This window comes from Capricornis sumatraensis, chromosome 10 (assembly GCF_032405125.1).
Source record: "Capricornis sumatraensis isolate serow.1 chromosome 10, serow.2, whole genome shotgun sequence".
Lineage (NCBI taxonomy): Eukaryota > Metazoa > Chordata > Mammalia > Artiodactyla > Bovidae > Capricornis > Capricornis sumatraensis.
In genome coordinates, this window is record NC_091078.1 from 82115667 (window position 1) to 82259845 (window position 144179).

The following is a 144179-nucleotide window of genomic DNA, read 5'->3' on the forward strand; positions in this document are numbered from 1 at the left end:
CATTTAAAATTTTTTTTCCTTCCTCATATGGAGAAATTTTCGCTTGGCATTAATATCCCCACAAAGGAAAGGTGATTCACCAGCTGAATGAATTAAGCATTTTACCAGACTTGGCTTCAAATGTTGGAAAAACAGCAAAAATCACACATTATTTCAAGTCTGGAAAAGCTAATATTTTTTTTTCCTCCATTGTCTTTCATTTTCTACTTCTGGCCAAAAATAGAAAGCCACTTTTATATCTTTTTAAATATGTTTCTTAGGGGGAAAAGACAATTTCCAAGTGGAAGCAGGAACAGAGTATAAATGCTAAGTTCCATTTCTTTTGGCATATAGACTTCAGTTGAATTGTGCTCCTGTGCCTTGAGTTTCTGTTACTGCCAAAAGAGGGGAGGGGGCACCTGGAAGCTCAGAAAAAAATAAAGTAAGAAGGCTGCATAATTCTTCGCCATGTTCTTTATTTAGTCCTTATTATAACTTAACTCCATGTATAGGATAATCCTTATGACTGAATATTTATATTCCACTGTTTTCAAAGAAGATCAAGGGTGCCATAGAAAGTGACTGTTAAGTGTGGCAAGCTTGTCAGTGAACAGAGGTAAATTATGCCTTCAGTCTTTCTATTTGGTAAAGTCATAGAGCTTCCATTTTAAGGTATTGTATACATTCCTCTATTTATTTCTTTTGAGCCCGTTTGTGTTTTTCTTCCAGGAAAGAAAATACACTGAAAACAAAGACAAAGTGTACTTTCCGGCAAAGTATTAACAGTTTCAGCAGTGGATTACCTCTGAGTTCTGGGGGGTCATTTTGCAAAGACTCTGGATCTAGTCTGGTTGGTGAAAACCTCTGATACTTGTTAGTAGTTTGAGCTTTATCAGGTTTATCACTAGCCCTCAATACAAGGAAAAGCCATTGTGGGGAAAGTCATATCATCAGATAGGGAAGTATTTAAGCATTGTGTGGAAATCCCTTTTCTTTCACTTACTGGGTAAAGGCTGTGCAAAAGAGCACACTGTGTCTCTTGAGTGGATAAAACAGCAAGAGAAGGATTTCTTTACGGAAGAAATGTCCAAAGCATATTCCTTAGATGCTATTCTGTGGTCACAAATGTTGTGCACAATAACTCAATCTTACTTCTATTTGCATAGTAGAAATGTGCAGCAGAATCACAGTGCATTTTCATCAAAGACCCTAGGTATTCCTGAAACAATGTATACTCTTCTAAACTTAAGTTTCTGCAGATTCATTTGACCCCTGTTTTACAGCACACCTGTTAACAGTAACTCAACTTCCATTGAAAAATAGTACCACAACTTGTATGTAATCCCATCTGTACTTCCCCTCCCCCAACCCCACAAGCTCTTTTTTTTCCAGATTTTATTTAATGCAAGCATGACCTATAGTAGCTCCAATACTTTGCTATCTTTTTACGTCGTGACATCCATCAGTTCAGTTCAGTTCAGTCGCTCCGTCGTGTCCGACTCTTTGCGACCCCATGAATCGCAGCACGCCAGGCCTCCCTGTCCATCACCAACTCCCGGAGTTCACCCAAACCCATGTCCATCGAGTCGGTGATGCCATCCAGCCATCTCATCCTCCGTCATCCCCTTTTCCTCCAACCCCCAATCCCTCCCATAGACACGTATAATAAAAATTATAATAGTTGCGTGCCTCATATATCCAGAATGATCGTGAAAATCTTTTGTCTACTTCATGATGTTTGACTGTCTTTACCCACCATAAGTATTCTGTGAATTCTTCTGTGAATTTATGAAGTGCTGGCTCAGACAGGAGGGTGACCATAGCCCCAAGGGCTAAAGGGATCAGTTGAGTGGGGAAATTATACCACAGCCTGCTGTTTGGGACATTTTATTCTGATGAACTAACAGGGATGCACAAGGTGAACCCACCCCTTCTACCAGGAATATTTGTGTGTTAGGTGTGGAGCCTTCTATATACGCCCATTGCTTTGTGTCCTCAGGTACCTAGGTACCCAGTGCGAATCAGATGTGAATGCTGTAATGGGTGCCCTTTGTTTCACTGCTCAGTTCACCTCACACATTCTAAGGGGAGCTGGTACTGTATCACCCAAATGCCTCCCCTCATTTGCTGTGTTAGATACACTTCATATTTCCTCTCTTGGTTTCTGCAAGGGGTGGCAGACCAGATGGATGAGAACCAAAGGACCATCTATCAACCCTCCCTGCAACATTTGGAGGTTTTCACTTTCTTTTAATTAGGAGCAGACTCTTCTAGAGGGTCACTCCCCTCACTCCCTCCCCCTGCTGCCTACTTGTTTCCAAAGCACACAACTAGATGTCGATTCTGCTATCAGAGCTAGGGCTCTGGAGAACATAGTGACCAAGTAGGAAAAAAAGTGATTGTCATGGAAAAGTTATATTCAAATGGATGAGTAGGAGTGGATAGGATACAGCTGCTATTCTATTATAAACACACCTCACGCCCAGTACCATGTTTCTTATTCCCCCCACACCCCCTGCATGTAGTTAAGTGTTTATTGTTACTGTCAATCCATCAAAAACCAAATGAATTTACTCCCCTAGAACGAGTTCATTTTCTTCTTTGTTTTATCATAATGGTTCCACTATAGTCTTTTGTTGTTGTTACTGTTGTTTTCCAATAGGGTGTATTGTCTCCTTTTGATTTCCCTGAAAAAGTCGTCCATCGTCATTGCTCAAAACTGAAACTATACCAATGAGCAAAATAACGAAAACAGAAATCACTCATGAAACATCACCCAAATAGAATCATAGTTAACATTATAATGTAATTTCCCCTGTCTTTTTCCTTGCATAAATATTTGTAGTTTGTTTTAAAACACTGGACTATTTGTGCATGATGTATTGTAAATATCTTATCCCACCTACTGAATCCCTCAGTTGTCTTTAGATGCCATGCCATAAAATATTGTTCTATGCTCTCCTCCTGGAAGCTGCACGAATTCCCTTCTGTGGCTCTATATGTAATAAGATACTTGCTTCATAACTTCCTGTGATCCAAAACAGTGGTTCAGTGTTGCAGATTTTTCTCTCCTATCACAAACAGTGTTAAGGTTAATACCTCTGTAACCAAACCTTTGAACATGTGCCTCCTTGATTTTGTACAGTTTTGGTGTCATTTCTTGCGAGATAATCAACATACAGAAAACATTTTTACAGTTAGTTAAGTCAATGCAGAAAGGAACAGCAGTAGTTGTATGCCAGTATGAATATACCTAGGTCATGAATATCCCTAAGGTATGAATATACCTGTATACTTAACAATGGTTAAAATGGTAAATTTTAGGTTATATATACTTTGCCACAAAAAAACAAGACAAGAAAAAAAGAAAAGAGAGAACACTAGTATAATTACCACACTGGACGAGGAAAAGATGATGCCAGCAGCCCATGAGCTCCTACCTATCACAACTTCCCTGGAGGTAACCACCCTTGTGATGTTCATCTTTTATACTTAGTTTCACTAAATATGAATGAATACCCTAAAATATCTGTTTTTGAACTTGAAAAAAAAATGGAAGCTTACTTTTGTATCTGACTTCTTTGGCTCCTTGTATGTTTGTAAAATTTATCCATGTAGCTTATTCATTTACAGTGCAGCAGGACATACCACTATATATGCATTGTGTCATGTCCTTGGAGAAGGTAATGGCACCCCACTCCAGTACTCTTGCCTGGAAAACCCCATGGGCAGAGGAGCCTGGTAGGCTGCAGTGCATGGGGTCGCTAAGAGTCGGACACGAATGAGCGACTTCACTTTCACTTTTCACTTTTCTGCATTGGAGAAGGCAATGGCACCCCACTCCAGTACTCTTGCCTGGAAAACCCCATGGGCAGAGGAGCCTGGTAGGCTGCAGTCCATGGGGTCGCTATGAGTCAGACACAGCTGAGCAACTTCACTTTCACTTTTCACTTTCCTGCATTGGGGAAGGAAATGGCAACCCACTCCAGTGTTCTTGCCTGGAGAATCCCAGGGACGGGGGAGCCTGGTGGGCTGCCGTCTATGGGGTCGCACAGAGTCGGACACGACTGAAGCGACTTAGCAGCAGTGTCATGTCCGACTCTCTGCAACCGCATGGACTGTAGCCTGCCAAGGCTCCTCTGTCTATGGAATTTTCCAGGCAAGAATACTGGAATGGGTTGCCATTTCCTCCTCCAGGAGATCTTCCCAACCCAGGGATCGAACTTGCGTCTCTTGCCTCTTGCTTCATTGACAGGCAGATTCTTCACCACTGTGCAAGATTTTTCTACTATACTCAGCATGGACATCCCAGATTTACACTGCCACAATAATCCTGGGGCACATGTGCACCTGTTTCTCTAAGATTGAAATCACTGATTAATGGAATAGATATATCTTGAATTAGAGTACATAGTGCCAAAATAACAGATTACATTTTTCACACCAATTGCATATGAGGATTCTCAGTATTCTACACTCCCCCTATATTTGGCATTTTCAGAGCATTACATTTTTGTCAATATAGTAGATGTACTGCTGCTGCTAAGTCGCTTCAGTCGTGTCCGACTCTGTGCGACCCCGTAGACGGCAGCCCACCAGGCTCCCCCGTCCCTGGGATTCTCCAGGCAAGAACACTGGAGTGGGTTGCCATTTCCTTCTGCAATGCGTGAAAGTGAAAAGTGAAAGGGAAGTTGCTCAGTCGTGTTCGACCCTCAGCGACCCCATGGACTGCAGCCTACCAGGCTCCTCTGTCCATGGGATTTTCCAGGCAAGAGTACTGGAGTGGGGTGCCATTGCCTTCTCCTAGTAGATGTACAGAGCTATTTAATTTTGTTTTTTATTTGTGTGTGTCAGATAATTCAGTTCAGTCGCTCAGTCACGTTTGACTCTTTGTGACCCCACGAATCACAGCACGCCAGACCTCCTGGTCCATCACCAACTCTTGGACTTCACCCAAACTCATGTGCATCCAGTCAGTGACACCATCCAGCCATCTCATCCTCTGTTGTCCCCTTCTCCTCCTGCCCACAATCCCTCCCAGCATCAGGGTCTTTTCCAATGATTCAACACTTCACATGAGGTGGCCAAAGTATTGGAGTTTCAGCCTCAGCATCAGTCCTTCCGATGAACCCCCAGGACTGGTCTCCTTTAGGATGGACTGGTTGGATCTCCTTGCAGTCCAAGGGACTCTCAAGAGTCCTCTCCAACACCACAGCTAAAAAGCATTAATTCTTCAGCACTCAGCTTTCTTCACAGTCCAACTCTCACATCCATACATGACCACTGGAAAAACCATAGCCGTGACTAGATGGACTTTGTTGGCAAAGTAATATCTCTGCTTTTTAATATGCTATCTAGGTTACCAGTTGTAGCTTTCCTTCCAAGAAGTAAGCGTCTTTTAATTTCATGACTGCAGTCAACATCTGCAGTGATTTTGGAGCCCCAAAAACATAAAGTCTGACACTGTTTCCACTGTTTCCCCATCTATTTCCCATGAAGTGATGGGACCAGATGCCATGATCTTAGTTTTCTGAATGTTGAGCTTTAAGCCAACTTTTCCACTCTCCTCTTTCACTTTAATCAAGAAGATTTTTAGTTCCTCTTCACTTTCTGCCATAATGGTGGTGTCATCTGTATATCTGAGGTTATTGATATTTCTCCCGGCAATCTTGATTCCAGCTCGTGTTTCCTCCAGCCCAGCATTTCTCAGGTTGTACTCTGCATAGAAGTTAAATAAGCAGGGTGACAATATACAGCCTTGACGTACTCCTTTTCCTATTTGGAACCAGTCTGTTGTTCCATGTCCAGTTCTAACTGTTGCTTCCTTATCTGCAAATAGGTTTCTCAAGAGGCAGGTCAGGTGGTCTGGTATTCCCATCTCTTTCAGAATTGTCCACAGTTTATTGTGATCCACACAGTCAAAGGCTTTGGCATAGTCAATAAAGCAGCAATAGATGTTTTTCTGGAACTCTCTTGCTTTTTCTTTTTTTAATGTAAATTTATTTATTTTAATTGGAGGCTAATTACTTTACAATGTTGTATTGGTTTTGCCATGCATTCACATGAATCCACCACAGGTGTACACATGTTCCCCATCCTGAACCTCCCTCCCACCTCCCTCCCCATACCATCCCTCTGGGTCATCCCAGTGGACCAGCCCCAAGCATCCTATATCATGCATCGAACCTGGACTGGTGATTCATTTCACATATGATAATATACATGTTTCAATGCCATTCTCCCAAATCATCCCACCCTCTCCCTCTCCCACAGAGTTCAAAAGACTGTTCTATACATCTGTGTCTCTTTTGCTGTCTTGCTTACAGGGTTATCATTACCATCTTTCTGTATTCCATATATATGTGTTAGTATACTATATTGGTGTTTTTCTTTCTGGCTTACGTCACTGTGTAATAGGCTCCAGTTTCATCCACCTCATTAGAACTGATTCAAATATATTCTTTTTAATGGCTGAGTAATACTCCATTGTGTATATGTACCACAGCTTTCTTATCCATTTGTCTGCTGATGGGCATCTAGGTTGCTTCCATGTCCTGGCTATTATAAACAGTGCTGCAATGAACATTGGGGTACACGTGTCTCTTTCAATTCTGGTTTCCTTGGTGTGTATGCCCAGCAGTGGGATTGCTGGGTCATAAGGCAGTTCTATTTCCAGTTTTTCAAGGAATCTCCACACTGTTCTCCATAATGGCTGTACTAGTTTGCATTCCCACCAACAGTGTAAGAGGGTTTCCTTTTCTCCACACCCTCTCCAGCATTTGTTGCTTGTAGACTTTTGGATCGCAGCCATTCTGACTGGCATGAAATGGTACCTCATTGTGGTTTTGATTTGCATTTCTCTGATAATGAGTGGTGTTGAGCATCTTTTCATGGGTTTGTTAGCTCTCTTGCTTTTTCAGTGACCCAGCGGAAGTTAGCAATTTGATCTCTGGTTCCTCTGCCTTTCCTAAAACCAGCTTGAAGAGATCAAATACCTTCTCATATATTTATTGGTCTATGTTATCTTTTATAAAACAAAAGACTTGAATCTTTTGCAGATGCTTTTTTATTGTGTCATTTTGTCTCACTGTCTTGGAATTGTTCTCTTAATTTTCTGAAAACAAGCTCTTCATTGGTTGTTTGTTTCCCCAACCTATAGTTTTTCTTTTCAGTCTCTTAATAGTGTCTTTTGATAAAGTTTTTTTTTTATGTATTGCAATAGGCAACCTTTTCCTATGATTCTTTGCATTTCATTTAAGGCATTCTTATTTACATTGCACTTGTGAAAATATTCTTCTGTATTATAAGTTTTATAGTTTATACTGTCCTATTTGGATCATAAACTAATTGGTATTATTTTTTATATAATGTAAGGCAGAGGTATAATTTTTTTCTTTTTTAAAAAAACACATGGATACACAATTGTCCTAGCAAAACTTATTGATATCTGTCCTTTCCCTGCCAAGCAGCCATGATACCTCTGTCATGCAGCAAATGCCCATAGTACATGCCCGGTTCTATTTCTGGGCTCACTCTTCTGTTTCATTGGCCTGTTTGCTTCGCTGATCCACAGTTAATTATCATATCATGGTAATTCTTGGTCCTTGATGGGGCACACTTCCCACATTGCTATTCTTCTTGGTGCTTATTCGTTGCTTACTCATCTTATTCATCCTTTTCTATTCCAACACATTTGATACTCAGTTTATGCCTGGACAAAGAAGCAGGGCTACATGTATGCTGGGTTACAGTCCATGGGTTTGCAAAGAGTCAGACATGACTTAGCAACTAAACAACATCAACAAATTATCATGTTAATAAATTGGGACATCTAGTTGGGCTTATATTGGAGGAGAATTTATATATTTATAGTACTGAGGCTTTAAATCTGTGAATATTTATTTAGGTCTCTTTTTTTTTTTACTGTCCATTAATAAAACTTTATAATTTATTTGATGGAAGTCTTAACTCAGTTATTAGATTTATTGTTGCATATTGTTGATGCTATTCTGAGTGCTATTTAAAATTTTTATTTGTGTTTTCAACTCTTTAGTATTGTTGACTTTTTCATACTAATATCTAGAGAATATATTTGTCTCATTATATATCAGTAGTTTCTTTTGGTGACTTTTTTTTTCTGTTGGTTTTTTTTATATTCTTAAATATAATCTTTAAATGACAGATTTGTTCCTTGCTTTCTAATTCCTCTGCTTATTAATTTTATTTTTCTAATTTTTATTTTCCTTGCCTCACTGCACTGACTGAAACCTTCCATGTAATTCTCATTAAAAGTGGTAACAGTGGGAAAGTTTGTCTGTTTTTTAACTCAAAGTGAGAATACACCTTCAAATATGATGACTGTCAGGGTTTTCTTTTCTTTTTTTTTTTCCCATAGATTTCCATTATCAGATTAAGGAAGTTAGGTCCATTCTGTTATTTTTTATCATTAATGAATGTAGAATTGATCCCAAATGTTTTTTCTGCATTTCTGCATTCTTTGGGATGATCTTTTTTCTTGTATCTATTGTTTTATGAATTTTCTCTTTCATCTATTGTTTTATAACAGTCTATACCCAAATTTCTGCCATCTATTGTCCCTTACCTTCTGTGGATTAAGAGGGTCAGCAAGGTGTTTCTCTCCCATTCTCGTTTGGGTGGTCTCATGCAGTGGCAGTAGCTCTGGCTCTGGGTTCATCTAGATTCTCGGCTTGGATGTTGAAAGGTCCCAGATGGCTCATTAAATGCCTTGCACTTCCTTGGAGGTTTCTGGAAGTCCCAGTGCAGCTGGCATGCTGGGAATGCTGTTCCTGTCTTTCCCAACATAGTCTCAGGGCACTTTTTCTCTGTACGGTCTCTATATTTGGCTTTTACAAGGTCTCTCCAGCTTGGTAGCTGATGTATTCCATGGTGGCCCAAAGTGTGAAGCAGGAGTTTCCAGGCTTTAAGGCATTTTCCTGAAATCAGCAAAGCCATGTTCAGTGGTTTAAAGTATATCACAGGCTAGCCTAGATTCAGGTCCAGAGGGACAACATAAGGACAAAATGGCAAGAGTTCATCTTTAGAGACCAACTATAGGAATATATTCATGGGTGAATTACATCAGCTAGATTTTCCAATGTGTAGTAGCTTTGCATACTTGGGATAAACCCAACTTGATCATAATGAATTATCTTCAGATCTAATATATCTAGTATATTAGATCTGAAGACAATTATATTACATATTATGTATCTAATATATTCTTAGGTTGGCTCATTTTCACCTTTTCCTCATAATGTATTTCAGGAAAAGTTGATTCTATCCTTGCCCTTTAAAGGATCCAACCATATCTTTATTTGAGAAGTTCAGGTACCATGTTTTTTCCTCTCATCATGTATGTCTTGAGATGAAAGTTCTTTGATCCTTCCTTGGGGGGAGTGGGAGACTGGGTCAGTTTTACTGCTGCCAGCTTTGGCAGACATTTCAACCTAAGCAGCCATGGTTTCACTTAATGACTCATGGTCACACTGGCATATCCTGTTCTCTGTTGATGGGCCACCTTTTACACAGAAGAACACAGAAGTTCCTGCATTTGCAATGAGATGAGTCTCCCTGCCTGTCCCTTCTTCTTTGGGACTACACAATGCCTACATTGGAAAGATTACGATAGGAACTTCCTGCATCCCTACAGTGTCCAATAGATGGAGGGTGACTCATGCCTCTGACAGGGAAGTTAACGATTCTTTCCAAGACTGTTATTGGTTGCTTTCCCCTGCCTTCTCCCAACATTTGCTGGTCCAGTAAGTTTATAAAAAGACTGAAGGATATCACTGTAAGGTAATAAGGATAGCGTTTAGTTACTATTAGAGTAGATTCAATTTGAAAGATTATGACTTAACATTATCAGACACTGTATATGTATATAAATATATGTATATATATAGTGAGCATATGTATGTGTGTGTGTATTTTATATGTGTGATGGACAAAACATGATGACAAATGTATCAACAATCCTCCCACTGAGAGGTGAATCTTTGATTCCTACCCCATGAGCTCAGACACTGATTTGAGCAAGCAGATATAAATAATGGAGGAAGTGATGCTGTGACTCTTTTCAGGTTCAGACCTTAACAGATTGGCAACTTCTACTTCCTGCCTCTTGGAACCTTCATTTAGGGAGAAGGCAGTAACCGCATAAATCTAACAATCCTGAGACCACCATGATGTGAAGAAGCCCAAGTTAGAGGAGAATGAACGGAACTGACTAAGCTCCCACTCAGCTCCTCTGGCCAACCCAGCCCAAGCAGCTAATCTGTGAGTGAGGAAACCATGAGATGATCCAGCCTCAATGACTGTTGATATCAACTCACAGAGAGATTATAGGAGGAGATACCCATCTATTTATGAAGAAAGATGAGTTCAGTGTTGGTCATGGTGTGTCTGAGGTGCTGTGGGACATCCTGATAGACTTTGTCAGAGGGTACAGGCGTTTGAAGTTCACGGTGAATGAATTAGACAGGTGTACACCTGAAAATGCTGCGTGTGCCTAATGTTGTGTTTTGAACCATGGAATATAGCCCACCTTGCTAGTAATAGTTGCTCAGAAGGGTAGGAAGCTCATCCTTGAGGGAGTGGAAGAGAGTTGCTCTTACAGTGAAGAGGGACAAAGTGCGCCATCTATCTTGAGGGAACCCCAGTCAGTTCAGATCAGTCACTCAGTCATATCCAACTCTTTGCAGTCTCATGGACTGCAGCATGCCATGTTCATCACCAACTCCCAGAGCTTATTCAAACTCATGTCCATCGAGTCAGTGATGCCATTCAACCATCTCATCCTTTGTCATCCCCTTCTCCTCCTGCCTTCAGTCTTTCCCAGCATCAGGGTCTTTTCCAATGAGTCAGCTCTTCTCATCAGGTGGTCAAAGTATTGCAGTTTCAGCTTCAGCATCAGTCCTTCCAATGAATATTCAGGAATGAATATTGAGGGAACCCCTCTCCCACACAATTCTAGTAGCTGTCTCCAGGCTCTCCCTCCGTGCCATAAACTAAGCTAAAATAAAATGCAATCTCATGTTAGAGTATAGGCCATTTCTCATGTGATACATATAGTCTTTTGTATAGATATTTCCCACTGTTAAATTTGTCTATCAAACTCTCTCTTCCACTCTTTTTTTATGCCCTGTAAAGGCAAACACCATCTCATTTTCGGCCCACATTGATCTCATTTCCTTTAACTTCACTTCCCATTCACTTTGCCCCAGCCTCCCTGACTTGTCTGTCCTTTCCATTTACCGAGTTCTTCCCCTCCTATGGAGGGAGGGGGGCTCTTGCACCGATTATTCCTTGTGCATAAGAGCTTCTACCTCAGTTTGTCTTATAGTTCTGTTCTTATCCAAATTCTTATGTCAGCTCAGAAGCCGGATGTCATTTTCTCAGAGAGGCTATTCCCACACAGTTGCACCCTATTTTGTCTTCTTTGTAGCACCTGTTCATACTTGAAAAAATTTTAATTGGAGTATAGTTGCTTTATAATGTTGTATTACTTTCTGCTATCCGATGAAGTGAACCAGCTCTGTGTATTCATATATCACTTCCCTCTTGAGGCTCCCTTCCACCACATTCCCCAGCCCCATTCCACCCATCTAGGTCATCACAGAGAACCAAGCTAAGCCTCCTGTGCTTTATAGCGTGTGCCACTAACTATCTATTTTTCACAAGGTGATGTGTAGTTGTCAATCCTAATCACCCATTTCATCTTACCAGTCCCTTCCCCCACTGTGTCCACGGTCTTTCCTCGGTCTGTGTCTCTCTTCCTGCCCTGCAAATAGGTTCATCTGTAGCATTTTTCAAGATTCCACATATATGCATTAATATACGATATTTGTTTTTCTCTTTCTGACTTAACTTCACTCTAATTCACTTTTGTTTGTAGTACTCTTACCGTCACAAGGATAGGATTTGTGAATTTCTGATTTCCAGTTCCAAATGAGTATATAGTGGAGTTCCAATTAATAACTGCTAAGTGATTGAATTATCTAGATGGGGGAGAGGAGGAACAAGAGAGGGTGGCATAGGGCCAATGAGCATGTGTCTGATAGGATTCCATCTCCAGGACTCCCATATCTAGTGTGCTGGTCAGTGGATCTCAAATGAAGCTGCACATTAGAATCATCTAGGGTCCCATTAAAGTTTGAGACCCAGTCCTAGAAATTGATTTAGTGAGCTGTGGCCTAGGCATCAAGATTTTTCAAAGCTCCCCAGGTGATTCTCCCATGCATCCGCATTGACAATCACTCGTTAGGTGTTAATGAAACTGGGGTTATCTTTTCCTAGGCCTCTTGTGACTTTTTTATCAAGTGAGTTCTGAGACTCTAACTCTAGAGCCGCCAAGCAATGTTAATCACTAAAGATGTCCCCAAAATACTTGGTCTAAAGAAGGATCTGGACTGCTTATATTTACCTTAAAGATCAAGTTCCCATTGACTGGTGGGAACATTTTGCATTATAAGAAAAGATACATGGAGCGTTCATTAGACAAACTAGGACCGGCATGTGAGCCAAATGCAGAATTTTCCACATTAGTGTCTTTCATGGTCATCGTATATTAAAGTAAGATAGGAAAGTAACTTAACAGCCCTCCTGGGAACAGGGGCACGTTTTGACATTTTGAAGGTCAGATCTCAGCTCCCAAGGGAAGCATGTTGGAAAACAGAACCAGGTTCATTCTCTAAGCCCATCTCTTGGCTAACATGGAGAAGGTACTGATGGTATTTAGGGGCACTGTGGAGCATGAGCTTACAGAACTGAAAACAGTGAAACCCTTTTTTCAAAGAAAATCAAACTATAATCCCAATTTCTGAAGCTGATTAAAGTGAGGCAGCTCGGTTTGAAGTGAGGTTTGCGGCCTGGAGGTTGGCTCACTCCAGGTTGCCTGACACAATCCCTGCTCCCAGATGGCCCTGGAGGACTGAAGTCTTTGGCTCTGCCAAACTTACCTTGACAACCCTCTTCCAGATGATGCTTTTCGAAGTAGTAATTTTATATCTCTCCTGGATAAAAACATCCACCACAGGAGAAATTGAATGAATAACAAATAGGTAAGGGACTGCTGCGGTTTCTTTGGTATCAAAATTGAGCGCAGTATCAAGGTTAACCAGGTTGCTGCTGTGCAGCAGAAACTAACACAACATTGTAAAGCAACTATATTCCAGCAATTTTATTGTAATAAAAAGATTAACTAGGTTGGTCCCTTACATGAGCATGACCGAGACACCTTGGTATGCAGGTTCTGATTCAGTTCATCTTGGGTAGGATCCAAGGTCCACTTGGGATAAACTCCCGAGTACTGCTGATGCTTTGAATACCAGCATTTCCAATCACAATTCATATAGCAAAATCCTCTGGGAGGCTCATTAAAAATGCAGATCTTCCATCTTTCTGGAAGGAGCCCTCCAGCTGTAGGTCTAGAAATCTTGTTTTAACAAGTTCCCCAGGTTTTTCTACTGTTCACTGGAATTAAGAACTATGCTCCTGCATGTATCTGTCTACTTACTGTTCTCTTCAGGGATCCAGGAAGAAAGCGTGAACCTCCACAGATTTCAGGGCTGGAAGAGACTTTGGAGATCATCTAGCCTTACTCTGTTATTGATTAGAAAACTGAGCTCCCAACAGGTGAACAGTCCTGCCAGGTACAGATAACCAGCGGGTCGCAGGGCAGTGCAGACGCCAGAACAGAAGTTTCTGATTTCAACTCTCAGCTTTTCCTAGAAATCCACGAGCCTTCCTTTGTTATTGTGTTTGCTGTGGGGCTTCATGAGGCTGCTGTATTCCCCAAGCCTTGTGTTTGCCCCTGGGGAGATGCTGAGTTACTCTTACTGTTGTGTATTCCTGCTACATGTGTGCTTAACGTATTATCTTTGCATTCTCTTATTAAGTATTTTCAAGTTATCAGAATGAACACTGATGTTCCCAGGTAAAATACTAAAATTCTCATAAGAAACCTAAATGTAGAAAGGCACGCAAGAACATGAATTATGGGGAATAGAGGGGATTGCCCTAGAATTTGGCCCCAGTTCCATCATTTACTAAGTATGTGATCTTGGAAATTTTGTTCAACTTTTTCTGAGCCTCAGTTTCTTCATATGTAAATTGGAGATATCAATAGATGTTATGCTATGTAGTTTTGTTAAGTAGTTTATTGGTCAGTGTATGTAAAATGTTTAATACAGGGCCTGGAACATAGTAAGGGTTAAATCCAGCAGTAGCCCTCTGGATTTCAAAAACAAATTATAATTCCAACAGTCACAGTAGAAGCCACAGCCTTAGGATCCCCTTGTCAGCTGCCAATCCACAATAATTAGTAACCCGTCATCTCTGAAATGATCATGTGTAATAAAGTATAGACCTTAGGTCTGGAGTGAACAAACCTGAGTTTGCACAGATTCTAAGGAGAAACTTTCTATAACATATAAGGTGTGTTACCCTTGCATAGCAAAGTGGTTCCTGGGATGCTGAAGAGCCAAGTTACTAGGGTGGTTCACTCCCAAGAGGCAAGATGGCAGAGGGGGTGTGTAGACTGAATTCCCCACTCAGATTCTTTCCACGAGGTCCAAATATTGACTAAGCAGCTCAGAGTTTGCTGCAGATAAGTGGCTTTCAGCAATATGTTTCCATCTTTACTCAGAGAGTGTAGCAAAGATATTTTTAGCCTGATTACTAAATTATGGAATGTGAGTTTGAAATGCATGCCTCCAAAGTTCACCCGGGGAACAAGACTGTGTGATTATTACTATCAGGAAATGTGTTTTCTCCAACTGTCCCTGGCTTTCAGAGTAACTCTGATTTTCAGACAAGATGCTCTGTTGTTCCATGAGTAAAATTCTGCTTGTCTGAGCAGTTAGCTGAATTTGTGAGTAAGTGGTTGGGAAAATACAGCCGCCACAGAGCAATATAGAGATCACATGGAAGGTACCTGGTGTTTGAAGGAAAAGTATGACATATGATGAGTAGATGTGACTTCCTCTTTTACCTCAGTAATGAATCACTTTTTTTCAGTTTCAGGTGACAGGAAATAATTGAAACTTGCATAGGCAAAAAGGGAATTCCCTGGCTCTCGTAACGGAAAAGTCCAGCGGATTCATGGCTGGCTAGATACAGATTCTTGACCAGTGACCCAGCAAAGCCACACCTCTTACCTTCTCACTCTTGCTCCTCTGTGTCGGCTTTACTCTCAAGCAGGCTGCCCCCTGTCATCTTGGCATCCAGTGGGAAAAAAGTGACTTTCCAAAGTGTTTCAGCAGAAGTTCTGAAAAGTTCTTTCTGCTGAAACTGAGTCATTTTCCCTCCCAGTTCAGTTCAGATCAGTCGTGTCCAACTCTGTGACCCCATGGACTGCGGCACCCCAGGCCTCCCTGTCCATCACCAACTCGCAGAGATTACCCAAACTCATGTCCATTGAGTCAGTGATGCCATCCAACCATCTCATCCTCTGTCATCCCCTTCTCCTCCTGCCTTCAACCTTTCAGGACTAGAAGACTCTTCAAAGAAACTGAGGCATTGATATCAAAAAAGGAAGGCATGAACACTGGACAGGGAAATGCAGTCAATGCCTTACATCCTTTGCTTGTGTATCGAGATTCTATTTGCTGTCACCTCTCTCTGCCCAGTTTTTCTATAATAAGACTCTTCTATTTACCATCCTCATCTACCAACAAGAGATCTACCTCTTTCCCACAAATACTGTTTATCTGGCCACCCTTTATATTTCTGTCTATGGGAGGAAGGACAGTGCCTATAGCTGCATGGAGCTAGGAAGAGCGTCTTCTAAAATTCCCTGGGTTTCCAGGGACATACTTTTGCAAACATACGCAGCATCTTGGGTAAACTATGGAATGGGCCCATAGTTCACCTTAATTCATCAGAGCAAGGATGCCAGGAATGATATGCTTGGCTCCAATTTACACTTTGCTTTTAGAGAGTTACACAGATAGGAATTTGCAATCGAGGACTACCACTCTGGCAGGGAGCCATTTGTTTATTAAACTAGAGGTGACAATGGTGTGTGTTGTGTACTTAGTATGGCAAGGTTCACAGTTGTGCACAGGGTCGAAGAACTCTAAGACTCAGTGGTCAGTAGAGAGCCGAATGTCACAAGGTTTAGAAAGAACCTCAGGGGAAAAAAGAGGCATTAAAATCAAGTGTGTATTTTCATTCAGCATAGCACACAGAGCCTTCTCTAGGGTTTATTTAAAAGAATTAGCATTTATTGACTGCTAAGTGTCAGACACTGGGCAGAACCCATCACTCCTCCAAATACCCAATGGGGTGTTTATAATTCACATTTTATACCTAAGGAAACTGAGGAACTTGATGTTAACGGACTTGCCTTTGATGGCAGAGCTGGACAATGAGGGAACCTTAAGCTGTTGGACCTGGGCCCCAAGCTCCGACATTCTGCATAGGTCTGATATGAAGCTCAGTTTGACTCTTTCGGGGCTTTTCTGCTGGCTCAGATGGTAAAGAAATCTGCCTGTAATGCGGGAGACCTAGTTTCGATCCCTGGGTTGGAAAGATCCCCTGGAGAAGGAAATGGCAACCCACTCCAGTAGTCTTGCCTGGAGGATTCCATGGACAGAGGAGCCCGGTTGGCTGTAGCCCATGGAGTCACAAACAGTTGGATATGACTGAGGGATTAACACTTTGACTCTTCAGAAGTTATCCGTGACTGCTTTTTCGGTTTGTTTTTAAAGACTTTCTTTTGAAAAGAGTTTTGAGTTAGTCGCAAAATTGAGAGGAAGAAATTTCCTATATATTCTTTGCCCTACGCATGCACAGCCTCCCCCATTGTCAATATTCCACACCTTAGGTTACATTTTTTGTATTACTGAAAACTACATTGACACATTATAACCACCTAGAGTACATAGTTTTACCTTAGGGCTCACTCTTGGTGTTGTGTATTCCATAGGTTTGGACAAATATATAACAACAAGTATCCATCATTATGGTATCATATAGAATATTTTCATTGCCCTAAAAAGCCTTTTGTGCTCTACCTATTAATCCCTGCCCTGCTCCTCACTACCCCAACAAGCATTAAATTGTTTGCTTCCTTTGCTTTTTCTAGAATGTCATGAAGTAGAGACCATGCAGAATGTGACCTTATCAGATTGGCTTCTTTCACCTAGTAATATGAATTTGTCTCCTCTTTGTCTTTTTATGGTTTGATAGCTCATTTCATTTTGGTGCTGAGTAATTTCCATTATCAGGCTATAGCACAGTTTATTTATCCCTGCTCACCTACTAAAGGATATCTTGGTTGCTTCCATGGTTTGGCAGTTATGCATAAAGCTGCTGTAAACATCCATGTGTAGAATTTTCTGCGGCCATAAGTTTTCAACTCCTTTGGGTAAATACCAAGGAGCATGATCGCTGATTGCATGGCAAAAGTATGTTTAGTTTGTAAGAATCAGCCAAATGGTCTTCCAAAGTAGCTTTCCCATTTTTCATTCCCAGCGATGAATGAGACTTCCTGTTGTTCCACAACATCAACCAGTATTTGGTGTTGCCAGTGTTCCAGATTTTGGCCATTCTAATATGTGTGCTATCTACTGTTCTTAAATTTTTCTTTAAATATGTATTATATGACTTCTATGTCCTAAATATTAGATATGTGCAGTGCTCTGAGAATTTTTGAGAAGTGACTCCCAGATAGTGCCTAAGGTAAAATACAGTAACTAAAACCTATTGAGTGCTTACTAAGAGCCGTGCCTTGTGTTAAGTACTTCATGTTTTCATTCTCTTATTCATTTAATTCTCATACTACCTTCCTGAGTCAGGTAATTCTTCATTCTGGAATAAGGAAACCAAAGTTCAGAGGGAAGACACTTGCTTAAAGGCATCCAATAAGTGATGGAGCTGAAGTAGGCATCTAGTAAGTGATGGAGGTGAAGTTGAGTCCAGGTAGTTTGACTCCAGTCTTTGCCCATGACCTCTATGCTTCTCCATACCACGCCATGCCATGCCATGCCATGCCACACAGTACCACATCACATCACAGCTGATCCTGTCAGTCATTGCCAAGATCACTGATGGCTTACTAGAACCCAATCAACTTTATATTAATACTTAGCATCCCTCAGTTATTATACAGGATTTTCCATTTTAAAATTTTAAGGCCATCACCTATCAAAACATTGAGCAGTAGGTATTTCACTTTTAAATTCAGTTGTAAAAGCACAAAATTTTTGAAGAATGAGATTTTGTCACTGAATACAGCCACAGAATGCTGCTTATCAAGTCAACACATTTCCCAAGATGGGTAAAGGTGTCAGGCTCTGTGGTAGACACTAGAATGTGTGGAAAGACACAGGTAGTGCGACAAGAAGGTGCAGAGTTTGGTGACAGGTATACAAATAAGTTTAGGGGGATGTGTTGAATTTTGAAGAACTAGAGGGAAGGCCAAGATGGTTGGGGGACTTGGTCTGAGCTACCGTGAGAGTCTTCCCTATGAAGTTAATGGAAGTCTTGTCCTTTAGTTAAAGGGATCAGATTTTGAAAAATTTTGTGCTTAGTTAAGAATGCTCTTGGTTGAAAATAAAAGATAACAGAAATTTAAACAAATGGTGGGTTAATCAAGAGATCATCAGGATTGGGTCACTTGTCCCATGCGATCAGCAACATCCCATCTGTCTACTGTACCATCTTACTTGCTGGCTTTTCATATTCATGATTTTACCTCATTGTCAGAAGATGGCTGCTGTAAGCGCCATGTAAAACTGAAGTAGGAGGTGGACAAAGGTGTGATAGTGAAAAACCTCTTTTCTTATAATGGAACTCTCTTTCTTGTAACAAAGGAAAACGCTTTCTCCGAAAGCTTCCCGGAAAGCTTCCCTTTCCATTGCATTGGCCAGCATTAAGTGACATGATGACACTTCACTGTATAGGAAGTTGGGAAAACAAGCAAGTCTTCAGCTTTTTTCCATCCTCTTTAGGGCAAGATTAACAAGGGAGATAGAAATGCCTCTGTGTTATCAAACCAGCGGTTTCTGCCACAGTGTGAGTGTGACACACCTGGAGCATTCCTAACCACACAAGTGCTGTGACCAGTGATTTGCGACCTTACAATCATTCAATTGGTCAGTGTTGGCATTAATCATATAGAACTGGGTCACATGTTGCAGGGTGTGACGTTTCTGCCCTGTTGCTCACGAGTTTTGAAAACTCTTCCCAGGGTAATTAATAGACTAATAATTGGCTTATCTGTTTCCACTAGAGTGGTAATAAGCCAAAATATTTTTTTCATAACCTAAGATTGGGCAGTATATCCTCAAATTAGTTTCCAAAATCAGCTGAACTCTATGCAGCTAATTTGCCTTAAAAAAATTTTTTTTGAAGCTTATGTCAATTATAGCTTATGTGGTATGGATGGTACCAGCCATGTAATTTGTGAAGCTCACTGCAAAATAAAAATGTAGGCCTCCTTGTTCAAAAATTATTAAGAATTTCAAGACGGCACAGCAAAGCACCAAGCCAAGCACAGGGCCAAGCACAAGCAATTGTACAGATTACATGTCTACAAAGCTGGCTGGAGCTGAGGGCAACTGGTTGGCTACTGAAACCTAAACTTGGGGGAGGCGAACATAAGAGGTTGGCCATCGGTGTAGGATCTGCTCCTCAAAGGGGCAGCGTGGTGGTTGAGTCCACACTTTTGAATAGGCCTTCTGTATATTCTAACCCTAATGCTGCTGCTTAATTACTCAATGATTTTAAAAATGTCTTTAGCCTTTCAAAAATTCAGTGCCCTTGTCTATAAAAGGATGATGATATCTTTTGCATACACTGTTGAAAAGAAAAAATGAAATGACAGATGCTATGTCCTTGTCAAAATACGTCCCTGGTATGTACTATGCTATGATCTTAATGAAGGGTTGCCACGACCTGTGAATTATGCTGATCTCAAAACTCAGTTTTACCATGTTAGAAGATACTAGACTCTAGGGGACAGATCCTTGCACATTAGACTCACAGAAGAGTGATTTCTGAATCGGAATGTCTTTTTCTTCCCATGTAAAGAGTTGAGTGGACTTGGAATGACATTGAACATCAGCTCTTATTCAGAATCCAGTTTGGAAATGATGCTTAGATTAGTAGATTGCTTTGAACACAGAATCAGTACTTTCTTCAAATGCACGTGTCCTGACATTTCCAAGGCCAAATACATGGAAATCTTTCAAATGTAGCCAAGATTTTCTTTTTGTAGGACTTGGGAGAACCTTTAGTGTGTTTATTACTTCTGTGAATTCCCAAGAGGATTTCCAAACTTCCCCAAGCGTGCATGATGGGATCAGTGTGTGGATTCACTTTGGTAATCACTTAACATAAACAGGGTCATGTTTTCTTTTTTTTTAAATTTCATTTATATTTATTATTTTATATTTTAAAAAAATTTTTTTTACTTTACAATACTGTATTGGTTTTCTATGTGAGCACAGGCATGTGTAAACTACTTACAGCCTACCCAGTAGGAGAAAGCTGCATTTGAAGTGCCCTCAGCAAAAATCCAACCTCAAAGGTATTTATTCAGACCTTTTGAATGTGCCTCTTATAATCCACATCACAGGATTTATTAATTTTCAAAAGAGAAATAGAAATGCTTTATTGATCATTAAAATTAGTGATGTTCAGCTACGTTAAGAGCCAGAATGATTGTATGGCCCCGCCTATCCTTCTGTGAATAAAGTGTATGAACCAGGGGAGCCAGCCATCTAGTCTCTGGTTCGCTATGCCCACACTTCATGGAGGGTTCTGTCACTTGACACAACCCTATAGTGGCTGGTTCAGCCATCAGAGGACTATGGTCTCAGCCTGTCTTAAGCAGAGTGAACATTTTATGAAAGGGACTTATGCAACCACCTCAAGGCAGACTGGGATCTCCCAGGGTTTACACGAGAAATAGGCATTTCTGTACTTTGTGTTTACCTGCTATTACATATACGACTTCCCTGGTGGCTCAGACAGTAAAGAATTTGCCTGCAATGCAGGAGACTGAGTCTGATCCCTGGCTAGGAAAGATCCCCTGAAGAAAGGAATGGTTACCCACTCCAGTATTCTTGCCTAGAGAATTCCATGGACAGAGGAGCCTGGCAGTCTAAAATCCATGAGGTCACAAAGAGTCAAATACGAATGAGTGACTAACACTTTCCTTCATATGTGTTTGGCAGAGCTTGGTCTAAGGCTTGCTTGCATAAGGACTTCTTACTCAGTAGTAGAGATGTGAGGTGGAGGGTACACCTGAAAGCTGAAAATCTTTATGCAAAGAGTCCAACCATTTTGTGTAGTCGAATGGGCTGAGGGGCAATTTGCCATGAAATGCTTTCTTTGCGGTACAGTTCACAGAACTAATGTTCTCAGGAACACGCTTTGGGAAAGTCTGGAGTTAATTTACAAGCAGAGAGTTAATTTCTTAGGTGATATTCCCATCAGTCTAGAATAGAATAGATGGGGACAGTTGATCTAGACCTTCTCTGGTTGTTTATATTTTGATTTTCTGATCTGTGATGTCCCATATCAGAAAAGTGTTGTGAAAGCATCACAATGAAATCCCATTTGAGTCTGCGTTTAGCAAACTACTTTAATTGAAAAGAATAAAATAGAGGAAGTTTGGGGAAAATAGAAGACACGATCATTTCACACTCTCACATTCATATCAGATCTGTGGATGAGAAATGAAGCACGTTGGCATCATCTGGGTATTTCTATATGTTTAAGTGCTTTCTCCTGATGGAGTGACATTTAGAGGACAGACTAAAAATTGCACTCTCAGAAGCATGATGCTGTGAGACACATTCTAAGATAGAAAGCTCTTTGTGGTGAGAAAATTCACTGCTTTTCTGTGGCATCTATAACCAGCACACATCTAGTCATCAAAAGGAGAGCTGCATGGAATAAATAGAGTAGTTGACTTCTGCCCAAATCCTTTTGAAAAGAGGAAGTGGAGCCTTTCTGCTCTTTGGCACACAAAAGCACATTGCTTTATAATGAATTCCACAGAAGAAGCAAAATCCAAACAAAGCAACATCTTTTGCCCTAACCTACATACAATGTAAGTGAGATTCCAAGTATGCCAATAGTGGGAGGAAAGAAATGCATGCTCACTACCCCAGTTATTGGAGACTGTGGAAGAATAGGAGTAGTGATTGCCCACGAGCTGGACGGTTAATGTGCACCACTTTTGTTCCTCTTCCTCCTGTTCCTTAAGATTTGCTCTCAGTCTAATCTCTACTCTTTCTCTGATTATTTCTCTTGCTGTAAAGGTGTGGTGCTGTTCTAAGAACTGAATCCAACCCCCCGCAGCCCAGGCAATCAGGGTGAAATGTAACAACAGTTCTCTTTATCTGGGCCAGTCATTTCTTTTTAGACATCATAAGGTTATTCTTATATCCATCCTGAACTTGGTTTTGAAAGCAACTCTATCTCCATCCATTTACTCTTATGGTCCAGGTGTGAGTGGAATCAGTGCCATTTTAGAGCAATTTCTGTGAAGTGCAAACTCCTGAGGCTACAAGCCTTTTCCCCAACTCCATCCCTCTGAATGAATCCTTAAAATGTATCAGTTTATCAGTCTAACTGCTCTCCCCACCTCCCTCCCCCTATCACACACTATTAGGCAGGGACCTTGTTTAATTTTCTTTACATCTCCAACTCCCTCTACCCCTTCCCAGTGCCCAGGCTAGTAGTCCATCCAAGCAGGCTCTAGATGTTTGTTGGCTACTTAAATACTTCTGGAGGACTGTTTAGGGCACTATTGAGGAGGCAGGAAAATGACTTTGTTGGAGCTACGCGTGAGGGTAGGAGCCTCATTCTCTAGACTGGAATGAAGTATAGTGGGAGGATGAAGGATGTTTGCAAAACTGTGGGTGGACGACACTAGGGAAAAAAGAAATGCAGAAGGGAATTTGTGGTCTGTTTTTGGAGTTAAATTCATCAAGATTGTGTAAACCTCACGACATCAAAAGTGATACCACCTCCTAAAAGTCTTGGACTGTACTATCCAACGTGATAATCGGTAGCCACATGTAGCTATGTACACTCAAATTTCTTGAAATTAAACAAGAATAATTCAGTTTTTGAGTCACACTAGCTATATTTCACACGCTCAACAGCCATATGAGCCTCGTGACTGCTGTATAGGAGAGCAGAGATGAAGAAATTCCACCATCCCAGAAAGTTCTTTTGGACAGCCCTGCTCTAGCAGTTGGTAGTATGTTCATTTTGTTTCACTCTTTGTTTACACATCCTACAGTATTAACCGAGTGCCTACTTTGTTGCTGGCAATGCTCTCAGAAAAATATGAAATGGCTAAGAGCCCAGACTGCAACAGCGAGTTCAACTGCTCACTTATTGTGAGACCTTGGACAAGTCACTTAACCTCCCTGTGCTTTAATTTAACCAGCTGTCAAGTGAATATAAAAATTATCTCGTAGGTTTGTTATGAGAATTAAATTGGTGTGTATGTATATGTGTACTTGTGTGACTATGTATGTAAATGTGTGTACATGTGTATATCTATGTATGTGAATGCATGTATGTATGTATGTGTAGATGTACATATACATTTATTTTCATGTATGCCTTAAATCAGTTCCTGATGCACATTCAGTGCTTGGTAAGACGGAGCTCTAAGCAGTGGTAGATATTTATTACAAAACAAAAACATCTATGATTTCTGCTATCATAAACAAAAACAGATCAACAAAACAACTATGATCGACAAAAACAACTATGACTTCTGCTGTCCTGGGGTTTACCAGCTAGTGGGAACAGCAGACGATAAATCACTGTACAAGTTAATCATTACAAACTGTGTCAAGGGTTGCAAAATAAATGAATGGGATGAATCAACAGAATAATAATGGAAAAGCTACATAGGAAACTTCTCATTTAAGCTAAAAAAAAAAAAAAAAGAGGAGAAATGGCCACTATGAGACAGGAGGAGAGAGAACTATGGAAAGTATATTAAAGCAAAGGAAAGTATACTCTGAAAGAGGACAGGGCCTTCCCTAGTAGTCCAGTGGCTAAGACTCCACACTCCCACTAGTCCAGCGGCTAAGACTCCACACTCCCACTGCAGGGGGCCTGGGTTTGATCCCTGATCAGGGAACTAGATCCCACATACTGAAAAAAAAAAAAAGGTTCCACATGCTGCAACTAAGACCCAGCACAGCCAAATAAATAAATATTTTAAATAAAAGAGGTCAGTGTGAATAAAACAGACCAGGCAATGGAGGAGGTTTAGATAAGTTTGGAAGAAGAGATACAATTCAGCCAGTTCATACAGGACTGAAGCCAATGGTAGAAATTATGTGCCAAGGGTAATATATTATCATTATATATAAAATGATCACCCTGGGAGTTGTGTGAGGCACATGTTGGAGGGGTAGCAGGGACGAAAGTGGAGTCTATTAGAAGGCTATTTTAGTAGACTGGGAGAGGGGGGAGTAATTTAGATCCAGCCATTAGACAGGGATGTGGAGAGAGATGGTCAATGTCTAGATAGAAAGAACCCATGGGACTTGCTGATGGATTGCATGTGGTCGATGAGGGAGGCATCCAAGCTGATGCTCAGGGTTTTTACTTGATTAACTAGGTCAGTGGTAGGTTTATTTACTAAAATAAAAAAGACCGATAAAGAACCTTTTTGAGAAAAACTAACTATATCTACTTGATGACAAGCAGTCTACCAGAGATGGAAGTCTGGTATCCAGATGAAAGCTTGGCCTGGCAATAGACACACAGGCATCATTAGCTCATAGATGATATTTAAGAGGTTGGATAAGTGATTAACCTCTGGAATGATGGAGCTAGAAACACAGCAAACATTCTCCCCAGAGACCATTTAACTAAAGAAAACTGTACATATTCTCTGATAACTTTCCTAAGGGCAAACAACAATTAGAGCAATATTCATTCAAGTAAATTTAGTAAATCTTAGTAAGAACAGTGAGAGTCTTTGACGTTTGAGCTATGACACCTCCCTCCCAGCTATATCTTCAGAATCACCATGCAAGGGGCAGGCTGCCAGCATTTTCCATCTTTCTTCAAAAGCCCTGTGTTGCAGAACCTTTATTCAGAAAGAATAGGGCCTCTAGTCCTCCACCTAGGAAATATCCATTAAATACAAATGAAAGCAGTAAAAGAGAAACAGAAGAACAAAGAGATTTGAGACATAAAACCAAAAGCAAACTAGCAGATGCAAATTCAACCATTTTAGTAATATGGTTTATGGATGATACTAAAATATGGATCATCACACAGTCCAACTGAAAGACGGATTATCAGATTAGGTTGAAAAAGTAACATGATCTGACTATTTGCTGTGTACAGGAGGCATTTTAGATTCAAAGATACAAACAGCTTGAAAGCAAAAGGATGGAAAAAGACACACCATGCAAATAGCAACTGTAAGCAACTTGAAATGGCTATACTAATAGCAGATAAAATAGGCTTTAAAAACAAGTTCTGGAAATGGGTGAGACCACCCAAGGAGAAAGTCGTGCTAGAGAAGAGAGAGCTTGGGTGGAACTTTGGCAATTTTCAAGTTTAGAGGTAGGAGAGAGGGCAAGGATCATGAAAAGGAGACTCCCAACCTATAATAATTTTCCAGGCTTTTATAGATCATGATATCATACAAGTACACACTCTAGAATCCTTCAGCATCAGCCCTAAGAACACATGCAGTTGAACTGATCCACTCACTCTTTTTCCTGCCCCAATTTGACAAATAATTAAAGACTGAACAGTGACTTCCCAAAGTCAGAGAAACATAGTAACAGAGCTGAAACTTAAAAGGTCACGTGTGTATGTGTGTGTCCACAAGCACCCCTTCCCATACAGCAGTACTAGAGATGCTTTGTCTTACTTTTTCCTTCTCACATACAAAGACTTTTGTTGTTTTGAGAGCTCCATCGTAGTATTATAGGGGTGTAGCCAGCTTGGGACCTTGATAGTAAGTTGTCAGGATTTTAAATCAATGATACAAATTGGGTTGATTTGATATTCATCATGTCTTTGTAGATGACTGTTTGCTGCTGCTAAGTCGCTTCAGTCATGTCCAACTCTTAGCGACCCCATGGACTGCAGCCTACCAGGCTCCTCCATCCATGGGATTTTCCAGGCAAGAGTACTGGAGTGGAGTGCCATTGCCTTCCTTTCTGAAATTTTGGTTTCATCATCTGTGAAGTGAAATTCTCTGAGGGAGACACTCAGACTGGAGGTATAATTACTAGGAATAAATGAGGAGCACAGATCTCTTAGAGCTTACCTGGATTTCAGGAGCCCATCAAATTGGTTTGGAATCCATGGTCTCTGTTCCATCTTTTGAGGGCATCATAAAACATTCAAGACAAAAACTTAGGCAGTGGGAACTTACCGCCAAGGGTAAAAAAGCAGCAATTTTGGAGAGTCCAGTAAAAACACCACACTATGCTTCAGACGCCAAAGAAGAGCCATCACAGAATTTCCAGTTTCCAGCAGCAATTATAACTATAATATGGGACTACTTAGCATCTGAAAGATGAAAGTGTTAGTTGCTCAGTTGTATCCAACTCTTTGTGACCCCATGGACTGTGGCCTGCCAGGCTCCTCTGTCTGTGGAGTTCTCCATTCAAGAATACTGGAGTGGGTAGCCATCTCCTTCTCCAGGGGATCTTCCCAGCCCTGGGATTGCACCTGGGTCCCCTGCACTGCAGGCAGATTCTTTACCATCTGAGCCAACAGGGAATTAACATCTACAATGGGACTAACTTGGAGAAGGCAATGGCACCCCACTCCAGTACTCTTGCCTGGAAAATCCCATGGAGGGAGGAGCCTGGTGGGCTGCAGTCCATGGGGTCGCTAAGAGTCAGACATGACTGAGCGACTTCACTTTCGCTTTTCGCTTTCATGCATTGGAGAAGGAAACGGCAACCCACTCCAGTGTTCTTGCCTGGAGAATCCCAGGGATGGGGTAGCCTGGTGGGCTGCCGTCTATGGGGTTGCACAGAGTCGGACATGACTGAAGCGACTTAGCAGCAGCAGCAGCAGCAGCAGCATGGGACTAACATCCAACCATGGTCTTGACATGAAAATGCTACCATACCCAGAAAAAAAGTTTTTTTTGCCATGTAAACATGTCATAACCTAAAAAGCCTCTTGATGAAAGTGAAAGAGGAGAGTGAAAAAGTTGGCTTAAAGCTCAACATTCAGAAAACGAAGATCATGGCATCTGGTCCCATCACTTCATGGGAAATAGATGGGGAAACAGTGGAAACAGTGTCAGACTTTATTTTGGGGGCTCCAAAATCACTGCAGATGGTGACTGCAGCCATGAAATAAAAAGACACTTCCTTCTTGGAAGAAAAGTTATGACCAACCTAGATAGCATATTGAAAAGCAGAAACATTCCTTTGTCAACAAAGGTCCGTCTAGTCAAGGCTATGGTTTTTCCTGTGGTCATGTATGGATGTGAGAGTTGGACTGTGAAGAAGGCTGAGCACTGAAGAATTGATGCTTTTGAACTGTGGTGTTGGAGAAGACTCTTGAGAGTCCATTGGACTGCATGGAGATCCAACCAGTCCATTCTGAAGGAGATCAGCCCAGGGATATCTTTGGAAGGAATGATGCTGAAGCTGAAACTCCAGTACTTTGGCCACCTCATGCGAAGAGTTGACTCATTGGAAAAGACTCTGATGCTGGGAGGGATTGGGGGCAGGAGGAGAAGGGGACGACCGAGGATGAGATGGCTGGATGGCATCACGGACTCGATGGACATGAGTCTGAGTGAACTCTGGGAGTTGGTGATGGACAGGGAGGCCTGGCATGCTGTGATTCAAGGGGTTTCAAAGAGTTGGACATGACTGAGCGACTGAACTAAACTGAACTGAACCTAAAATGTCTAAAGGCATTTAATAAATACCCTTATATGTTGTTTACTTGGATAAACCATCTAGTCAGACCCTCTTGTGCTCAGGATGCCAAGGAGAATTCGATGTGGATAAGCTTAGTTTATATTCTTCATAACTGTCTCCATGTTGTCCCCCTTGGTGTTCACTATGATAAGAATCTGACCCCATTATTACCCAGGTAGAGTCTAGACAGTATGTTTTTTAAAAAAATCTATTATATGAACTAAGATTTTTGGAATAAGAGATCAAAATCACTTTTGAAATAAGAGATCAAAATCATAGTATCATTGAGACAACCCTTCTCAGAATACGGGCAATGACACAGGAGATTAGGTGGTTTGGGAAGCCACAGGACCCGCACTGGGGTCCCAAGCATAGAATCCTGCACAATTTGCAAATGCAGAGTGACTTCAGTTTGGGCCATTTTTCAGTTTTATTTAACAAGTTTTCATTGAGTACTTCCTGTTGCTGATAGTGCATGATCAGTATATATATAATATAAAATATAAAAATAAATATATAATTTATATAATTATATTAATTATATAATTATATAAATATTAAATGATATATTTATATATATTTTATATGTGCCTATAGAAAATATATGTTAACAAAATTAATATATTTATATACAAAATATAAATACATAATAAAAAATAATATATATAAATAAAATATTATATAAATATATAATATATATGAACAGGATATAATACTGTTATATTACTCAGAACCTAGACTAGCTTATGGCGTTGCACTGGACTCCAGAGTTAGAGTTTAACCCATAGTTTTCATTTCCAAGCAACAGGAAAGAGTTTACTGTGCTCAGTGGAAGATAGAGTTTTGGGTGATTCTGGGTACATTTTTTAAAAAATTATTTTCAGTGGAAGAAAGAAAATTATATCTGGGGTAGAAGTCTCTGTTTTCATGTTGAAGAGATTTTTAAGATATGGACAAATCTATTTATTCATGTATTTATTTGAAGTATAACTGATTTGCAATGTTGTATTAATTTCTACTGTAGAGCAAAGTGACCCAGTTATATACATATATACATTTACAAAATATTCTTTCCATTAACCCAGGGCATTGAATATAGTTACCTCTGCTATACAGCAGGACCTTGTTTATATTCTATATGTAATAATTTGCATCTAATAACCCCAAACTACCACTCCATCCCTCCTCCATCCCTCTCCACTCTTGGCAACCATAAATCTGTTCTTTATGTCTGTGAGCCAGTTTCTGTTTCATAGTTTCACTTGTAGCATATTTTAGATTCTACATGTAAGTGATATATGAAATTTGTTTTTCTCCTTCTGACTTCACTTAGTATGATAATCTCTAGCTGCATATGTGTTGCTGCAAATGGCATTATTTAGTTATTTTTTGTGGCTGAGAAGTATTCCACTGTACGTGTATATCACACCGTCTTTATCCACTCATCTGTTAGTGGACGTTTAGGTTGTTTCTCTATCTTGGCTTTTGTGAATAGTGCTACAATGAACTAGGAGTGCACATATCTTTTTGAATTGTAGTTTTGTCTGGATGCATGTCCAGGAGTGGGATTGCTGGATCATATGGCAACTCTATTTTTAATTTTTAAGGAACCTCTGTACTGTTTTCCATAGTGGCTACACAAACGTGTATTCCCACCAACACTACATGAAGGGTTCTCTTTTTGGACAAGTCTAGAGTAGTTAGGGGGAGAAGGCAATGGCACCCCACTCCAGTACTCTTGCCTGGAAAATCCCACGGATGGAAGAGTGTGGTGGGCTGTGGTCCATGGGGTCGCTAAGAGTCGGACACGACTGAGCAAATTCACTTTGACTTTTCACTTTCGTGCACTGGAGAAGGAAATGGCAACCCACTCCAGTATTTTCGCCTGGAGAATCCCAGGGATGGGGGAGCCTGGTGGGCTGCCATCTATGGGGTTGCACAGAGTTGGACACGACTGAAGCAACTTAGCAGCAGCAGCAGAGTAGTTAGGTACGAAATAGAGTGATCTTGTCATTTGACAGTATTCTCCATATAACACTCTCAGTGAAGTAAACTGGAGTTCTTAAAGAAATTTCTTAGAGGAAATTGCCTTCTCTCAGTTTAAGTTGCCTGTAGGCTTCCCTGGTGGTTCAGATTGTAAAGAATTTGCCTGCAGTACAGGAGACCTGGGTTTGATCCCTGAGTTAGGAAGATCCCCTGGAAAAGGGATTGGCAACCCACTCTAGTATCCTTGCCTGGAGAATTTCATGGACAAAGGAGCCTGGTGGGCTACAGTCCATGGGGCTGCAAAGAACTGAATACAACTGAGCAACTAATACTTTCACACTTTCATTGAAGAATAAGGATCATCATTACTACTTGGAAAAGTAGAATACATCAGGAGGGCAAAACAATCGAAAGAAAAGATACTCTTAAATTGTATTGCCATTATCCATAGCATTGCCATTTTAGGTGGTTTTTCTATGGAACTAATCAGCTTTTCAATTAAACCTGACAGCTGCTATTCAAAAAGTGAAAATAAATTTACTTAGATTTATAGGTAACATTTTTTTTCTCACCAAGAATATATATTCTTGCCTATATATGATTTCTTCTTGTAAGTTGGCATTTGTAAATTATTAATATTATATTAACATATAATATCCATTCTTTCTTTTATCAGTGCTATAATCAGCTTACCATGGTGCATTTCTTTTTGGTATAAATTAAAGGAAACAGAGTTGAATTTATTAAAATCAATTTTAAAACTATTTATTTTTATTAGAGCCTAATCTTTCTTTGAGTTTCCTTATTACATTGTAAGTCCTTTATCCCTCAGATCTCTACTCATTAACACATTAAGCCAAAAATCATTATTAAGAGCCCTGCCTCATTAAAAATTGCAAGAACTAGCTTTCCATGCTGGAGTTTTACACTGAAAATAGCTTCTAGAGAAAGATAACATTTTTTTAACTGCTCATATTTCTGGCAAACAGCATCATGTCATTATTGACAAGTCCCCAAATCAGAGCATCTACTGAACATGTCCATTCAACAAAAATATTATTTCATATTGTTTTTGAACAATAGACTTAAGTGCCAAAGTACATCATCTTCCCAAGTACTTTTCCCCCACCATTAACTAGTTATTCTTTCCAGTAACCCTATGACAGAGGCCGTTATGAAAGGAAGCAGAAATGGAAAAAAAATTCTACAAAAAAAAAGGTGGTGTCAGAGATTACACTTGGCCAATGTCACTTTCTGTTGAGGGCAAGTGTCTTTCAATGATTTTTCTCTTTCCGATGGTCAATCACACCCCAGCATGCCTGACAAGATCAATAATACTCCTTAAATTGCTGGGGAATCTGAGGCTGGGTTGACATTTAGAAACAAAATCCTTTCCTCCTCATTTCAGTCAAAACAATCAGTCACAGGCCTCCAAGGTGACAAGATTGGCAGAGCTATAGTTCCAGATGTCCCAGTTGTCCTTCCAGAGCGCAAAATCATCCTTGGACTTTCAGAATCACAGTCTCTTGTTTTCTAAAGGGAATGTAATTCCTAGGTTCTTAACCTTGAGTTGGATCACAGAGTTCTCCAAGCATTCAACTCAAGGTACACATGGCTGTCTCTCCAAAAATATACACAAAAAGCTTTCTGCTATTAGAGTTCATTCACAAAACTTACCTTTGTCTTCTTAACTGAGATAATACAGACCCATGAAGGTCAATTTAAATTCTCAAGTTCATATAACTCCTAATCTGGTCGTCTTCAGATCATTCATTGCTACCTCTTCAGAGGGCTGAGGCAATCTCTGGTCTTCCTCAGCTATTCTAGGAAATGATAATACTCTGATTCTGAGAAACTTCAGGCTTATTCAGCAGTATTGGTTGAGCCCTTCTATGTGCCAAGCACTGTGTTATGCATTCTTCTCTTCCATAGCAAAGGTGTCAAAACTGAAGAAGAATCAAAATGGTGGCCTTATCTTTTAATCTGACCTAGTTCCAACAAAGGTCTGTCTAGTCAAGGCTATGGTGTTTCCAGTGGTCATGTATGGATGTGAGAGTTGGACTGTGAGGAAAGCTGAGTGCCGAAGAATTGATGCTTTTGAACTGTGGTGTTGGAGAAGACTCTTGAGAGTCCGTTGGACAGCAAGGGGATCCAACCAGTCCATTCTGAAGGAGATCAACCCTGGGATTTCTTTGGAAGGAATGATGCTAAAGCTGAAACTCCAGTATTTTGGCCACCTCATGCAAAGAGTTGACTCACTGGAAAAGACTCTGATGCTGGGAGGGATTGGGGGCAGGAGGAGAAGGGGACGACAGAGGATGAGATGGCTGGATGGCATCATGGACTCGATGGACGTGAGTCTGAGTGAACTCCGGGAGTTGATGATGGACAGGGAGGCCTGGTGTGCTGTGATTCATGGGGTCACAAAGAGTCAGACACAACTGAGTGACTGAACTGACTTAACTGATTGGTAAAGCTCCAGAGAACATTCTTTTGCCTTTTCTTTTCATTGACAGGGATAACACACCTCTAAAACAGTTTGAACTCTACTCAGAACCACTCATGTTCCTCCACTGCTCCTAAGATCAAACCCACCTGTGCCTGGTATGGAAGGCCCACACATACGTGGGAAACCTACAGCCCAATTCATCTTTCCAAACCCCTTTACTCAAGACAAACCACTTGCAGTCACTTTTTAACAAACCTTTCTTTAAAAAAATAGTGCCATTATCCATTCAAACAGTTCTCACCCAGAAATTTGCTATAGTCATATTCATCCTTCAAGGCCTGCATCTTATCACCCTTCCTCCCTGCATTCTATTCTTATTACCTAACTCAAAATCCCCCAGTTTCTCTTCTTACTTTCTGCAACTCTTATGGCTGTGCCTAGTTGGAGGCTAATGGTTAATGTTTTATCTGTTCATGCACAAATGACTTAACACCACTGATACATTTATGGTTTCTGAGGACAGCTAGCGTGTCACAGAGTTGGACACGACTGAAGTGACTTAGCAGCAGCAGCAGCATGTCTATAGTTCATTATATACCCTCTGTCACTTTATGGATTTATTCAAATGAGGACTAGCAAAAATGGCCTCTCTTTAAAGGATTCCCAAATTATTTCTATTTTTAGTAATTGACTCTTAACAGAGAAAACCCAGTCTATCCACATATTGAAATCCTTGAATCTGCCTTGAATGTGAATTTCCTCAGCCAAGAACACTCTCACTTTTATTTTCTTCCAGAGTCCAGAAAATCTTGGAAGCCTGCCTTATGGGGTGATGGAATAAAAAGCCAGACCAAACCAACCAGACGTGGGTTCCTTCTATAAATGTACATTCCACAGCCCAAGATAGAGCATCTTCCATTTTACTTGCTCAGCCTCTGAATGCCTCCTGGTTATAATGAAATACTTCAAAGTCTTCCAAACACCCATTTGGAAGTGACTGCCCCCGATACAAAATGTCCAATCGGATGTACATCATCACACAGCAGGGAGGGAGAGGCGTGGAAAGCACTTGGCCTAATCAGAAAGCCTCATCTCTTGATGAGGATTTTCGTTTTCTCATTTGTCATCTTTCTAGCCACTGAATTCTCAAGTGGCCAATTTGCTTCCTATTGGTAATCAGCTAGTTATTTTTACTCTCATTTCTCTCCCTGAAACTGTCAAACTCTTTGAAAGAATTCATCACCCACAGGGGCCTAACCCTTCTGTGGCGGGAACTGGACGCGGTGGTGGGGGCGGGGGGGAGGGAAGCTATTATCCTGGAAAAGATAAGTACAAAACTATTTCACCGTTTATATTCAGTTTTTAAACAGTGATTTCCCCATGAGGTAAGTCAAATAATGACACCACTGGGTAAGAGCAAAACAATGAAAGCTTCAAGGGAAAGTGCATTAGGCAATGGAAATGCTCCCCAGCTGTGAAGTTTGTGACTCTGAAATCACTTGTTCTTAGATTGTCTTTACAACCCCACAAAGGAGCATCATCTTACATTCACAACTTACGTTGGCAGGAAGCTGTCTCTGTAAAAATTATAAACCCAGAGAGGAGAGTTTTAAATATGTATAATGCATTGGTGGTTATTCCAAAAGCAACTTTACCCCAGCAACGAGAGAAGGAAGGTAGCCTTTGAAGGTTGTTTTGTCTGTGGCAGGAAACTTTTTCTGCTAGTTCCCACAGGTCTTCTCAATTACAGAATCTCACTTTAGTTTGCCTCTTATTCCCTCTCCTTCCAGCTTTTGCTGTCTCTGTCTGTCTCCAGTGAAATCATTTCCAAACACTGTCTTCAGGTTGCCATTTTTCTAAGTTCACATCAGGTGCTATGGAAAAGTTGACCCCACCACTCTTGTGAATAAAACACTGGTGTCAGTACATTTTCTAATTACTGGGTGTCTAATTTGATCTCTTCTCAAATTTCCCTCAGTCCTTCAGAAGAACCTAATATCAATCCCTCCAGGCTGGCTGTGCTCACTGGAGCCAAAAGGTTACATTTCTGAAGTCCACGTTCAGCTTTAAGAAAGATGTTAGTGTGACATAAATTGGCATTTTCTTGGCACTTCCTTGGCTCATAGCAAACTCTTTATTCCTTGGGAGGAAGCTGAGTGTTGAGCAGCCCTTCTGGCTATTTCCTTAGAGACTCTGAATCGGGCCAGCAGCAGTGTGATATGAATCTTGAAATGTTTATCTTCCTCCACCGTTTTTCATGTCTCAGACCCTTTCTTGCGTCTTTTCTGTTTCATATAAACATCCACACATGTAACTTCACTTTTAGGTGTGTGCCTCTGTAAGGAGAATCGAAAGAGACTGAGAAAGCACGTTTACATACCTCTTGGCGAGTTTGCTGGCTTTTCATCTGCCAATTCCCTCCACGCATGGCTGTTCTCACAATGGGTGATATCACCCAACAGCTGTCCTGGACTGGAAACTAAAATACTTGTAGAATTTCAGCCTTTTGTCTTACCTACTTAAATCTCTCTTTTTTCCAAAAATACCAAAACAGTACAAGAATGGTTGGCTGGCTTCAGTGAAACATTATTCCCGTGACTTTATATAAATTGTTTTATAGCCTGTTCTCTTCATGTTTCTTGGTAATTGTCCCTAATTCTAAACTTGCCTTCAAGAATCATAAACAGCGATGTTATTGACATGAGTCCTTATATTTGGCATTTGGTGAAACAGCAAAATTGCTTTTGTAAAAATCGGTTTTCCATCTGCCACGTGTGAGTAGGAAATGAGTGGAGAGAACCAACATTTTTCCCGCCCCATGTCCCCTGGTTGACCCGAATGAGAACTTTAATATCTGACATGATCCATATGTGTTGATCAGCATCTGGATTGGCTGAATACCATAAGTAGAGATCTCTGTGCCTCCTTCTACATAATTACTCTGGTTATTTGCTCATGTCACTTGGTCCTACTCCTCTAAAAACAGCAGGTTCCTTTCTTCATCTTCACCAAAACTTACTTCACTACAATCGTGATTTTTTTTTTTAAGACAAATCTACTCTCCTAGCTGTTCTCCCGTCCTCTTGGTCTCCATCCTTATCACAATATCCTGTTCCCTGGCCCTTTCCTCGTTTGGGGCATTGTGTTAACTACTTACTCCCAAAGAAGGGTGAGAAAACCTCCATGGAGCAGCAATTCTAAAATCCGCAGACTACCAGCAGTTCGCCATGTTGTACAGACATTGTATACAGCTCAACACATTTTCATAAACTAAAAGCATCTCTTTGACCAGTGCCCAGCTCAGGAAGGAACATTTATGAACTTTGCTAGGCACTTGACAGAATAATGTCTACTGAAAAGAATAAGCAAGAATTGGACCTATATTTTACCTATCTCTTTATTCTACTTTTAATCCTTTTCATTGTTTTTATAAATGTATTGACCATTGAGTGATTAGAAATAAATAACCAACCAAAATCAAATCAAACAACAGAACAGGCCCTTTACCTCTGCTTATCTGAGGAAAACCAAGCGAGAGGAGGTAAGATGCCTATCAGATTTTGTGAGTGGTTAATTTCAGTTGCTAACTTCAGCATGCCTGTGAGGACCCATAGTTCACACGGGGCCCAGCTGTCCTGAACACGTAGGATAATACCATACAAGGAACTCATGCACCAGAAAACTGTCTCCCACTATCAAAGCACCTTTCCTTGGATTTAGAGTCACCACAGCATTTTTGTTCAGGGTCCTCAAAGTGTTGCCTTCTCTGGGGTCCCTGCTTGCAGACATCACACTTGAATTTCACTAGAGTACATTTTCCTTTTTGGAGCCCAACATCTCTTGTGAGGGTGACAACATGGTCTATACCATACAAATGATTTTTCTGGTTCTAATATAGAAGCTGACACAAGCCTAGACTTTTCCTCCTCTCGTGCCAAGATTGTCTGCTGATGTCAAACTTTCCTGTTGTGAATGGGTACAGGCAGTGATGTGGCCATTCTAGGACTTCCAGTAGCAGTAAGGGGAAAATTATGAACCAGCACCCCTGGGAGAGGAAGTTCCTATTGACACAGCAGTCCGGTCAGCAGGCGCAAGCATGGCAGCTGCCTCCTTCCTACCAGGAATAGCCCCACCTCTACAGCTGCTGACTCTCCCCTTGCAGGGTCTGTGAACTGACATCACACCAAGAGGCTTGGCAGAAGCAGCATTTGGCATATTCACACTTATCCCACGAGCAAATTGGGAAGGAATCAGCTACGTGCATTTTCCTGGAAGGCAGGATTTCCCTTGCTCATTGATTGTGTCTTCAGTTTACAACAAATGTCCTGAAAATGGGACACATATGATATTGTAAGCCTTCTATAATTTCAAAGACCAAATGACCCAAGCCTCATTCTCATTTCCCCTTGTTTCAGAAATTGATTGTTGGATACACAGGTGATACAGCTGGAAGGCCCCATACATATCCGCTAACAAATCCCCCTCCCATCTTACAGGCTGAGACGGAAGCCTGGAAAATGTGTATGACTTGCCAAATATGAGATTCAAACAACACAGATTGGATTTTAGGGTTTTATGTTTTAATTTTTTTGTTGTTGTTGTTGGGGGGAGTAAACTATTGGTAGAAACACAATATACTTACAGAAAAGGCAAGTCATAACTGTGAAACTCAACAGATTTTCTTAAACTGAGATGCCCGTATAACCATATAACCAGCACCCCGAGCAAGAAGCTAAGCATTCCTAGTCCTTCCCAAAGCCTCTATAATGTACTATAGCCTCTGCTCCCTCCCAAGGGTAACCACTATCCTGCCTTCTAATATCATGTCTTGTTTTTGCCTATTATTAAAGTCATATAAATGGAATTGTGTAGTGTGTTATTCTTGCACTGGCTTCCTTCAGCTCTATATTGGTGAGATTCATTCACATATTTGCATATAGTTTTTTTTTTTAATTTTTATTTATTTATTTATTTTAAATTTTAAAATCTTTAATTCTTACATGCGTTCCCAAACATGAACCCCCCTCCCACCTCCCTCCCCATAACATCTTTGTGGGTCATCCCCATGCACCAGCCCCAAGCATGCTGTATCCTGCGTCAGACATAGACTGGCGATTCAGTTCTTACATGATAGTATACATGTTAGAATGCCATTTAGTTTTATTTATTTATTTGACTGTGCCAGGTCGTAGCTGCGGCATGTGGGGTCTAGTTCCCTGACCAGGGATTGAACCCAGGCACCCTGCATTGGGAGTGTGGAGTCTTAGCCACAGGAGCACTAAGGAAGTCTCTGTGTGTAGTTTTAATGCATTGATTTTAATTTATGTGTAACATTCTTTCCCGTGAGTATAGTACATTGTATGTATTTTCAGCAGCTGGTAGACATTTAGATCATTTCCAGTTTGCGGCTGTTATGACTAGTAGTGCTAAGCCCATTTCTGCACATGTCTTTGGGTGAATATATATAATCGAATTGGAGTTGACTCATGCCCCCTGATGATCTAGTGGTTAGGATTCGGTGCTCTCTGGGCCATGGCCCGGTCCAATTCCCAGTCAGGGAAGCCTTTCTTCTTGGGCTTTCCTGGTGGCTCAAACCGTAAAGAGTCTGCCTGCAATGCAGGAGACCTGGGTTCAATCCCTGGGTCAGGAAGATTCCCCTGGAGAATGAAATGGCAACCCGCTCCAGTATTCTTGCCTGGAGAATCCCACAGACAGAGAAGCCTGGCAGGGTACTGTTATGCGGTCACAAAGAGTTGGACATGACTGAGCACCTAACACATACAGAGTTTAAGGCCTAATGATACTCTCGAAAGATGATGAGAAGGGAAAAGAACCAACTTTATGCAAGTCCTTGTGCTTGAGAGACTGTCACTGCACCACTCTGTGCCAGCCGTCACAGGAGACTATTTGAGGAATATGGTAGCCACGTGACAGTTACCAACACAGCATTTACGGTTGAGACAGTTTGCAAGGACTCTCAAAAGCCAAAATAGTCACTTGACATTTCATTAATATAAAAATCCATTCTTTAATTTGCTTTTATTTTTACTTATTTACAGAAAGTGAAAGTGTAGAAGTGTTAGTCACTCAGTCTTGTCTGACTCTTTGCAACCCCTGTAAGCCCACCAGGCTCCTCTGTCCCTGGAATCCTCCACACAAGAATGCTGGAGTGGGTAGCTATTCCCTTCTCCAGGGGATCTTCCCAACCCGGAGATTGAACCTGGGTCTCTTGCATTGCAGGCAGATTCTTTACTGTCTGAACCACCAGGGAAGCCATACATTCTCATCCTATAAACAAAACAATACTGCAAGGATATAGATGTCATGGTTACAAGGATTCTTGTCTGTTCAGTTGATCACAAAGCAGCACCAGGTGCTAGACATTATCCATAGAATGTATGAATGATGGATGGTCCTCATGGCCATTGCTCTCCAACCTTGGAGCTTCCCCAGAGGTAATCTAATCTCTGGTTCTGATGTGTGCCTTTCCCTTCCTTTTTAAAAAATACATTGGTTGTGTGTGTGTGTGTGGGTGTGATAATATCATTGGATTATACCATGCTTTATGAATTTTTTAAGTTAAGGGTATGTCAAGCATTTTTGTTGGTCAGTATATAGAGAAGGTCTATCTTTTTTGCACTGTGTAACATTCTGTGATTATGGATTGTTACATTTCAGCCATCTCTAAATTTTTGATACCACAAATTATGGTGCAATGAGCATTCTTATGGATATGTATAAATGTTTCTTGATGGTGGAGAAGGTGATGGCAGCCCACTCCAGTACTCTTGCCTGGAAAATCCCACGGATGGAGGAGCCTGATGGGCTGTGGTCCATGAGGTTGCGAAGAGTCGAACACGACTGAGCGACTTCACTTTTCATTTTCATGCATTGGAGAAGGAAATGGCAACCCATTCCAGTGTTCTTGCCTGGAGAATCCCAGGGACGGGGGAGCCTGGTAGGCTGCCGTCTATGGGGTCGCGCAGAGTCAGACATGACTGAAGCGACTTAGCAGCAGCAGCAGATATGTAAAAGGGACTTATTGACTCACAGGTGGTATACATTTTTAACGCTTCCAAAATGATGCTTCCAATTCATGTCATGAGCAGATGCTAACCTGCTTCTCCTTACCACTGCTATGATTGATAGTATCAAATTTTGAAATTTTTGCCAAAATGATATGTGAAAAATGTCATTTAATTTGTATTCCTATCCATATTACTGGAGTTGGGCATCTATCCATATATTTGTTGTTTTAGTTAGGGTTTGATTCAAGCCTTCTGCAAAAAGCAAGTGTATAGTTGAAAATAATTTAGTGGGTGGATGAAATCCATCAATCCCCATCAAGGTACTTACTTATGGCCATGTTATTCATTATTGTGGTCTTCAGGACTATAGGAATCCCAAACAATCTCTGATTATATCTCTGCCTACATGCTAAGGGTGTAAAGAAATGATTTAAATATTTCTTCAACATCCCAGGGGACAAGCAGAATTTTGACCTGTCTAGTGTATCGATACAAAGCTAAATCCTCTGGAGACTGGATTTTCTAGTTAATTATCTGGTGCTTGCTTTTTATGCCAGCAACTGGAAGGAACAAACCATGTTCTACTATTTGGCTTATCTATCTTTGCTACCAAAGTGGGATCTGAGTTCTGAAAAATATCCTGTACAGGGTATGAAATTACAATTAAATCTACAATAAGCATTCAGTTTATATTCCTGCATGTTGGGTTCATTACCCAACCTGTTCCTGACCAACATTAAGGGCAGAGAGTCTAGGAGAGAACTGATCAACTTTCAATCCTGATCTTTGCTGGTTTACAAACCAGGACGTGTTTGTGAACCTCTGTTCCTCTGTTTTATTTTCTATCAGAATAAGGCTTACTTTGTAGAATCATCAAGAGAATTAATTGATTAATAAATTAATTGATCAATAAACACAGCACAGACCCTGGCATATACTAAATATTCAACAAAGATTATTATTATATTTATTAATAGGGTTAGTTTTGATTGAGTCAAAGATCAAGGTTTACACTGGACTTGAGAACATGTTCAAATTCTTTTCTGCTCCTCTACTGGGGAAGAAAATCACTGTAGTGGGCCCTTCATATTCATCTACAGATGTGTGCTCACTTTGTATAGAAGTCACATTGGCCTCAGATGTTGTTTTTATACATAGCTCCTTGCAGGTTTTTAGTCTTGAACATGCAAGTGAGGACTATTTATTAGAAAGGCCCACCAGACTACTAGGAGTTTTTACCTAGTGCATAAACTGATTCAAGTTTGTTCTGATCAGACTTTGGCCTCACGCGCCCTTGGCTGACATTTCTGTTTGAAACCTGACACCCTGCCAGAAAATTTCTTCAGTTTGAATGAAATGAAATGGGGAGCTTAATTCCAATAACAGACAGACCCAGCAGGGCCAGCAGTTGGTTTAGATTTTTATTGTCCCACGAGAACTTGGCCTCCTAGGCCGTGACTCCAGACCTCTACACATTCACCTTGCATTCAGGATAGAATAACCAGAGACTCACAGAGGGGGGCGTCTGGGTGGGATAAAGTCAAACCCCAGCTGCCTTTTTCCTTGGCTTCCTCAACTGTTCTTTGAGGTCCGACCACTCTTGTTCTTGGGGATGAGACTAATTCAATGCCAGGACATCTGCTGGTACCATTTCAGAAATGCTAGAAAGATACCATCCTCACCACACTCACTCTAGAATGAGCCTTCCAGGGAACTCCTTCTCTGAAAATTCTGAGATTAAGACGCAGCCTTCATTAGAATCTTCTTTCTAAACGGAAGTGAGCTGGGGAGAATGTTAAGCTATTGTTATTGCATCAACCCTTCATTGTCTGTGAGGGCTTACCCAGCACCTGGTGCTGTGCAGTGGGTAGTGGTTAACAAGGCAGACACAGTCCTTGTGGTCCTTACAGCCTACATCACCCAGTTACAGGGGGAGGAAGACGCTGGACGGAGTGTGATAAACGTAAAGGAGTCACCAGGAAGGGCCCTGAGGGACTCCGGGTTTGGACTCTGGGTTTGGCCTTGACTCTGCATGACCCGGATCATCACTCGCTCTGTGTGAGCCTATGTGGTCATGGGACACCATTCTCGATGCTGCTCCCAATGAAAGTTTTAGCTTCAATAAGGCACCAGGGCATGCAGCCAACTCAGAGCTCTGGAGTAATTTATAAAAGTCTCATTACAGTATCCCTCTTAGGGTCCCTGCCACAAGATCATGCTGCAGGTGAGACCACATTATCATGATGGTTTTCTCCATATTTCATCCTGGAGTATGGAGAAGGAAATGGCAGCCCACTCCAGTATTCTTGCTTGGGAAATCCCATGGACAGAGGAGCCTGGTGGGCTACAGTTCACGGGGTCACAAAGAGTCAGACACGACTGAGTGACTGAACAACACAAAAACACCCTGGAATAAATCAAAATCCAAGTTGAAACAGAGAGAGGAAGGAGAAGAAGGGGAAGAAGGAGGGGAAGGGGAAGAGAGAGAGGAGAGGGGAGAGATGCTGAGTAAACAGGGATACAGGAAGAAGAGAGAGACAGGCAGAGTGTGATCCTGCTGTTCCTGTGCTGGATGAATCTGGTACCAAACAGCCTTCCCCTGTCAGAGAGGAAAGTTGAGTATTTGACTCAGGGTACCTGGACTTCACCTACACTCCCCATCATTCGCCAGCCCTGACCTTGTCAAGTCATTGAACTTTTGTTGCTTCAGTTTCCGCATTTACAGAAAGAGATTTAAATCACCACATCACAATCACTGGGTTATGCCCCTTGAATGAGAATAAACAAGTCAATACCCATCCGCAGTGCTTTCAAAACATAAAAAACATGTTAACAAATACTAGTTGTCATTGGTACACATACACATTCAATACATGTATATGCAATGGATGTAAATGACAGAATCTATACTTTTGAGTTGGCCTAGGGTCAAAGGGTAGACGGAGGCTGTGAAATCTTGGTCTCCCAGAAAGAATGGATTCAGGCATCCTTGTCCACTTCCTCATTCTCTTCCAAGTGTATTTCCATGGTGCCCCTAACTTTTCAGAGCACTCACACAGCAGTCAGTTCACTGTCTCAGTAGGTTTGTTACTGAGTGACCAAAGGCACTCAAGTGACCCACCTCTTTTGTTCACAGACTTCCAAATGAATGGCACTTGACATGGCTGCATTGGTATCCTTGTGAGGCTGGGTAGTGGGGAGGACGAAAACGTTGTAGGCTGGGAGAACTTCATTCCACACATCAAGTCCTTTTAGACCACTGAGCTCCTGATCTCAAGAGGAAAGATAAACTGCAGTGTGAGGGCATGACGTCAGACTTAACACGGGAATCACTTATGACAGACAAGCTTGCCAAGTCAAGAACAAAGTTCTGTTAAGTTTATAAATGGTTTCCACTAACACACCCTAAAAAGATGCTTAACCTCTAGCCTCTAGTACCCAGGGTACCACTATTCCTCCATGAAAGAGCAGCCTTCCTGGGGAGCTTCCGGAAAGCATGCATTTTCTGACATTTGCAAATGGCTCTTTGTGAACTGCTTCTCTACATCTAAATGTTCCAACTACAAAAAATGAATTTCAAAACCATGTGGAAATAAAACATAGCATCATCAGCATCTTGGTCATCAAAAGGGCAGTGGCCTGGAGCTGGAGGAGCTGAATTAAAATGCCAGCCCTATCACTTATTAACCCAATTATTTTGGACAGTATTTTTTATAGTCTCTGAGTCTCAGTTTTCTCATCTGAAAAATGGATATGGTCTTTATCTTATAGGGTCATTATGAGGATTCAGTGAGACATTGCAGATAAAATGGTTGACACAGCCCTTGACGCATATCAGGTGCTTCATCAGTAGTGGTTACATTCACTGTTTAGTACATCCATTCATTTTCAGTTCAGTTCAGTCGCTCAGTCGTGTCCGACTCTTTGCGACCCCATGAATCGCAGCACGCCAGGCCTACCTGTCCATCACCAACTCCCAGAGTTCACTCAGACTCACGTCCATCGAGTCCGTGATGCCATCCAGCCATCTCATCCTCGGTCGTCCCCTTCTCCTCCTGCCCACAATCCCTCCCAGCATCAAAGTCTTTTCCAATGAGTCAACTCTTCGCATGAGGTGGCCAAAGTACTGGAGTTTCAGCTTTAGCATCATTCCTTCCAAAGAAATCCCAGGGTTGATCTCCTTCAGAATGGATTGGTTGGATCTCCTTGCAGTCCAAGGGACTCTCAAGAGTCTTCTCCAACACCACGGTTTAGCATCAATTCTTCGGCACTCAGCCTTCTTCACAGTCCAACTCTCACATCCATACATGACCACAGGAAAAACCATAGCCTTGACTAGATGGACCTTAGTCGGCAAAGTAATGTCTCTGCTTTTGAATGTGCTATCTAGGTTGATCATAACTTTTCTTCCAAGGAGTAAGCGTCTTTTAATTTCATGGCTGCAGTCACCATCTGCAGTGATTTTGGAGCCCCCAAAATAAAGTCTGACACTGTTTCCACTGTTTCCCCATCTATTTCCCATGAAGTGATGGGACCAGATGCCATGATCTTCGTTTTCTGAATGTTGAGCTTTAAGCAAATTTTTCACTCTCCTCTTTCACTTTTATCAAGAGGCTTTTTAGCTCCTCTTCACTTTCTGCCATAAGGGTGGTGTCATCTGCATATCTGAGGTTATTGATATTTCTCCCAGCAATCTTGATTCCAGCTGTGTTTCTTCCAGTCCAGCGTTTCTCATGATGTACTCTGCATATAAGTTAAATAAGCAGGGTGACAATATACAGCTTTGACGTACTCCTTTTCCTATTTGGAACCAGTCTGTTGTTCCATGTCCAGTTCTAACATGGTATATAACTTAGACTCTTTTTCTTCCTTTCTAATATGTGACTTCATCACTGAGACCTGTCCTAATCACCCTATTTTAAATTGCAAACCTGTATCACAGCCTCCCTTCCCCATATACCTCCAACCACTCCCTTTCTTTCTTCACTACCCCAGTTTTTAGAGTACCATCACTTTCTTTTAAAAAATTTTATTGAAGTATAGTTGAAACCACTACAATATTGTAAAGTAATTAGCCTCCAATTAAAATGAATAAATTTATTTTAAAAATAAAAAACTGGAAAAACAAATTTTATCGTAGTTGACTTATAATGTGTTAATTTCTGCTGTACAGCAAAGTGATTCAGTTATACATTATCTGTCTATCTATCTATCCTTTCCATTCTATCTATCTATCCTTTCCATTTTCTTCTTCATTTTTTATCTCAGAATATTGAATATAGTTTCCTCTGCTATTCAGTAGGACTTTGTTGTCTATTCATCCTATATGTAATAGTTTTCATCTGCTGGTCCAGTAGCCCCTATCCTTACTTCCCCTACTCAGCAACTACAGTCTGATCTCTGTGTCTGTGAGTCTGTTTCTGTTTCATGAATCACTTCATTTGTGTCTTATTTTAGGTTCCACAAATAAGTGATATTTCATGATATTTATTTTTTCTTTCTGACTTACTTCACTTAGTATGATAATCTCTATGTCTAACCATGTTACTGCAAGTGGCATTATATCATTCTTTTTATATCTATCTATATCTGTATCACATCTTCTTTATCCATTCATTTCTCAATGGACATTTGCGTTGTTTCCATGTCTTAGACATTGTGAGTAGTGCTGCTATGAAAATAGCGTTGCATTTATTTTTTGAATTACAGCTTTGTCCAGATACATGGCCAGGAATGAAATTGTTGGATCTTATGGCAACTATCTTTTTAATTTTTTAAGGAACCTGGATACTGTTTTCCATGGTGGCTGCTCCAACTTATGTTCCCATCAACAGTGTAGAAGAATTTCCTTTTCTCTGTACCCTCTCCAGCACTTGTTATTTAAAGCACTATTACTTTTTTGGTGATTAGATTTGCTATTTATGGTTTGTCTCCTCCTGACAGAAACTAAGTCCCATAGGACATAGAGCTTTGTCTGTAATACGATCATTCCTTGGAATCCCCAGATGGTTGCTTCCAGGAGTCACTTGGATACCAAGATTGGTGGGTACTAAGTCCCTTATATAGAATGGCATAGTACAGTGGATACACGGTTGGCCCTCTGTGTCTCCTGATGAGAAGCTCGCAGGTATGGAGTGCTAACTGTATATTCTTTGCAGCTGGAAAACATGGCACATAGTGCCCTGGAATCATTAGTTAGACCTGGTTCCAGTGCTGGTCTTGGCTTGTACTGGTGCTTGTGACCTTTAGAAAATTATTCTCGGTCTCAGTTTCCATTTGTGTAAGATAATGACAATGATTACAATCCCTCAGAATCAAAACAATTAAATGAAATTGTATCTGTAAAGCACTTGGCATAGGATCTGGGTCATAGAAGCTTTTTTAAAAAATTTTATTTTTAACTGAAGGATAATTGCTTCACAGTATTGTGTTGGTTTCTGCCATACCTCAACATGAATCAGCCATAGGTAGACATATGTCCCCTCTATTTTGAACTTCCCTCCCACTTCTCACCCTATCCCACCCATCTAGGTTGTCACAGAACATCTATTTGAGCTCCCTGAGTCATACAGCAAATTCCCACTGGCTGTCTAATTTACATATGGTAGTGTATAGAACTTTTAAGTAAACGAAATCTACTACAATGAAATTTTGAAGAGCTGTTGATACCCATGCTAGTGCAGACAGACAAGAGGTCCTCCAGAGTCATTCCTCAAAATAGTCACCCTGGTCTTATTCTGAAACTCCCTTCCCCAATAGTGCATAAGCAGACAATGATGTGAATTCTGCCTTCTCTATGTGACCCTCTAAGGGTCAACTGCCCCTAAACCTCAGATAGCGTGATGGTCAATGGGGAAATTTGGAAATCATCACAGGTATTTGGCCCCACAATGCATGTGGCTTGACTGGTACTGAGATCAAAACAGTGTTGTCCCTTGAATCTGTCATTAGCAAACAATAGACTTCCTATGGGCCTATTGTGTGAGGGGAGCCAAAATCACAGTTTCTGTCCTCAAGGAGCTTTTGACCCAAAACATTCTCAAGAGAGGACCAAGGAGCATCGTGCCAACAGTCATCAGCAAATGTGTGTGCATGTGTGTGGATTGCTTCAGTGAAGGGTGGGCATATGCAAGAAGCTGCGGGTTTCCAGCTCACTGAAGTGGGCAAAGCCAGCTGCCATTATTTCCTAGAAGCCCTCTCTTCAGTGTGAAAAGTAAGGCTGATTGACATAGTGGACGAAAATGAGGCTGGCAGTCCAGAGGACTGAGTTCAGGTTTCAACTCTGCTGTGTGTCTCTGGGCAAGATTTTGGGCCTCTCTGAAGATAATTATTAACACAGCTGATGTTTGCGGCATGACTTGTCCAGTCCTATATTCAGCCCTTTGTTTTACTCAGTGTGTTGAGTGCAGCCTCACACCAGGCACCATGAATGTAGCCTTGAGCAAGATAGTTCAACCCCTTGTCTCACTGACGGTAAATACTGGTGGTGGAGACTGAGAGTGAGTAATCCATTACACATGTATTTAATCATTATTAATGATTTATTCACCTATTCAAAAACCACGTGTTTAGTCTCACACTACTCAGTTGGTGAATTGTGATCAGTGTTTCAAAGGAGAATTTTCCCGTGCTCTTTGTGAGGGTCTACCTTGGGTGGGTGGGTGCCTGGACTGCTTGGCAAGGTCAGCCCTGACTTCCAAGGAGAAATGGCTTTTGAACTACAACACTGAAGAATGAGTAAGAGTTACTGTGTAGTCCCATTTTGCAGATGGAGAAACTGAGGCTAAAGGTCACATAACTTGACCATAGAACACATTAGATATTTGATGGACCCAGGATTTGAACCCTAGTTTTTCTAACTCTGAAATGAGTGGTTTATCAGGTTAGTGTTTTTTCAGACTGGGGTATAGATCAAAATTTTTTCTAAGAGTTCTATTAGAATATATGTGCTAGGTTCCAATGAGAGATTCTGATTCAGTTGGTCCAGGTAGGGCAAAAGCACAGTTCAGTTCAGTTGCTCAGTCGTGTCCAACTCTGTGACTCCATGAACTGCAGCACACCAGGCTTCCCTGTCCATCACCAACTCCCGGAGTTTACCCAGACTCATGTCCATTGAGTCGGTGATTCCATCCAACCATTTCATCCTCTGTCATCCAAGGAGGGGCAAAAGTAAGTTTGAAAGAGTGTCCCAGTTGATTTGGATACATGACGCAAATCACCACTATCTAGTATTTCTGCCACCATTCCCCAGAGCTCAGTGACTACATGACATCATGGAAGGAAATGCAGATGTGTGTCAGGTCCCTGCTGTACCACTAAGTCCCTGCTCGATCTGTGATGACATCAGTACTCCAGCCCTCATGCACATGAGCCTCACCTGGAAAGCTTTCAGAATCTCTCCTATGCCCCACCTCCCAACAGCAGCACCAGAATCTCTGGGGAAAAGACCTGGACAGAGGCATTTCTAGATGTTTCCTTGTGCTTCAGCACTAGATGACCTCAAAGATCCCTTCTGACTTGGAAATCCTCTGCATTCAAGACTCCCACCTCTACCGCCACTTCCTGATGAACGAGGGGGAGATTTCGGAGGGTGTGTGTGTGTGGATGATGCCTTGCCAAGACCTGCTGCTGCACTCGAGCACTGTCTTTGTGAAAACAGTAACATTTTTTCTTTTTTTCCTGACTGATTTATGTGATGGTTGGAAAGCAGCCCCCAGAATAGGCTTTCCTCCCCTCAGTACTATTAACATAAATATGTGTGCGGGGCCTTCAGCTCCAGCTCCTCTCTGGGTAAACGAGGCTTAAAGGGGCCCATGAAAGTCTGAAGAGAAACCAGAGGAGAGGAAGTGTCATTAGAGGCACAAGAATGAAAAGGGGAAAAGGACAGGACGTTGCTAAGAGACAATGTCAAGCTGGGCCATGGGATTAACAGCCGGTATCAAAGCAAGTCCTTCTTAATGGTGTTTCTCCAGTAGGGCCTTTTCCCCACGCTGGCGGAGGGTGAGATTATCAAAGCAATTCCATTCCAAATCAGGCGTAAAAGACCCCTTTCTTTCTTGGTAAGACCAAAATATTAGGTGAAAATTCAGTAATTTATGTATCTGTATCTTCCAGCTTGGGGAAGAGCGAAACCCGATTCTTTACTGTGGAACTACTCAGACCCTCTAACCTGTGAATGAGCTCTGAGAACAACTGAGAGGTAGATGCCTCTTGCAGCCCACACTGAAATTATTTGCCACTATGTATTCAGATGGCATGAATGCCCTCTAAGATACATTTGAGAAACCCTGAAAAAAAGTTAGAAGAAAAAACCAACTCTGGTGATAGCTAATGCTACTGTATTAAATGTTTTACATGAGTTACTTCTTTTAATCTATGCAACACACTCTGGGTTAAGTACTTCTGTGTCCCTCTTTGCACAGGTGGAAAAATTAAGGGATTGAGAAGTTAAGTACTTGCCCAAGATGACCCAGCTAATGGGGAATGGAAGGAACTTGGGTTCTGGAGTTAAAATGATCTGGATTCAATTCCTGGTCCTGCCATTTGCTGGATGGACATCTTTGGACAAGTTATTTGATCTCTCTGAGCTTTGATTTCCTTATGTGCAAGTTAGAGAGAATAAAATGTACCTTGTAGAGTTACTCTGATTGGAGATAACATATATAAAGCACACAGCTAGTGTCCCATAAATGGCTATACGTATCATCATCATCTTATATTTAATGTTCAAAAAGGGAGTTTATCTACAATGAGGTCCCACCTCTCACCAGTCAGTGTGCCCATCATCAAAACGTCTACAAATAACAAATGCTGGAGAGGGTGTAGAGAAAAGGGAACCCTCCTACACTGTTGGTGTGAATGTAACTTGGAGTAGTCACTGTTGAGAAGAATATGGAATTCCTTAGAAAACTAAAAATAGAGTTACCATACAATCCTGTAGTCCCACTCCAGGGCATATACCCAGAGAAAACTGTAATTTTTAAAAATACATGCACCTCAATGTTCACTGCAATGCTATTCACAGTAGCCAAGACATGACAGCAACCTAATATCCATTGACAGATACATGAATAAAGAAGATGTGAGATATATATATGTGTGTGTGTGTATATGTGGAATATTATTCACCCATGATAAAGAATGAGATAATGTCATTTGCAGCAACAGGTATGGACCTAGAGATTATCATACACTAAATGAAATAAGTGAGAAAGAAAAAGATAAATATCATAGATATCACTAATATGCACAATCTAACTATGACACAAATGTATTTATGAAGCAGAAACATACTCATCAACATAGAAAACAAACTTATGATTACCAGGGGGGAAGAGGGTGGGGGAGGGATAAATTAGGATTTGGGGATTAGCACATACAAACTACTATATATAAAAAAGGTAAACAAGGTCCCACTGTATAGCATACTTAATATCCTGTGATAAACCATAATGGAAAAGAATATGAAAAAGGATATACAGTTATATGTATAACTGCTTAGGGCTTCCCTGGTGGCTCAGATGATAAAGAATCTACCTGCAATGTGGGAGACCTGGCTTTAACCCCTGGGTTGGGAAGATCCCCTGGAGGAGGGCATGGCAACCCACTCTAGTATTCTTGCTTGGAGAATCCTCATGGACAGAGGAGCCTGGCAGGGTACAGTCCATGAGGTTGCAAAGAGTCAGACATGACTGAGTGACTAAGCACACACGTAACTGGTTCACTTTGCTGTACATTAGAAATCAACACAACATTGTAAATCAACTATACTTCAGTTTTTGGTTTTTTTTTTTTAGAGTTTGTAAGTGGAGTCTGGAAAAAAAAAAAATGTGCATTTTAGTTGAATCAAGGGAAATAGGCAGTAGGACCTGACCTGTGACAGTGTGGATAAATGATAAAGGTCTCCAAAGAAACGTGAAATACTCCTCCTATTCTTTAGGCTGAACTTGCTTATTCTTAATCACCAACTGGCTACAGAGCATCATCCAGTTTATAAGAAGGGAAGGTAGCAAGTTTTGGGGCCTTGTGAAGTGTGGTTCTTCTAGAAAGCAGATGGAGCAGGATCACTTCTGACCTGGAGGAACTTCTGGAGTCAGGTACTTAGGCCCCAGGCCTGGGATCTGTAAGTCTGTGATGGCCCCTGGGAGTGTATATCTTATGGGCCTTTCAGCTGATGCTGATGTCTGCTTTTAAAATTGCTGGACTTCATAACTCCAGGAAAGCTTGGAAAACTTTGCGGGTGAGTTATGCAGCAGGGACTCAACCTGGTAATTATTTTTGGAATCCAGAGAGTTTATGTCCCTTCCTTGCACAAGCACCCAACAGCTTTCAAACATCTTAGCATCAGAGGGACGCATTTTCCTTGTACTTTGCGGTTGGTACAGTGGCCTGGGTGGGTAGTTTATGGTAGATTATAGCCCAAGTTGGGGCACCAGGCAGGCCTACCACATGACAGTAGAAAACCACAGAGGATCATGGTATTTTGAGGATTCCTGTCTGTGCCATTACATGTGAGAAGTGACACAAGTGAGAAGCCAGGCTGGAAAAATAAACTCCTGCCTTACGTTTTAGTAATTGTCTACAAGACAATGGGAAATAAAAACAAAGCATTTCAGTTCTCATGTTTTGACAGGTTTTTCTTTTCTTGAATAACATGCAAGTGAGTAGCATGTTAATGTTATTCAGTCTCTAAGTTGTGTCTAACTCTTGCAACCCCATGGACTGCAGCATACCAGGCTCCCCTGTCCTTCACTGTCTCCCAGGGGTTGCTCCAATTCATGTCCATTCAGTTGGTGATGTTATCTAACCATCTCAATCCTTTGCTGCCCCTCCTCCCTTTGCCTTCAATTTTTCCCAGCATCAGGGTCTTTTCCAATTAGTCAGCTCTTTGTATCAGGTGGCCAAAGTATCAGAGCTTCAGCTTCAGCATCAATTCTTCCAATGAATATTCAGGGTTGACTTCCTTTAGGATTGACTGGTTTGAACTCCTTGCAGTCCAAAGGACTCTCAAGAGTCTTTTCCAGAACCACAATTCGGAAGCATCAGTCCTTCGGCGCATGTTAATATCTGGCTTTAAATCAATCTTAATTTTTCTATCAACTACATGTAAAACTCACGGCAAGACATATTTTAAGTTTTTGTTAAAGTGATGTTTTTGAGTCTCTTAAACATTTACATTAGCCTTTTCTCTCCTGGAGAAGAAAAGGGCAATCCACTCCAGTATTCTTGCCTGGAAAATCCCATGGACAGAGAAGCCTGGTAGACTACAGTCCATGGGGTCACAAAGAGTTGGACACGACCGAGCAACTTTACTACTACTATTCTCCCTTTACGAAAAAAGTAGCTGCAGTTACCAGCTTATAGTCTTAACATACTGATGCATTTCATATTTGGAAATGAAATTCTTTGTTAAAATGTCAATGTAATAGGGACTTCCCTGGTGGTCCAGTGTCTAAGACCTCACCTTCCAATTCAGGGTGTTCAGGTTTGATCTCTGGCTGGGGAGCTAAGATCCCACATGCCTGTTCAACAAAAAATCAAAACATAAAATAGAAACAGTATTGTAACAATTTCAATAAGGACTTTAAAAATGATCCACATCAAAAAAAAAAAAAAATCACTGTACTAAAGCATGTCCTGATCTTAGTTCTGCCTTTTTCTAGCTGTGGAATCACAACAGTATTCTTACATTTTCTGAATTTCAGTTTCTTTATCTCTTGTTTAGGAATTCTGACAGTACCCATTATAAGGGGTTACTAGGAGTGTTAAGTATGAGAACTCATATCAAGTACTAGTAAAAGGTTAGTTTGTAGTAAAAGCTTAGTTATCAGTAGTTGGCGTTATCATTATTTTGTCCCAAATCAGCTTGCTTATTATCTGTATGACTGTGGACAGGTAACTAGGCCCCTGTGAGCCTCATTTTCCTCTCTGGTGGTACAGGAATAATCCCATCTACTCACGGTGCTGTTGTAAATATTAAATGAAGGACTATTACCTGTGAAACACCTAGTACCATGCCTGACCTACCTTAAATAGCTCATGAATGCTGGCTAATGTCACTTGCAAGACTGGTGGGTCTTCTCTGTATGTGGGTCTTTTACACCATTTATTCATTCAGAAACACATATCAGAACACCTGGTACAAAGGCGCTTGATGTAAATGCTTCTTCATGCATTTGGCTGCTATTAAAAGGCAGCGCCATGCAGGTATGAATGATGTCACCTCTTCCTCTTTTGAAGGAGGACATCCCACTATGAAGTAGAGTTGGGAGGCAGGCGCTGGGAAGCAGTAACGGCCCTCCATCAAGACCCACAGTCCATCTACTTATGAGGTGATGTCAGGGCAAACTTAACCTTTGCCATCATCTTCCATAGGTTTCAGTCTCTCCCTGGTGGCTGCACTCTGCCACGATACACTGTGCTGGCTACTGAGGATGGAGCGATAAACTTAGCTCAGGTGTGATCTCCGCCCTCAAGGAGGCAACAGATAAGAGGAAGGAATCCCATTTCTTGGGCTGACAGACTTGAAGTGAGGAAGTATATTCAGCAAAGGCCCAGAGTAGTGAGAGCGAAGATGGCAAGCTAAAAGAACTGAAACAAAGGAAGTGTGGCTGAAGCATCAAAGGAGAGAGGAACATGGAGAGACATGAGTTTAGAGGCAGCAGTCTGGGTCTGCCATGAAAGGCCTCCAAAGCCATGATAAGGACATGTTAAGGACATTGGGAGCCCACTGAAAGGTTTTGAACAAGAGGTGATCAGGCTTGGGATTTAGAAAGACTACTGTGGCTTCCCAGTAGTTGAAAAAGTTGGTGTGTGTGGAGTAGGGCGTGGGAGGGACACTTACTTTTTTTAATGCCTAATGTCATAGTAATTGCTCCATCTTCTTGGGGTGGACCCAAGGCAGCAGGAGAGATAGGGGAGCAGGGGTGTGATGCCAACGTGGTCATCCTTCACTGGGCATCTTGATGTCTAGGATGTGATGCTAATAAAAAGATGGTGCTCATGACTTCTGTGGCTGGCAGTGTTCTGAGATGGCCACAAATAGTCCCTGCCTCCCAGCCTTCACACCCTATGCAGTCCCCTCCTCTGGGGTGTGGGCTGGGTCTGGCGATTTCCTACAAACTAATAGAATACAGCAGAAGTAGAGGGATGTTGCTGCCATGACTGAGGGACCAAAGACTGTGGCTTTGTTATGCTGTGGCCCTCCCTCTTGTTTGCTCTGATGTGGCTTCCTATGGGAGCCTGTGTGTAGAACTGAGGGCTGTCTGCAGTGCTCAACCAGGGACGCCTGGAAGTGTCTATCTGACCACCCACAGGACCCACAGCCTGCCAACAACCAGACAATGAGCTTGGAAGCACACCCAGGCCAGCTGGGAGCACTGTGGCTCCCACCAGCACCTTGACCATGGCCTATGAGAGAACCTAGAACAGAAGACCCTCTAAAGCTGTGCCTGGCTTTCTGACCCTCAGAAACCATGAGATGAGAAATACATGGTGTTTAAGCCACTTGGTCTGGGGCTTATTTGTTACACAGCAGCATAGAGTGAGACCCAGATTTATGATGTCACGGAAGGCAAGAGAGGACATGACATGGAGAAGGGGGAATGACAAGCATTGTCAAATAACCAAGGATGATAATGAAAAAGAAAAGATTGAATCTGACAAGACAGCAATGAGAGGAAACTGGGGTGCAGTAGAAAGAGTAGATATCAAGAGTCTCATGGCATCCGCATAGCTCCTATACAATGCAACCAAATTAAAACTCCAGTTACTTCTGCAGGCAGGAAGTATGACCTTTTGAGGATGAATAATCCAATCTGTTTTTGCTTTCTATTTCTCATTCAACTTTGGGTCCCAATCTTATAATACTGTGCTTCTGAAAACTCTCCTAAAAGCATCTATTAATGAATTCAGCATCTGGCTTTGCAGTACTGATCCAAATTCTCCCTTCCCTTTTTCTGGATTCTGCTCCCACTGATGCACTCTCTGTGCCCTTAAAATGTGTCTTTTCTGTGCACTACCTATTGTCTTTGGAGCAGACTTGGGAACAAAATGAAAAACTGTACACACAAGACCTGGGCGTGTGAGGTCAGAGTCTGAGTGAAGTCGAGTTCAAATTCTTCCCTTGCTGCAGTTTCTTAGCTATAAAAACTTGCAGACTGCCACATGACACTGTGTCCTTGCCATCCCTCCAGCTTCAATGGTTCCCCTGCAGAGCAGAGCAGAGCCAGAGAAGCAATCAGAGTTTTGGAGTCTCCATTGGATTGCTATGTGACTTTGAGGAAATAGCTTAATCTTTCTGAGCCTCAGTTTCCTCTCCTGCAAAATGGAGGTGGTAGTACCTCTTTCTTTGGGATTTCCTTTGAGGAAGATGAAAAGAGTTGGTATAAATAGGGCACTAAGCAAGATCTTGGCACAAACTCTTGCTGATGTGAGGAGCAGCTAACTTTCACAAGTTTTCTCACCTGCATGGCAAACCCAAAACCACTCTAGAGGCTGCCAGGCCAGCTGCCTGAGATGTGTCAGAAACAGCCTGGGGAGGCAATTTGCTTTCAAAGAGAAATAGGTAGAGGGAATGAAAACAAGACAGCCAGCAGCGGGGCCCAGCCCTGAGCCAGGACGATTTGGCACTTGGCAGCCTTGATGGCTAGAGGTGCACCGCCCAGAGAGTACGTTTCTGCAGGAGCTCACAAGCTGAGGATTGTCCTGAAACCCCACGCTGAACAGGAAGATCTGGTGGTGGTGCCCCTTGGCACCTGTCCCTGCCTATTCCAAACCCAGAGTTGCCTGAAATTACCTTGCTCTGATTTTTTTCATGCCTCTGAGGCCTGCTCATCCTTCTGTCAGTAGAGTTTGTTTTCTCTCCTTCTCTCTTGAAGAGGGTAGAACAGATGCAGGGACTGCCCGAGAAAAGTGTGCAGGACACCAGCCAGCTGTGGCCAGTATTAATCAAACTTAGAACACAGCTTTGTGTCAGCTGCCAGCGTGTGGGTTACAATACCAGAGTCTTTGCCATGATACTTATTACTGGGTTTTCTTTCTGGAAGACAGTTTCTGGGTTTTTGGCACACAGATCCTGGCCTAGCTTTGGATATTGATGGTCTGGCTCCATTTCACTGTTCATCCTCAAGGTAAATAATCACCTTCTTGGAGAGACCCACCCTATGTTGAAGGGATGATTATTATCATCCCTATCTTACAGATGAGGAAACTGAGGCTCAAACAAATCAGAAGAATTTCTCTAGGTCAGAGAACTAGTTAGTGCTGGAATGAGAATCAAAATCAGGGAATATGAATGTGCTGGTCAGTATAGTAGCCAGAAGCCACATGTGGCTACTGAGCCCTTGGGTTGTGGCTTGTTCAAACTGACATGTATTTATCTAAGTGTAAAATGTATACTGGATTTTGAAGGCTGACTACAAAAAAAAAAAAATTAAAATATCATTAGTAACTTTTATATTGATTATTTGCTGAGATGAAATTTTTTGATATGTTGAGTTAAATAAAATAGAATATTAAGATGAATTTCACCCATTTCTTTTTATTTCTTAAAATGTGGCTACTAGAAGATTTAAATTATATATGAAACTCAAGCTGTATTTCCATTGGTCTGCCTTAGTCTATACTTTTTTATTGAAATACAGTTGATTTACAATATTGTGTGAGTTTATATTTATATTTTTAATCATCTCACATAGTAAAACCTGAAATCTTGGTAGATGTTATATAATGTCACTATTAAGGCTAATAATAACAATAAAATTCAGACAGTCATCCAATTTAAAATTCCCTCTTCTTTTTTCTAAAGTTTGTTAAAAAAAAAAAAAAGCAGTTGCCCTTGAATTAACCCACATACATTAGGTGCCTACTCTATGCAGAGCACTGTGCAAGTTGCTTCCTGATGCAATCAGTAGTGGTAGTGTGAGTTGCTCAGTCATGTTCGATTCTGTGACTTCACAGGCTGTAGCTCACCAGGCTCCTCTGTCCATGGAATTCTCCAGGCAAGAACACTGGAGTGGATTGCCATTCCCTTCTCCAGAGGATCTTCCCGACCCAGGGATTGAACCTGGGTCTCCTGCCTTGTAGGTGGATTCTTTACCATTTGAGCAACAGGAAAGTCCATGATGCAATCAGAGCCTGCATCAGTGAGGAAGGGACAGAAACCCAGCCTGAACTACCAAAGGGATTAGGTGATTAGCTCAAAGTATCCTGGGTAGCGCACAGATTTGAAGAAGTTGCCGAATGAACAATGGGATCCACACCTACTCTTTCCCTGTCTCAGTTCTACCTCTTTCTGAATGTTGGCTCCTTTCCTCCATTAGCTTCCTCCCATGACTGCTGCTGCTCCTGCTGCTGCTAAGTCGCTTCAGTCGTGTCCAACTCTGTGCGACCCCATAGACGGCAGCCCACCAGGCTCCCCTGTCCCTGGGATTCTCCAGGCAAGAACACTGGAATGGGTTGCCATCTCCATCTCCAATGCATGAAGGTGAAAAGTGAAAGTGAAGTCGCTCAGTTGTGTCCAACTCTGTGCAACCCCATGGACTGTAGCCCACCGGGCTCCTCCATCCATGGGATTTTCCAGGCAAGAGTACCGGAGTGGGGTGCCATTGCCTTCAGGCAGATTTGTTGGCACCTTCCAAGCTCACTTCTTCCCATTTTTATCACCACAGTCAAAGGGTTGTCTCTGTATCAACTCCAAACAGGACTCTCATTGGCATAAATTGATCACCTGTGGATCTCTCAGGCCAATCATGGGTGACTGGCCCAGCTAGATCACATTATCCATTTCCACAGATAGGTGAGATAAACTGATTGGCAACCCTTCTTAGAAGCAAAAGCTGGAAAAGGAATTTTTCCCAAATAAAGGATGATTCTTCTTTGATGAAGGGAGGTATGCTGAGCAGACAAACACAGGATGCCTTTCTAGGTGCCATTGTCTTCTCTGTGGAAACTCATTTGAGAACTGATAAAAATCTCTAGAAAAAATGAAGATTGAAAAAACTGGTATTGAAGGTCCAAGATATGAGAGAAATTTTACAGAAAATAGAAAAAGGAATAGACGTCTTTTGTGTGTGATATAAGGGGAGTATATATAAACCGACTCAAACACAGATGTCCCTTTAAAAGTGCCTGCTGTTGTTAGTTATGGCCATCTACGTTCCAGACATAGCCCTGAGTGCAGCAATGCTGGACTAATGAATGAACTCCACCTCTCATCACTGTCAGAATACTGCTGCTCATTTGTTGAGTACTAACAGTGCAGAATGTAGAATTAGAAACAGTTCTGGTCTACTAGACAAACAGTCTCATTTAGGTAATATTTTCTGCTGAACAACATGCCCTTGAAAAATCCGCTTGTGCTCAAATGTCTTCCTGTTTCTTAGAAAAGAGACTCGGTACACACACACACACACACACACACACACACGTGCGCGCGCGCACGCACACGCGCACACACACACTCACTGCTTCCTCTTCATTAGGGGTTCAACTCCGTCCCCCGTTTTAAGGTTTACGTTATAAAGCTGTCAGCTTATTGTCATCTTATACTACAACCTCCAGCGTCTGAGAGCAGAGCCTCCTTTGCCACTTAATCATGGAAGTCACGTTTGGACACATTTCATTAAAATTGAGGAAATTGGGCTTCAGGACTGGAAACATAATTAAAGTTGAATATGTAGACACTGAAGAGATCTTGGAGTAAATTATAAGGCAATCTATCCATGCCTGAGGACCCTATGGATAACTTGAAATATTTACATATCATCTCTATTAACTTCATAAAAAGAGATTTCTTAAAGTATATGCTCACATTCATTTTTCACTCTTTTCTTTACTTTTGGAAAGATGTAGTCGAAGTTTCCCCTCTTGCTTTCTTTGTCACTACTCAGTTTCACAAAGACAAAGAGGTGAAATTCTAACTTTTCAGCTCCATGGTGGGGTCTTGTCTAAACTATAGAGGAAGAAAGAGCAGTTCTTTGCTATGCATGCCTGAAGCATTATGAAAATAAGAGTCAGATTTCTTGGCTGGGAAGACCATGTTTGAGGGAAAAAGGCTAGGGAAGGGGTTGTCTTAGAAGGCAGCTCAGGCCTGGCGTATATTCTTTGTCATCGTCATATTCTTAGGAAACCTCTGAGCTTATGTTTCCACTACCTCACCCTCACTGTACCATGGAGGCCAAAGATACATGGGCATAAAGACAGCTCTTATATAAATGTTTAAATAAGTTCCCTTTAGAGGTGTGGTTTGGTTAGACAAAACTTAGAGAGTTTTGTCTGGACCAGTCCTCATTACACAGTTTTTCTGATATGGAGCAAATTGATGCTTTATACAAACCATGAAAAATTAGTTCTCTAATGTATGTATCCTCTTTGGAACGAAGATCACTGGAAACACTTTAAAAAGTGAAGAATGAGGGTTGGGGGACACGTCTTCCTCCCTGGATGCTTTCATGTTTAATCGAATCTGTAAATTAAAATTTTTTTCTCCTTCTCATTTTAAATCCCAGCCAACTAGTGCCTTGTCCTTCTGGCACAAGAGAGAAATCTACAAGTCTAGCTTTGCAGGTAATGGTGACTCATCGTTGTAACCAAATGGGAGGGAAGAAAACAGACACGAAAAAGCCCTCCTCCTTACTGCAGAACACAGAATGCCACTTCTGGAACAGTCAGTAATTTCTATTTAAATACTGCCAGGTTTATCTTAAAGGGACCATTACGTGGTTTTGCTTTTGTTCATTTCTAATGTTTATATCTGAGGTTATTTCTGAACATATAAAAGGAAAGAAGTTGAGCATCCACGCAAATAGCTTGTGAGGATGATTTGTAATGTAGTGATTTGCCTGTGTAAAATGATGGCTTTGAACTCATTGGTCATGAGATTTCAACACCCACATCATAATATTTCTTGAACTGCTCGGTTTAATTTTAGGCATTGAAAGGAACCAGAGCTTTTGGCAATAAAATTTCCAGTTTTTTTTCTGTTCTAATTCAGATGTTTTTCCTAATTTATGAGATGTAAGGATGTTTTCTCCTCCTAAGATGTGCCCCAGACTTTGCCTTGATGCTTTGGTTATCTGGAAAACAACTTGAATGTCTTTTTCCGGAACTGAAATAAGAAATAATTTGGTATTAAGTGATGGAGGCTTTTCTCCATCATGCCCTGAGCCAAGAGAATCAGAGTTATCAGGAACTTCCTAAGTACATATCAGGCAGTTCGGGACTCAGAGGATCCCATCACATACCCACCTCCTGGCCTTTGCACATGCTGTACCCTACACCTCTAATTCACTCCTTCTCACTCTTCTTTCTCTGGACCTCTCCTCTTCATCATTTCTCAGTTTAATATAACTTCTCCTGATGCTTCCTGGCTAATTTTAGTTCCTGTGGCATCCTCTGATTTTTCTTGTGAAGAATTATAATTCATTAATCCTGTAAATCTTCACTGCGACAGGTACTGTTAGGTAAGAGTAGCTACAGGGGCTTCCCAGGTGGCACTAGTGGTAAAGAGCTCACCTGCCAATGCAGGAGACCTAGGAGACATGGGTTCAATCCCTGATTCAGGAAGATCCTCTGGAAGAGGGCATGGCAACTGACTCCAGTATCCTTGCCTGGAGAATCCCATGGGCAATGGAGCCTGGCGGGCTATAGTCCATGGGGTTGCAAAGGGTCAGACACGACTGAAGTGACTTAGCATGCTCAGGGCCTAGTACTGTGTCTGACAGAAAGCAGCTACCTTATACATAGCTTGTGAAGGAATCAACTCCTTTAGAGATATCCCATTTAATTCTAAGACAGAGGGTCTCAGGCTTAGAAATAACTGAAAAATAGGTCCCAAAATTGAGTCCCCACACAAGTTAGATGTCCAGTTGTCCAGCTGTGCATCAAGACAGGGTCATAGGTGCTCTTGTGATTACAAAACTTCCAACATATAACCTAGGCTTTGATAAACTCTGCCAAGAATATCATCTCTGTCCAACACTGCTTTCAGTGAGTTCTAAACACTCTCAATATATGGTGCCTATGGTAACTAGCCTTTAGAATGGCCCCCAAATCCTCACCTCCTGTGCTTCACTCTTTTGTGATATTTGTCTCCCACATTGAATCTGGTTTGCCTATGAACTTCTGGGCTGGAATGTGAGTCTGAGGCTAGGTCATAAAAGGCATTATAACTCCTTCCCTAATCTTTGGGCAATTTCTGCTGCTGCTGCTAAGTTGCTTCAGTCATGTCTGACCCTGTGCAACCCCATAGATGGCAGCCCACCAGGTTCCCCCGTCCCTGGGATTCTCCAGGCAAGAACACTGGAGTGGGTTGCCATTTCCTTCTCCAAGGCATGAAAGTGAAAAGTAAAAATGAAGTCACTCAGTCGTGTGACTTCACGACCCCATGGACTTCATGACCCCATGGACTGCAGCCTACCAGGCTCCTCCATCCATGGGATTTTCCAGGTAAGAGTACTGGAGTGGGGTGCCATCACCTTCTCCGCTTTGGACAACTTGCCTTGGCCAAATCCAGCCATTATGGTAGAGGGCGCACATGTCAGTGGGGGAGGGACTGTGAAGAGGGATGGAGACCGTTGCTAGCATCCTCTGTAGTCATGTGGATAAGACATCTGAGAAGTGGATCCCCCTTTTCCCAGAATTACTTATGAACATTTAGCTCATGGCTTCACTGACACAAGCAGAAGGTGAAATACAATAGCGATGATTTCAAATGTTTCCTACTTAGTTAACATCCCCTTCAAAAGACAGAGACACAAAAAAGTTATTTTTTTCTTAATGTGTGTTTATTTTTTATTTTGTTAACTTTTCATTTTATATTAGAGTAGAGCAGATCAACAATGTGGTGGTAGTTTCAGGTGGACAGAAAAGGGATTCAGCCATGCGTATACATGTATCCATTCTCCCCCAAACTCCCTTCCACCCAGGCTGCCACATGACATTGAGCAAAGTTCCCTATGCTACACAGAAGATCCTTATTGTGGATCTATAATAGTGTGTACATATCCATCCGAAACTCACTAACTATCCCTTCCTCCCATCCATTCCTCTGGCAATCAACGTTTTGTTCTCTAAGTCTGTAAGAAAGTTGCTTTCACTCATCAGTGTTAGTGTGAAATCTTCATACTTTGAATACTAATTGTAAGTGGAGTAATGCAGTGCATCCCTTAGTCCCTCTCTATTCTAAAATCAACCTCTTGGATTAATTGACAGGTTCGAAAACCTCAATCCAATTAACATAGCCCATCTTTATATTTTTCACAATTATTTTCTAGTGCTCAGAACACTTCTGCTAAAGGTGGTCGTATAAATCCTTCACTTCGTATGTCAGTTCTAAAATTTTCCTTCAAGATACATTTCTGTTTTACCAAAATTCAATACCTGGTGTGCAGTTTATACACAGCCATGGACAGATGAATAAACTTTACCTTCATAGAAGACAACACAAAGAACATTATTCCACTGGAAATGGTGGAAGGTGGGTTACATCTGCTCTTGCCATGAAAAATGCTGGGTGTCTTGTTGCTGCCTTATACCATGCACATTTTATCCCGTTTTGTATCACTAAGCGCTTCCATCCTCTTTTTCACTTTCATTCTTTACACCAAGGGATCTTTTCTTCTTGCTGTTAAGGCTTGCTTTGGCAGGGAACATCTGATTCTTTGTTAAGGATGTCATGGCCATCTGGTCCCTTTTAGACCCATATCATACCGCAAGCTTTAGGGTCAGAAGTCATTTGATTTTTTAATATTTTTATTGTTATTTTCTTACAAAAGGAATATATGCTGTTTGTAAAGATAAATAATAAATGATATAAAAATATATAAAGCAGAAAAAATCATTCGATCTTTTATTGTTGAGAGTTTTAGTCCATATCGTTTAAAGCTTTTTTTTTCATTTTTTTTTGATAAATAATAAATGATATAAAAATATATAAAGCAGAAAAAATCATTTGATCTTTTATTGTTGAGAGTTTTAGTCCATATCGTTTAAAGCTTTTTTTTTTCATTTTTTTTAGTAAGTATGCATATATAATGTATGTATGTATAAGGGCTTCCTAGGTGGTGGTGGTTGTTGTTCAGTTGCCCAGTCATGTCCAACTTTTTGTGACCCCGTGGACTGCAGCACACCAGGCTTCCCTGTCCCTTAATGAAGTGAAAGTGAAGTCACTCAGTCGTGTCCGACTCTTTGCGACCCCATGGACTGTGGCCTACCAGGCTCCTCCATCCATGGAATTTTCCAGGCAAGAGTACTGGAGTGGGTTGCCATTTCCTTCCCAACCCAGGGATCGAACCTGGCTCTCCCGCATTCCAGGCAGATGCTTTAACCTCTGAGCCACCAGGGAAGCCCTCCTGTCCCTTACCATCCCCCAAAGTTTTCCCAAGTTCATGTCCATTGTATTGGTGATGCCATCCAGCAATCTTATCCTTTGAGGCCCTCTTCTCCTTCTGCCCTCAATCTTTCCCAGCATCAGAGACTTTTCCAATGAGTTGGCTGTTTGCATCAGGTGACCAAAATATTGGAGCTTCAGCATCAGTCCTTCCAATGAGTATTCAGTGTTAAGATTGACTGGTGTGATCTCTTTATGGTCCAAGAGATTCTCAGGAGTCTTCTCCAGCACCACAGTTTGAAGGCATCAAATCTTTGGCGCTCTGCCTTCCTTATGGTCCAGCTCTCAACAACTGTACATGACCACTGGGAAGATCATGGCCTTGACTATATGGACCTTTATCGGCAGCATGATGTCTCTGCTTCTCAGGTGAAGCTAGTGGTAAAGAGCCCATCTGTCAGTACAGGAGAGATCAAAGACATGGATTCAATCCCTGGATCTAGAAGATTCCCTTGAGGAGGGCATGGCAATCCAATCCATTATTCTTGCCTAGAGAATCCCATGGACAGAGAAGTCATAAGATCACAAAGAGTCAGATGTGACCGAAGTGACTTAGCACCCACATGTATGTGTAAAGAAAATGTTTTGTATAAATGCAATAATTTAATAAACAGTATCGTGTAACTTAAAAATCTGAGTAACATAATGTTGACATACTTACATAATGAATGTTTCACTTCAGTCGTGTCTGACTCTTTGAGGCCCATGGGCTGTAGCCTGCCAGGCTCCTCTGTCCATGGGATTCTCCAGGCAAGAATACTGGAGCTGGTTGCCATTTCCTTCTCCAGGGCATCTTCCTGACCCAGGATAGAACCCAGGTCTCTTGAGTCTCCTGAATTGGCAGGAGAGTTCTTTACCGCTAGTGCCTCCGGGAAGCCCCATTTAGGTGATAGCAGTGACTTCTATGTATGGAGTTATTTAGGTACCAGATTCTGTGCTTAGCACTTTTCACAGATTACCTAACAGAATTCCTGGAACAGTATTGTGTAACAAGTGCTATAATATGCCCGTGTTATAATGGGGAACCTGTCTTAGTGGAGGTAAATGACCTGCCTGATGCCACACAGCTAACAGGGGATGAGCTCAGATTCAGTCTCCACAGTCAGACTTTAGAGTCTAAACTCTTAGCCACTGCCCCTGTCCATGTTTTCATATCCAACTCTCATTCTTTTTTTCTTTTTCCAGGTAGCAATTTTATTTTAGTCTAACAGCATATTTTTGCATACATTTTAGTGGTTTTTACAGTGGTGCTTTTGAGCAGACTTTAAATAAATCCACAAAAGTTAATATATTTAAAGTAAAATATATGCAATAAAACAAGAGGCATCCAGATGTTCAGCATGATGCTAAAGGGCCTTGCCTTTAGATCAGGTGCTGATATTGCCTGTTTTCCAGTGATGGGTTAGATCATTGGAATTGTTGGTTTGACAGTACACTAAATTCAATTCACTGAAATGCTGTACTGATGTAGCTGTAAATGAGGGTTCATTTTGTGAGTGTATGTTTAGACGTCTCTGACTTTGGTAAATTATATGGGAATGAAGAACAGAAGAACCAACTCTCATTCTTCATAATGTGCGTGTTACCCATTCTCTTCATTGCTTTGTCACTTTGCCACCCTGCCTCTCTGTCCTAGAACTTATTTCCCCTTCTTCTCCTGGGTGCCCCCTCGAATGACCATACCCCTTGACTGCCTTCCCAAGCTTGTTATATCCCTGCTTTATTTATGGGCTCTAAGTAGCACTTCCCGTCTCTTAAGGTGAGTTTTGACCCAGATAAACTGGTTCTCTGCTGATTTTGTCAACGATATGAGCGGAGTTTGGGGGCTTAATGCATTTGAGGTGTTCTGTTTGTGAGGTCTACAAGTCCTATATTCTTAGAAATTGGCACACTTAAAAAATAACGTCCGCTTTTCCCTCCCCCTCCTGCTCTAAGTTTGACTCTGCTCATTCTTAAATGAGTTCATGGTCTCTGCCTGAACTTTCATCAACAATGCTTTGGGTGTATCCCGGCAGCTCTGATATCTTTCTCCCAAGAAAGAAGAAAAGCATCATTATACATGAATAAGAGGTGGGGGTGGTAGGGGAGCAGGGGCACAAAGAGGTGAAGCATCTGGACTGGGCTTAAGGACTGGGAAGCCAGGGTAATGACCTGTTGCTTTCGTAAATCTGTACCTTGTCATGATCCAAGGACACTCCCAGACTCCAGCCAGTCATTACGCCTGTGAAAGCTTGCTGTCTGAGGGTGAAACCTAGCCCCTCAGAGAGGAGGCAGGATTCCAGGCCTCCCTGTTTGCACGGAGTAGAGTGCTGTTTTTCTCCTGTGGTAAGCAACAGACCATCACAGCAGCTTCATGACTTTGGAAATGGTGGCTTCACAACTGGCTTGGTGGCAGACAGCCCCAGGCTTGTTACAAGGCATCCTCTCTTTATAAGTGCCAGTTGGGCGGCAACCTCTGAACCATCACATCTCAGATGAATTTCGTTTCTAAGAGTTACCAAACAGTCTTTGGAAAGTAGCATTGACCACACAGCATGCAAAATTGACTCCTTTTTCACTGTAACCATTAAGATAAAGGTGTTCAGCAGGAAGAGGTGATGTAGGAGTGGCCAATAAGTAGGATATTGAATGCCAGCATTTGTTGACCGGTAGTGGCTGCCCAGAGTAACGTGTGTGTAAAAGGATTTTCCAGTCATTTCCAGGCTCAAAGGGAAAGATCTCCACGATTGACCGGTAATGTCTGCAGTAGGCATGGGGAACAGCAGGGTAGTATATGCATCATGCCCTAAGAATAAATTACAGAGTAATATAAGGGTGCAGTGCAGGCTCAGCTCTGCCACTTTGTAACTGGAAGCTAACTCTAGGACAATTGACTTAATTCTCAGAGCCTCAGTTTTCCTATATATGCAATGGGAATTTTACCTTTTATTTTTTGGAATGGTGATGTTCTTATTGAGGTGTCTGGAAATGAAAACGTCTCGATAAATGGAAATTATCCGGACTTACTGCTGAAGGTTGTGATATCACAGAAACATTACTGGGGTCAAGGGAAAGAGCAAGTACATGTGATAATCCTATTGCTGGGATCAGCAGCAAATTTGGTGATCCTAAATTTAATAATGATTTTGAAGATGCTTTCTCCTTCTGCCTCTTCTTTTGTTGCTGACTGATTTTACTGCTCTAGGTAACCATACCTTAAGTTTTCAGATGTGTCCTGCCATTGATAGAAATTGGGGCCAGACTCCAAACTCCCACTTGTTTTATTCATTATACAACCTGATATGCAGGTATGAGAAGACTCTCATACCTTTGAGACCAGAATGTGATGCTCCACTTTATTTTTTCATTTGTGCACCCTTAGGCAGATTATTTAATGGTGCTGAAACTCAGTTTTTTCATTAAAAAATGGGCATAATATATGCTTTATAAGATTGTCATGAGGTTCCATTTCAATAATTTTTGTGAGTTACAGAGGCACTGTTATTTTAAGGTTTTATTAATGTATCAAAATTATTGTTCTCTTCATGAATATAGTTTCTGAATTTAGGTGGGCTAGAGGAATGGTTAAAAGCAAAGGTCAAAATGACCTGATAAAAAACAATAATGATAGGATTTACTATTTTTGGATATCTCCTTGGTACCAGAAACTAGATTTGTTTCCACCTCATCTAAGGGTACAATTGCCAGATAAAATATAGCATGCCCAGTTAAAGTTTAATTTCATAAAAAGAATGAATATAAAGAATAAATATTTTAAAATGTTGGTATATCTTAAAGATTGCATGGAACTTACTTATAATTAAAAATTATTTGTTGCTTATTTAGAAATAAAAATTATCTAGGCATCTCTTCTTAAACTAATTAGATTAGAGTTTACTGAGTGTATTAAGAGTTAATAAATGTAAACCACAGGTGACCTTCAAACACCCTCATGAGGGCAGGGATGGTTTAGAGGCACCAATCACCGATACAGTCGAAAAGCATGTATACATTTATAGTCAGCTCTCCATATCCAAAATTACATATCTGTAGATTCAACCAATCTCAGAATGTGGTTGTATAGTATATATTTACCGAAAATATCTGCACGTGAGTGAACCTGCACAGTTCAACCATGTCTTGTTCAAGGTCCAACAGTGCTTGGAAGAACTATGCTTACCTGTGAGTGCTTGATAAATGTTAACAGTTCAGTTCAGTCAGTTCAATTCAGTTGCTCAGTCGTGTCTGACTCTTTGCGACTCCATGGACTGCAGCACCCCAGGCCTCCCTGTCCATCACCAACTCCGGGAGTTCACTCAATCTCATGTCCATTGAGTCGGTGATGCCATCCAACTGTCTCATGCTCTGTCGTTCCCTTCTCCTCCTGCTTTCAAACTTTCCCAGCATCAGGGTCTTTTCAAATAAGTCAACTCTTCACATGAGGTGGCCAAAGTGCTGGAGTTTCAGCTTTAGCATCATTCCTTCCAAAAAACACCCAGACTGATCTCCTTTAGAATGGACTGGTTGGATCTCCTTGCAGTCCAAGGGACTCTCAAGAGTCTTCTCCAACACCACAGTTCAAAAGCATCAACTCTTCGGCACTCAGCTTTCTTTATAGTCCAACTCTCGCATCCATACACGAGCACTGGAAAAACCATAGCCTTGACTAGATGGACCTTTGTTGACAAAGTAATGTCTCTGCTTTTTAATGTGCTATCTAGATTGGTCATAACTTTACTTCCAAGGAGCAAGTGTCTTTTAATTTCATGGCTGCAGTCACCCTCTGCAGTGATTTTGGAGCCCAAAAAAATAAAGTCTGACACTGTTTCCACTGTTTATCCCTCTATTTGCCATGAAGTGACAGGACCAGATGCCATAATCTTAGTTTTCTGAATGTTGAGCTTTAAGCCAAACTTTTCACTCTCCTCTTTCACTTTCATCTAGAGGTTCTTTAGTTCCTCTTCACATTCTGCCATAAGGGTGTCATCTGTGTATCTGAGGTTATTGATATTTCTCCGGGCAATCTTGATTCCAGCTTGTGCTTCTTCCAGCCCAGTGTTTCTCATGATGTACTCTGCATATAAGTTAAATAATCAGGGTGACAATATGCAGGCTTGACATACTTCTTTCCCTATTTGAAACCAGTCTGTTGTTCCATGTCCAGTTCTAACTGTTCCTTCCTGACCTGTGTACAGATTTCTCAAGAGAGAGGTCAAGTGGTCTGGTATTACCATCTCTTGAAGAATTTTCCACAGCTTGTGGTCATCCATACAGTCAAAGGCTTTGGCATAGTCAATAAAACAGAAATAGATGTTTTTCTGGAACTCTTTTGCTTTTTTTGATGATTCAACGGATGTTGGCAATTTGATATTTGATTCCTCTACCTTTTCTAAAACCAGCTTGAACATCTGGAAGTTCACGGTTCACGTATTGTTGAAGTCTGGCTTGGAGAATTTTGAGCATTACTTTGCTAGCTTGTGAGATGAGTGCAATTGTGCGGTATTTTGAGCATTCTTTGGGATGACCTTTCTTTGGGATTGAAATGAAAACTGACCTTTTCCAGTCCTGTGACCACTGCTAAGTTTTCCAAATTTGCTAGCATATTGAGTACAGCACTTTCACAGCATTATCTTTTAGGATTTGAAATATCTCAACTGGAATTCCATCACCTCCACTAGCTTTGTTCGTAGTGATGCCTCCTAAGGCCCACTTGACTTCACATTCCAGGATGTTTGGCTCTAGGTGAGTGACACAAAGGATACAGGTATGGAGGGCACACTCTGGAGGCAGATTTTCTGCATCAGATTGCAGTGGGCCACTTGTTAGCTGGGTGACTTTGGTCAAGATACTCCAGCCGGCCTCATTTGCCTCATTTGTAAAATGACAATGAGAGCTTCTGTCTCATACAGCTGTTGTGCTACTGAAAGTTTTGGAATGGCATCCAAAGCAGAGAAAGTGGTCAAAATCGACAGCTTAAATGATGTTACTGTCCTTGCTATTGGACTGTAATTTGGGGTATTATTGCTTATTGTATAATGATATGAATATCTACTATCCCTCAAAAAGGTTTCAGGCAGCTAAGCAGGTGTTGCTTCATCCCCATTGCACAGAGATATATCTAATGTCAGAAAGGTTGCTAACTTCCCAAAGGTCACACAGCCAGAACTACGGTTCACATCCCTAACTATCTGACACTACAGCTGAATCTCTTTCCACTTATTGAGCAACTGAGATCTGCGATGTATCGAGTGGAGAAAATGGCTATGGATTATAACAATAGCATCATCTGTTGGATATATGAACACTATGTAAATTTTAGAGAATATTATCTGAATTATAATAAGGTTATATGTTATTGTTTCTATTTATTGAAAAATCTAAATAGTCTAAAGCATATTATCTCCTTTGTTCTTCACAGCCTCTGTGGTGGGCAGAGCAATTTTGATTGCTACCACTAGGCAGAGGAGGGAAGTTAGAATCTTAGGAAAGTGGGTGACTTCCCCACAGTCACCCAGCAGGATAAGACAGAGTGGGTATAACAATCATCCTTGGTTTTCAAAGCCTATGTTTGTTTTCTGACTGATGGTACTTCCCTCATTGTAAATATATTCCTCCATTAGAACTGCCAACATGGTCTGCTTTGGTTTTTATTAAATTGAGTGTGGCATCCACATTCAAAGACAATTCAAGTGTTCTGTCTCATAAAAACTCCTCTGCATTGTATTTTTCTTTCCCATTTATCTCTAAGATAATAAAAACAAATAATTCACAAATCCAGGGGAGAGATTAGCAAAACAAACTTTGCTGTTATTTTTAAGCTATAAGTACAGCAAGCAAGCACCATAATTGCTAGCAAATGTTCTGTAGCCTATATTTTCTCATCAGCTAATTAGACAGCTAAGGCCACAGTACCTTACATTTTCTTTAGAATCACAGGTATAATTCCTACCATGTTATTACCATGTTTTCAGTTTTCAGTTATACTCCAAATGCTTATTTGGCAGTCAGATGTATTCTGTGCCTCTTTTTGGATTCCTGAAACTATTGCCCGTGTGGCATGTCTCCAGACCATCTTTAGTATACAATGTGCTCATCCTTGAATTTCTTTGCACTTAAAAAAAAAGCTGTAAGATGTTTATGGAAAATGCTGGTTTGAGGGATCTTAAAAGAAAAGTGCTTTGAAAGACCAGGCAGGAGTCCAGACCAGCTGACCTAAGACCAAAGCCCCTATCAAAGCTGATCTTCTCCAGCCCAGCGGTATAGAACTGAGCTTGGAAGGAACTGCCAATCTGTAGATGTCATAGGATAGCCCCTTGCCCTCTGAAATACCTTCCCGGGGGTGGGAAGGGTGACAGGGTGGGGATGGGGACCGCAGAAGTTACTCCATCCTTTCTCGAAAAGACTTAGATGCTAATCACAGGCAATACATTTTGTAACAGGATCAGGAAAGGAAAAAATATTAGCATTTGTAGATTAAGTCATATTTTCATTTTTTAAAAAGCTATGCAGAGAGAGAGAGACAAAAAAAAAAAAAAAGCCTGGAAAGATATACACATGAAGAGAAATGTGGTTATTACTGGGTGGTAATTCAAAATTATTTTAGTTATAAGAGAATCTCACCTAAAACTAGTTTAAGTGAAAAAATATATGAAAAGGAGCATACTGGCTCATATAACTTTTTGGCCCATAGGAGATAGTCATAGTTTCTGGTTTCACTTGATCCAGGCCCTCTAATTGTCATTAGGGATATTTGACTGCCCACTCTTCTTTCTCTCAATCCAGAAAGCTAGGATCTGCTTCTCTATTCATCACCATAGGAAGCTTCAAAGACATTAACCATATATCTCATGGGCCCCAAAGGAAAAGAGCATCTTTTCGTAGTTTCAGGATAAGTCCCAGAGGAGCATCCACCTAGCACACTGGCCCATCAATGCCTGTGGCAAGGTCACATCTGTGCAAACCACATGCATGAAGCAGGATTACTGTGCAGTCATGAGACTTGACTCCCCAAAGGGAGAGATGTAGGCAGACAGAAATCCCATGTCCCCTACTCTGTGATTTTTCATCTGCTTTTTGTTAGACTACTTTTTCTAAATAATTTTAATGAACTCATATTATTTTAGAATATTTTAAAGTTTTAAAATTCATTTTGAAACATACTGTGAATCTGAGAGATTCTAAGCACCCAAGAGGCTTTACACTCTTAATATCCTTAGTTGCCTTCCAAGAAAATAGATAGTGGTAAATTGCCAATTTGTCAATGAACAGTTGTTACCCACAGTTAGTGGGACCAGAGAGAATCACCCTGGCCTCAAAGTAAAAATAGCACCATTCTTTCTATGTATATTAACTCATTTAATTAAGAAAAAATCCATCTGAAGTAGGGGCTATTAATATCTACCTGTCACAGATGGGGAAACTGAGACACACAAATGCGAAGCATCCTGCCCAAGGTGACATAGCCTCTGTCTAGGGACAAGTGAAAAACAAGACCCTGAAAGAAGGACCCAGACATAAAGGGAACAGCAGGGGGCAAAGGTAGCGAGGATGGGAGAGAGACACTTGTGAGAGGAAGTCCACAGACCCAGCCCTCCGAGCCGCTGCTTTCCCGAGAGAGGAGGGGCCATTGGTCCACCTCTTCATGAGCTGTTTTCCTGCCCTGCTCACTTTCCTATGTCTCTTGATGATAAATGCTTCACCCCTTGACATAGTGTTACCTCTTTCTCAGTCTTGGAATGCCTGACTCACATGTGTGACAAAGGAAGCATATGGTCCCACATGTACCTGGTTGGCTCCCAAACCCGTCACCAAACCAAAGAAAGCCAGTGGGCTTATCAATTTCTCTTGCCATCACTCTCCTCAAGTTCTTGGTTTGGAAGTCTGTTTGGACACTGATTTCATTCTGCCTAGTATTACCAGAAGTGGTCAGTGTTTCTTTCCCTTTCAGATGCCCAGCAGCCACTTGTGAAGTAAAACTGAGCTTTGCCTGCCTTCTGAAGGATGCTCTCTTGATGGCCTCTCAGAATCCTCTTTTTATGATGGCGTTGTCCCTAGAGGTCAAAAGCTGGCCTTGTCTTTCCTTGCTTCTCCTGACCCTGACCACGCCAGAGTGTGAAGAATCAACCTTCTGTTACCATTCAAATCTACATGCACTTCTAAGAGAGACCCTCTAATATTATCCTCAAGGGCCAGATCTGGGCAAACTTAGTGACTGCAGAGTCACTAAATGGCATTTCAGAAGGGGACCATACTGGGAGACATCTGGAGGGGCAGCCCTGGGGGCACAGGTGAGATCAGATGGTGTAGACTTATCAACTTCCAATGAGAAGTGGGTCCTAGCGACACTGTGCTGTTTCTTTACAGAGATGAGGACACAGGGCCTTTGAAGAGCAGGTCGACATTCAGATATTAGGTCCTGGTTTTACTGTGTGAGGCCATGTGCGATCTTGGTGGGAGATGCTGGAGAGTGGGCTGAAATCATTAGGATGGCTGCCTGGAGACAGAACTCAGTGAGTTTCCTTGGGTTTCTCAGAAATCAAATGACACATGGGAGTGTCATTTGGTACTCAGCCAACATTTTCTAATGCTTTAGAACACTATTTGCTTAAGAATAAGAGAAGGGGGCTTCCCAGCTGGCATTAGTGGTGAAGAACCTGCCTGCCAATGCAGGAGACATAAGAGATGCTGGTTCAATCCCTGGGTTGGGAAGATCCCCTGGAGGAGGAAATGGCTACCCACTCCAGTATTCTTGCCTGGAGAAACCCACAGACAGAGGAGCCTAGCAGGCTATAGTCCATAGGGTTACAAAGAGTCGGACTGACTGAAACGGCTTAGCACAGTAGAATGGAAAGGGAAATATACCAAACGTCCAGTCAAGAAGTTCCAGCTGGGGCCTTCTTTGTCATCCTTCACTAGTCACACTTCACCCCTCAGTCCTGATACTCCAGACCCCTCGTTTGAGTTCTCAAATACCCCCAATCTCATGCCCATCTCAAGACCTTTGTGCTTGCTATTGTCTCCTCCTGAATCAAGGTGGTGTCAGCTCATATTTCACCTCCTCAAAGGCACCATTCTGGACCACTCAATCCTAAGCAATCTCCCTCGAACTATTCTTCCTAATTTCCCTCTTTAATGTCTTCATAACACCATGTAAAATTATTTCCTCTATTGGTTGATTAATATTGGGTTGTCTGACTTTGCTAGGATGTAAGACATTCCGTAAGAGTAGGGTCCTGGGATCTCTCTGCCTGTGTCTTTATCTGTATATAGCACTCTCTAGCAGATTGTGGCTGTAGGTTGTTATCATCATCCATAGGACACAGTTACTCTGCCCCGACCTGAGCCCTTGGCTGTGGGGCTCAGAAAAGATAACTTTTCTCTTTCACAGAAAGACCAAGTTAAAACCTGATTCCAGCTTTGGATCCTTAGAAGGCTCTTTGAAGTAACATCCCCGAAGTGACGACTTTCCAATGCTATTTCTGCTGAACCTTGAGATTTACATGTTTGGTATTTGGTGGCATTTATAGGAATTCCCTTTGGAGTTTTACCAGCTATAGCATAGCATTGGCTCAGTGTGGTCAGATAAACGATAGCTCTTGGAATTCGTTGAACTGCTTGAAATCTCAAGTTTGGAATTCTGTTTTCCTAATTTTGTTCCTTAAGAACTGCTTCCAGTAAGCATTTATGGGTGTCTTGTATGAAAAATAACAAGGAAACAGGGGCATCTGGGCAGTAGACATTGTAGTGTCCCATTTACCTCCTGCGGGCACTCACAGTTTCCATGCATGACAATCTGAGGGCTCTATTGTACACACTTGCTACTCTCTGCCTGCCCTCATCCTCTGAATATCCTGTAGGGCAGGCTTGAATTGCCAGGGAGATAGTGACCCCCAAAGCAGCTCTCATTTATTATAGATGAGAGTTGGTGAGTAAATATCCAGCTGCCTCATTCCTGAGATGGGTCACCTCGGAGGCATCTTCCCATCAGTCTCCAAGAAGACTGAGTCCCCAGTTGCCCACAGGAGTAATGCCTGTGAATGCACCCTGCATGGGCCTCCTTTCCTTTCCATCTTACTTCCCGTCTCCTTTCTTGGTGCTTTCTATAAATTCACCTCCCATGTAAAACTGCTTGCCCTGAAATCCTTATCTCGGGATCTGCTTCGGGTGCAGTCTAATCCAAGACAGCATTCTATGACTAAACGTGGTTAAATAAACTTAGAAACTGAATAAAATTAAATAGAATATTTTTCTCCTGCAAAATCGCTTAGCTTTTCTAACGTGCCTTGTGAATTTCAAGACAAGAGTTAACGCTGTGTTTCCTTTACTTATCTGGCCACGGAGACTAAGGCAATGGTGCCTCTTTACCTGAGGAAGTGTGTGGAATCAGTGAGCCTTAGAATAACACAGTTTAGGATCATTTATCCTCTCCTGATCACCCATGGTAGGAGAAGCTCTGTGGCTAAGACCTGGCATGTTCACATTTTTGCTTGGTGACAGTTCCGTGGGTTTAAAGCTTCGTGCTGGCAAATAAAAAGTGGTGTGAATAGAGTAGCATTCCCTCCGCAGCCATCTACACACTTTCTTGGCAAAAAAATAGTGTGCACAGATTCCAAAGGAAACTGTTCTTTCTGTTCCTCTGTTCTCAAAGGAACATAAAATGGACACAGCTTTCAAATACCTTCCTTCCCAGGTTACTCACCCACAGTCCTACAATTAATTTAATTTGGCAATTTTGGTCATCTCTTATCCTTCCTCTTTGTCATGTAGAAAGTCACAGGATTAGAAATGAGCTGATGGGAACTGAATATATGGATGGTTAAAGAGTTGAAAATGATGTGTCATTAATGAGTCCATTGTTCACACTGTGGCATGGGATACAGATGTGAGGGGATCCTGGCACCTCAGTGTAGCAGGTGAGATGGATAGTGAACCCACAATTACAAAAAGAATGACTCTTCATAAGTGCTGTAAATGAAAATGCAGGTTCCCAGGAGAGTGTTTAATGTAGTACCAGAAAGCTTTCCTTGAGTAAGTTGCATTCGGGGGAGACATTAAAGGGTGAAGAGGAGGGATGAGAGTTGGTGGTGGTCCTAAGCCTGCAAGTGAGAAAGAGCCAGGCATAGGGGAACTGACAAGGGGGATCAGATCTCCAACAAGTGAGAGGAAAGGGCTGGGAACTCAATCTGGTGAAACAGACACAGGCCAGATCAAGTACTTATATTCACTTTGTGAGATAAAATAGTAAACATTCCTTAGTTTCTGTTTCTTATCAATGAAGTAGGAATAAAGTAGCCAAATGGAGTTCTAATATTTAGTGAAATTAATACATGTAAATCATTTAGCAAAGTTTTTGCTACACAACATTGCAAAGTACATGTTATGAAACTATTTACATATCACCCGTGATAATTCAGTTGGTTAGTATGAGAACCAAAATTGAAGCTCAGGCCTTTCTTACTGGAACCTTCCCTATGAACCGCCATGATATATTTCCTGGTTTGATTTTACATAGTGTTCCTCTAGGTGACACTTAAAGATAGAATTTTTAAAAATATTTAGGAAATGAATATAGGGGAAAATGGTCACAAGATTTTTAGTGAGAAAGTGCATTCTATAAACATTTATACACCATTATCCCACCTATTTTTTAAAATATTTACTTAGAAGACTAGGTTTTTTAAAAATAAAAATGTGACTGCATTGTTAGATAATAGAAGCATAAGTGATTTTCTAAATAAATTTACCTTAATAGTTTCTGTAATTGCTCCCCCCCACAAGGAGAAAACCCTGGTAAAGTTCCAAATTTTCTTCCTGGCCCCAATGTTAAGGATTACGCATTTCCCTGTTTCTGAAAAAAAAATTATAAATGTGAGATTCACCTCCTACCAGGAACTGACTTAAAAGACTATTAATCAAGCCCCAAAAGGAGTTAAAACTGGTTAACTCTGCATCTGGGTCCACTTGAAAGACTAAAGGGATGCTTTCCTGCTCTCAGGGGGAAGTCAACAGGAGTGGTCCACTTCCAGTCTTGGCAGGCAGACCTGTGCCCAGAGCATCAACAGTCAAATGGCTGGCACAAAAAAGGAGTAACTGGGTTAGCTTCCTTGCCTTTCTTAGTAGCTTAGCTCAAAGGCTTAGGGCATTTCCCACAGTGCATTGGACTCAGTACTGGGCTTAGGTAACACCTTGGAACGTAAATCCTGTATGTACCTGCTTTGAAAATGAAAGCCTATGTTATCCCAGAGAGAAAGCATGAGGACCAAGCCCCACATTTCTCTTTAGAAAGGTGTTAGCCACAAACCTGACACCAACATGCAGTGAGGAAGACGCAACAAAAGCATTCCTCAGGATTTGCCAGGAACACAAGAGCACATGATCCCTCCAGGATTTGAAGTCCATCCTCAAGCCCCCATCCATTCTTATACATCAGCAGATCAAAATGTGCCCTACACTTACACATTCCGAGAACTGAAAAGATATTTGGCAAAGAAACGTCAGCGGTATTGAGTCAGAGTGTTGATATAGCACATGCAGTTTTAATTCAGATTAGGATGCTCCAGCTGAAAGAAAATTGTGTAATCTTGCCAGACTTCCACCCCACACATACACAAAAAGATTTATCTGGAGTTGCCCAACCTTTGTGCCCAATCAGCATCTTTTGCAGCATCCGAAGGCATATCCCAGCGGACAGTCATTTATCACGTGCCTCCTAGGTGTCATATATTGCAAAGGCGTGCCTCAACGGGGAGAAACTGGTCATCCTTTTTAGCAAGCAGTCTCTTAGCAAATATTTCTGAGGTAAACAGGGATTTATTTAAAGCCTAAGATAGAGGACGTGGGCTCCAGATGGTACTGGTGTGAGTGAAAACTCTTCAGTAAAACAGAGCTGACCTTAGAGTGCAAGGAGCACATTTTGGCAGATTATCAGACCATCTGTCACTTGAATAATGTCTTCCATAGGAAATTGGGGGAAGTTTTGGGCCTCTTTTTGAACGTCTTGGTTCTGAAAGAACAAGCTCATGAGGCATTCATTGTTTTCAGAAGGTGGACTCTCAGGGTACGAAAAAAGGTGTGCTCAAACCCTAAAAAACTCATGACCTCTTTCAACAACCGTGACTAATCACTGCGTTAAAATAAGAAATAGTGGACCCTTTCCATGTATTGGTGTAAGAAGCATATGTACAATGGTAGCCTTAAGGCCTGGGACTCTAGAATTCCTGGACACACCTACTAGAGTTCTGTTTTGAAAGTCCCAGACATCTTGAGAGAGAGAAAACATATTTGTAAAGGACTTTGACATCAGTAATCACGTCCAAGGTGTGCCCAGATTTAGACTCTAAAGCATCACCTTGCCTATATTCTTTCCATGGTGTACCCTTCCTTGCTTTCCCTCCTGGATGACTCTCGTCCACTGCCAGGATTCTTCAGGGCAAAGCTAAGTGTTGCATCTTCCTTTGCCCATGGCCTCCCCTGCCTCTGCTGATGACAGCCCCATCATTGTTATGCAACTGCCTTCCCACTAAACTGTGGGGACTTTGATGTCCGAGAATAAGTCTTACTCATCTTTGTACCCATAGCACCTGTCTCCATGGCCAGCACAGAAGAGACCCTGAAATGGATCTGTTGGAGAGGACTAGAAAAGGAGAGAGACTTCTCCAGAATCTTAATCCAACTATCTGTCAATTCACAAGTTTGTTTTTTCTTTTTTTGGTTTTTGGTTTGTTTTTATGTGTATGTTGACTGAAAGAATGATGAGAGATATTTGAAATGTTGATCTTCTGGTAACATTTTGAAATAAAGTTCAGGGATCACCTGGTAAAGTTTATGAAAGCCAGAAAGGAGCAGTAGTACAGTAATATATTTATATAATATGTTATGAGAGTAAAAAGTATATTTTATATGGACTTCTTGCTATAAACAGTGTAGTGGTTAAGAGTGCAGGTTTGAGGGGAGATCAGAATACCTGGGTTGGGTCCTGGAATCTTGTACAAATCATTTAAACTCTCTGAACTTTTTTTTAATCATACTTTATAAAATAGAGATAATATATTCATCTCCATGTGTTCATTTTTTTAGCTAAACAAATGTTGGTGAACCACTTAAGTAAATCATGGCAAATAGTAAGTGCTTATAAAAGGTTCAGTTCAATTCAGTCGCTCAGTCATGTCCAACTTTGTGACCCCATGAACCGCAGCATGCCAGGCCTCCCTGTCCATCACCAACTCCCAGAGTTTACCCAAACTCATGTTCATTAAGTTGTTGATGCCATCCAACCATCTCAAGCTCTGTCATCCCCTTCTCCTCCTGCCCCCAATCCCTCCCAGCATCAGAGTCTTTTCCAATGAGTCAGCTCATCGCATCAACTGGCCAAAGTATTGGAGTTTCAGCTTTAGCATCAGTCATTCCAGTGAACACCAAGGACTGATCTCCTTTAGGATGGACTGGTTGGATCTCCTTGCAGTCCAAGGGACTCTCAAGAGTCTTCTTCAACACCACAGTTCAAAGCATCAACTCTTCGGCACTCAGCTTTCTTTATAGTCCAACTCTCACATCCATACATGACTACTGGAAAAACCATAGCCTTGACTAGATGGACATTTGTTGACAAAGTAATGTCTCTGCTTTTTAATGTGCTATCTAGATTGGTCATAACTTTCCTTCCAAGGAGTAAGCGTCTTTTAATTTCATGATTGCAATCACCCTCTGCAGTGATTTTGGAGCCCAAAAAAATAAAGTCTGATACTGTTTCCACTGTTTCTCCCTCTATTTCCCATGAAGTGACAGGACCAGATGCCATGATCTTAGTTTTCTGAATGTTGAGCTTTAAACCAACTTTTCCACTCTCCTCTTTCACTTTCATCAAGAGGCTCTTTAGTTCTTCACTTTCTGCCACAAAGGTAGCGTCATCTGCATATCTGAGGTTATTGATATTTCTCCTGACAATCTTGATTCCAGCTTGTGCTTCTTCCAGCCCAGTGTTCTCATAATGCACTCTGCATATAAGCTAAATAAGCAGGGTGACAATATACAGCCTTGACGTACTCCTTTTCCTATTTGGAACCAGTCTGTTGTTCTATGTCCAGTTCTAACTGTTGCTTCCTGACCTGCATATAGGTTTCTCAAGAGGCAGGTCAGGTGGGCTGGTATTCCCATCTCTTTCAGAATTTTCCACAGTTTATTGTGATCCACACAGTCAAAGGCTTTGCCATAGTCAATAAAGCAGAAATAGATGTTTTTTTCTGGAACTCTCTTGCTTTTTCGATGATCCAACAGGTATTGGTAATTTGATCTCTGGTTCCTCTGCCTTTTCTAAAACCAGCCTGAACATCTGGAAGTTTACAGTTCACGTATAGCTGAAGCCTGGCTTAGAGAATTTTGAGCATTACTTTCCTAGCATGTGAGATGAGTGCAATTGTGTGGTAGTTTGAGCATTCTTTGCGATGATCTTTTTTTGGGATTGGAATGGAAACTGACCTTTTCCAGTCCTGTGGCCACTGCTTAGTTTTCCAAATTTGCTGACATATTGAGTGCAGCACTTTCACAGCATCATCTTTCAGGATTTGAAATAGCTCAACTGTAATTCCATCACCTCCACTAGCTTTGTTCATAGTGATGCTTTATAAGGCCCACTTGACTTCACATTCCAGGTTGTCTGGCTCAAGGTGAGTGATCATACCATTGTGATTATCTGGGTCGTGAAGATCTTTTTTGTACAGTTCTGTGTATTCTTGCCACCTCTTCTTAATATCTCCTGCTTCTGTTAGATCCATACCATTTCTGTCCTTTACTGAGACCATCTTTGCATGAAATGTTCCCTTGGTATCTCTAATTTTCTTGAAGAGATATCTAGTCTTTCCCATTCTTTTGTTTTCCTCTATTAAAAGGTTAGACATTCTAATTATTAACCAATTACATATGTTTAGCATTTGGTAGTTAAATAGATTTAATCTAGCAGTATATATTGTCTAGTGTTATTCACTCTTTGCAACCCCATGGACTCTAGCCGGTCAGGCTCCTCTGTCCATGGAATTCTCCAGGCAAAAATACTAGGGTGGGTTGCCATTCCCTTCTCTAGGGGATTTTCCTGATCCAGGGATCTATCATGGGTCTCTTGCATTGCCAGCAGATTCTTTACCATCTGACCACCAGGAAAGCCCTGGTATTTACTTATATTCAGTCCAGCAAAACTTTCCCCGGGCGCCCACTGTATTCTGTGGTTAACTGTGCATAGGAGACTAGATTTAGGAAATTAAATGGTTCTGTCACTGTAAAACTAAAAGGGAAGCAAATAATTGAAGTATAGTTTAATATATGCTATTAGTAGGTTCATTAACAAGGTGCTGTAGGAGAGATGTCAAGTAGTTTTTAGAGCTAGTAATGGTCAGTTGCTTGAGAGTGACTGCTTTGGAAGGCTGTGTTGAGAAGAATTCTGAGGATAAATCCAGTTTCTTTGCAAAAGAGTACTGTTGTCAGTTAGCAATGTCTGCCAGAAACAGAAGTGAGGGAATTATGGTTCAAGTACCATGCTTCAGTCATCAGAACTTCGCTTGCTTAAGAAGGGATAACAGGAACATACTCAATAGGAGCTGACATTTCATTCTACAGCATTACAGTCAATTCTCAGTTCAGTTGCTCAGTCGTGTCCAACTCTTTGCGACCCCATCGATGGCAACATGCCAGGCTTCCCTGTCTGTCACCAACTCCCGGAGCTTGTCCAGACTCATGTCCATTGAGTTGGTGATGCCATCCAACTGTCTCATCCTCTGTAGTCCCTTTCTCCTCCTGCCTTTAATCTTGACTGAAGACAGTAAATCCTAAAAGAAGTCAACCCTAAATATTCATAGGAGGGACCACTGCTGAAGCTGAAGCTCCAGTACTTTGATTATCTGATGCAAATAGCCAAGTCATCAGAAAAGACTCTGATACTGGGAAAGATTGAGGGCAAAAGGAGAAGTGGGTAACAGAGGATGCGATGGTTAGATGGCATCACCAAGTCAAAGGATATGAATCTGAGAAAACTCCAGTAGAGAGTGAAGGAGAGCAGAGCCTGGCTTGCTGCAGTCTATGGGGTCGCAAAGAGCTAGACATGAGTTACTGACTGAGCAACAACAGAAATATATTCTTGAGTTGAGCTAAGGAGTAATACCAAAAAAAGCAGACAATCCTGGGTTTAAGTATAGACTTTGCTCTCTATGCTTTGTGTAAGTTACTAAGCATTTTTAAGCCTCATGAACCACAAAGGTGTAATGGAGGTAATAATGCATCCTTATTGTGTAGATTAAATGTGAAAATACCTAGCAAAGAGTCCAGTGCTCAATAGGTATTTAAAGAATGATATTGCTGTTTAATGATAACAGAGTTCCTAAACTCCATATCCCAGTATGATGACATCTCAGCTTTGCTTTCTTCTCATTCAAATGACTCATCCCACTTAAAAGCACAGGAAGATGGTTAAGTATTTTTATCTCATTAAACCCACCACCCATTGAGCAAGATATGAAGAGAGGAGTGAATGAACTTGCCCTCTTTCTGTCACGAATTTTAGTGGCACAAATAATCCTCATTCCCAAAGATTACTTTTTCTGGTACATCTTGTCTTTTTCACAGCTAGAAAGGATTATGTTTCACATGGGTTCTGTAGATCCTCAAATATACATTTTGGGTGCTTACTAAGTGATGAGGATAAAAAGAGCCTAAGAAAAGAAGATGACTGTTAAAGGATTTCATTCAGGAGATAAGAGTTGTAAAATCATGAAAATTCAAATATTTGATGCTGGCATATTTCCTACCAGGCTTATTCCTCATGCAGTCATTCTTCTTCAACATCATAGGTAATAGAACAAACCCATATAGTTGAAAACTATGTGTATTTCAACCACTGAGAAATAATTCATTTTATATACCATGCAAATAAACCTTATATTACAGAGTAGTTATAATATATTGATACTGGGCACTTACCCTGTCCTTGATTGTGCTATGAACATGAGCAGCATTGTATCATGTGCTTATCTATAGTCCTTTGACATACATACAGCTATCTTCCACAAGTCACAGATGACAAAGTTGAGGTTTAGATTAACTTCAAGAATTTGAAGCTTGGTATCTCTCACTCCAAAGCCCATGCACTTCCCCCTTATCATTGGGGTCTACAATCTTCCGAATTATGCATCGCTTCACTGTGTGTAAAGGAAACAGTTAGTTTTAAAACCTCAATGATTTTCTTCACATGTATCTCATTTATTTAGTTCAGACTTTATATACAAGGTTTGCTTTAAGCAGAACACACCTGGGGTTACTCATAAATTATGAACATGATGGTGTTTAGCCAACTGATTACACATCATAATCACATTTCATAAATGGTGACTATAAGGATGAATAATCATTTGAATGAAAATATTTTGTGCTGTACTTATTACTATGCAAATATCCACATTATCATTTCCAATAACTGTTCTTTTCTGTGTTCTTAGCCACCAAGTCATTTCACAATGTTTTCTGGAATTTAGTTCATCATTATCAGTACATTACCAGCTCTGTGTGAGTATCTGAGCACATAATATGTCCAAAGTAATGACTAGCCCGCTAATGGTTTTTCAAGTGTGGATCACTTCCTTTTCAGTTAGGTGAACAATGCTTTTGGAAATTAGTTGACATGAATAAATGGATGTATTACTTCTCAGCAGTATAACCTTAGTTACAAAATCTATTGTCTACCATAAAAGGAAACTTCAGGCTACCATGAGTAAAGATCAGAGATCCCAAAGAAATAAAATCCACAGCTGCCTTATCAAGTCAGATGTTTACAAAACTGCGGTCTAAAACTGTGGAGGCTATATACATTACCTAATTAAACACATATGTGACAGAGTCAGTAATGCAGGGTAATAGATGTTTAAACTTTTCTCAAAGAAACAAGTCAACTGTGATCATTAGTTTATTTCCAAGTCAAAGACAAGTGTTGAAATCCCTTTGTATCTGTTCTCAATGTAAAAAAAAAACAAGCCGTTCTGTTCCATTTTAAGTATGTGGTTATCATAGATACTTGGCATGGTCTGGGAATATGGTATCCTAATTAATCCAAGCTTAAGTTTCTATAGATACCATTCATGTCAATGGTTGAAAGCAATACGACACTGAAAGAAATAAAAGGTTTCTTGCGGATTCTGGTTTTGGTTACGATGGAGTAAGCACACTCTACCTTATTTCTCCCACTGAAGGCAAACAAAATCCCAGGAGAAGATGCACAGAACTTCTATATGAGCTCTTAGGAAAGTAAGTGGTAGCAGACAGTGAGAAATGAAGCCAGAATGCTAAGTAAAAGTGAGACCGTGAGTTTCCTGGGGATTTCCTTCCCAGGTTTCCTAGCCTGGGCTCAAGGGCGACATAAATCCTGACATAGCACGTGAGCGCAAAAAGACACCCCTGCTTCTCTTTCCATGGAGCATGAAGTGGCCCCCTCAGGGTCAGAGAGAGTGGGGATAATCCCGTGCACTGCTACAGCTAAGTCACTTAAGTCATGTCCGACTCTGTGTGACCCCATAGACGGCAGCCCACCAGGCTTCCCCGTCCCTGGGATTCTCCAGGCAAGAACACTGGAGTGGGTTGCCATTTCCTTCTCTAATGCATGAAAGTGAAAAGTGAAAGGGAAGTCGCTCAGTCGTGTCTGACTCTTTGCGACCCCATGGACTGCAGCCCACCAGGCTCCTCCATCCGTGGGATTTGCCAGGCAAGAGTACTGGAGTGGGGTCTATTGCCTTCTCTGGCACATTTTCTGTTTTTCCTTCCTCTCTAAGTCTAGCCCACGCGCAAGTTTCAGTCCTGGAAGCTGAGATCATGGTCACAGGCAACAGAAGCTGACTTTAGGCAGGTACCTAAAACCCTGAGTGAGGAGAAGCCTTATCTCTTACCAGAGGAACTGTGGCTTGAGGAGCTGGGGGAGGAACAAACGTGGATTTCATTTTTACTCCATGTGCCTGTTGGCTTCAGAGGTGGACCCAGCTATAGAACACTAAGAGCCAGAATATTCAGTACAAACACTACATTTTATTTCACCTCATCCAGCCAAAATATTATCATTCCAATCTGTAATCAATATGAAAAAAAATGTTCATGAAATATTTTACTTTTGAGGGGGTATTAAGTGGTCAAATCCCTGGTGGTTCAGCAGTAAAGAATCTGGTTGCCAATGCAAGAGACTGGTTCGATCCCTGGGTCAGGAAGATCCCCTGGAGGAGGGAATGGCAACTCACTCCAGTATTCTTGCCTGGAGAATTCCATGGACAGAGGAGCCTGACAGGCTAGAGTCCATAGGGTCACACAGGGTCAGACACGACTTAGCGACTACACCACCACCACTGAGTAGTCAAAATCTCCTTGCTCCATGTGACTACAGGAAATACGGCTAGTCCAAACAGAAATGTACCATTAGTGTAAAATACACGCCAGACTTCAAAATATATTCTTACACTCAAGTTCACCTCTTTTCTTTACTCTCTTTAATATGACTACTAGGAAATGCATCGGAGAAGGAAATGGCAACCCACTCCAGTGTTCTTGCCTGGAGAATCCCAGGGACGGGGGAACCTGGTGGGCTGCCGTCTATGGGGTCGCACAGGGTCGGACACGACTGAAGCGACTTAGCAGCAGCAGGAAATGGGAAATTATGTGTCTGACTCACTTTTGTGTTGGATAGCACTGCTGCAGATGCTCAGTTTTTACTGTAAAGTGAAAGGAAGGATGGATACATGCTGGAGTCCTCCAGGACTGCTGCATGGAGAATGCAGGCCTGGGAGTTGGTTAGAATTGGCACAGGTAGAGGCCCCAATGGAGAAGGCAATGGTAGCCCACTCCAGTACTCTTGCCTGGAAAATCCCATGGACGGAGGAGCCTGGTGGGTTGCCGTCTATGGGGTCGTACAGAGTTGGACACGACTGAAGCGACTTAGCAGCAGCAGCAGCAGAGGCCCCAAAGTTATGCTTCCCAAGGGAGCAGGAAGCGATAGTGGCTTGTGTGAGGAAACCAGGAGATCAGAGGGAAGAGGAGACTCCTAAGGTCTCCAGTGAGTATCTACCAAAACTTGCTTCCTAAATGCTTTTGAGACTGGCTGAAGTCTTCTGAGCCTGGGAGGTCCGTCCCAGGGCAGGTCCCTGACACCAGAGGCATCCTCCTACAAAGGGGCAAGCCCAGGAGCCACATGACAGCATCTGCAGTGCTAACAGATGGTCCTCAGCTAAGGAACATGTGCACACTGGCATAACACAGAGACTTCTGAGATAGAATCTTGTGTTGTTCCAGGAGCAATCAGGTCTGAGCATCCACATTTTCTCACTAGGAAACTATGTCCTTTTGGCTTGATGGAGGAAAAGCTGTTTTGGGTGGCTGCCTTTTTCCCCTCAATTACGCTATAACTCTGGCTTATGTTTATGAAAGGCTTGCCCTATGCCTGTGATCTTACTGGGGGCTTTATGTGCATTATCTTATTTGCTTCTGATGACCCTGTTCTATAGGTATTTTTATCAGTCCACTTTACACTGAGGAAGGAACAGCTCAGGGAAGTAAAGAAACATATTCATAGTCAAACAGTTTTAAAGGAGGCAGAGGAAAATGGGGATCCAGTGTTGACTCCCTCCTAACAAGCCCAAGGTTCTCTCCCTTAGCAAGGTTATGAACTCACCAGTGGGTTGGTTTTTCAGCTGCTTTTCAGTCTTGAATGCCCATTCTAAGCTTAAACAGCTATGGGGGAAAAAAAATAAGTTCTTTTTCCAGCCTGCTGGAATTCAGCATCTGCTTGATTCTCTGTGCACTTCACATATGAAAGTAAGCTCTCAGCGCATTGATTATTTCACAGATTTGAACCTGGCAAGGAGATCTGTGCCATTCCTCTGCTTCTTGAGTCTTGTTCTATAGCTAAGGACAGTTCTTTGGCATAGGGCAAGTTTCTGATCGTGATGCATCTCTGTTCAGGAGCCGTCAGAGATGTCCCCTTTGGGCTTGTGTGCCCTGCTCCTCACTCTGAACTCATTTTCAGCCTTGAAGGCTTTGGGGATCTGGAAGAGCCCCAGCCTCTTCCTAAGCCTTGCACAGTGCAAGGCACCAAGTCTGTGCTTGACCAACTTGAAACTGATGTTAGTTTCTCTGGCCACATGCACCTACCTCTACCATCATTGTTGTTATTTAGTCACAAAGTCATGTCCAACTCTTTTACAAACATAAATATGTATTAAACTGTCCCAGCATCTTAAATCAAGTCTCCTGAATATAAAGTTAAAGACGGATGCTAGGCAAGGTAGCGTAGGAAGGACACACCAGCAGTGAATATTTCTAGGGAGGCAAGAGAAGAGTCATGAATTCATGGTATATCACAGCCTAGAATCAGAAGCCAAGGGGATTCAAGTGTGGGAACAACCTCCATAGGGTTAGGGTTAGGGTGCTTCTGGAAGTCTTCCTGGAAGGGCTTGATTGTGAATTTCCTAACTGGGTGTTTTTCAAACTGTGGGTCATGACCTAAGTGTCAGGAAATCACTTTGGTGAGTCATGACCAGATTATTTTTTTTTAATTAAAATAGAATGAAATCAAATTGAAAATAGTAGAGTGTATTACTGGCTCACATATAGCATATTCTTTCTGAGCATAGTAGTACTGGCTCACAGCATATAACATATTCTTTCTGAGGACGAGGATCCCGAAAAGTTTCAAAACATTGCGCTATCCTTTGACTTGAGAGAGCTTGCTCTTCACCTGCAATTCTAAATCCACCAGTCAGTGTTGAAGAAGATCTTCTATTCTGCTAGGGATGGAGGTGTGGTACAACTTTCCTGCCCTCGAAGAAACAACCCTCATCTTTCTGTTGCGTCTATTCCTATGTGAGATACAAGCTATTCTATATGTAGTCCAGGCTTCGAAGCCAGGCAACTGAAACACATGACCAGCATTTAATTTTCACCTAATCTCCTTCGAGCCTTATTATAACCCAACAAAGCCGGGCTCGTCCTTTCCTCTGTACTGATAAGAAAACTCAGGGTCAGGATGAAGGTATTACTAATCACTTGCCAGGAATATGGCTGAGCTGGATCTGAACCTACTCTGATTTGACTCAGGTGCTAGTCTAAAACCACTATGCCACCAGCAAATAGTCCTTTCTTTTTTTTTAACTTGGAGTTTTTGTCGTGGAATTATATATTCCACTTAACCAGAGCATAGGCAGTCCATCTGCATTTGGGGCCCTGCACAGTGAATCCTTAACTTTGTGCCAGATTTTTCTCCCAAAATTGTATTGTGGTAAAGTATATATAACATAAAATTTGTCATTTTAATCACTTTTAGGTATAAAGGTCAGTGGTATTAAACACACTCATAATGTTGTGCTCACATCACCACCATCCATCTCCAGAGCTCTGTTCCATCTCAGTGACCTGAGTGAAAAATAGTCCCCATTTCTGCATCTCCCCAGCCTCCAGAAACTATCATTCTACTTTCTCATTTCTATGACTCTGACTGCTCTCAGTTCTTCATATAAGGAGCATCATACAGTATTTGCCCTTTTGGTGACTGGCTTATTTCACTTAGATTGATGTCCTCAAGTTTTACCATGTTGTAGCATGTGTCAGAATTTCCTTCCTTCTTAAGGGTGAATAATGATCAATTGTATGAATATACTGTATTTTGTTTGTCCACTCATCTATCAGTGAATACTTGGGTTGTTTCCATGTCTTAACTATTATGAATGATGCTGTTGTGAACATGGGTGTACCCATGTCTTTGAGACCCTGCTTTCAATACTTTTGGGAATATAACCAGAAGCAGGATTGCTGAATCATATGGTAATTCTGTTTTTAATTTTTTGTTTTTCCCAGTAACTCTGTCATTTTATATTTCCACTGACAGTGCACAAGAGTTCCAATTTCTCCATTTCTTCACCAGTACATTACTTTTAAATGTTTTGATAGTAGCCATCCTTATGGGTTTGAGGTGGCATATTGGAATTTTGATTTGTATTTCCCTAATGATTAGTGAGGCTTCCTTGGTGGCTCAGATAGTAAAGTATCTGCCTACAATGCAGGAGACCTAGGTTCAATCCCTGGGTCAAGAAGATCTCCTGGAGAAGGGAATGGCAAACCACTCCAGTACTCTTTCTGCAACACCCCCCCCCCCCCCCCCCGCCGACCCCCGCAAAAAAAAAAAAGCGGCCCTGCTTATTTAACTTATATGCAGACTACATCATGATAAATGCTGAGCTGGAAGAAGCACAAGCTGAAATCAAGATTGCTGGGAGAAATATGAATAACCTCAGATATGCAGATGACACCACCTTTATGGCAGAAAGTGAAATGGATCAAAAAGCCTCTTGATGAAAGTAAAAGAGGAGAGTGAAAAAGTTGGCTTAAAGCTCAACATTCAGAAAACGAAGATCATATGGCATCTGGTCCCATCACTTCATGGGAAATAGATGGGGAAACAGCGGAAACAGTGTCAGACTTTATTTTTCTGAGCTCCAAAATCACTGCAGATGGTGATTGCAGCCAGGAAATTAAAAGACGCTTACTCCTTGGAAGGAAAGTTATGACCAACCTAGATAGCATATTGAAAAGCAGAGACATTACTTCGCCAACAAAGGTCCGTCTAGTCAAGGCTATGGTTTTTCCTGTGGTCATGTATGGATGTGAGAGTTGGACTGTGAAGAAAGCTGAGCACCGAAGAATTGATGCTTTTGAACTGTGGTGTTGGAGAAGACTCTTGAGAGTCCCTTGGACTGCAAGGAGATCCAGCCAGTCCATTCTAAAGGAGATCAATCCTGGGTGTTCTTTGAAAGGAATGATGCTGAAGCTGAAAATCCAATACTTTGGCCACCTGATACAAAGAGTTGACTCATTGGAAAAGACTCTGATGCTGGGAGGGATTGGGGGCAGGAGGAGAAAGGGGATGACAGAGGATGAGATGGTTGGTTGGCATCACCGACTCAATGGACATGAGTTTGGGTAAACTCTGGGAGTTGGTGATGGACAGGGAGGCCTGGTGTGCTGCAGTTCATGGGGTCGCATAGAGTCGGACACGACTGAGTGACTGAACTGAACTGAACTGATTCGTGACATTGAACATCTTTTCATGTGTTTATTGGTTATTTGCATATCTTCTTTGGAGAAGTGCCTACTCAAATCTTTTGCTCTACTTCAAGTCAAGATTTTGTTTGTTTGTCATTTATGGTTCAGTTTTAGGAATTCTATATAGATCCTGCACATTAATCCCCTATCGAATATATAAATTTGCTAATACTTCCTCCCATTCTATGGGTTGCTTTTTATTCTGTTGACAATGTCTTTTGACATACAAAATTATCTATTCTTCATGAATTCCAGTTTATTTTTTCAGTTGCTACCTTTACTTTACATGTTATAACCAAGAAATCATTGCCAAATCTAATACCATGATACTTTTGTCCTATGTTTTCTTGTCAAATGTTTATAGTCTTAGATCCATTTTTGAGTTTTTTTTTAACGTCATATAGGGTCCAATTTCATTCTCTTGGTTGTGGACACTCAGGTTTGGCAGCACCACTTGTTTAGAAGACTGTCCTTTCTCTACTGAATGATCTTGGTACCCTTATTGTAAAATAATGCAAATAGTTTTTAAGCTAAGTTTGTAATGCAGTAGTATGATTTTGTAAATGTCATTACCATTACTCAGTAAGACTGAATAACCTTCTATTATCTATCTTTGTAGGTTTTTTAATTCCCATGTTATTTTTTCAAAGAACGTAGCTCTGCAGTTCCTAGTTTCAGATCTGCAGTGTTGTTTTCTCATCTCAGTTCCATCTCTTAACCTTCTCACCCACCCCTCTTTAGTTTCACTGCCATCACGCAGTCCATGCCGCCACCATCTCTTGCCAGACAACCTGCAACAGCTTCCCAACTGGTCCTGTCAGTCTAGTCTCCTCCTGTTTTCTTCAAAATGCAGATTCCATAAATCCACTGCTCATGATATTTCAATGGCTCCTCTTTGCTCTTACAATAAGCACCGTATTTGTTAGGGCGGCTGTCTGTTACCATAGTTCTGACCATCCTCTCCTCTCCAGCTTTATTTCGTATCATGCTTTTGCTCTTGTCATTAAGCAGGTCTTCTCTCAGTTCCCTCCTCCGCAAGTGCCTTGCACATGCAGTTTCTATGCCAGCATCACTCTCCAGACCACTCCCCTGTTTCTGTTATCTAAAGAACCCCTGTCCTTCCATCAGATCGCCACTGATTTCATTAGCTCTCAATGGAAAAATTCCCCGTCCTCCTTGCAGACAAATAACATTATAGCATCTCAAAGCACCCTGAGTCTTTACTTCATAATACTCTTCCTTGTAATTTTATGTTTATGGATGCAAATTCTCTGGTGGGGGTTTCCATGCACCACTGGACCATTAGCTCCATAAGGGAAAGAACTGTGTCTATCTTTTGCCCCTAGGACCTTGCACAATGTCCAGCTCATAGAAAGTAGGACAGTCAGCATTCAACTTATCTGACCTCTCTAGAAGCAGGTGCTCTTCTTTGACCAATTGTCTCAGCTCAGAGGGAGGTAGTCAAAGGCAGATCTCTGAGGGATTAAAGAGTCAGGTTAGCAGTAAGAAGAGCCTTCTGAGTGTAAATGTTGATGTCTCGGAGCCCTGGTATTTATGGTTTCTCCTTTATTTGGTCTAGACACAAGACATTCCTCCATCTCCTTTGGGTACTGCTGTTTCCTTGTTTAGGAGTTTAATTAAACCTGCTCCTAACATGTTGGGGGGAGGAGCAGTGTCTGGTTTATGGCTTTGAGGGAAATGTTAACTGTGCATAGCTTTGCAGCCACAGGATTTACTGTGTGTATAATACTCAGATGGATTTGCATGGGCCTCCATTAGCTCAGTCCCAACTTCAAACTGTCTCCCTGGCTATCTGTCTCCCAAAGAATCTAAGGGTAGAAAGTAGAAAACAAACAAACAGAGATAAGACTTCTCCATGAGCAATGACATCTTTTCCAGGCAAGCCTCTTATCCTAGCAACCACTGGGGCATGTTGAGGGGATACTATTAATAACAATGAAAATAGTAGTAATAATCACAATGTCTTATGTTATTTTAGCACTTATTGAGCTTTTGTTATATGCTAAGTGCTTTGCCAGCATTATTTAACTTAATATTCCCAACCACCCAAGGAGGGACTCCACCCCATTTTACCCAGGAGTAAACTAAAATTTAGAGAAATGAAGGTCTTTCCTCAGGACCACATATGAAGCAACGGGTGGTGAAGGGATTCGGAACTGGGTGGATGATCTTACAGTCCCATTGCTCTTGACCACTGTTTTATCTTTGCTTTTTCATTACTTAGTCATCCCTTTAGTAAATCTTTTCTTTTTAGGTATTTATTGTACAGTGGACACTAGGGGTTCAAAGCAAGATAAGTTATAATGATCCAGTTCCTGGAGAAGTTCAGCACCCGGGATGGAGGGGTATATAGCATCCTCCTCCCTTCCTGCTGACACTAACGGAACACTGACTGGGAACCAGCTCTGAGCTAAGCCCTGTGATAGTCTCAGCATTCTCCCCAGGTAGGTGCTGTTATCATACCCTTTCTACAGATAAGAAGGTGAAGGCCGGAGAGAAAGTATGTTGCCCAAGGGCTCACCAAGAGAAAGCAACTGCCTGGAACATGACTTCAGGTTTATTTGGCTTCGTCAAATGTCTGTGCCTGTCCTTACAATACTGAATTACAGAAATGTGGATAATGCACGTACAAGAGAAGCTGCAGTACACTTTGAGAGTTCAGGGCGGGATGTGCTTAATTAGGTCTAGAGAAGCTAGAGGAGACTTCCTGAAGGACACTAAATCTAGAGAGGAAGAAAATGTAGATTGTTTGGGGTAGCTGTCCTTTCTGCCTTCCTGATTAAATATATTCCTCATCTGGTGATGAGTGAGGTTGGAAGGGAAGTGAAAGCCAACAGGGAGACACTCCTAGAAGGCATATTTGTGTTCAACATATAGAATTTTCTGATAATTATTCCAGACTAAGGGTAGGATTGATTGTTTGAACGTGGTGAGTCCCCCATTATGGAGGCTTGAAGGTGGCCAGGGTCTACATGGGGAGATTCAGGTACTAGATTAACAGTCAGATGAAGTCAAGGATATCCAATCTGGTTGTGCATAAGAATTGACAGGTGATTGGAAATAGCAGTCCTTGTGTTTTCCCTCTAGATATTCTGATTCAGTGGGTCAGGACAGGGTCCCAGGCTTCAGCATTTTAAACAAACCCCCCAGGTAATGTTGAACGACCTGGTCATGGTGAAGGCACACTCCCACAAGTGGCCTTTAAAGTCATCCGGCACTGAGGTTCTCTAAGCAGTGTTTCCTAGCATGTATCTCACAGACCATTCAATCTGTAATAGGAGTTGACAAACATTTTCTTTCAAACAACGGACAGTGAAGGATTTCAACCTTTTAGGCCATGGGGTATCTGTCACTACTCAAATTACTGTGTAGTGTAAAAGCAGCCATGACATATAAATGAATGTATGTGGCTGTGTTCTCATGAAATTTTATTTACAAAAATATGTAGTAGGTCAGATTTGGCCTATGGGTAGTAGTTTGCTGACCCTTGACCTACAAAAATTAGTGCTATATAAAAATGAGTTTGTGAAAGTATACAAGGTATATACTCTTCATGAGAAATCTTGGTGCCTTGGTAGCATCTTAAAAGTTCTGAAAAGGCCTGAGAAGTAGAGACTTGTTTAGTTTTGGTTGACTCAGAATTTCTCAAATTCATTTTACCAAAGAACCTCCTTACTATATATAACACTGCTATCCTCTTAGAACTGGTGTTTCAGAGATCACACTTTGAGAAATACTTATTCACACCTTACAAGTAGACAAGATACAATTTGGGTAGACTGTCCTCTGAGAGGTTAGGAAGAAATTTTCCCTAGAATGTGTACTTCACCCAGATCACTGTTGTCTAAATTTAACCTACATAAGGCAGTGTCCTTGACTTAGGGTGCCATATACAGATTAAAATGTACATGGGTTAATTGGTTCCTTCCTCAGGAAGGTGGTTTTGAAAGCAAGTGATGGAGTAGAAGAATGGAATTGTTTGGACAAGGTCAAAGAAAAGACATCTTGGAAAGGAAGGAGCGGATAGGGGAATAAATTATAATAAGAATTATTAAATACTTGCTGTATACCTACCACTATACTGAGGCCTTTATCTAGATCTGTGGTTCTCACAGAAGCAATTTTGCCTCCCATGGGACCTTTGACAATGGAGACATTTCTGATTGTCAGGTCTGGGGGTATCGGGTATTGTACTAGCATCTGCTGGGGGGCCAGGGATGCTGCTAAATGTCCCACAGTGCACAAGACAGCCTCACCTGTACCCCTAGCAAGGAATTATGCAGCCCTAGATTTTGATAATGCCTCTTTTGAGAAGCTCTGATCTAGATATCTCATTTCTTATCCAACTTTGTGAGGTACTGGTATTATTTGTACTTTTAAGAAATGAGGACACCAGGGCAAAGACTTTCTCTAGTTAACAACAGTGTGTGCCCACTCTTAAAAGCTTACATTCAGTTGACTGTGGCAAAAACAGTTTTCGCTTCCATGGCCACATAGCCCATGACTTTAAGAGGTCTTTCCGTAGATCCTTCATGTCATCAACCCCTTTGCCTACTCCCATTCCCTTTCATTTGCTGCTCTTGATACCTTAGTAACATTCAACTTTATCCATCCTCTGAAACTATATCTCTGACAACCACTGAAACACTCCTTATTTAAGTGTTAAATGACCAGCCTGCCTGTTTATGTTCAGTTAGGTTTGTAACACCAGGCAAAATTATTTTGACCTATTGGTTTTGGTTTCTGTAAATGGAAATGATAACAGCGCATGCCCTTCCTACTTTGATTCTATTTGATTCAAACATCAGCTATTGGACTCTGTTTGGAACATTGGGGTATCCAAAGAATGCACAACCCCCCAGGGAGAGCATGCTGAGTGAATGGGATCTTTAAGGAGGAAGTGAATTCTTTTTTTTTTTGTTTTTGTTTTAATAAGCCTGCCCAGCTCCAGTTTTTCTAGCAGTCTGCAAGCGTGCTGCAGAGTGTGTCAGTGGGCTTAAGAGGGTCTGGATAATATCACCAAAGGGCAGTTCTTAGCCTGATATTTGGTCTGGGGATAAGGAGGGCTAGAAGTGCTTGCATGGCAGAACAATGCAATGTTGAAAGTTAACCTAAACAGAACGCTGGGGTGAACGTGACAGAAACTTGTGAAGAGACATTCTCAGGGCCCAGCACTATGAGTTATCCTCCTCTCTGGTAATGAAGAAACATGGATGCCTTGTGCTTTATTTTTATCACTGCTAAATTGAACAATCAACTTCAGACCATCCATGAATAAGGAGGTTGTTTCTGGGAAGATGATACCCCATCAGACTATCAGTAAGCACTGAAACCAATACTCAGAAAATAAAAATCATGCAATGGCAGGAACATTCATGATGGTGCATCATAGTGACAAAGTCTGAATATGGCAGAGTGGCAAACTTTGGGCCTAAAAGACTGGCTTTCCCTTTATTCTCTCTTATCTTCTGCTCCTCTCAGAGATGTCAGCTCTTTTTTCCTCTTTCCATTGTACTGACTCTGGCTTTTCAATTATTTCACAGTAAGAGAAGATACTTCTAGAATTGGAAATTACAGAGACGCCACAATCGTAATGAAATTTCTTTTCAGAGTCTCAGATCCTCCTGGGTACTAGTGCCTGTTGAACTTTGTGCCCTTGGTACTCACAAATACCAGGAGTTAAATAGTGTAATAAGAAATGTCCCATAAATGGTCATTCCCCATCTTCCTAACCATTAATAAAATAAATATTGTGATGTCAGTGTGGTTTGAGGACATCAGATTGGGGGAAGAACAGGGGACATGAGGGCACATGGCCAAGGAGCCTCATGGAGGGTGACCTGCATGTCTGAAGGAAAAAGTGAGGTTGTTCGATTATTTCATAGCAAGAGATATGTCATATGTTATGGATATTTGTAATAAGTTGTATTTTCCTGCCAGTATTCTTGGGCTTCCCTTGTGGCTCAGCTGGTAAAGAATCCACTTACAATGCAGGAGACCTGGATTTGATTCCTGGGTCAGGAAGATCCACTGGAGAAGGGGTAGGCTACCCACTCCAATGTTCCTGGACTTCCCTTGTGGCTGATAAAGAGTAAAGAAGCTGCCTGCAATGTGGGAGACCTGGGTTCGATCCCTGGGTTGGGAAGATCCCTTGGAGGAGGGAGAGGCTGCCCACTCCAGTATTCTGGCCTGGAGAAGTCCATGGTTCATGTATAGTTCATGGGGTCGCAAAGAGTTGGACACAACTGAGTGACTTTCACTTTCACATTTTCCTTGACTACTAAATCCCATTCCTTTTTTGCTCTCCTTAAGCCTTTTCTTTACAGTTTATTGAACAGCAATAAGGGAAGTACAAAGACCTATAATTTGGAAGAGATAAAACTTGAGATTTGTATCTTGGCTCTGCCTCTAATTACCTGAGTGGTTGTGGGCCAGTCACTTAGTTCTTCTAGGTTTTAGTTTTTTTAACAGCTCAATAAGGGCTTCCCTGATGGCTCAGCAGGGTAAAGAATCCACTTGCAATGCACAAGAGTCTGGAGATGCAGGTTTGATCCCTGGGTTGGGAAGATCCCCAGGTTGGGAAGATCCTGTGGAGAAGGAAATAGCAATCCACTCCAGTATTCTTGCCTAGAAAATCCCATGGATAGAAGAGCCTGGTGGACTACTGTCCACGGGGTTGCAAAAGAGCAGGACACCGCAGCACAAAAATAAGCAAGGAAATGTTACTTATCTCATTGGATTCTTTTTTGAAATAAAGGAAATGATGTATGTTAAGTGCCTAGAATACACTAGGCACTGAAAAATGATGTGTTATTCTCAGTTAAATAGAAGTGAAATTATATTGATGCTCTAATGAAATAGCTCTGTTAAAATACTTAGCTGCTTCTCATGAAGAACCACTCCTTGTACCTGGTAATGAGCAGCAGACATAAGTGATTAGAATTTCAGTTTGTCATTTTTTTCTTGGTGAACCTCTGATCCTTCAAAGTTGGAAGATATAGTGCAAAAGGAAAAAAGAAAGACAGACCTCGGGAGTCCCACAGTAAATAGATTTACAAGAATTTAAATTTGATTGTAAATAAGTTATTGCTGAAAGAATTCTTGTAAACACAGGGTTAACAGTCCTTAGGAGGCTAGTTGATCTGTTTCATGTTATCATTTCTTGGTTCCTTAAACTCAGTGACTCAAACTGGGCTGCCCTCTTAGCCTGGGAAATCCCTAAAGCGGAAACGGGGTGGGAAGGAGGGGAAAGAGCCCCTTTGTGATTTTCTCAAAATGAATCACCAGTGATTAGAGCCAATTCAATTTTGGATTCGTTCAACTAAGTCACCTTGAAAAGTGGAAGCACCTTTGCCTTTCCCTTTTCCTTTCTTTGTTCTCCAGCCAGCCACGACGCCCTGGGTCCACCACACGCCCTCACCTCTTACACAAAGACCTTCAGAACTGGGAAGTCTCAGCAGCCTCCCTGGGGAAGAACCCTGTGCAGTGCCCCTCCCCCTCCATTTCCACCCTGCAGTCTGTTCTGGCAGTGCTGGTTGACTCAGTTTTCCATCTGGGCAATTTTGGAGTTTTGCTTTTCCTCTCTTTCAGTAGCCTTGTTGTTGTTCAGTCTCTCAGCCATGTCTGACTCTGCGACCCCATGGATTGTAGCATGCCAGGCTTGCCTGTCCTTCACCACATCCTGGAGCTTGCTCAAACGTGTGTCCATTGAGTTGGTGATGCCATCCAGCCATGTCATCCTCTGTTGCCTCCTTCTCCTGCTCTCATGAGTTGGCTCTTCGTATCAGGTGGCCAGAGTATTGGAACTTCAGCTTCAGCATCAGTCCTTCCAATGAATAATCAAGGTTGACTTCCTTTAGAAAAACGCAGTTAGCTAGCTCTGTATTCACTGGAGTTAGTAAATGACTGGGTAGGTAAACCTACTCCTCGTGGTGAAGAGACTCTGAGAGTCCTTGGTTGATTGTGTTAAAGGCAGCAGAGGCTCTTTGCACATGTCTAAGTAGACTCTCATGCTGGTTAGAACACTCGGGAAGATGACAGAAACAAACAGAGGCATCTGGTGGGATTAGATTGGGATAGGCTTCTAGAATTGTCTATTACGACCACTTAGAGAGCAGTTCTCCTGGGTCCCCTTACCCTACTGTTTTCCACCCGGGTTCCCTTTCCCAATAAAATCTCTTGCTTTGTTAGCACATGTGTCTCCTTGGACAATTCATCTCCGAGTGTTAGACAAGAGCCCAGTTTTGGGCCCTGGAAGGGGTCCGCCTTCCTGCAACAAATGGTGACTCTGGTGGGATTCTTCTTCACTGAGACTGACATCCTGACCACTCGGGGTACTCAGGGGCCAGCTTGCCTGCCAATGGGCCAGACCCAGTGGCCGCAACTGGGACCTTTTTGTCCCTGGTCTCCTCCTGACGTGGACAACTGGCCAGAGTGCCCTGACCTGTAAGGAACAAGAGACTTTATTGACCTGTCTCCCCTTCCCTCTCTCTTTCCTCTCCTTAACCCTTCCTATCCTTCCCCGTTTTTCTAGTCCCCCGGTCCTGGATGCAGGAATCTGATTGAAGGGCCCTCAGCCTGAGCTGAGGATTGGAGACTGATCACCTCCTCTTGGCAGAGAACTTGAATTCTGGTTCTGGTCTGGTCTGACTTCTGGTAGGGCCAAGTTTCAGTCCTCCCTTCTCTGGAGGCCCAGGGAAAAGTTCCATAATGCCTGGGTATCTGTAGGTGGCAGGAGACATCTGTAAGGCCACCCCTTTCACCCCCCTCTTCCACCTCCTCCCCCTTCTTCTTTCAACCTGGCTTCCTTTCCTCCCTTGAAATCTTTGATGTTAGTGCTTGGATCTGAAGTTCTGTGTCTCTATAGGAGGATTTCTGAGAGACTGTATTATTATATTTAAGGGCTTCCCTGGTGGCTCAGAGGTTAACGCATCTGCCTGCAATGTGGGAGACCTGGGTTCGATCCCTGGGTTGGAAAGCTCCCCTGGAGAAGGAAATGGCAACCTACTCCAGTACTCTTGCCTTGAGAATCCCATGGATGGAGGAGCTTGGTGGGCTACAGTCCACCAGTCGCAAAGAGTCGGACACAACTGAGCGACTTCACTTTCACTTTCACTTTAGGGATGTGGTGGAGGGAGAGGAGCTATGATTTTCCTTCCCATCTTCCTGCTTTCCCTCTGTTTCAGTGAGCAGACAAAATTGTGTTTGAAGGAGGGCAAAAACAATACTGGGACAGAAATTTTTTTTTTTTTTTTTCTGAAACAGAATTTTAAAATTCAGTTCTGCATGATTTGATTCAGCCAACCATGCCTGAGCCTCAACTCTGGCAGGTGGGGAGCTGACATACAGGTCCCGTCCCTGCCTTCCTGGAGCTGCCTCCTAGGAAGGAAGATGCCTATGTTAAAAAAAACAACTGCCTTTTCCATCCTAATCAAGACATTGTGAAATCATGGGTCTGATGTGTTAGCTACACTGTTACAGATGCACATTAAAATAAATCAATGAGCAGATGAACCTGTTCCTCCGTGTACCACACACCCAGTGCACCTCACATATGCTCAGTGACGGGTAGACCACATATGGGGAATCAATGCTGTAAATGCACTGCAGGAAGGTACATGACAGAGGTCTCTGCAGAGGCTATCCACAAAATCAGGAAGGAGGAGCGAGGCAAGAAAGATAGAAAACGGGGGACAGAGAACTTCTCTGCAGATTCTGGGCTGAGATTCAAAACATAAATGGAAATTTGCTAGGGAGTCCAGGGGAAAGAGGACTTCAGACAGAAGGAGCAGAGTGTGCTAAATTTAAACTATTGGGGAAAGGAGTAAAAGATTGATGCATTCATTCAACAAATATTTAATTTCAAACCATATGTCTGTTTGCTAGTTTTCTGCAAAGTTTGTTCTGGAAGGATCCACCAGGAAATGTGACAAATGGTGTTGCTCACAATCTAGTCATACAGGCAATAGGCACATATGCAGATACAGGTATCCGGAGACAAGCATCCTTAGAGAGTATACGATTAAGGACCAAAATAGCAGCACTGATAAATTACTGTGAGGTCTGCAGATAGCACTGGCTGAGAAAGGCTTCCTGAAAGTGAGGGACTGGGAAGAACAGGGTAAATCTGGAGAATGGAGGAAACAGTTCAGATAGGAGAAATAGGTCAGGGGGGGCAACTGCAGTTACAGGGACAGATCTAACCTGTCTCCACCCCTTGACCTCTAGACTGAAGGTGGGCACAGCTGTCATCCAGGTTCTTAACCCAGTGCCCTGGATAGATGTTAAAGGCTCTGTGACTCCCCAGACATGGATGCAAATAATTTTTGAATTCATGTCTGCATTCTTCAGGGGAAAGTATTTCTGGTTTTTATCTGATGCTCCAAAGAGTAACACGGATTTGCTCAGGGGTTTATGTAAATCTATTTTAATGTGCATTTATTATGTTGTTTTTTTAAAAATCTTGCTCTTTTTTTCTTTACAAAGAGAATCCAGCTGTCACAGACTTGAAGGGAAGCAACATTTCTCAGCGTGATTAGATTAATTTGCCCAAGGTCCCTTGGTGGAATTGCCTCCCCAGTGAGATTAGACTCTAAGGCCCACCCATGCACTTAACCACCACGATACACTGTTCACTCTCACTCCCCGTGGAGCAAATCTGCTCAGGTCCCTGGTGGGCAATGTCACCTCCACTGCAAGGACTTCTTTTACTCTCAGCTTGTGAAAGAGCCCTCTGAGCGACAGGCCCTGGTCACTGACCTTGGCTTGAGTGTTAATTTTCTCCTTTTGACACCTGATTTTACTAATCATCATACTGTACTTATAAGAGCCAGTCCTTTAAAAACTGTGGAAAGAAAGCATGCTTTAAATACCTTCAGTACAGCCTATCTTTTTAAGGCAATATTTCATTGCAGTAGCTACATATTAACCTTTATATTCAAAAATAGCCATTTTAAAATCACCACTTAAAATCCATATTTATAAGAACCTGCTTGCAAATGCACTGCTTAGACATAATTTTTAAATTAATTCTTCTTCTTCTACTGTTATTACCCAAAAGTAGAGAAATTATAACCAAGCCCCATGTTCCCATCTTCTTTCATTTATTCCTATTTCCTCTTAGCCCCACCACTCTTTGTTGCCACCTGGGATTATTTTGAAGCAAATTCCTCATATCATATAATTTCACCCTTAAATATTTCAGCATTATTCAGAATTTAAAATAGACTCTTATAAATAGTATAGGCCACTTGCTCAGTCATGGAAAAATCTTACGCTATACAGTGGCATGGGAAAGGATTTTATTTAAATAGGGCTTCCCTGGAACATTTTTGTCTGGTAATTTCTGTTGGTTGAATGTCTCTTTGATTATGAAGTCTGTCACAGTTTTGAGAATCATTGTTGCTGTGAAGTATAGTTTTAGTCATGTCAGTTCAGCAAATGTGCAAATATAGATAGTTCTGCTATAAGGCATGTTTTGAACACGTGGATTTGTTTCAGTGCCATTGATATATTAGGGAATAATTTAGGTATAATCAAATCTCATGTGAGCTTATGCATGAGTTGAAAGTGAAAGTGTTCATTGCTCAGTCATGTCCAACTCTTTGTGATGCCATGGACTGTAGCCTGACAGGTTCCTCTGTCCATGGAATTCTCCAGGCAAGAATACTGAGGTGGGTAGTCATGCCCTTCTCCAGGGGAATTTTCCAGACCCAAGAATCAAACAGAGGTCTCCTGCATTACAAGCAGATTCTTTACCATCTGAGCCACCAAGGAGGCCCCTATGCGTGATTTCATCCCCACAAAACACTTGAAGAGCATAGAGAACTGTTACAAGCTGAACTGGGCTGTGTTTTCATCCCCACAAAACACACACACAGACATATTCTCAGACATCCACCAGTTACTTTGTACTTTGGTTCACTCCAAATGTTATGAGCCACACCCCATCTATATCTGGTGCTAGAACTTTCCATTCAGTTTCAGATAACCCTGCTTCTACTGCTTCACAATTGTTCACTAGCTGAAACTGTTCCAATACCCATTTCCACAGGCAACGCCAGTATAATATTTATTGAAGTTACTTATGCATTTCTTAACCATTTAACATGGGTATAACAGCATTTCTCTTTTTATTAGACTCCTAGTCTTTTTCTTTTTTAATGTGTTGCTGACAAGTGTTTGAGTGTTGTGCCCTCTCAACCTTGTTACTATTGGCATTTGGCACTGGATGATTTTGTGCAGTAGGGGTTGTCCTGCGCAGGGAAGGGCACTTAGCAACAACCCTGCCCTTGACCACTAGACGCCAGTAGCACCACCTCCTCTCCTGCTCAGACCCTCCCAGTTGTGACAAAAAAAAAAAGTAGACATTGCCAAGTGTTCCCTGGGGAGAGAGGCAAAATTACACTAGATTTCAAGATTTTATGAGTAACTGAGAGAGCCTGCTATAAGCCCGTTTCCCACAAGTCCTGTGGTATTTCTCGCACTACTTTGCATTGCGTGATAACTTTTAAGATCTTGTATGTCGTATCACAGCAGAACTGACTGTTGCATTTAAAATGAATGCCTTCACGTCAGTCCTCATGCTGATATTATTTATGGTAGGCTGCAGTCTATGACTGAGCAACTGAGCACAGCACAGCACACATTGGGTGACGTGCGGCTTCCCATGTGACTCAGCAGTAATGAATCTGCCTGCCATTTCAGGAGAGGCAGGTTTGATCCCTGCATTGGGAAGATCCCTTGGAGAAGGAAATGGCAACCCGTTCCAGTATTCTTGCCTTGGAAATCCCATGGACCGAGGAGCCTGGTGGGGCTACAGTCCATGAGGTCGCAAACAGTTGGACACAACTAAGCAATTAAACAACAGATTCCTTTCACTACATTGAGTTCAACACATAAATTCCAGAATTAAGGAAATCACTGAATCCTAATAATGTCTTTACTTTCAGAGTTTATAGACCTTGTACCGTACATGATCTTATGACAAAAATAATAGTAACAACAGCAGCTACCTTTTCTCAGATATTCCATAAGAACCAAGCACTGAGCTGTAGGCATTAGAGTCCTATCTAACCTTCACAAGAACCCATTCTGGGAGCCACTGTCTGTCACAGCTTTAGCAAAAGAAAATTCTCAGAATAGCATCTGACTCCCAAGAGGAATGGGTGATTTGCATGAGTTCAGCCATCCAGCAGGGGGAATGAGAAGCATCAGGAAACCACAACTCTAACTCTGAAGCCTAGGTTCTGGTTACTCTGAAGCCTTCTGGCTTAAGGATATCAGAGGCTATTTATTAAGCACCTGCTCCTTTTACCAAAGTTTTGAGTGTAACCTTGATAATGGAGCAAACAGTTGAAAAGTCAAAGGGCTCAAAGGGATTGAGCTTAGTAAAGATGACTTCACATCCCTGCACTGAAACGGTATGCAAACATTAAGTATAATGTTGTAGAAAAAAAAGTGTATTGTGACATCTTCATACTTTATTTATCCAGTAGCTCATGATTCTGTTTCTACACAGGAAAATAGTAGAAAATACTAGAAGGTGTTATACCAAATCAAGAAGCAGTATTATTATATCCTTGTGCTAGGATGCCCAATGATTTCTGGCCTCATCATTTTTCTTAAACACGTTTTAAACATTTTCAGCCAGAAACATATATTTTATACACACATACACATGCAATTCTAAGGCAAAAAGTGAAGCCTAAGATAGCACAACAGATAGTAAAAGGGAAGCCAGATACTTAATGAATTCAAGTTGGATTAGATTCTAGAATACAGAAAGGACTTGCAGATGTGATTACAAAACCACTGTCAGCAATCTTAAAGAAATCAGAGACTGGGATCAAGGCCAGGGAATCGGAGACAGGAATAATGTTATTCCAGTGTTCAAAAATGAGAAAAATGTGGGTTCTAAAAGCTAGAAGGCAATGGATGTGGTATTCAGAACCCAATCATTAAAATACACCCTTTACGAACATTCAGAAAAGACAGCTTAGCCATCGATGGCTGAGAGTCTAAGGAAGTTGAAGTCACATTGGCCTAAATTCATTTTCTCTTTCAGTTGCTTTGATTGATCAGTAAAGTACTCCAGGTATACACACTTTGATTCCAACAGGAGCATTTGATTAACAAATATGTGTTTTTTGTTGTGGAAAGCCTGGGCTAGATGATAATTTGATGAGTTTGGTGCAAGCCTAACTGAATTATCCATAATAACTACCAGTGACTGTACATTACCCAAGAAAGGTGCTGGGCTAAGCCTTTGAACACACAGCCTCCTCAGATGGATGCCATGGTTATTCCTCTTTTCAGAGATGGGGAAACAGAGGCTTGGAGAAGCTGTCCTATTCTGGAAGATATGTAAATAGCAGAGTTGGGACTGGTGCTTTTCATTACCTCTCCATACTGTCTTCCTCGTAAATAAATAGAGATTTCTTTAGTATGAGGGTTGCAGTTGCAGGCTGAGTCTTCATTGCGTGCAGTAGATTGCTCAATGACTCCTAAGAGACTGCAAGACTGACAGTTGTCAAATTCCGGATGACATACAGCTGGCATTAGCCACCTCTGTCTTCAGAGTCACTTCCTGTCCTTCGGTTGTAGGAGTGGCCGCTCCAATGCGTGGGACTGGGATGGAGGACTCGAGAGGCATGGGCATGGGTAGAAACCACACTCCATCTGCTTTTTCCAAAAACGTATTTACTAAGGTCAGCGTGAAGTTCAACCTTTTCAGTACTTTCCATGGACATTTGGCCTGAATAAGAAAGAGGCTTTTGGCCTGTTTATTTCTCCACTTCTTTGAGTTGAAAATAAATCTTTGGGGGAAAAAAGTCCTTTAGTTCTGAAAATAAAAGATGTATTTCTTTTTAAATTTTCCCTGCAAAGTACTATGGTATGGAAGTTAGAAAGGAGGAGAAAGCAGAAAAGAGAGAAAAAGAGGGAAGGGAGGGACAGGAAAGGGAAGGAGAAGTGGGGAAGGAGAAGACGACGACAACAGCAGGGAAAAAAAGAGGGTGAGAGAAACAAAGAATGAGAAAAAGAAACTGCATTGTGTATTAAACTCAGATTTCTCTTTAAGGCAGCAGAGAAAACGAAAAGGGTTACAGTTTCCCCAGCTGTTTGGTCTAGATGCAGTGTAAACAAGCCGGCCCCCCATCTGGCCCCCAGGAAGCCGTGAATCTCAGTGGAGCCTGAGCGCCTGCTTGGCCAAACTGCCCTGAACCCTCCCTGGGCCCCTACTTGCTGAGTCAGCAGGAACAACCAAGGGACTTTGACTGTTTCCCATTTTCATTCGTCTGAGCGCCAAATAGCAGAGTATGCAGGTGAAGGGTGATGTCCTGGAACAATCAAGGTCAGCTCCGATTAGGAAATTGGGACACAGATTGCAGATCCTTCCTGACTCTGCAGAGCTGAGTTTCTGGGGAGATTATTCTTAGCTGGCGTTAGGAAATGTGCACCATGAAGATTTGGCCAGGCATATAACCCAGTACTTGTGTTCTGGGCTTTATTTTCTTCTCTATCAAGACTATACCCTGGCATATTTGCATCAGTGAAATGTGCTGCAGCCATAAAAAGATTATATAGACTACAGGGCAATGGTACTTGCCAGGGACAGATGCCTGCAATGTGTAGTTTGTAAAGAGCCCAAGTGTAATAAGACAGAGATAGCATCAGTTATCTCTAGGTAGTAGGATTGCAAGGGATTTTTTTATTTTATATATTTCTGTATTGTTTGTAGTTTTATACTCATAGCTATGTATATGAAAGGTTTCCTATGTGGCGGGCACCATGCCAAGTATTTCATGTGAATCATCTAATTGGCTCCTTGCTAGAGACCTTTGAGCAGGTACTATAAGCATCCTCATTTTATTGATGAGGCAACATAATTAAGACCCTTGCTCAAGGTTATGCAAGCCACAAAATGCCAGAAAATGAGACTGAAACCCATAACCCACACTAAAGCTTATTCTCTTAAGCACCATATACCAGTACTTTTTTTTCTGGAAACAATAATTAAAACATATCCTGACAATTGGTTAAGTCAATTTCTGAACAGAATGCAGCTATTTAAAATGAATGGGTTGACAGTTACTGATGGTGACAAAATGTTCCTAATGTTCCATTATGTGAGAAGGCATGTTACAGGTCTCATTCCACGTGAACTCGCGTGCCCAAGTGCACCCTTAGGAGACAAGTATCTCTGCTGATGTGTTAACTGTGACTTTCAGTGTGGGGATGGGGATCATTTAAGACTTTTGATTTCTAGTGGTTCAACATTCTCAATGGTTTCCCATATGGCGCTAGTGGTAAAGGATCTGTCTGCCAGGAAACCTAAGAGATGTGGGTTCAATCCCCAGGTGAGGAATATCTCCTGGAGAAGGAAATGGCAACCCACTCCAGTACTCTTGCCTGGGAAATCCTATGGACAGAGGAGCCTTGCGGGCTATCTTCCATGGGGCTGCAAAGAGTCGGACACTACTGAGCACGTGCAGAAACAGCAAGAGAACAGTCTTTATAATAGCAAGTAGCACTTTTGTAGTAAGGGAAGGACCACAGCTTCTCCACCTGCCTTGCTGACACCCAGCACAGCTGCCTAAATGCCTCCCCTCCCCATTCCTTTCGCCAACTTGTGCAACAGTAGCTTGTCTTTCTTTTTTCTTTCCCTGGGACCTGCCACTCCCTGGGCTGGCCTTCTTTGGCCAGACCCTGAGTTGGTGCTTTAGAGACAAGAAACAGAAACTGGCAGATAACTTGCCTCCTGAGTTACCCACCTCTGTTTCCTTTGCTCCCTGGGGCAGCTCACAGAGGTTAAAGGCTGGCTTGTTGAAAGCGGCTTGTTAGAGATAAGGATTCTTGACTCCCAGGGCTCAGTGGACAGGGTGTGGCCATGGGATAGCTGGAATTTTGAAAGTCATGTCAAGATTTCTGCAAAGGCTTCCATGAGAAGCAGCTGGAAAATATCTCTCACGCCTGAAGGGGAGGTCATGTACCAGACAACAAGGCTCAGTGCGAACCAGGTGCCCTTCCTTCCATGCAATGCCGTTTGCCTGAAATCCATTCATTCATTCAAGAACTACTTATTGAATGCCTTCTATATGTAAGATATAGCTTCAGATACTTGGGAGTCAGCAGAAAAAAACTGACCAAAGTCCTTGTCTCTGCAACACTTGGCTTTCTAACCTTTCCACCATCTTGCCTACTTAGAGAATACCACCTCATGCTTTAAGATCAGAATTTTAGGCTCAACCTGAAGAGTTCTATGATAACTTAGGGGAAAGCATTAGACCCCCTTTTCTCAGATTCCATTATTTAATTGGCACTGATTTTTCTATTATATAACTTATTGTACATGTGTGTGCTTATGTGTAATGTAATTGTTTATGTGCATTTTTCTCAAAGACCATGAACTGAGACATCAGGGGTCAAATTCATTTTCCATCACTCTAATTGCTGTGTGACACTTAAATTTAGTTTTTACTTAGTCTAGTTTTTTCACCTATATCTTTGGAATATTAATATCTAACTCAAAATATTGTTGTGGGGTTTACAAGAGAAAGGAAAACCTGTTTATGCAAAAAAATATATATATATGAATATTTAAAGCAGCTTTATTCATACAAATCCCAAACTGGAGGCAAGCCACATGTCTTCTGACTGATGAATGGATCATCAAACTATGCTACGTTTGTACTATGGAATACTGCTCAGCAATAAAAAAAGCTGATACAGGGAACAACATGGGTGAACATCAAGCACATTATGTTTTTTAAAGTATATAATGTAACAGTTTTATTATATTCACAGAGCTGAGTGTCCATCACTTCATTCACTTTTAGAACATTGCAGTATGTGCCCGCCCCCTCACCAAAAAAAACTGGCACCATTCAGTCTTAGGGAATCAACTTTGTGCCGCTAGAGACTTGCCTATTCTGGAAATTTCATATAAATGGAGTCAAACAATATATGACTTTTTGTTACTGGCATCTTTCAGTTCAGTTCAGTTCAGTTCAGTCGCTGAGTCGTGTCTGACTCTTTGCGACCTCATGAATCACAGCACGTCAGGCCTCCCTGTCCATCACCAACTCCCCAGAGTCCACCCAAACCCATGTCCATCAAGTCGGTGATGTCATCCAACCATATCATCCTCTGTCGTCCCCTTTTCCTCCTGCCCTCAGTCTTTCCCAGCACCCAGCATATTTTCAAGCTTCATGCATGATGTTGCATGCATCAGTAACCTTTCCCTTTTTATTCCTGAATAATAGTCTATTGTATTGATATACACCATTTTACTTATCCATTCATCAGTTGATAAACATTTAGATTGTTTTAATTTTTGACTATTATGATTAATACACATTTATGTGTAAGTTTCATGTTTTCAGTTTTAGAAAAATGTATAAACACACATATATATAACTGAATCACTGGACTGTACACCTGAAACTAACACATTGTAAATGAGCTATACTTCAGTTTTAAAAAAATATGTATATGACACCAAAACACCAGCAATAATGCAAGCAACAGACTGAAAAGAAAAAAGACAAAACACATGTTAAGTGAAAGAAGAAAAGTGAAAGTGAAAGTGAAGTCGCTCAGTCGTGTCCGACTCTTTGCGACCTCACGGACTGCAGCCTATCAGGCTCCTCCGTCCATGGGACTTTCCAGGCAAGAGTGCTGGAGTGGATTGCCATTTCCTTCTCCAGGGTAACTTCCCGACCCAGGAATCGAACCCGGGTCTCCTGCATTGCAGGCAGACGCTTTACCATCTGAACCACCAGGGAAGCACAACAGAATCAAAAAGCCACATATAGTATAATTACATTTATATGACATCCTGCAAAATACAAAACACAGCAACAGAACAAGACTAGGGGCTGAAGGGAGAGGTGGGTAGTCCTACATATGAGTAAAATGAAACCTTTTGAGACGATGAGCTATTATCTTTATAGCAGTGGTTATACAACTGTATTCACTGAACCAAACTCATAGAATGAGCACTGTAGAACTCTGTTTAATGGATGGATGGATGGATGGATGGATAATTGGAAGGAAGAAAAGGAAGGAAGAAAAGATGCTCAATTTAAAACTTCAGGGGATTTAATGCCTCCAAACATTTCCAATAGGAAATAGAAATAAATTATTCTCCAATACTTCTCATGGCCTCCCCAAAATATAATCCCATGATAACCTGATACCAAGTGTTCACCAGCTCAGTAGTGCCCCCTCAAATTTGCTTTCACTTCTTCCTTACCGTGATTCATTTTTGCTCACTTTTGTTCCTCCACATTGTACTTCCTAATAAAAGAACACAACACCTTTTGCCCCAGGGTTTGCTCTCAAAGGAGCTTAGGGTAAAACACTAGGCATGGGTGTAATTAGGTTCTTGCCAAGAGAAATGGGAGCAGAAATGATGTGTGTTACTTTTAGTTCTGAGCCCTCTGCCTTTGGGTATGCTCTCCTTCATTCTCCCTCTTCCTGTGTCGATTCAAATATGGAGACCCCCTAAGAGATAGCAGCACAGCCATATGGAAGGAACTTTTTGGTTTCTGGATGATCCTATGGAGAAAAGAAACTGCCAGCCTGGACAAATCATCCCAGAACTGTTAGATGAGAGAGAAAACAAGCTCTGTATTTTTTAAACCACAGTATTTCAGGGGTCTCTTTGTTAAAGCAACATAACCTTTACCTAAACAAATATAGGGGAGTCATATGGTTTCTCAAGCACTCTCTCTGATGATGACTCTTCTGAAAACATGGTGGTCACACATATTATCACTGAAATTGTGACACTTTTAAGGGTTAAGGAGATGCTATATTAATACTAATGATTTGGGTGTGAGAGGAGTAAAGTCGTCTCCTTTTCTCCTTTTTTAAGATGCTAGAAGTGCTCCCAGAAAACTCAAGCCATCTGATCAATATACCAAGAAAGTATGTCCTGGAAATGGTTTTTAGCGCATAAAAAGAGTAGAGTGGCTTTCAAGCCTTCTTCATGAGGACCTAACCACTGTGTATATCATTTTCCTTCCATTGCAAAGCCTATTGCTGGGCAAATCAGGATTACCATCAGACTAAATCGTGCATGCCTCCAGTTGATCCCAAATCGACTACTTTTTGTTTTGTTCCATTCCCAGTTCCTTCCCGGACTATTATCGCTACATGAGGCAATGTTGTGTGAGACTGGGCTTACATCAGGCTAGTTATGTTTCATGCAGACCAGTAGCCCCAGAAAATTTTATCTACAAGCCTACGTTATTTACGTTTAAAAAGATGTTAGTTGGGGAGAGGAAATGTTAGCATTCAGATGCAAGAAATTGTAAAACTATAATCTGCCAAATAAAACTGTTTCCTTGGAGCTAAGTAAATATTCTCCCAGGGACGAGGACCTGAAGAATCAGACAGCTGCATCTATTTATGGTTTCCCCTCTGTTTCTCTCTCTCCTCTGAGTGGTTGAGCTCTGCAGAAAGCAACGACAGTTTCTTTATAAAGCCTCCCTTTTCCCAGCAAGGGACAGGAGTAGTGCAAGAGAGAAACAGTGATCCAGCTGCCATTGAAATGTTCCGACCATCTGCTCCTTCCTTATTTTTCTTTACTCTGTACATGTTTAAATGTCCTTCCTTATTTATCTGTTTGCAGAAAGCAGATGGAATTGTCATAATCACATCATCATCATCATACTGAACATCTACTCTACGCTAAGCACCATGTTAGTAACTTTAAATTATCTCATGTCACCCTCACAAAGTTTTTCATAAAGTATAAATTTTATTATCCCATTTTCTGGACGGTGAAACTGAGGCTTAGAAAGTTTAAGAGAGTTGCCAAAGGCCACATAGCCAATAAGAGGGATGTTCTGAACTGTAAGCCTTTCTCTTTCAAAAGAAATGTGTAATGTGCTGATGAGCCTTCAGAAAAGTTATGAAGTAGGTGCAAGTAAGTTCAGCATCTTTCAACTCCCTCTTTTCAAGTCCCTGGAACACCTTACTCCTCTGTTCTATTGTTTTCCAAAACTGTCAAGGATATTTCCAGAAGCATATTTTCTTATACCATTTGCTTGAATATGGGTCTTGTTGAAAGCAAGACAGTTGAAACATCCAAAATAAATAAATAAATCTTCTAAAGGCTGAACATCAGATCACTCAAGAAAGTAACAGGGAAGATCACTTTAGGTTAGTGGGTCTCCCCAAGTCTCCTTTGGTGAGTACAGATAGAAAGCTGCTACTCTGAAAATTTTAACCCTATAACCTCAGCCAAGTCATGTTCACATGTAAGACTTCCTAAGTTAGGCTACCTTTCAAACTTTCCCATTTATTACAAATTCTTTAAGGCCATTACTATGATTCCATAGTATTTTGAGGGGGAAAGACAGCCGAGTATTTTTTTCAGACCAATAATACAGGAAAGGTCCAGATCCCTGACTTGGCTCTGATTATGTGAACAAGGTGCTTGTTTTCTTGCAAAGAAAAATGTGGTCTTTGGATACAATTCTTTCTCCAGTCCCAGGAACATGGCTTTAGTCTCCTATTGAAAATCTAAAGTGTTCAGTCGGAACAACAGTAGACTTTTCTCTTCCTGGATGACAGTTGAGTTTGGACAATGATTGTTCTCCTTCCAGAAACAGAGAGAGAAAAGGGAACTTGGAAATTCAGCCAGGTGTTAGCCAGCCTCCTTGGGGAGTTCTCTTCTGCCAGGTCCTGAAATCCCAGGCCTGGAACAGACCCCACTGACTTTTTCCAAAGTTTGGCCTTTATTAGAGAGGTTGAGGCCAGGGATTTTTCCATGCACAGTTCTTTTGCTCCAAAATTCTGGATCTGACCTTCTGGTCCAAAAGAACTTGCATATCCCAACCTCGAAGACATGGTGTGACTATAAAGCTTTGAGTTGTTTTTCTTTCCATCGTCTTTTCTTATTTCCAGAAAGAGAGTTTGAAAAAGATGAGTATTTGCAATGTTATTTGGCTTAGAAGCAATTTTGTAGAGAAGAATGTCACCCTAGGGGTTTTCCATCATAGGTAAATTTTTCTCCTTTGCTAAATGAATAATTAATGTTGCTTTAATATGGAACTGGCCCTTCATTTAGACAATTTATGACAATTTATATGTATGAATGCCCACCCCTACTTTCACTCAAAGCAAATGGAGTCTTCTAACCTACTAGAAGGATGGCTTAAAATAAGTAAGCATTTGGGTGGTCTGTTGATATTCACAGAGCACATTTGAAATTAACTAATTTGCCTTCTATGAGAAACAGACTTTTAATGTTGTTCAAAGAGCTGGAGCTTTGAAATTAAGTAGCACAAGTTGTCTCTGTGTGTCCTCTGACTTGCTTCAATGGCAGCATTTCCTAATCAAGGAAAGGAGGTTGCCAGAACAAGGGACAGAAGGCCAGGATGAGGTCTCCTATACAGAGTGAAGTTTAAAGATCAGGAGTGAATAGACAGATGAACCATAGATTGAAGAACCAGATTCTTAAAACATAGTTATTCTCTCTGTATTCCCACACAGTTATTGTTTGCCCGTCTCTGCGGCACAACCTAGTAGGCTTCATCTGGGGCTCCTTGGCCAGCTAGCTTCAGGCTGGGTTTAACTGTAGAATGATATTGATAGGAAAAATGAGAGGGCAGGAAAGAATGAAGTCAGGTTATCTCTGCTCTCCTCTTTTACTGTTTTGTCAGCTCCCCTGTGGCCATGCCTAAGGTTACCTCTTACCTCTGTAGCTCACAGGATGATTGTCTAAACTTGGGGCTATCATAAAATATTGCCATAGACTGGATGGCATAAACAATAAACATTTGTTTCCTGGAGGCTGGAAAGATATGCATCAAGGCACTGGCCACACCTGTGTCTGGTGAAGGAGCACTTCCTGGTTTGCAGATGGCTCTCTTCTCATTGTATCCTCACATGGCCAAGAAGAGAAAGAGAAGCAAGATCCCTTTTCTCTTCCTTTTTTTCAATTAATTTTTATTGGAGTAGAGTTGATTTACAATGTTGTGTTAGTTTCTGCTGTACAGCCAAGTGAATCGGCTGTATGTATAAATATATTCACTCTTTTTTAGATTCTATTCCCATGTAAGTCAACTTCCCTGGTGGCTCAGACAGTAAAGCATCTGCCTACAATGTGGGAGAGCCAGGTTCGATCCCTGGGTGGGGAAGATTGTCTGGAGAAGGAAATGGCACCCCACTCCAGTACTCTTGCCTGGAAAATCCCATGAATGGAGGAGCCTGGTAGGCTACAGTCCATGGGGTCGCAAAGAGTCAGACACGACTGAGCAACTTTACGTCCCTTCCCATGTAAGTCGTTACAGAGTATTGACTAGAGTTCCCCGTGCTATACCATAGGTTTTTATTAGTTATCTGTCTTATATATAGTAGTGTATATATGTCAATCCCAATCTCCCAATTCATCCCTTCTCTCCCTTACTCCTTGGTAACCATAAGTTTGTTTCCTCTATCTGTGATTCTCTCTCTCTCTATCTCTATATAGACTCTATATCTTTGTTTCCTATATCTGTTTTGTAAATAGGTTTATTTGTACCATTTTTTACGTTCCATATATGAGTGATATCATGCTACTTGTCTTTCTCTGACTTACTTCACTCAGTTTGACAGTCTCTAGGTCCATCCATGTTGCTGCAGATCACCTTATTTCATTCTTTCTCACGGCTGAATAATATTCCACTATAAATATGTACCGTATCTCCTTTATCCATTCCTCTGTCAATGGGCATTTAGGTTGCTTCCATGTCTTGGCTGTTGTAAATAGTGCTGCAGTGAACATTGGGGTGCATGTATCTTTTCAAATTGTGATTTTTCTCTGCATATATGCCTAGGAGTGAAGTTGCTGGATCATATGGCAAGTCTATTTTTAGTTTTTTAAGGAAGCTTTCTCTTCTTAGAAAGGCACTAATGTCATTCATGAGGATTCTACACACATAATGCAGTTACCTCCTCATACCATCACATGGGGGGGTTCAGGTTTCAACATAGGAATTTTGGGGGATTGTAACATTCAGTCCATAGGAACTGTCATGACTACTTAGGTTTGCTAGTTTCTGGGTGCCTCACCACTTCTTGTTTCATCAAGCCCACACCAACTTTGGGGGTGATAGTACATCCTGTTTATTGCTAGGATCCTGATAAATTACACAGATAGCCTTTACTCAATAAGCCTAAAAAAACACTAGAAATTGATCTCCTTATAATGACCTTAGTATTGGATCAGTAGTAATAACAGTGAAACCCAGCACTTATTAAATGCTTTCCATGTTCCCACATACTATGCTAAGCACCATATATGAAGAATTATAGAAGTAAAGACTGGACAGTTATTTTTTAAATAATAGGCTATAGAAGGCAGAAACAGTTAATAGGCACTAAGGCCAAAGTCTATTTAAGTCCAAAGAAAGTGATCCTTTAAGTAATAATATTAAATATTACTTTTATTAATTCTGAATATTAATGAAAATAATATTAATGATCCCTTAAGGGCACTGGGTAAATGTGGTAAGGAAATTATTTTCACAAAAACTTCTCTTCACTTAATACCTGCTATAAATATCTTTACCATTAATTGTCATGGGATCAAAAGACTTCATATCTGTCTATCCTCCCCTCCTTACTCCTCTCTGAGGAATCCAGAGGCACACAAATGACATCCCACACCATGGTCAGGAATCTGGGTTAGTCTTCCTGGGGTTGGGAATTGGGAACAGGGGGTTCAAAGCTCCCAGGAAGGCTCCGGGAATCTTCAGGTCCTCTCTATTCTAACAGGTAAATTGCTTCAAATGTATGCATTCTCTCAGAAGGAAGAGGAAAAGAAAGAAGTTAGGACGGGGTTTGGGGCAGGGAGTAGAAGGAGGTTGGTGTGACTGTGTCATACATTGAATCTTTGTTCTTTCCTCCTTTCTTTTACCAGAAATAATTGTGCATACTGAAAGTTCTGCTAAGTTGTTGGGTCATGCTCAGGCATTGCTTGGGTGGTATTAGTATTGGTGTTGGTGGTATATGTGTGCTTCTGTGAGAGTGTGTGTATTTTATCCATTATCCATTCCTCTCTTAATTCTTCACAGTCAACTAAAATTAGGTGTAAGAGCTTTTCCTAGTAGTGTTTGGGAAAATTGAACCCATAGCCCATTATCTGTCACAGATGTAATCCTGATCAAAAGCTGAGCTTACCAAGAAAAAGAAGAAGTCAAGATAAATGTGAAACATCTTTTCTGGAAGAGTGTGAGAGGAAGTTATGTTCAAATTAAAAAGAAATGAATCATGGATAAAAATGTAGACTTCACATGAATTTCAACATCACATGGGAGCCAGCCTTAAATGATGCATTTTCTGCTATTAACTCTATGAAATGCTCCTAGGTATCCCAGGCTTGACAACAATAAACAGTTAACATTTATTGGAGTCCTTACTGTGTACCAGAATTTAATCATTATGCCAGCCCTATGATCTATATGTTATGACTTTCATTTTATAGATGAGGAAACAGAGGCTCAGAGAAGCTGAATAATTTTCCCTAGATCACACAGCTGGTATGTAGCAGAATGCTGACTTAATATTAAATATTAACTTGAGTCCCTGTGTATTCAACTGCTGCTTGTTTTATTTTTAGTTATATAGTTCCATGAGCTCATTAATAAAAAAAAATCCAACCATATAGTATTAGACAAAGTAAAAGGGGGAACGTTTCCATCTTCTTCAACCTTTTCACTTCTATTTTCTTCCTACTTCCTTCTTGTGCAGTATCTTGGCAGTAACTTCTGTGGACCTTGACCAAGATCTTCTAAGCCTAGACTCTTTTTTTTTAACTGACAGTGATTCTGACTGGTAACCCTTAAAGAAAAAAAAAGAATTTATTCTATTTTTGGTTGCCCTAGATCTTTGTTGCCGCGTGTGGGCTTTCTCTGGTTGCAGAGAGCGGGGGCTTCTTTTCACTGTGGTATACAGGCATCTCATTGTGGTGCTTCTCTTGTTGTGGAGCACAGGCTCCAGGCACACAGGCTGCAGGAGTCGTGGCACACAGATTTAGTTGCTTCCCCTGACCAGAGATCAAACCCATGTCCCCTGTGTTGGCAGGTGGATCCTCATCCACTGTACCATCAGGGAAGTCCTAAGCCATGCTATCCTGCTGCATTGTTGGAAAAGTTGAGATACATTTACATATATTTTGCCAAGAGAACAATCTGCCCAATATTTAACTTAGACCTTGTTTAAATCAAACTCTTACTGAGTACATCTGTTCAATCCCCTTGTCAGAGTACAGTTTAAAAGCTAGAAATATAATACTTCCAAATGTATGGTGTATAAATGTCAATGATTTCTCTAAGTCAGTAACAAGATACATAACAGGATGACAGAGTTGATCTAAGGAAGAATATAAGAAAAATGATATACATTTAGTCAATTAAAAATGCTGGAACATATTGCAAATTTAGAAATAAGCATTAATTTTCTTCAGAGTAATAAAACCAAAACGTGTACAGTTATCTGTTATTCTGGACAAAAGTTATTTGCATCTCTAGGAAAAAAGCTTTTTTAAAATTTATCTGTCTTCTATCAACGGACATCAGTCTCAACTCTAATTAACAGTAACTTTGAAGGCAATATTACCTTCCCTTAGAACAACTGTGCAACAGAACTTTCTGCCATGATGGAAATATTCTTTATCTGAGCTGTCTAATATGGTATCCTCTAGCCTCATGTCTCCATTGAACATTTGAAATGTGGTTAGAGTGACCAAAGAACTAACTTTGAATTTCATTTAATTTTAATTCAGGTTTGCTTGAAAGAATCTATGGCTAGTGGCTATTATAATTGATCAGTGCAGCCCTGGAGCAACAAATGACCCTTAGGTGGGCTCAGTAGAATAGTGAGCATGGCTTTTAAAAAGCCCATGGTAAATTTTGGGCTTTATTTCTAAGGTCGGGGTCATTTTTCTCAATACCCTTGCCCCTCCTACATTTCCCCCATTAATCTTTAGTTTTCTTTCTTTTCTGTGAGAATCAGGAAGGGAACGCTCTGTTTCTTGCCCACTGATGGCTCTAGTCCAGCTCTCAGATGAGACTGATGACCCCTCTGAGGACTGAGGACGCAGTCCCCGGGCACAGCCGTCAGGAGGGACGTCCACACGGCTGCAGTCTAAGAGAGCTGACGTGTTCTCCTGCCAAACTGAGGAATAAATGTCACGAGAAAAGCCCTTGAAAATGATTCTCATCCTCCTTTTCCATCACAAACAGCCCCAAATGAACTGTTCTCAAATGCTGAACTGTAATATTCGTCGTGGTTGAGAAAGGCTTCTGGTAAGAGGATTCTGGGGTAAATAGGTTGCTAGGATTTAATTGATTATCAATGAAATTCCCAGAGCAATCTCTCGTACAGGAAATAGGCTCATGTGACCTTAAAAAAGGAAGTATGCTACTTTATGATAAGGTGATTCGAGTGATTTTTTGTTGATTTATTTTGGAATAGCCATTTATACAATGACTGAGATTAAAAAGAGAGAGAGAAGCCTCTGCTGGTCTCTGGTTTACCTTACTTAGAAGGGGAGAGATAAGTTAATTGTATCTTAGAAAAAGATTAACTTCTGTGTGTTGCTGGCTCTCTCAAGCCATTTTTACTTCTCTTATGTTGATAGCCTCTCACTGCTAATTCCTAAAGACTTTAACAATCCATAGATGGAGTTAATACCTTCTTCAATGCCCCCTTCATGTGTTCTCAGCATCAGGACCTAATAAGTAGTAATGTCTGGGTTGCTCTGTTCTGAAGATTGCCTGCCACTACCTTGGTGCACTGGATTTGCACTACCTTGGTGCACTGCCTTGGTGCACTACCCTGGATTTGCAGTAATCTGAGGGGATTCAAGGCACAAAGATTCAGCGATTGGAATCATTTTGCCATCTCTGGAAACCTCTGTCACTCTGAGTTCTTTAATCTTCCTATATTTTTTATTCCCCCCCAATAACTGAAGCCTTTACTGGAAGGTCAAGTAACTTTGCTGTAAATTACTAGAGAATCCAGGAAAAAAATGTAGGAAGGGAAACCTGATTGCTCTCAAACAACCAGTCTTGAAATTTTACCTAATTCTGTAAGCCCCTTGAACTTAAAAAGGCATATAGAAACATATATAACTTATATAAACCAGAATACCCATTGATTTCTTGAGCTAACTGATGGCTAACTAGAAATGGGTTTATTGTCTCACTGCTGTTGTTCAAAAGCTTTCTGAAGAGTACGTTAATTTTCCTGCCTTATTAGTCCCAGTAAACCTAATGGATCATATTGACCTTAATATCATACACTGTACTATGCCTGTAACTCGTCATTTTCCACTGGAGTTCTTACCATCATTTACCTTTTTGAATATTGGACACTGAATTGAATGTTCCAGTTATTTGAAAATATCCTCTTGAACACATTGGGCAAATCTTCTGAAATCAACTTGCATTATCATCTCTCTCTTTTTTTCTGTTTTGATCCAGGTAAGGCTTACTGAGTGTTTAATATGAGCCAGGCATTGTGCTAAGTGCTTTGAATGCTGCTTTGAGTGCATTGAGTTAGTGGTAGTTTTCTCTCTAGTGAAGACGAAGAAACTAAAGTTCAGAGAAGTCAGTGACTTATTCAAGGTTACTCAACTAGTAAGTATTGAAACCATGACTCAAACCATGACTCAGACACCTCAAAAGGCATGCTTAACTGCACAAACTTGCTCACAGCTCGGGAAAGTCTCATCTGTTCCCTGCTCTGAATGTTACAAACTAAATAGTTGTTTGACCTCTCCAGTGATTTATGTTCTTATTGGAAAAATAAAGGTCATAATACTTCTCTTCCAAGGTTGGGTATGGAAACTCAAGAAGTATTAAGCACATGCAGTCTGTTATTATTTTAATATGTTCATTAGTTCGTAACTTCTTTGGTGAATTGGATTCCAGTAAATCAATGTGTCCTGCTTAGATTATAGGTGGAAATTCTCACTATCCTCCATAGGGAAGAAATTGGTTTAAGACCTCCCGGCTTTGAATTTGATTCAGTGTGACCTAGTGATTGAATTACCACAAAGAAATCAACTTAAAGGTGGTTTGGTTAATGAAATAGCCAATTCCTGCCCCAAATACTGGTCCCAGTTTCAACTTTCTTGCTTGTTTCACAAATATACAAACATTCAATTATCTAAATAATTCTCTTGCTAGTATTTGAGATTCTCTTTTATAGTGTTCATTTTTTATCACATTAGGTAAGCTTTGGAGAAAAATTAGCATGACTTTGAAGGGGCTCACAGTAATCTTTTTGCCTTTTATCAAATTTTGGGTAATTTTTCTGAACAACTTTGTCTCTTCTACATTTTTATTTCTATCCCAACTACTGGGATAGTTTTCCTGCTTTTGAAAGGGACTTTTTATGATTTGGGACACTATTCAGACACAGAGCAAAAAAGAGCAAAATGGATTTAAAATAGATCAATTCTGTATTGGTCTTGTGTTCTTACAGAACTCTAATGCAATGTGCCTCCAAGCAGAGAGATACTATTAAGAAATAACCTTGCCCTCTAAAAGTGGCCTTGCTAGGGTGACTTTTATTTATTTATTTTTTTGAGAAGCATTAAAATTCAACATTTCAAGGAATTGTTCTACACGGTATTATTATATAACTTTACATTTTCCCCTTCCATTAAAATCTTTTCCCAGTCCAAACAATGGTTTAAATTAAAATGTAGAGAAAATGATTAAGCCACTTGGAGCTGAACTTCCAGGCAGCTTTGCTAAATATTCATGATGTTTAATTTTTAAATTTCTCTGTAATGGAATTCCACAGAGACATCAGAAATCATCATCTAAGAGGTAAATCAGTCAAACATATACACAGACATTATCAGAGAATAAGATCCTCATGTCATGCATTCCTGCATGAGCCACTTTTGAAGATAGGATGATAAAGTCTGTACTATCAGAAAACTTACCACTGGCTAGAGGATATTGAAAGTTGCTACCTCTATGAAAATTTGTACAAACAAGAAAAGAAGATGCCTGGGACTGATTGGGTGGAGGGGAAGCCACGTCATAGTTTCACCTTTCGGTCTGTCTGGCTCTTTTTGCTTCTTTTCTTTAAACTACTTTTCAGTCAGTGAAACAATAAACTTAACCAAGTCACAACCCTAGCTGCATTGTGAAGGCGAGAGTCAAAATTCTACTTGGTTCTCATTTTCAAACCCCTGACCCCAATGTCTGAGACATACTGGCAGTAAACAAAGAGCAATAATAATCAAACAAACAACAACAACAACAAGGATAAAACCCAGAAACCTTTAGCTTGGATTTCACATTGGGAGAGGTTAAATAACATACCTCGTCAAAGAAGTATATATCTAGTAAACCTACTTGTTACCATTATAAACTTAGTATTAAAAATCCCACCTGCCTGTTTGGGACACAATGACAATGACGGAGTCAAGCAAAGATAGAACTGCCCATCTGCTTTCTTTCAGAAAGATATCCAACTTTCCATATTAAATACTGTAGGTCTGTTTAGAATGTAACTAACACATGCCTCTTCAGGAAAAGAAATCCAGGAGAGAACGTTTAAATCCTTTAAAATGACAACACAATGTGTTAAGAAGATAAACCATAGGAAATTTGATTAAACTGAATTTTCTCTTCTGAAAGAGAAAGAGTATCTTGATTGTTCTTGACTATGAACGCATGATCTACTTCTAATTCTATTTCTTACTGATGCTGCCTCTGAGGATAGGGGAGAAGACTGATTTTATCATGATAGAACTTTCTTTTTCTTTTTCATTTGAACGATGCAGAAAAGCTGCGGTGCCTTGAAGGCTGTTTCAGCTAAAGAATGAACACCAAATGTCCCCTTGGTCCATGGGCTTCAAGATTGCTTTCACTATTTCTCCTCCTCTCAGCTCTGAGTCTGCATAAGAACGCTTTGTACCATGGAGAAACAATATAAATAAATCATGTAATAAAATGACCTTTCCCAAATCACGTTTTGGCGAGAAGATGTTTTTTACAGCTGTCTCTTCGCTCTAGTTGCAGATGCCAACAAAAGTGGAACTTTTATAAGCCCTACTAGAAGTTCAATATGCAGTTGAATTCAGTTGTGGGGAAGCTAAATTCAGCATGCTTCCTTTTCACATTTTTGGCAGACGGAAAATACATACTGCCAATGAACCAGGATGTGTACAAATAACATCCTTATCTTGGGCCTTAGACTTTGCTTCTGGAGAAAAGAAAGTTGTCTTGGGAGAAAGACCTTGAGAAGGCATACCCAGAGGGATTATTTCTTTAATTGTGTTATTAGTTTATTTGCTCCGTCAGAATAACTGATTGTGTTGTCCCGAGAATTGCTGAGTATGGTGACATGTAAATAAGGAAATGGCCTGCAAAATAACACGTGAGTCCTCCTTTTTTTTTGGCTGTGCTTTTGCTCAGAAACAAGACAGTTTTGAGTATATCAGGAAGCAAGACATAGCTACTCAGGGGATCCTTTTCTCCAGGTGACTGTTTTGTGAAATAACTGACAGACCACACTGGCTATCAGGACAGCTTAATACACGCATCAAACCACGTTTCTAACTGTTTCCAGAATATGGCAAGTCCATGCTGATTACCAGAAAGGTCAGAATTTCCAGAAACACACAGAAACGAAAAGGGATTGGAGGTTGTGAAGGATGAGAGCTGGAATCTCAAGAGCCCTCACCAGCTCTTTTAAAGCTTTTTTAAAAAATTTTTTCTTGGAGTATAGTTGATTGTGTCAGTTTCAGGTGTGTAGCATAACTGTTCATCTCTGATTCAGTTTTACTACACCACAGTCTGACACTGGGAGCAAAACAGAAGCAGCCTGTTTGAACAGTGTACATCTCCTTCAAATCAGTTATACAAAGTTGCTCACATAGACCCATTCAGTTCTTTTGGAAAGAGGTATGGAAGAAAGTCATGATTAAAAAAACAAGTCAGCTGTTGTTGTTGTTGTTAATTGGGGTATAGTTGCTTTACAGTGTTGTGTTGATTTCTGCTGTATATCAAAGTGAATCAGCTATATGTATGCATATATATCCTCCCTCCTTAGACCTCCCTCTCACTCCCCCCATCCCACCCACACTAAAAACAAAGGTCATACTAAAAACAAAGGTCATTCTAAAAACAAACAAATAAGTCACTTCCACAGCCCTTTTCTTTTTTTCCCCAAGATTATATTTATGCTAAAACAGCCTTCTCTTTTCTTAAGTGACCAATCTAGATATGATGGATTGGAAACCAAGAGTGCCTTTCTTTCCCAATTCTCTTCAGTTTCTCCTCCCTTTTCTCCTTCCTCAATTCTTCTTCCAGCTCCTCTTATTCTCCAAATTCTTCTGGCATTCCCAGTGTTTTTCATTCTTCCCACCCCCTTCTGATGCACTTAATTCTTCTCTTTCTTCTTTCTCCACCTCTCCTTTTAACCCTCGGCCTCAGCCTACCTATCTAGTTCATTGTTTGTTTGTTTGTTTGTTTTTAAGTGTAGAAATTGGATCTAGATTGTTCTCTCAGAATCCCAGACTAGACCTAGAAAAACCAGGCTAACATGGAATGAGGCTGGGTAACATCCATTTTTCTATTCCTGCCTCTGGGCCTTTTCTCTTGTTTTCTTGGGCCAGTTCCACAAGGAATTGTTACAAACTCTACAGCAGATACATGGCTCAGATGAAGCAGCATGTTTTAAAAATGCAAGCTGGTTGGCCACATCTATTAGGGGACAACTTCTCCTTAGAACCAGAAAAATAACTTAAATCTTTTTTGCTTTTCAAGCCAGGTCAGTATAAGTAGACACTTATCCTTTTGTTTTTACCTTCAAATTCAGGTGATAACTGGATTTAATTAATGACAAAAAGACATAGGAAAAATGGCAAAACAAAGGAAGATGGGGATAAAAATAAGTGACAACTATTTAATGTATCATAAGATAGATAAAAAGTTTAGTTAATAAAAAAAAAGCTTGCTTTTCATTAAACGGGAGTGATCTGCTGGTTTAACTCTAAGTTGAACTATATACATTTGCCAATATTCACCCATTTTTGACCTACAAAAATGGGAATTTCATATGCCTCATTGTAATCAGTAAGATTGTGATTTTGTCTAAATAGGTTGTGAGTATCATTCAAGTCCTGGAGGGCCCACAGGACTTGAAACCTGGCTCTTACATTGAATCCATTAAGACTCCACAGAATTGGGCTCTTTCTTTGCTTTTACTGCAGTGATAGTTCACTTGAAGGTGACAATTATAGGTTAACAGCTTAGCCTTGATTGATCTCCCTGAGTATTCAAATTGCAGCAGCAGAGTCACAATTGTAACCCAGAGATGCACAACTCAAACAGCTGTGCTTTGGGGAATTACTGTGAAAATGGTGACGGTATCTCCTGGGAACATATCATGTTGAAGCTGAAGTCAACTGTAAGTATTATTTTATACAAACCCTTCATTTTACAAATGAGAAAACAGAAATTTGGATACATTAGGAGCATCATCAGCACCAGATCCTCATATGGTGACTGATCAGACCAGTTTTCTTGAACTGCACTCACTGTTCCTCAATTCCACACCCTCCTGCCTATTTTCTAGTCCATTTCCTGCCTTACTTCAACTCACAGACTTTACCTCCATCCAATAGATGGAATAAGGGGAAGAAGGGACAAAAGGGAAAGTGGAGCCAATCTTTTCTCCCGCTATAATGAAGAGTTTCTGTGTCTAGATGGTAAACTGAACACTTTTACTACCTTTCCCACCAAACGCAAGTCTTTCAGAAATGTTAGAAGACATGTTTAAAATGAATTTGTACAAAGTCTTGCTCCAAAACCAGAAAAGAATTCTCAGTGGATCATAAACTGTGAGGAGTCCCTGGCAGATAGCAATTAGTTAAAATCAGATCAAGGAGTAAAACCAAAGCCTAATATGTACATGGGAAAATTCATTCACAGTCTGCCATATTCCAAATTTCATCTCCTTTTCTCCACCCCCAGCTAAATCTGCATCCCAGACCCTCTCTCCCTGAAGCCTTCCTTGTCTTAGAACTCTTTTTACTAGCCTGTACTGCATCAGGTTTTTCTCAAACTTTTCTCATTATCACTCTCCTAAAGAAGCTTTTGAAGGCATTTTCTCCCTAATCATTCCCCCATAAAACTTTAATACCACAAATATACTGTGTATCTATTTACATACTCTGTGTGCATATGTGCTTTACATATCAAAAGACTAACAACTTCATGCCCCTTCAGGGCAGTTTTTCCTGACTTGGGAGTGATATTGCCCCCCTTGAGAATGTATATTTATGCCCCAAGGATCAAGTAGCTTCTTCTAAGAATGGGGCGGGGTGGTGGGGGGGTGTCTCCCTGTCTACTCACAAGTCATACAAGGGGAATGACCAATATTTCTACTTCACCCAATCTTCATCCAATACTTCAGCCAATCTCTGGGTGAACAAATTATGTGAACAGAATCTTTTCCTGTAAGTGGGTTAGGGAAAAGATTCAACAGGGGGAGAAACCAAGAGCCAAAACTTGGTTTATATACTTTTTGTACTTGTTTTATTTCTCCTCCTAGTGTCCCCAGGACATGCTTTGCAGAAATGACAACCTCTAAGAGACAGTCTATAGAATGGAGATGTCAGCACAGAAGAAATGCACTGTGGTAGGCAGATTCTGAGATGATTCTCTTGGTGTCTGTGCCTTTGAGTAATCCCTTTTCCTTGAGTGTGGGTCAGACTTGCTGACTCACTTCTAATACACAGAATCTGGCAGAAGTGAGGCAGTGTTACTTCCAAAACTAGATTATAAAAAGACTGGCTTCCATGTTGGATTCATTTTCTTTTCTTCTTTTTTGGCAAAGAAAATTTTTTTGCTGAATTTTTACTCCAAAACTTAATAATGAAATGTTCATATTGGGCAGTTGTGCAATACAGACATGAGTTCTTCATAACAGATGCAATTAGAATTTAAGTATGATAGAAATCTATATATCAAATTAAAATAGGATTTTCTGAAGTCTAATAGAAACACGAGAAAAAGAACTACTCAAAACATAGTAAGTATAGACCGGAATAAGATAAAAACTGTGTAAACTCTTAGGTCAAGAACTAGAACACTGTCAGCATTACAGAAGTTCCAACAAATACATGTAATTATTACAGATATTATTAAACATCTTGAAGAAAGAAAGTGAAGTATTGGAATTTCAAATGAGAGGAGCATCTGTGTTAGTGGGTAAAGGTAGGTACATATCACCTACTGTGAGGAGTGATGGACAAGGCAGGATGAGGAGCAGATAACACATTGTTTGAGAAGGTGATATGTAGACTGTCAAACAGATTTTCTAGAGTTGGACATTGATAGAAAAAAGAGTACTATCTTCACTGAATTATGAAAGAAGAGGGAGAACATGAACATGAGAAAGGATGGGTTTTATGTTTGTGGTGAAGCTTCTTATCTGATTACTCTTCTATAAGGCTAATTTAGTTTTTTTCAATATGAATATATATTTAAAAAAATAGAATATAAAGAAATGATAGTGCTATAACAAGTCTCAGTAATGAGAAAGTCAGGCTTCCATGGTGGCTCAGTGGTAAAGAATCCACCTGCCAATGCAGGAGATGCAGTTAATACCTGAGTTGGGAAGATTCCCTGGAGAAGGAAATGGCAACCCACTCCAGTATTCTTCCTTGGCAAATTTTGTCAAAAGAGGAGTCTGGGGTCACAAAGAGTTGGACACGACTCAGCAACTAGACAACAAATGATAAAGTCAGCCTATACAGACAATATGTATGAATGTGAGAGTTGGACTGTGAAGGAAGCTGAGAGCCGAGGAATTGATGCTTTTGAACTGTGGTGTTGGAGAAGACTCTTGAGAGTCCCTTGGACTGCAAGGAGATCCAACTAGTCCATCCTAAAGATCAGTCCTGGGTGTTCATTGGAAGGACTGATGTTGAAGCTGAAACTCCACTTTGGCCACGTCATGTGAAGAGTTGACTCATTGGAAAAGACCCTGATGCTGGGAGGGATTGGAGGCAGGAGGAGAAGAGGATGACAGAAGATGAGATGGCTGGATGGCATCACCAACTCAATGAACATGAGTTTGGGTAAACTCCAGGAGTTGGTGATGGAGAGGGAGGCCTGGCGTGCTGCAGTTCATGGGGTCTCAAAGAGTTGGACATGACTGAGTGGCTGAACTGAAAGGGTCATTGATCGCCCAGTGGAATTTAAGCACCATAGCTTAAAACTATGATCTTCTGATCTAGTTGAAAAATTTTGCCCAGAGTTGTGAATTTCTTAAAGTATTAATAAACTTAAAGAGAAGATATCAGGTGGTATTTATCCAGGCTTAGCACTTTAACTTCAGTATAATGGACACAAATAATGATAAGAAATTAAAGTTTTGCAAAGGACCATCAATAAATTGCAGAGACAACCTATGGAACAGGAGAAAATATTTCCAAAGCATGTATCAGATAAGGGGTAAATATCCAAAATAGACAAAGAACTCATACAACTCATAGCAACCCATCACTTCATGGCAGATAGATGGGGAACAGTGGAAACAGTGGCTGACTTTATTTTTCTGGGCTCCAAAATCACTGCAGATGGTGACTGCAGCTATGAAATTAAAAGACACTTGCTCCTTGCAAGAAAAGTTATGACCAATCTACACAGCACATTAAAAAGCAGAGACATTATTTTGCCAACAAAGGTCCATCTAGTCAAGGCTATGGTTTTTCCAGCGGTCATGTATGGATGTGAGAGTTGGACTATAAAGAAAGCTGAGTACTGAAGAATTGATGCTTTTGAAATGTGGTGCTGGAGAAGACTCTTCAAAGTCCCTTGGGCTGCAATGAGATCCAACCAGTCCATCCGAAAGGAGATCAGTCCTGAGTGTTCATTGGAAGGACTGATGTTGAAGCTGAAACTCCAATACTTTGGCCACCTGATGCAAAGAGCTGACTCATTTGAAAAGACCCTGATTCTGGGAAAGGTTGAGGGCAGGAGAAGAAAGTGATGACAGAAGATGAGATGGTTGGATGGCATCATCGACTCAATGGACATGGGTTTGGGTAAACTCCGGGAGTTGGTGATGGCCTGGTGTGCTGCAGTTCATGGGGTTGCAAAGAGTCGGACACGACTGAGTGACTGAACTGAATTGAAAAATGATGACAGGAACTGAATTAACATTTTTCCAAAGAAGACACACAAATGGCCAGTATGCACAGTATAAGATTTTCAATATCACTAATCTTCAAGGAAATGCAAATCAAAACCACAATGAGATACCGCTTAGAATGGTTGTTATCAAAATGGCAGAAGATAACAAGGTTGACAAGACTGTGGAAGAAAGAGAACCTTTTTGTATCACTGGTAGGAATAGACTGGTGCAGTCACCACAGAAAACAGTATGAGGATTCCTCAAAATTTTAAAAATAGGAGTTCCCTGGTGGCTCAGTGGTGAGGAATTCACCTGCCAATGCAGGAGACCCCGGTTAGATTCCTGGTCTGGGAGGATCCCTCATGCTTCGGGGCAACTAAGTCCGTGTACCACAACTATTGAGCCTGTGCTGTGGAACCCAGGAGCTGCAGCTACTGAGCCCAGGCACCCTAGAGCCTGAGCTCCATGGCAACAGAAACCACTGCAATGAGAAGTCCCTGAAGCACAACAAAAAGTAGTCCCTTCCTCGCGGCAAGTAGAGAAAATCCTCACAAAGCAATGAAGAGCCAGAGCAGCCATAAATAAATACAACTTTTAAGATAGAACCGCCACAGCATGAAGAAATCCCACCTCTGGGTATACAGTACTCCCCTTATCTGTGGGAAATAAGTGCCAAGACTCCCAATGGATGCCTGAAACCATGGATTGTCCTATATATATAATATTTTTTCCTATACAAACACACCTGTAAGAAAATTTAATTTATAAATGAAGCATCATAAGGAATTAACAATAAGCAGATATTCAGCATAAGCCATACTTTTTACACAAGCTGTTTGGATACAAGAAGTCATTCTCATCAGAGAAGGGTGAAAACCATCTTGATGTCTAAGATCCCGGATAACAGCCAAGGCAAAGCCTGTAAACAGACGTCTCGCACCGGGCTCATCAGACGGAAGTTCCTATAGGAGAACGGCTGGTGGGCGGCATGGGAAGAACTGCGCATGACACGCCAATCCAAGATGGAGGCAGCGGGCCGAGAAGCTGCACTTGGCACTCAGAATCCGTTAGCCGCACGCACGCAGGCACGTGCGGAGAGAACCCCGCCCCCTCCTGGCTTTGGAGTATAAAAAGCAGCCACCACCACAGCCTTCGGCCTTGAAGAGCACGTGCTCTGGAACGTGACTTGGTGTCTCTCCATTCTTCTGTCAGAGAAGGAAGCTTTCCTTCGCTTCTGAAGCTTACACAGTCCCATTCTGTCAGTTCCAAGGACACCGAGGAGAAGGACCGTTCATAAGGCAAGTCCTTGATTTAATAAAGAAAGGAAAAATGTGTGCTGCGGTTCCTAAAGACCTCTGGTAAGAACGACTCTTTTCTTGGTAAAATCGTGAAGAAGGAGAAATTCATGCTAGATTTTCTGTTGCACCACGAACTGGAGAAGTTACAGCCGCATGTGTGAGAAGCTTTTAGATAACATAGAAAAGGCATTAAATTTGTACAGTAAGCCATTCTGAGCGACCACGTCCACATAACATTTATGACAGTGCACTGTTAGAGTTGTTGGCTTTGTTTTCAGTCTCTCACTACTTCCCACTTCCTTCCTGTCCTAGGGGTAGGTCTTGTCTCCCTAGTCCTATCCAGGAGGTAGTGACCCCAGGCTGATGCCTTGACTGCAGCCTTATGAGAGACTCTGGGCCAGAACCACCCAGATAAAACTGCTCTCAGATTCCTGACCCACAAGAATGTGAGATAATACAGGTTTGTTGTTTTAAGCCCCTTAAGATTTGGGATAATGTGTTATGAGCAATAGATACATAATACATTCATATTTTCCCCTGTGTTTCTTTCTTCCTTCAAGATTATTCATTATTGTTTGTTGGCTAGTCTTCTTATTCTGTAGCAGAAGATGACTTTTTCTTCTAGAAAGATATTGGAGGTAGGTCTAAATGACCAAACCAAAAATGAATGCTACATCAAATAAGAATTGTGTTTTCCATGACATTGGTATGAGAAGAGTCATAAATGTGATGGAACAAAGTGTGACTGTTTCAAATAGAAAAAGTAACCATACTCTGTTGTCCTTTTTGAGTTTTTTTTTTTAAGCTTGACACTATAAGACTTTATCAATTCCATCACTAACAATTCAAATTTTGTGTTTATTTAGATGAAATCTGGGGAGCTTATTATCTTTGTGAGATTTCATATATATGGCACAGATTATGTATAGTACTGTATATGTATATATATATATATATATATATATTTATAGCTTTGCCTTAGTATGTATGTGTATAGTTCGACCACTACTTCTTGCTATAATTGAAAGCAGTCTCTAGATTCTTTTTGTAGACTTACCAATATTCTCTCCCTCTTGCCTCGCATCCTCAGATGGAGGATTGCAAATTTCCAGTCATATGGGTTTATTATCATTGTCTTCAATTCTTCAGTACCTGTCTGTGTTGAAATAATAGCTTAAGAAAGTTGATATCAGTAAATTTGTTTTTATGTCTCTATATGTAGTACAGTGTATATGCATATATACATATGGGCTTCGCAAGTGCCCTAGTAGTAAAGAATCTGCCTGCAGTGCAGGAGATGGAGGTTCAGTCTCTGGGTCAGGAAGATCCCCTGGAGAAGGAAATGGCAACCCACTCCAGTATTTTTGCTTGGGAAATCCCAAGGACAGAGGAGCCCAGGTGGGCTCTAGTACATGGGGTTGCAGAGTCAGACATGACTTACTGACTGAGCATTCACACACGCATCTATATGTAGAATACAGTATAAAAAGTTTGTAAGGGTAAAGGAAATTTTTACCAGCTTCCACAAACTACTTTTTCCCTCAAAGTATAACAGCACCTTGACCTACAAATATACGTAAAGTGAAAGTGAAGTTGCTCAGTCCTGTCCCACTCTTTAAGACTCCATAGCCCCCCAGGCTTCTAGTCCATGGGATTGTCCAGGCAAGAATACTGAAGTGGGTTGCCATTTCCTTCTCCAGATGATCTTCCTGACCCAGGGATTGAACTGGGGTCTTCCACACTGCAGGCAGACTCTTTGACTGAGCCACCAGGAAAGTCCATAAATATATGTAAAACTGTATTCAGATAGCCCTCATCTGTTCATCAAAATAGGTCCAATGAGATCTCCCCATGGTTCTGTCTTTGCCCAGTTCATAGTTTATAATTTTTTATTTTCTACAGTCCAGTTTGATTCATTCATCCATCAGATATCAAAAGGTAATAAGATATACTTTCTTTTAACTTGTACTTTAATTAAGATATTTTATTAATTCAGAATTGCCTGTCCCTTCAGTAACTATAAATTGGTGAGTTCTTCTTTGAGGCGTTTTTAATATCTGTTCTGATCTTGAATCTGGTGGTATTGGATTAGTTTGATGGATTAAGAACTTCCTTCATTTTTAAAATAGCAGTCAGAATTTTTCTCTGATGAACAAAGAAACAGGTAAAAACTTTTTTTCAGAGACTTTAGCAGATTGACTCATTTTCATAAAATATTTTGTGTAACAAAAGTATAAAAGATACTTCGTTTGTAAGCTGATTGAATGAATTAATATGGCTTAAGTACTCAGAGCGTTAATGATGATATCTACTGTGTCTCATGTCATCTGGAGGCAGTAAGCACATCTAATGTTAGGTGGGTGGGGGGTGGGTGCCAGTTATAAATGTGAGTTTTAACGTGTGAAAGTGAACATCTTCTTCACCTGTGACTTGCAGCTACAGAGTGGCAGGGGACCACAAATTTTGGAATTTTGCAAACCTTGGTCTGAAATCTGACTATACCTCTTATTTGGATGTTAATCTAAACCTTCTTGGCTTCAGTTTTCTCATCTTCAGAATAGAAAGAAACAATACTCTCTCTTCATATTGCTGTTTGTAATATTTATATATGGTTAAGGAGCTAGTACTTAATTTTAAACCAGGAGTCTGTAAATGCATGACAAATGACCAGGTCATTATGTGAATTGTGAACCTCAACTCTTTCTCACAGAGAGATGACCTATTAAATATCTGTTATCAAAACACTATTGAAGAAATGAGCTCTTCTATTTCTGCTCCTCTCTTCAGTGCTATCTTTTGGAATTTCCCTTGCTGTAGATCAAAAGTGGTCAAATATTGGTTCATAGTGTCCATTCTAATGGCAATTTTATATTCAGAAAATTATATTCTGCTTAATCATACAAACTGTGAAAAATCTCAAGGATAAAAATGAGTTGCAAGTCCTGCAAGGATCTCTAAGTTTCTCTCTCCACTTTACTCACTGCACTTGATACAAGACATCATGAATTTCTATGAACTCCTTAAGGGAAGATATTATCTTATTAATAATTGTTTCCTCAGAGCCTGCATTTGCATAGGAAAAACAGTATCTGGTTGAGGTTTAGCACACATATGGAGGAGACTTGGATTCAGTTCCTGGGTGGGGAAGATTCCCCTGGAGGAGGAAATGGCAACCTACTCCAGTACTCTTGCCTGGGAAGTCCTATGGACAGAGAGAGGAGCCTGGTGCACGACAGTTCAAGGTGTCGCAGAGAGTCGGAGAGGACTTAGCAACTGAACAACAAAAACATGTTCCAACTCAGGAAGCCTGGCTCAGCCACCTACCTGCTGTGCTATCTGAGTGCCTTAAAAATGCTGTGTCTCATGTGTGCAGTCTGCTTCCTGGATCCTTCCTTGCTTATAACTTCCTTACAATTCAAAGATTTTTAAAAAGTGAGAAACAGAAAGCATTTGGAGTAGTGCTGGATACATTGTAAGCCTTCAGTTAATAACTGTGTATTTATTACAAAATGCTATATTGGTTTGTCTTCAGATAGGTCAGCCCTGACATCTCTTTTTTCTGGTTATATACGTTGTTTTTCCCTCTTAAATATTTCATCAGCTTTATTAATCTTTGTGTTTGTTTACTTAGCCTAGGATCTAACAGTAATTCTCAAATCTAACCGTATGCTCTAGGCTTATCTGGGGGAGTCAGTCAGAAAATCCCAGATATACTTCCCAGTGATTCTGCGACTAGAGACCCGCAGCTTTAAGTTTACTAGGCAATTGATTCCAAAGAGGTGTCCCATGAACTGGGCCAGCATTTGGAAACATTGGTCTAGGATTTCTGTCCAATTTTAATTTGACTCCTTTATTTCCTAACTCCATTTCTTAAGAGAGCATCTCATATACACAATTTCCCCTTCAATTGAAGTCTGTTTAAAACAAACATCTAAATGCCATTTCATTCTCCTTTTAGCAAGATGCCCTTTTCTCTCCTCATTCTGTCCCCTTCACCAGCAGTTAGCATGTGACCCCATCCTTGTTCACCAAAAAAGCTGGCCATTTGTAGTCAATGGATGAGCAGTTGATGGCTCCTTTTAGGGGAGTAAAATTGCAAATAAGGGTGATAAATAAAACCGTTCTCTAAAAGAACTAGTCTCTTTGGCACATTCTGTGCTTTCCTCTATCAGAGTGGGGGAAAGACTAAGGCTTATTCATAAGGGAATGAATCAGTGGTCAAAGAATCAGTCCAGAAAGTCAGAAGCGAATTCTTTTTTGTTAAGTGGGGAATGCTTCTCCCTATTTCATATCTTTGTATGAATTTCACAGCGTGTATTCTGAAAACACCATCCCTGGAGAGAGCAGACCTATATAATTCTGGCAGAATTACATTACTCAGTCATCTAAATTCAGGATAAATTTTAGACAGAAAGGAGATAGGAGAAAACCAATCCTTAGGACACACCTGTGAGACCCTTTGAATAGTGCTTTGTGAATGAATTGCCCTTTATCTCTCCCCCACCCCGCCCCCTGTGATGCTGTCACAGCTTAACTGGCACTAACACAGCTGTTCACAGCTGCACACAAGATGCTTGCTAGAGCACAGTGTCAACCATTTGTTCTCATGGGGTGCAGCTTAATTTATTTGCTTTGAGGATGGAGTCTGATATTGTGTTCTAGCAAGACTAATCAGCAGATCTAACAGACATTTAGTGGTCAGATTTAAGGGATGAGTTGCATCTCCATGTATGATTCTTCTCTTGGATATCTGCTCCTGCCCCTTGAAACATATCCAGTGGAGAACTAATCTTGAGGGTGAGTTTGTTTTTGATAGATCTTAAGCAGGAAGTGAATTGAGGTAGAACAAATGTTCTCATTATTTGAAAGAGAACCATAGCCACACTCCACTTCTTAGCAGGGTCAGCTGATGCCAGAATGCTCTTCACAAACCAGTTCATAGCAATGTGACAAAGGAAATTTATTGAGCACCTACTGTATGCCTAGCAAATGTGTAGGGCTGAGAAAGGCAATAAAAAGTTTTCATCTTGTTACAATGTAAGTTTCACGTCTTGCTCCTGAATGCCTTTGACATCCCTGGCCCAGTGTAGATGTTCAATGAATGTTGAATAAATGAATAAATAATATACTCAGTAAATCAGTCTCCTAAGCTAAACCAGATAGATGTGTAACAGCTGCTCAGAGAGCTATGCCAGGAAAGACTCTGAGGCTATATCCATGTCAATGGGAAATGTGACCTGATTGATTAGCAATGTCTGTCAAAGGCAGGAGAGAGGTAAAATCAAGTGTGCTGTCTAATATATTTTGTGGCTAAACATAACTGATAGAGCTATTCATCCCCTCCCTCTCACCCTCCCCGCTTTTTCCCCATAAACCTTTCCCTTCAGTTTCTGAAACAAGTGGAGTGACTGTCCGGGTCTAATCAGAAGTATAAATCTTCTGCACTCATGAATCCCATCGTTTCAAAATTCATCTTCTTCCACTCAGGAGAGAAGAGCTAATAGATTCTGGTTTGAGTGAATCAAAGAGATCATAGAAGGAAATTCCATCTTGCTACTGCTATGCCTTTGCCTGGTTGGTACAAAATGAAAGACCAGGCAGAATGCAAAGTTCAAGAAGTTGAGAGTACAGAGTTTACATTTTCTTGATTTAATTTGTATACACAAGCTTCACCTAATCCTTAGCAGGTGAGGATATAGTTGATGAGTGTCCTGGATTCATATGGATTTTCTGTTCCTCTTATGAAAAACCACATGTGTCTTGTCTCTTCTTAATTTCACATTAAAAAAGAAATTGTCCAAAAGGTATATTAGAGCATGAACGTAATGGGAATAAAGAATTAAGTTGAGATCCAAATTGTATAATGAGTTATTCCTGTAAAATTAATATAAGTGATATAATATTTGATTTGATAAGATTTCCCCTTTTCCTTTTTTTCTCCTGGAAATTTTTGTCAGAGAAGTAAACAGGTATAGAAGGAAACCACCTTCACATTTATCTAAATTCTATTTTCTGGGGAATATTGACTCTGAAACAAAATGTAGAGATTCATATAATAGAACAGAGATGATCCTGGAAAACATAAATAGGGTAACTCAGATTTGGTTTCTGAATATATATTTTTGAAATAGTTACTACTTAGTAAATATATAACAAATGTATAATTGATTGTCTTATACACTAGAAAATGCTGAATATTCGTTAGACACAGTAGTAGACATTGAGAGATGTATGCCAAGTCCTTCTGAAGTTGCCAATGATTTTACTTACATTAAAAAAAAAATCACTATATAAACATTGTTGCTAGTAACCCAGACCAATGGAAATATGGAACCCCTTAGCTGCAAACTAGAAACAGTGAAAAAAGGAACTTACACAAGTAGGGCAGGCTGGAAAGAAACTAAATTTACACTAAGCATCAATCTTAAGATCTAATTAGTTCCTCCTGGAAAATAATTTTTCAATTAAATATTGACTTCAACACCAAATGCGTGAGAATAAATTTGTAAAATGTGCTTGCACCCACCTTTTTTGCTTAAGGGTTCTAGTTATAAAGAAAGGACCAAGAAAATAAAAGTCTATGACAAATGAAAGAATCCTATGACAAATGAAAGAATCCTAGACAAGCAAGTGAGGATGAGAAGAAAATAATTTGGGTTCCAAAATTACAGATTTTTAAAGACCTCAGCAATTAATTGTTAAAGGTAGGAGGGGGGACTATTGGATGCATAAGCAAGTCCAAGATACTCAAAGTGAACTTCACAAGTTCTAGGAATTGGTCTGACTCTAGGATTGCCGTGGTGAATGATTAAATATTATTGTGATATGGGAGAATAGTGTACTGAAGTCTGCATTTGGATCCTCTTCAAGTTTTTGTTACTCCATGAAAAATGGTAGTCAGGCCTTTATGTCCTGTTGTTTCAGAGGTTTGGATTGTAGGGCAGAAAGCAGAATCCACTTCTGGAAAACCCTTGCTGCTTGGTTTTTATTTTCAAAAGTCTGCTTATTTTGTTTAAATTGAAATATAGTTGATTTATAATGTTGTGTTATAGTTTCTGGTATATGGCAAAGTGATTCAGTTTTATCTATATATGTGTCTGTGTGTATGTGTATTCTTTTTCTTACTCTTTTCCATTATGGTTTATCGTAGGATACTGAATATAGTTCCCTGTGCTATACAGTAGGACCTTGTTGTTTATCCATTTTGTATATAATTGTTTGCATCTGCTAATCCCAAACTCCCAGGCCAACCTTCGTCCTACTCCTTGGCAACCAAGTCTGTTCTTTATATCTGTGAATCCATTTCTATTTTGTAGATAAGTTCATTTGTGTTATATTTTAAATTTCCCATGTAAGTGATATCATGTGATATTTTTCTTTTTCTACCTTCACTTAATATGATAATCTCTAGGTCCATCCATGTAACTGAACATGGCATTATTTTGTTCTTATTTATTGCTGAGTGGTATTCACTTGTATACATGTGCACCACATATTCTTTATCTATTCATCAATCCACTGATATTTAGGTTGTTTCCATGTCTTAACTATTGTAAATAGCACTGCTATGAACATAGGGGTCATAGATCATTTCAGATTATATTTTTGTCAGGATATATGTACAAGAGTGGGATTGCTAGATCATATGGCAACTCTTTTTAGGTTTTTAAGGAACCTCCGTACTAGTTTTCCATAGTGCCTATACCAATTTACATTCCCACCAACAGTGCAGGAGGGTTAAAAGTCTACCTATTCATTAGGCCACTGTTACTTCGGGGCTCCATTACCCATAACAAACCTAATCCTAAGTGACATTGAAATTACTTCTAACCTGAATGAACAGCGGTTCAAAGTAAAATTTAATTTGATTTCAGAGAAATAGTGTCTTTTTTTTTTTTACATAGCAGAGTTTGAGATATATTACCTACTCCTGCTGTACTGAATTTGAAGAAGATACAGTTATCCTGGTTGATGTTCTCATTGCTTTGAAAATTTTGATGTGCTTGTGAATTACCTGAAGACTTGCTGCATAAATATCACTGGGCCCTACCCAGAATCAAATGCTGCAAGTCTAGGGTGGGAGTGAGAACTGCATTTCTAACAAATACTTAAGAGATGCTGATTCTACTGTTTCAGGACCACACTTTTTTTTTTTTTCTTTGAGTTCTACCAATTTATTGCTACGAACCCATCTCTGTCCACCACCCTCATGAGTGCCTGCTCAGTCATGTAACCCCATGGACTGCAGCCCACCAGGCTCCTCTGTCCATGGATTTTTCCAGGGAAGAGTACTGGAATGGGTTGTCATTTCCTTCTTCAAGGACCACACGTTTGAGGACCCCTCTTCTAGACTAATTCTCAAACTAGCTAAGGTAAAAGACAAGTCTCAATGTCTATACTTACCTAATGGACTGGTTATCAGAAGTTCACAGATAAGCCTGGTGCATGGCCCATGACAGAACCCTTAGCCTAGGACTAGGGGCACTTTAGCTGCTTCCTGTCTGAGAAATTTCTGCAGTAGAATCCAAAGACTCAAAGCCTAGGACAGTATCTCCTATCCTGCCTGAAAAAGTTCAGTGTTCTCTTTTTTGGCCATGTCATGGTTCAGTGGTTTAGAGAGCTTCCTAGCATTGCTTCAAGTAGCGCATTATTGAGGAGCTTCTGCTGCAGAGTCTTAAAAAGTAGTTGACAGCAAAAAATTCATTGTCATCAAATTTTCCTTCTCTATGAAGGAATCTGCCCCTCTTTAAAAATACTATTTCTCAATAACTGGCACCTTATTTTTTAGCACTTACTATGTTTTAGAAACAATGATAAATTGTTTACAAGTAATATATATGTTTTACATACATTGTGTCATTTAAACTCTCAACAATCCCATGAGACAGGTGCAATCATTACCCCCATTTTCAGTGGAGAGGGAAAACAAAAACAACAAAACAGCGAGGCCCAGGAAAGTGAAATATCTTTCATGAGATCATACAGTAGAAAGTAGGCAGTTAAACCAGGTCCATGCTTTTAACCACCAGGTTTTATTCCTCATTTCACTGAAGATCTTTGTTGCAGAAATGCAGGCCAGATCAAGATGCCAGCTTTATGCAAAGAATCCTAGAGACACCAGGAGAGTAAGGCATAAGTCTAGACTCTGTCCCCAAGTAGATGACGGCCTAGGAGAAGTCATTTTTCTCTTTGAGTATCACTGAGCTGTCATCCATAATTTTCTTTAGTAACTAATGTTCTTTGGAGGGGTTACCGGACATTCTGTGGAAAATGTGTTTAGGGTCAAATAAATATAGGAAAGACTGATAAAATGTTACCCTCTTTGAGATTCATGTTGCTGGTAAATTAAAGATTATTAAAGGAGAAATATCAATAACCTCAGATATGCAGATGACACCACCCTTATGGCAGAAAGTGAAGAGGAACTAAAAAGCCTCTTGATGAAAGGAAAAGAGGAGAGTGAAAAAGTTGGCTTAAAGCTCAACATTCAGAAAACGAAGATCATGGCATCCAGTCCCATCACTCCATGGGAAATAGATGGAGAAACAGTGGAAACAGTGTCAGACTTTATTTTTTTGGGCTCCAGAATCACTGCAGATGGTGACTGCAGCCATGAAATTAAAAGACGCTTACTCCTTGGAAGAAAAGTTATGACCAACCTAGATAGCATATGCAAAAGCAGAGACATTACTTGGCCGACTAAGGTCCGTCTAGTCAAGGCTATGGTTTTCCCAGTAGTCATGTATGGATGTGAGAGTTGGACTGTGAAGAAAGCTGAGCGCCAAAGAATTGATGCTTTTGAACTGTGGTGTTGGAGAAGACTCTTGAGAGTCCCTTGGACTGCACGGAGATCCAACCTGTCCATTCTGAAGGAGATCAACCCTGGGATTTCTTTGGAAGGAATGATGCTAAAGCTGAAGCTCCAGTACTTTGGCCACCTCATGCAAAGAGTTGACTCATTGGAAAAGACTTTGATGCTGGGAGAGATTGGGGGCAGGAGGAGAAGGGGATGACGGAGGATGAGATGGCTGGATACCATCACGGACTCGATGGACGTGAGTCTGAGTGAACTCCGAGAGTTGGTGATTGACATGGAGGCCTGGCGTGCTGTGATTCATGGGGTTGCAAAGAGTCGGACACGACTGAGCAACTGAACTGAACTGAAAGGTCTTAATGGTGATATGGTTTTAATATTACTTAACCAAGTAGTTCCCAAGTCTTTGAATAGAGAACCCTATTTTTATATAACTTAATATTTTAATAATAGCAGTTATTCATGGAACACAGTTATGGAAACAATACCCTAGTTTTTTCTTGTCCCCAAATTCTGTGAATCTAATTTTGTGAATCTATGACTGGTGTAGAAATAGAAATAGATACAGAATGGTACAGAAATAGAAATGGTATAGAATAGATACAGAACAGTATGCTGTTGCTGCTGCTAAGTCACTTCAGTCGTGTCTGATTCTGTGCGACCCCATAGACAGCAGCCCACCAGGCTTCCCTGTCCCTGGGATTCTCCAGGCAAGAACACTGGAGGGGGCTGCCATTTCCTTCTCCAAGGCATGAAAGTGAAAAATGAAAGGGAAGTCACTCAGTCATGTCCGACTCTTAGGGACCCCATGGACTGCAGCCTACCAGGCTCCTCTGTCCATGGGATTTCCAGGCAAGAGTACTGGAGTGGGTTGCCATTGCCTTCTCTGATAGAACAGTATAGAGATAGGAAAAAAATGCCAATATAATAACAAAACCTATAAGACCTAAACCTAATGATTGTAAGTGCTATCATTAGCTATGCAGTGGATGGATTAGAAACCCGGATGTTATTCTGCATGCTTCACGTATATTACTTTAATCTTTATTATAGCCCCATTACAATAATTTCAAACATTGCTATCCCTATGTTATAACTGAGGAGACTAAGGCCCTGAAAAGAGCAATTATAGGTCTCTCAAACTTGACCATTTCTTAGAGTTAAGATTTTCCTGCACATGCTATGGAAAGTATCAAGAAAAGAAATAGAAGCAAGCCTGTTGCTTTTTTTTTTGCTTAGTATGGTCCATTTGCATATCAAAAGCCCCCTAATGTGACTATAATCTGCACTGTTTACTGTCTCTGACTTTCTTTTACTCTCCCTCTTTAGAGCATGGTTCACAGTCATTACTCTCTTGATCAGGTTACAGACAAATGCAGCCTTCAAATTAGGCCTATTAAGATTTGTTTTTAATGAGGAGATAATTCCTCCAAAAACACAAGCCAGATTTGGCTGGGGTATGATTACACAATCAGGTCATCTTGCAGAAAGGAAAAGCAGATTTTTGCCTCTTCCTCGAATGATTTCAGCCAGTCTTTATTCACTTGATGCCACTTAAAAGCACAGAGCAAATGTAATATTTGAGACTTCTGAGTAATGAAGTAATCACATAGCCCATGCAGGACAGTGGGAGAGTTTCTATTTCAAGAATTTTAACTTCTTAGAAGGCAAATGTCCAGATTCGTAGTATTGGAAATCACAGTAGGGAAGATAAATTCTTTCTAGAGTCTGAGCTGTCTTGCTTTGTTGAACTCCCTTGTCAAACTTTGTCTTTTAGAAATGAATACCCTGTAAGACTTTAAGTAAGATGATTTGTTAATTTGTTAATTAACCCCAACCTTTGCAGATCTTTCTGCATACTTTTTATTTTTATTAAAATAATCCTCAACACATTTACTTTCCAAAATGTTCTTCTAACAAAATCATGTCTAGATATATTTATATCCTTTGCATACTCATTTTTCATAGTCTTGGGTTAAGAAATCTTTATCTGTACTTTATTAAATACATCAACCAATCATTTCTTTAAATTTAAAATCCACATAATATATCCATTCATCTGAAACTCTTTTACAATATGTGACAAGGAGAATGAACTTGGTGCATAATGGACTCATGATTCTCCAGTATAGGTCTCTAGCCTCTTTGTTGTTTGATTGCAACACTGTTGTGAAGAGATGTGATAGGCCTCCTTACAGATTTAAAGTTGGTGGGCAATTTTATTTATTTCTGGCTGTGCTGGGTCTTCATTGCTGCACATAGGCTTTCTCTAGTTGTGATGAGCAAGGACTGCTCTCTAGTTGCAGTGTGCAGGCTTCTCATTACAGTGGCCTCTCTCGTTGCGGAGCATGGGCTCTAGGGCTTCAGTAGTTGTGGTGCACAGGTTTAGTTGCCCCTCGGCAGGCATGTGGAATCTTCCCAGACAAGGAGTCGAACTCTGGTCCCCTGCATTGGCAGGCAGATTCTTAACAACTGGACCGCAAAGAAAGTCCCTGGGCAACTTTAAATTGTTTAAAGTTGTTTGCCACAATTGAACTTAGCATTACTGTCAAGGAATAACTCTCAACAGCAGGCAGGGGATATAAAAGAATATTTTGGCAAGAACAATAGTTATTGACATTACATATGACTCTACATGTAGAATCAGTTCAGTTCAGTCGCTCAGTCATGTCCGACTCTTTGCGACCCCATGAATCGCAGCACGCCAGGCCTCCCTGTCCATCACCACCTCCCGGAGTTCACTCAGACTCACGTCCATCGAGTCGGTGATGCCATCCAGCCATCTCATCCTCTGTCATCATCCCCTTCTCCTCCTGCCCCCAATCCCTCCCAGCATCAAAGTCTTTTCCAATGAGTCAACTCTTCGCATGAGGTGGCCAAAGTACTGGAGTTTCAGCTTTAACATCATTCCTTTCAAAGAACACCCAGGACTGATCTCCTTTAGGATGGACTGGTTGGATCTCCTTACAGTCCAAGGGACTCTCAAGAGTCTTCTCGAACACCACAGTTCAAAAGCATCAATTCTTCGGCACTCAGCTTTCTTCACAGTCCAACTCTCACATCCATATATGACCCCTGGAAAAACCATAGCCTTGACTAGACGGACCTTTGTTGGCAAAGTAATGTCTCTGCTTTTGAATATGCTATCTAGGTTGGTCATAACTTTTCTTCCAAGGAGTAAGCGTCTTAATTTCATGGCTGCAGTCACCATCTGCAGTGATTTTGGAGCCCAAAAAAATAATGTCTGACACTGTTTCCACTGTTTCCACATATATTTCCCATGAAGTGATGGGACCAGATGCCATGATCTTCGTTTTCTGAATGTTGAGCTTTAAGCCAACTTTTTCACTCTCCACTTTCACTTTCATCAAGAGGCTTTTTAGTTCCTCTTCACTTTCTGCCATAAGGGTGGTGTCATCTGCATATCTGAGGTTACTGATATTTCTCCCAGCAATCTTGATTCCAGCTTGTGCTTCTTCCAGTCCAGCCTTTCTCATGATGTACTCTGCATAGAAGTTAAATAAGCAGAGTGACAGTAGAATAGGATCCAGTCAAATGATTTATTTGTTCTGTACTAACACAGCAGAAACTAGCTTGTTGCTTTTGGGGGCTGAGTGAATGAATCATGGAAAATGAAATGGCCACAATCAGGAGGCTAAGATCTAACTTATCTTGAATATCATCACCTGCCATTCATACCTGACACCTCACAACACTGTTAGACTCAACACTGTGACTCAGCATGGTCACATGTACAAAGCAAAGTCTTCAATTAATGTGGTCTCCTTTCAGTACTGTAAATACCCCTATTTTTCCCATTATAGTCCTACACTATTGTGGATTTCTAAAATGCTCTTTACCCAAACATTTATATTGGTCCTTTCTTGCATTCCCTTCTTTCTTAGCTCAAATAAATCACCCAGGAAGCTTTACTGAGGCACGCACAGCAACTCTACTCAGATTCTGTCTTTCTCTCTTTCTCTTTGTTTATCTTCAAATATTTGATTTATTGTTTTATTATTTTTGAACCTATATTCCTTATCAGTGTGTACAGTCTTTGAGAGAGATAAATGTCCATTCTGTCCGCTGCTGTATTGCCTATCCTTAGAAAATATGGTAAAATTGACACTTTATGTTTTGTTTGCTCAGAAAAATGTATTTTCTTGCTCATTTTTCGTTGTTCATTTGATTTTCATTTCCTAATATAAATGTCCCTCACTGGAGGCAAAAGTTGAGTTTTATTTGTATCCCAATTCCATCTTTTAATAAATTTCTTCACCTTCCTTTCCTTGTACATTTTGAATGTGATTTTACCTAGTGCCTCTCAATGAGTGTTGGAGGTAAAGATGTTGGGGAACTCTCTCCTTGGAGACTTCACTTAATATTTCTCCCAGATGAACTTACTGCCTCACAAAAGGACTCTTTGTCTTTCGAATTTAACCGGCTCTTTGTTTAGGCTGGTATCCAGCAGCCCAGGAGTAAAATGTCAGTGCTCTCTATTTAATCAGTGTTTTATTCTTGGCTTGTATTTCAACAGGGGGGATGAAACAGCAGTTTGAATGTTGCCGATATATTTTTTGACCCTTTTAAATTACCGGTCTATGTTACGTGAATCTCAATAATTTCTAATTTATTTTCCGTCTGTACAAATCCCTAAGAGATATGTGCTATTCTTTTGCTAAAAGACATAGCAGCTGTGCTGACACTGTACTAAAACCAAGACTAATCCTCACCCAACCAAAGAGGTCATTTTACGGCATTCAGCTTTTTTCTTTTTCATCATAATTGCCAAACTTTATTTGTGTGTTTGTAGAGCAGTGTTTCTCAAAGTTTGTTTTGTGGAATACTAATATGCAGTGTTATTTTGCTCCCCACCTCCCAAATAGTTTCAATGAGCCAGGAGTTTGAGAAACAAAGTACTAATGTATTAACAATTCTGAAACCTGTTAGAAAATCAACTGCTTCAGTTTGGTTTACCTCCTTTTAGCAGTTTTTCAGTGTATTTCACCATAGTGATGGTACACAAACTGTGGTCCCAGACCACCTGGGAATTTGTGAGAAATGCAAAATCTTGGGCCCCACCCAAGATCTACAGACTCCCAAGCCCTAGAGCAGAGGGGAGCCTGAGCAATCTGTGACTTCTCATGTCCTCTAAGTAAACTTGACATTTGCTCAGCGTGAGAACCACTGGACTATGGAGGTCTTATATTTGGGACAACCTTCTGACATCCTGAGGGAATGTATTCAGATCACCTGGGAAACTATTCAGTAGCTCTGGAGTGTGTCCCGAGATTCTGCACTTCTCACAATTTCCCAGGTGATATTGATGCTGTGGAGTACACCTTGAGTAGCAAGGCCTTAAGACAGTTCTGAAAGAGATAGAGCAAGGATGGGGAAGAATTTTTGGATAGATTCTTACAATGGAAATTATGGGCAAAGTGTCTCCTGTGACCCACCTGAGACCCTCATTAGTCATCCATGGACCTTTGTTGGAAGATGGAATGGCAGTGGCAGCATGGTGCTTCTTACCTGGCCACCTACCATACCAGGTATTCAGAGAAAACATATGGCAAAGAAAGAAGTTAGACCAGGGATCCCTGAGCATGGGAATTTTTCTTGTACTTACAAATAAAAAAAATGAATAGCTGTGTGGTCCTTGGTAGCTTAACCACAGTGAGACTCAATTTCCTCACCAGTCAGTTGGAAATATGTTAACAGCACTTGTGTTAGTAGTAGTACTGAAAGTATGACCTTCTTGTAAAATGCTTACATTGTGGCACATAGTAAGTACTTAATAAATGATAATGATATGGTGATGGTCATGATGGTGGTGGTGGCCTCACATAAAACGGAAACATCCTGAAGTCAACCTCACAATATGATGGAAAAAAACAATGTGGGAGCAAAGGTCAGATTGTTGTATTTTCCCTCCATGATTAGGGATGCATACTATCCTTTTTCATTTTGATTCTCTTCTCACAGCTCCCAGTGTCTAAACCACCTACCAAGAGCTCTGGGGTTTATGGGGAGTGGACTTGCTGCTGATGCTGATTTTCTTTTTTCTGGTATGACTGGGATAAAACTAGTCTTGTATAAGATTTAAATGTGTGAAATACTGAAGGCAAAAGAAGAGGACGGCAGAGAGCATCACCAACTCAATAGACATGAATCTGAGCAAACTCTGGGAGATAGTTAAGGTCAGGGAAGCCTGCTGGGGTCACAGAGTCAGACATGACTTAGCAACTGAACAACAACAACAATAGAATTTAAAACCTTCCCCCATCTCAGAGTATTCCAAGGAAGATGTAGTATTTGCCTGAGATTCAGGGCTTTGGTTGTATGGATCTCAGTAATGCGTAAGGTAACCACATGGTAAGATGTTGTGTGTGTGCATGCATGCTCAGTCCTATCCAGCTCTTTGTGACCCATGGACTTGAAGCCCACCAGGCTCCTCTATCCATGGGGTTTTCCAGGCAAGAATACTGGAGTGGGTTGTCATTTCCTTCTCCAGGGGATCTCCGGACCTAGGGATTGAACCTCTTATCTCCTGTGGCTCCTGCATTGCAGGCAGATTGTTTACCATTGAGCCACCTGGGAAGCTGGTAAGAGGTTCCCTGGATCTAGACCAAGAGAAAGCAGGAGAACCACATCAGAAAAGCAGAGTCATTGGACACTAAAGCATGAGCATGGAGAGGAGACAGGCAAGCCAGCACATTTACAGTCAGATTTGAGAGAGAAGAAAAGAGATTGTGAAAGAGCAACTGTGGTGATAAGAGTATGAATAGATGTTTGAAGAGGGGTGTAAGAACATTTCAGGGGAAATACCTGTCCCATATCTCTTAGGGAAATTTTGTTAGAGAGTTAAATTTATTTTCATTGATTTTTGGATGTCAGTTTGTGACTGTTGACTGTGACACCAGATTGAGACTAACTTTGGGTAATTTAGTATTGCTTAAATAATATGTTCCCATGTATTATGTTTTATAAGTATTTATTACATTTATAATGGAGAAGGCAATGGGACCCCGCTCCAGTAC